The 122,896-nt window shown below is 35.1% G+C and overlaps 5 protein-coding genes and 1 non-coding gene across 14 annotated transcripts in view; 2 read left to right on the forward strand and 4 right to left on the reverse strand.

Annotated features, from left to right (window-relative positions):
* LOC112782824 (GTP-binding protein BRASSINAZOLE INSENSITIVE PALE GREEN 2, chloroplastic) overlaps window positions 1-3,571 on the reverse strand; it is a 5,714-nt gene extending 2,143 nt beyond the window's left edge. The window contains exons 1-3 of one of the 2 annotated variants that reach the window (XM_025825432.3): window positions 3,053-3,571; window positions 1,380-1,537; window positions 1-1,273 (exon numbers count right to left, since the gene is read on the reverse strand). The exon at window positions 1-1,273 is cut by the window's left edge and continues 67 nt beyond it. In XM_025825432.3, the coding sequence (XP_025681217.1) occupies window positions 1-1,273; window positions 1,380-1,485 (1,379 nt within the window). In that variant the 5' untranslated portion in view covers window positions 1,486-1,537; window positions 3,053-3,571. Of the gene's footprint in view, window positions 1,279-1,379; window positions 1,538-3,052 lie in introns of both variants that reach the window. The other variant, XM_025825434.2, reaches the window with a different exon arrangement.
* Window positions 3,572-34,251: 30,680 nt separating this feature from the next.
* Window positions 34,252-34,359, reverse strand: LOC112787299 (small nucleolar RNA R71). The gene has a single exon (XR_003194719.1). It is a non-coding gene; the product is annotated as a small nucleolar RNA R71 (small nucleolar RNA).
* Window positions 34,360-47,229: 12,870 nt separating this feature from the next.
* Window positions 47,230-53,959, reverse strand: LOC112785106 (protein EMBRYONIC FLOWER 1). 2 transcript variants are annotated; one of them, XM_025828535.3, is made up of 8 exons: window positions 53,584-53,959; window positions 53,067-53,236; window positions 52,349-52,572; window positions 51,606-51,991; window positions 51,441-51,512; window positions 49,971-51,319; window positions 47,798-49,446; window positions 47,230-47,694 (listed from the first exon to the last, which is right to left on the reverse strand). In XM_025828535.3, the coding sequence occupies exons 3-7, from the start codon at window positions 52,447-52,449 to the stop codon at window positions 47,821-47,823; spliced, it is 3,534 nt and encodes a 1,177-aa protein (XP_025684320.1). In that variant the 5' UTR covers window positions 52,450-52,572; window positions 53,067-53,236; window positions 53,584-53,959; the 3' UTR covers window positions 47,230-47,694; window positions 47,798-47,820. The 2 variants fall into 2 exon arrangements, with proteins under 2 accessions (XP_025684320.1, XP_025684319.1); XM_025828534.3 differs by having other exon boundaries at window positions 51,603-51,991; window positions 53,584-53,919.
* A 22,342-nt stretch (window positions 53,960-76,301) lies between these two features.
* Window positions 76,302-80,376, forward strand: LOC112785107 (uncharacterized). Of its 6 annotated transcripts, none has more exons than XM_072229334.1 (9): window positions 76,302-76,652; window positions 76,794-76,837; window positions 77,345-77,450; window positions 77,570-78,550; window positions 78,644-78,955; window positions 79,041-79,146; window positions 79,230-79,789; window positions 79,943-80,000; window positions 80,178-80,376. In XM_072229334.1, coding segments are annotated over exons 4-8 (1,644 nt in total). In that variant the 5' UTR covers window positions 76,302-76,652; window positions 76,794-76,837; window positions 77,345-77,450; window positions 77,570-77,885; the 3' UTR covers window positions 79,944-80,000; window positions 80,178-80,376. The 6 variants fall into 6 exon arrangements, with proteins under 6 accessions (XP_072085435.1, XP_025684322.1, XP_025684321.1 ...); XM_072229335.1 differs by having other exon boundaries at window positions 76,318-76,652; window positions 76,789-76,837; XM_025828537.2 differs by having other exon boundaries at window positions 77,546-78,550; window positions 79,230-80,000.
* On the forward strand, window positions 80,180-83,855 carry LOC140183205 (uncharacterized). Its single transcript, XM_072231229.1, has 6 exons — window positions 80,180-80,687; window positions 81,143-81,384; window positions 81,955-82,047; window positions 82,244-82,345; window positions 82,448-82,798; window positions 83,602-83,855. The coding sequence occupies exons 1-6, from the start codon at window positions 80,180-80,182 to the stop codon at window positions 83,680-83,682; spliced, it is 1,377 nt and encodes a 458-aa protein (XP_072087330.1). The 3' UTR covers window positions 83,683-83,855.
* Window positions 83,856-85,031: 1,176 nt separating this feature from the next.
* On the reverse strand, window positions 85,032-89,888 carry LOC112785108 (protein EMBRYONIC FLOWER 1). Of its 2 annotated transcripts, XR_011879229.1 has the most exons (6): window positions 89,545-89,888; window positions 89,028-89,197; window positions 88,310-88,533; window positions 87,581-87,952; window positions 85,990-87,056; window positions 85,032-85,703 (listed from the first exon to the last, which is right to left on the reverse strand). XR_011879229.1 is itself a non-coding variant. In XM_025828542.2 (5 exons), the coding sequence occupies exons 3-5, from the start codon at window positions 88,408-88,410 to the stop codon at window positions 87,011-87,013; spliced, it is 519 nt and encodes a 172-aa protein (XP_025684327.1). In that variant the 5' UTR covers window positions 88,411-88,533; window positions 89,028-89,197; window positions 89,545-89,888; the 3' UTR covers window positions 85,032-87,010. The 2 variants fall into 2 exon arrangements, 1 of the variants encoding a protein (XP_025684327.1); XM_025828542.2 differs by having other exon boundaries at window positions 85,032-87,056.
* Window positions 89,889-122,896: the final 33,008 nt, after the last annotated feature.

Raw genomic sequence — 122,896 nt, forward strand, 5'->3', positions numbered from 1 at the left:
AATCTCATCGACATTAAATAAGGATGCAGGATCCCTGGAGTGTCAAACATCTTAGTCTTAGCTGACAAAATTCCTCCAATTCTCAAGATCCCAAGTGTTGTCCCAGGAATCGAGGCTTCTGTGAGTTTTATAGTTTTAGCTCCTTGTTTCTTTGAAAATGCATTGATTAGGGTAGACTTCCCTGCATTCTGAGACCCAATCACCCACACACTCCCCCGAGGACCTGCCAATTCCTTTATGAAGGATAACAGATTCCTTATGCCTAAATCCTTTTGAGAACTTACAAGATAAACCGCACTTGGTTTAGGTGCTCCCGCAGCACTTGCTCGGTGTCTAACCCATCTATCCAACCTTGTAGGGGAAACCTCTGATGGAAGGAGATCAATCTTTGTAGCCACAAGAACGAGTTTTAGCAATTTCTTACCCTTCTTCGAGTGATCCTGGATTTTTTCCAATGCCTTAAACAACGATTTTGCTGCCATCCTAGGGAAAGAACTATCAAAATCAACACAATCAACAACCATAACAACAACAGTAGCACTGCCATTGCCAGAATGGTTCATCAACCGAGTGGAAATCAACCTATCGAAATCAAAATCGGGTATCAAATTCTCAGCAGTATGATTTTTCACCTGCCCATAATTCCTCAAAGAATGACACCTGGCGCACACAGTACCATCTTCCTTTACCTTCTGAGCCTCCCTAGTCAGCTTCTTTTTCTCAGCTTTTGATACTTTCTTCTTTCTCTTTCTCTCTAGGACCTCCTCAGTGATGTTACCATACCCAACCCCTGCAGGCACAAAGCCATTTAAATCAGTCTCATCATCCTCTACACCCAACAACTTAGTTTTCCACTCATTAGAATCCCAATTGAAATGATCTGGTAATACCTCAATATCTCCTCCAAGTTCATTTTTAATGCCATCCAGGAACCCAACATCATCATCATCATCATCATCACCATCACCATCAACATCTTCTTCTACACTAACATTATAAAAAACATCATCATCCTCATCTAATAATTCATCTTCCATTTTCACCTTCCTCTGTTGATAGTACCCAGGAAGGTTAGAGTCTTCATCTTGCATGAAGACCCCACAACCAGGGCAAATTGGTCCACGACTCTCATCCGCATCTCTTCCCTCACTCAAAAACGGGTTCTTACCCTCTTTCCTTGATGTGTTTCTTTTCTGTATCATTTGAACAGTGGAGCTGCCGTTTACCGCAAAAGCAATAAGACAAGAAACTTTTCTAGCCCCAACACAATTATCTACACTCCATTAAGTAAAACGTCGCTTCAGTTAAATGAGTATCAAAAATCGAAGAGCATAGTGCGATAAACTAAAACAACATGAAGTGAAGTTCTAGGTTCTTACTTGTGAAATGGCGCAAACTCTTAAGTGCTTGATTAGGTGCATTGTTAAAGAAGGAATGCTTGGACCCAGAAAAACTAAACGGAGCTACAGAGAAGAATATCGCCATGGCTTCCAATCATGAAGCGAAGCAGAGAAAAACATAGGTTCAAGTTCCAGTGCTGAGAGAACGAAAAATAAGAAAAGGATTATAACAACATGAAAAAGAAGAAGAAAGAAGAGTAAAAATATTGGACCCAATTTGGGCTTCGGCTTCTTACTAGGGATGTCAACGGGGCGGGGCGGGGTGGGGGCGAGGGATACCTTCCTGCTCCCCGTCCCGGCCCCGATTCCCAACGTGGGGGTATATTTACCCCATCCCCATTTCCCGCATTCCTCACGGGACCCCATTTGGCATCTACGAAGTTGATAATTTCTATAGAAATTCTAATAAAAAAAATTAAATTGATAAAAAATCACAAAACATTAGAACATACAAAACATCTTGTCTAAGAAATTAATTAAAATTCAAATATCATGTCCAAAAAGATAAAGTAACACACCATATATTTCTCAATAGTTTTAACACAAATTAAATTTCTAAAAATGTCTAACTTCAAATATTCTCCCATTGCCAAAGTACAACTTCCAACATACAACTCCAAGTTCTCTATTAAAATAACAAAATACGTAAATATGACGAGATACATCATAAAAAAAATACTATTTAAAGTATAAAGACTTAATTTCTCTTAATGGATTCCACGCCCCTATATTTGCTTGACTAAAACTCTTTGCTCAACCATAAAGACTTGTAATTTGTCAAGCTTAATATGTGTTCACACATTAGCATCATAAAAATGAATAATAAGCTCCATAAAAAACACAAAGAAAAAGATAAAACGAGAGATGGTGAAGTTGAACAATTACATTAACCTGCAGAATAGATGAAGAATTTATAATACTATCACAATTAAAATTTTTTTTTCCTTAGCACATTACTTTTGGAATTCAATAAGCACACACTCTATATACATTATATGCACCAACTACAAAAGGTTTTTCATTTCTTCACTGCAACAATCATTTTATGGCACCACAAACAACAGATACTAAAACAGATCATTTTTCAGATATAGCTAAAGACCAAACATTTATCATGTGAATACAAATTAAGGAGAAACAACCCTATTGGTTGTCCATCTGAACATACCTAACGAAAATTCTAGCCTTTCTAACCCTTAAAATGCACCAAACTAAATTCAAATCCAAATAAAAATTAATGCATTGTTTGTACACTCAAGACTCCAAAGCTTAAAACTTGAACACGTGCACACAAGCCAAGCCATTACCGACTAAAAAACCTTAGCCACCCAAATAATTTAAAAATAATTTTTACTAGGAGCACAGATTAAAATTTAGACTATTAAAATTTCTTTTGAAAGTTTTTGCTTATTAAATCATTTTTTTAATTAAAAGCTTTTAGTTCCTTAATGCTTATATAGTTATATTCAGGGGAAAACAGGTACACAAAAAAATGCACAAAACAACCACAAGCATGCTGCGGCTGCGGAAAATCAAGCAAGGTTCACAGCACAGGTATGCTGATAATCACCAAGATTCAGAACAAACAAGCACAAAAATTGCAGAATTAACCTTCAGCGCAATAAATTACAGAGAGGGCGAGAGTATCCAACCTGAAGTGGAGAAGGAGGAGGAGGAGGAGGAGAAGGGGCAACCAACGGCTGCGCGGCGATGCTGTCGACGGCAGACTGCGGTCTTATTTCGAGCGGACGATGAGCGGCGACGCAGAGCACGGAGCAGTTGGACGAGGTGGGGGACGGCGCAGCGTACGCGAGCGGAGAGAAGAGCACGGAGCAGCGGCGGAGAGGAGAATGGACGCAGAGGAGAAGAGAATGGACGCCTCGAACTGAGAGAATGACGCGTTGAGCGGTGACGGCACGATGAGCAGGGAGATGGCTGCAGAGAGGTAAGTGGTGAACTGGTAATGGCGCAGCGTGATAAACAAAGGAAGACACAAATGAGGATATACCATCCGAAATGACCAGAAAACCTAGAGTAAATACAAATTTTAAGGGTAATTAAGTAAATGTATAAATTTCAGGAATTAGACCGGCTTTGCTCAGATCCGCGCCTATCTAGGAAAAATTTTGTCCGCCATTACCGTTCTCGCGAAAAAAATTATCCCTCCATTTAGGGCAGCCCTCACAGGAATTTTCGTACCTTAAAAGAATTTTGTCTATAGTTATTAGAATTTAACTGATAATTAATCAGATGTAGATAATAGATTAATGGGATTGCTGGTTTCAATCGTTGAATGACCGATTGATCCGTTTGATTCGATAATAACTAAATAATAATATAAAATAATTTTTTTCTATTTATAATAAATAATTTTATTTATTTTACTTTTATATTTATTTAATGGTTACTTTTAGATTTAAATAATTTTTTAGTCAATTTATATTTATTATATTTTGTAATTTTTTATTATTAATAAATATCATATAACTGTAAATAAAAATTATTTTATAAATAATAAAAATATTTTTTGTTTTTTAATAATCATATATAATTAAAAATATAATTAATTTAAAAATTAATATAAAATAAAAATTAAAATTAAATAAATATGATGACAATTCTTGATTTGAGAGAATATATATAATGATTGGTATATAGAATATTAAAGACAATATTAGTCCGGTGAAAAAGTCATTCTTATATATTATGGAAATGACCTTTTTTTTTTCAGAAAAAATCCTAAACAGTTCATAACAATTATCTCGAAAGACAACGAGGTTCTCAACAAAAAAAAAAAATCTTTTTTAGTCTCTAATTTTTATTTTTATGAGACTGATTGACTCCTCTGTCAATATTTTTTATTGGTATTAACGGAATAAGTCTATATGGCATGTTAAACTGTTGATTTATCCATTAAGAACTTTGGGAGTTTTGTTATCTTTTAAAGATAATTATCAAAATTGTTTACATTAGTTAAATTTAGTGTGTAAAAGTAAGAAATATTAGTGATTTTTATATTGTTGTTAGTGATCAATGTGTCACAGAAGTATATTTTGAAGAACCGGGTTGGATATTCACTCTTTTCTTTTTTTGCCAAAGTTAAGAATGAGACTCGAACCCGCAATCTCTAGGTAAATATGGAAAAATTTTGCAATTTGAGCTATTGCTCATATTGCTAGTATCAACATGAGCAATCAAATGTGTAAAAACATTGTAATTATTCAACTTTCAAGTTTCTAGACTTTAACCATTATTTTCGGGGTGTGTGCTTATTCTTTTTTGTACGCTCACGGTGTCCCAAAAAAGTGTAAGTTTTTGGCAAAGAGCGATGTGTAAATTTACATTTTGTTTGGATGGAAGATGAAAAATGAGAGAAAAGAAAATAAAAGAAAAGAAAATGAAAGGAAAAGTTTGTTTTTATGTTATTTGGATGAAGAGAAAATAGATAAAAAGAAAGTAGGAAAAAATTTTTCTTTTGTTTAGATGGAAGGAAAAGTAAGAAGAGAGAAAATCATAACCAAGTGAAATTACATTAATACCCTTCTTTATATTATATATCAATGTATTTAAATTATTTTTTTAATAAAAAAAGTGATCCCAATTATATTTCAGAATTTTAATGTGTTATCATTATTAACAATAATATTTTTTTGAATTTATCCTTTTCTGTTGTTTTTAATGTCATAAATAAAAATATATATCATTCTTTTTAAATATATACAAATAAATAATTTTCTAAAAGAATAATAAAAACTACTTATACTTTACATCATTAATCTCCTTAATCATATTTAAGAAAAAGTTTCACTAAATTATATTTATAAAATAAAATACTATCAAAAGTGGCTAGCATTTCTTTCTTACTACGTGCGACAAAAAATTATATACAATTTTTATAAACATATAACAAAACGCCAAAAAAATAACGACAACCAGAATTCTAGGAGAGTACTATATATTTTATCACCACACAACACTTTTCAAAAGGATAATTCTTCATGATCAGAGTCATCAGCATACGCCTACTTCCAAAAAATCAATTCTACATAGCTTGAGCCATATGTACCCATCTACTTCAAAAAAATAAAGTTTTTCCGAGTTAAAAATATTAACACATAATCGATTTTTACTTGTATTAAGCAGTGTACTCATTGTTCCCAAACATTTTCAAGTATTATGATTCCTGCATGAACATATACAACAAAGACAAATTAACACAAAGATCAGAGTTGATCATGATAATCTATTTTATCGATATTTTTCTATTCAAAAAACCAATCAATCTCAAAGTATATATACATAAAGTAATTTCCAACCATGTGTTAACATAAATAAAATAGAAAATGATATCTTCTTCAAATACATGAAGATATACCCATACTATACGACAATAAGAAACACATAACCAATTATTAAAAGCAATAACCTCAAATTAACCAAAAATTAAGTGCGTATAAAAGTTATACCTGTAATGATAAATGTTTTTTGAAAGTACCATATCTTCTAAGCAAATACCAACAGTTGTCATGAAATAAAAAAGAGCATCTAATCGCATTTCAGGTGGGATCCCAAAAATTTGGCACTTTTTCTGCTCATTTTCACATAAAAACTGATAACATTGCATCCGATATGAACCTACCAGACCCAATTCAGTCAACATATCCCATACATCTGATTCGCTGTAAAGGCGAGGCCTACTTTGTTGCATAATAGCCAACCCTTTTTCAGTAATTGCAACTTGTCTTTCAATTAATGAGACTTGTTTTTTAGCAACCGAAACTTGCCTCTCAGCCACAAAAGCTTGTCTCTCAGCTGATTCAACATGCCTCTAAACCACGTCATGTAGCTTGCTAGACAGATAACTACCTTCTTTCACAGTATCAGCCATGGTAGTAATTTCCAAAGCAACTTTCTCATATTGTGCCTCCAAAAAATTATTCATAGGAGACTTACGCTTTGTTCCTCACAACGTTGAAGTCCCACCTAATTGATTTGGTTGACTATAAGGAGCACTTGGTGAATCTAAATTAGCATAAAGCATTGGGGTATCATGTCCCATATTAACATCTATGTCAAAAAATCTAATATTTTCAAACGAGTCATTCAAGCAAATGGGATCTCTATCAAGTTGTTGAATTCTTTCTCGTGAAGTAGCAGCCCGTTACCAGTAGCTCTATCAGCTCCGAACAACTCCTTCAAAGTATCATAATGCTTAATTTACATTTTTTTCCATTTTTCTGCATGTGGTTTGTCCTGCATAAAGAAATGTTAAAATTATTTTGTGACTAACTTGGTTATTCGTATAAGTAATAAAAAAGTATATAAGATACCTTAATAAAATCTTGCCACACTTCTTCTTCAGCTTCAAACTTTCTAGTAACAGGATTCCACGCAAATCCACTTAAGTGATAAAATAAGTCCTATGCCTCAGCAAAATAATCTTTCAATGTCTTTATTTTATTCTTGATGGGATTCTTTGTTATGTGCAGGACTATTGCTATGCTCAAAGTCTTCACAACAGTGGCATATGCTTCAGTTGTCCATGAGCTATCGTGTCTATTACCTTTCAATTCTTTTTCTGCTAATGCATTCAGCAGAACTTCATCCATCTCATCAGACCATCTTAAGTTGTCTTTAGAAGGTTGATTAGCTTCTGTTGTTTTATTTCCTCTATTTGACATTATTTAACTTGTAAAAAATTTTCTTAAAAAATCTAATTAAACAATTCTGCCTGTAAAATACATATATATACATATTCATATATATGAAACATATAATCACTCATAAAGTTTGATACACATTCCACATTTTAGTTGCAATATTATCTCGTAGCAATGCTGCATGTCTATATTCCTCATCACGTTATTGATTTGATTGTGATCTATCTATATTACGTTCTTGTAGCGATTCTCGGTCATCCGCATCAATTATAGATTGACCAACATCGACACCCATCAAAAAGTTATGCAGTATACAATATGCCAAAAAAATATCTCATAGTTTCAAATGAATAATAAGGTTCAGTGTCGCCAGCTATAATTGGAAATCTTTTCTTTAAAACTCCGAAATATCTTTCGATGACATTTCGTAATGAAGAATGGCGGTGGTTGAATAGTTCTTTCGAATTTTAGGGCTTATGTACTGAATACTCTTTTAGGTGATACCGAACACCTCTATATGGTGTAAGTATCCTAGGCTTTAGCATAAATCCAGCATCGCCTAGATAAAATTTTTCTACAACAGCTGCATACACAAATTAAAGTATAACATACTGTGTCTATGAATTTGAATTTATGTAGACAACTTTATAAATTACACTATCACATACATTTGAGAATTCGAAGTGGATATTCCTTACTTAGAGCATCTTTTAAAATTCTCGAGTTAGAGGCAGTTCCTTCCCAACCAAACAACACATAAGTGAATTTCATATCAAATCCATAGGCAGCTAACACATTTTGTGTGGGGTGATCTTTTCTTCACGAAAACGAGGGGCTTCCACCCTTGGTACCTTCACAAGACTATGAGTACCATCTATGGCTCTAATGCAGTCCTTTTTTAAAAAGGATATTGACATATTAACATAACAGTTTTATAATTATTTCGTTGACAGTTGCATAAAATTCACCAAGTAAATTAAAAGATTTAATACCTTAAAAAACGGATAGAATCAACTATTATGAAGCACTTCATAAGGAACATCCTCACCAGACGGTTGCTTGAAAAAGTCTCCCTCTAACAATAGAATAGCATGTAGGACGTTGTGAAAGTGACGACTAATTGTCTCCCCTGAGCGGTGAAAGAAGAAAGACATGGTTCTAGTTTTCACATTGTGCCCTATAATATGTAGGAATTTAGCTACTTGCTCTTCAACCGTAGATCAAGTTGAATCCTTTACTCTACCAGTCCTTCTTAACTTTTGACACAACAGTTGAAATGCTTTAGGGCTCATACGTACGACATCTCGGCATTTGTCAGACTTCAGTAACTGTATCATTAACTGAGTACGCCTGTTTTCTCTTTCCAAGTTTTCGTCATTAATTTGTCTAGGCCTATATTGTGATAATAATTCTAAAGTATACAATGTATGCGCCGTAACACATGAAAGAGATGTGACACAAATATGCTGTCTCTTTTCTAACTCTTCCCTGACACGAGTTAAGATTTCTATTGGTTTCGGTTGATATACATCAGTAGAAGTGACTTGATGTACTTGAATTTCTAAGTCATGTATGACGTTCGTTCTATCTTCTAAATTCGCATCTTCGATATTTTCGTTATCCATCTATGAAAATATAATGTCTAGAATGGACATATCGATAGTAAAAGTAAACAAAAAGTAACATATGTTGTTACATTCTAACAATTCATTTGTTGAAGAAAAAAAAACGAAACTAAATGCCGCAAATAAAAATATGGTTTCACCTTACGCAATATAAACATACCTTGTTATGAGACACTTATCTCCAACTCTTAAATGCCAAACTCAATTCCAAAGCTCACTATCATAAACAATAAACATACACTGTAAATCACATGGTATATTAATTATTGCATTGATTTATCACCAAAATTAAGTGGACTTAGCTACCAACAACACTTAATAATTTAGACGATAAAAAATTAAGTTAACCAAAGCAGGATTTAATATAGTTTGTAAAAAAAAAATGGGTTCAAGATACGTTGAACAAATGCTTTGTAAGTGCACCAGGAAATAACCCCTCTGCCTTACAGAAATGGAATATGAATCTGTACCACAGGAAAGCGTTCTTAGTGGTCGCACCACTAAATATCTGACTGCCTCAATGCAGCAGATGAACATATAGATATCTATAGGGTTGCCTTAATGCAACAAATGACCTTTCAACAGGTCCTTTGCTCTTTATCATATTACTCTTTTCTCTTTGTCTCTTTATTCTGCTCTGTTTATTCTTTTATCATGTGGTGCAAATGCAAGTTTGTCATTTATTATTGGGGAGACCTTGGTAGTTCGACCGTCGAGCATTTCATGATGGTCACACGAATCGGTTCTCCTTTAATTTTAATGGTCGTAAGATCACTCTTGCTCCTTTATCACCTAAGGAGGTTTACCATGACTATTTGAAGCTTCAACGGGATACCAAGGGAAAATGGGAAGTGAGATCACAGAAAAATCTGAAAGAAAAAAGGCTATGAGAGAAAAAAATATAGCAAAAGGCCCAAAGGTGAGTTAAAAGAAAGAAAAGAGTACATGTCTTGAAAATAGTGCGGCTACAAAGAAAAATGAGAGAGTTGAGAGCAAATTGTGTTTTTTTGCAAAAGAGAGAGATTTAAAGAGTGTTTTAATAGCAAGACAGCTTTGTTTATGGTTCGGTTTAGTGATACTTTATTTTCTGACACTGAACTTAACCTAAATTTGCCAAATAGCTTTGTCTTTTTGTTGTAGGAATTTGCATATGTCTTTCCTATTGACGTGCCACGTGGTTTGCCTCCATTACGAGGGATTGAGCATCAAATTGATTTTATTCCTGGTGCTAGTATTCCTAATAGACCAGCCTATAGGAGTAACCTTGAAGAGACAAAACAGCTTTAAAGGCAAGTGGAGGAGTTATTAGCCAAAGATCACATCAGGGAGTGTATGAGCCCATGTGTTGTATAATAAACCACTATTTTATATTTTATCTTGTGTTTAATTGAATGGTTTCATCAAGTCTTCACCCACTTATTCATACTAATTGCATGATTTTACATTTTCCTTCCTAGTATTGTTTATGGTTGAAAACTTGCTTCCTAGAGATCATTAATTAGTATATTTTAATTCTCCTTTATACCATTCGATGTCGTGATCCGTGTGTTAAGTGTTTCAGCCTTTATAGGGCAGGAATGGCTTAGAGAATAGAGAGGAAGCTTGCAAAAATGGAAGGAACACAAGAAACTAAGGAGATAACCAGCGAACACTAAAACTAAGGAGATAACCAGCGAACACTAACGCGCGCGCATAGCTCACGTGAGCGCGCGGAATGGAGAAAAACGCAGCGACGCGAGCGCGTGCTTGACGCGTACGCGTGGATTGGAGTCTGCACGAATGACGCGAACGCGTGGACGACGCGTACACGTGACAAGGAAAATCTCTGAATGACGCGAATGCGTGGACGACGCGTACGCGTGACCTACGTGATCTGCAGAAATAACAGAAAATGCTAGGGGCGATTTCGGGCCGCGTTTTGACCCAGTTTTCGGCCCAGAAACACAGAATAAAGCCAGGGAACACGCAGAGACTCAAAAACATATTAGATACACATCAATACACATTCACATATTCACATTAGGATAGTTTTTAGGTTTTTAGATCTGAATTTAGAGAGGATTACTTTCCCTCTAGATTCTCTTTACATTCATAGTTAATTAGCTTATGCTTTTGGATATTGAAGAAGTCATTACCTCCGTTGAAGACATTATTCTAGTTTGTTTACTTTGTCCCTTATTCTTCCATATCCTTATTTATTTTATTTAGAGTTCTAATTAGATTATTTTTATAGATTGTTGATAAAAAAGGATTACTTTTACTTTTAATTAATTTTAAGTCTCTATTTTATTTTAATTAATTTATTATGTCTTCTTATATTTTTCTGAGTATTATATCCATGTCAATGGAGTAGAATTCCCAACTTGACATGGGGTTGATTAAGAGGAGACACTTGAGTTGGAAGGCTTAAGTGTTGGTTAAATTGGAAGTTATTGGCTAGTTCTGTATTTACTAACACTAGACCTTCCCAAGGGAAAGGACTAGGATTTGCGAATAAGGATTATCTCAATCACTTGACTTTCCTTTATTTAGTAAGGGTTAACTAAGTGAAAACAACAATCTTTTTTATACTACACTTAAGAGATCCCAACAAGGATAGAACTTCCAATTAATCATTCCCCCAGTCAAGGCTTTTTATTAGAATATTAATAACCATTCTTAGTTTATTGCTTTAATTTATAATTATTTAATTACTCATTATCCAAACTCAAACTCTCTTGAAAATTCCTGATTAATAAGTTAGCACCCTTTCCTGAAACTCGTTGGGAGATGACCTGGGACTCATACTCCCAGTATTTTTATTTCTAAATTTCATGACAACTTTTTTAAATTGACAAGGCGGATCTTAGATGGTTAAGAACTATACTCTCAACGCATTCTCTATATTGATTTCTTAATTAGCCGACTTCTGCCCTCACGTCAGTTTTTGGCGCCGTTGCCGGGGAGTTGCAATTGTGTGCTAAATTATTAATTAGTGTACATATTTTATTTTATTTGCATATTTTATTTTTATTTTTACCATGAGCTATATATTTCTTTCATTGAATGACGTGTTCACTACTTGATTCGAGCTTAGCCGCGTTTGATCCTGAAATTGAAAAAACTCTTTCACGCATTAGGCGAGCTCGACGCAGGATAGCCTCTGAGGGTGGTGAAGTGATTGTTATCGATTCACCAGTCTCATCTGAGGGCGAATCTGAACCGCCATCTGAGAGCAAAACATGCTCCTTTACTTCTGATTCAGTTAATTCACGTGCAGATAGCATGGCAGCACCTAGGAGGATTACTCTCCAGGAGGCTGGAGTCCCAGATTTTACACTGCAGCCGTATCAAGTGTATCATCCAACTCTGGCTGCAGATTTTGAACTGAAAACTGTACTAATCAACTTGATGTCCAAGTTTCATGGCTTACCTGCTCAAGAGCCTATCAAGTACTTAAGGGAATTCTAGACAGCCTGTTCTACTGTTAGGCGTAATGGTGCAGATAAAATTTCTATTCTGTTAACCGCCTTCCCATTTTCTCTTGAGGGAAAGGCGAGGGAGTGGTACTACTCCCAACCTGAAGCGACTGTTACCAATTGGGATACGCTCAGGAGAGAATTTTTAGAAAAATACTTCCCAGCTGAAGTTATAGATAGACTGAGAAAAGAGATCTCCTGTATTGTTCAAGGAGAATCAGAGACTCTTTATGAGTACTGGGAGCACTTTAAAAACCTTCTAAACGCATGCCCCATCACATGATCGACAGACTGGTGTTAATCAGCTACTTCACACAAGGCATGAAGCCCTAGGATAAAACTACACTGGATGGTGCTAGTAATGGTTCTATGAAAAAGTACAAGACCGCAGATGAAGCATGGCAACTGATCAGTGACTTAGCTGAGTCCACTAGGAATCACAGGCACAGGCACAGCCACTCAAAAGCTGTTGCAGAGGTTTCCTCTAGCATTGAGACTACCGCTCTTACACAGAGTATATGTGAGATGACCAACCTACTGAAGCAAATGCACTGGAACCAACAACAACAAGCTCAGCCTTACCCACCACAACAGAGCCAACAGTTAGTCCCACAGAGAGTATGTGAAATCTGTGCTGATTATAGTCATTATACTGATAAATGTCCGCAGCTCCAACAATAAGACAACACTGTGGCAGCTACTCATAACTTCTATGACCGCCTGAATCAAGGATACAATCAACAAGGCGACAATTACAACTAAGGTGGAAACTATAACCAAGGATGGCAGGACAACTCCAACCAAGGTTGGAGGGATAATTCCAACCATGGCTGGAGAGACAACTATAACAGAGGAGGCAGATATAACAATGGAAACCAGAGGTGAAATAACAACAACAGATAGCAGAATCAGAACCAGCCTTACAGAGCACCTCACCTAAGACAATCTCAAGGATCCCAGCATAACCAACAACAAGTTCCTCAGATCACCTACCCTAATTCCTCATCAAATGACGAGATGCTTCGTTCTTTTGCACAAGGACAACAAGACATGCAGACACAGCTGAACTCTACTTTAAATGGTCTGAATGCCACTTTACAAGCTCTCGCCTCTAGGATAGATTCATTACCTAATTCCACTAACCAACCTTTAACCTCCAGTGGAATTCCTTCTTAACCCCTACCTAATCCCAAAGATGGCATCAATGCCATCACCTTGAGGTTCGAAACCACACTGCAAGAAAGAAACCATGAGGAGCCAAGCCCACAAGTACACGCCCCAGCTGAGGATGTGATAAAAGTAGAAGATGCTGAAGAAGAAGAGGACATACAAGACATAGTTGAAGAAGAAGCAGTTAAACCAAGGAATGGATAACCAAAGGAAGCTGAAGCTGTACAAGACGCCATTCCTATCCCATTTCCACACCTTGCAAAGAAATCCAGAAAACAGATGGAACTTGATCCCAAAATGGTAGAAATATTCAAAAAGGTTGAGGTAACTGTTCCCCTTTTTGATGTCATTCAGTAGGTACCTAAATACGCAAAGTTTCTAAAGTATTTATGCATTCATAAAGATAAAATTAATGAGTTAGAAACTATTTCTTTAGGTTGTTCTATATCTGCTTTAATGGGGGGTATACCTGAAAAATGTAGTGATCCAGGTCCATGCATGGTTAACTGTACCATTGGAGGTGTAATATTTTCTGATTGCATGTGTGACTTAGGAGTGTGTGTTAGTATAATGCCATTGTCTATATATGATACCTTGAGGCTCCCTCCCTTAAAAAGGTCGACAGCTCGTTTTGTGTTAGCAGATAAAAGCATTATTACAGTAGTTGGAATTGCTGAAGATGTATTAGTGAACATTAAGGGGCTCACATTTTCTATTGACTTCTATATCCTTGAAATGCCTCCTAATGACTCAGGCAGACCATCATCAATCCTGCTTGGAAGACCATTCCTGAAGACTTCAAAGTTCAAGCTGGATGCTGATGTGCGAAAAATGATCCGACACAAAACTCACCGGAAAGTGCACCGGGTCGCATCAAGTAATAATAACTCACGGGAGTGAGGTCGATCCCACAGGGATTGAAGGATTGAGCAATTTTAGTTGAGTGGTTGATTTAGTCAAGCGAATCAAGATTTGGTTGAGAGATTTGTGATTTGCAGAATTTAAATTGCATGGAAAATAAAGGGAATGGGTAATTTGCATGAAATTAAAGAGAACTGAAAATTAAAGTGCTAAATCTTAAAGGGCAAGAAATTAAATGGCAGAAACTTAGAACGCAAGAAATGTAAATTGCAGAATCTTAAAGTGCAAGAAATGTAAATGGCTTGAATTGTAAAGGGAATTGGGAATTAGATTTGCAGAAATTAAACAAGGAAGAGTAAAATTCAACACACAGAAGAGTAGAAGATGCCTTGGGTTGAATCGGATCTAAAACAGAAATATAAAAGAGCTTGAAAAGCAGTAAACAGAGAAATTGAGAATGGGAAATCCAGATCTCAGGACTCAAGAGACTAGATAACCAAGTCTAGATCTCAATGCCTTCCTAGATCCAACAAGAGCAATTGCAAAGGAAATGTAAATTGCAGAGAAAGTAGAAGAAGAAGCAATTAACAGAAACTGAAATTCAATTATGCAGTAAGTGAACAGAGAGATCTCAGGATGAGATTGAAACAGAATTCCTTCAATTCTCCAACCCAAGATCAAAGCAAATGTAATTGAAATTGAAAGCAAGAAAACTAAGAGGAAGGGAATTCAATTCTCCTTCCCCGAGACTTAGAAACTAAAAATCACTCAACACCAAAAGCTCTCCGAAAACTCCCTACGAAAACTAAAGGAAAGCTCCCTTAAAACTTAAATCCTAAGCTATTTATACACTTTCTTCAAATGGTCTTCAAGCTTTGAATTGGGCCTTTGCTCTTGATGGAATTGGGTTGATAGAGGCCTTGGTTGATTGCTCTTGGAGTTGGAGAGAGAACCGAAGTGAACCGGGTTGGGAATTATAAAAGCTTGAGTAAAAGTTTGAGTAAAAGTTTGAGGCAAACTTTTACTCAAACTTTTTACACCAGCTGCCCCATTCTTGCTGCTACCAACGTTTGAGCTAAAGTTTGGGGTCAAACTTTTGCTCAAACGTTGGCCCCCTTATGCACACTCATGGCGCCAACATTTGCCAAAAAGTTTGAGGCAAACGTTGGCGTAAACTTTTTGTCTCCAGGGTGTGTTGCTGATGGCGCCAACGTTTGCCAAAAAGTTTGAGGCAAACGTTGGCGCAAGCTTTTGTCCTCCAGGGTATTGATTTGTGATGCCAACGTTTGCCAAAAAGTTTGAGGCAAACGTTGGCGCAAGCTTTTTTTCCAAAAGTTTGAGCTAAAGTTTGAGGCAAACTTTTGCTCAAGCTTTTTGTTCCCTGGGGTGTTTTCACTTATTCCGAAAGTTTGAGCTAAAGTTTGAGGCAAACTTTTGCTCAAACTTTTTGTTCTCTCTTGCTCCTAGCCATTCCTTCTTGCTTCAACCTTTCTCCAAGCTTTCTTCACCTATCATTAATCAACCAAATACATCAAAGCTATGCTCAAAATCATGAGATTGTCATTCTTTCATAATATGTGGCAATTATAGCATAAATCCTCATGAAATTGCATTAATTTATCTATGGTTGATTAAATCAAAGGAAACATGAAAATCTACCCAATTGGCTTGCTTGTGGCTCAAGAAAGTGCATAATTCAATTGAAAACAAAAGAAAAAGGCTAGTGAAACTAGGCTAAGATGACTTGTCATCACAACACCAAACTTAAAGCTTGCTTGTCCCCAAGCAAGAAAGGAATTATTGAGAAGGTTCTTTCAATCAGAATGGATTTGAAAAATTACATGTACTATCCTGTGAGTGAAGTGATCAAGTGACAGTGGGGTGAACTCTAAATCATGTGCTCATGCAAGGACCTCAGTGCTTACTAGTCCCTACATCTTGGAAGTCTTAGGTCTTAGGATTTTCATCCAAATGGTATCATGGAGGTCTCTTTATATGTAATCACCTTTAAGCAGCTTATGGTTTCCTTGCTTTGGCCTTGACTCTAAGTGTCATGTCTCAAAGTGGCTCTTTAGATAAGCTTTCAATCAATACTCCTAAACCAGTTGGTTTTAAGGTATTAGGTGTTAAAGCACCCCTAAGGATTTACTTGCTCAAGCCTCTTTCTTTGACACAATTCGACCACAAGCATTTACTAGGATAACAACTCTTTGAGTTTTTGTTTCTTCTTTCTTTTCTGCCTAGTAATTGATGCTCAGAGCCTTGGGCCATGTTCTTTTTGTTTTTTGTATTTTCTTTATTTTCTTTTATTTTGTTTGCTGCTTCTTGGATCAATAAATTTTTGAGAATCTCCATAATACTTCTTTGAACTTCATGTCCTGCCTATGAGCTCCCATGCAAGTTTTCATAAGCATGCGACCTCAATACATTATCATACAACTGGAACCGCCACTTCTCCTAATCTTTTGCTTGCCTCAAAATTGTTTAATTCCTCAACCCTTCTTTTCAAAGAACTTTCATGTGATGCATTTTTTTTTGAATTATTGAGTGCAAACAAGTTTTGGAGATAGTGTTGTAAATGATCAAGCATCTTGCTTATTGAATTGCAGAGAAACTATACTAGACAGAAGGACAGATAGGGGTATAATATCACTTTTAATCATGGCAATATCTGATAATGAACAATACAACCTTTTGGAGTTTACTTGCTGTCCTCTTCCTCATCATCATTGCTGGTCTTCACATTCCTCTTTCACCTCTTTGATTGATGATGCTAAATCTTTCCAAAAGTTTGTATGGTACTCTGCAGTGATATTGAAAGTTGCTTGTTCTCCAAGCACTTAGAAACAATGGTTAGCATGCATGATTTATTTGTGGGCTTTTGAACTTACTTTGGTGTGGGAACACCAAACTTAGTACCTTGCCAATGGTTCTCATGCATCAGATTAACCATGTGTAAAACTCTTTTTTTTCTTTTTCAAAAGTGACAAAACTGAAAACTAAAGAATAGCAAAATAGTTGACTAGTTTATCTAACTGCTTGAAGCTAGCATTATGCAGAAGGGCATTATGCAAAAGGTGAGAATATGTTTTATGATGAAATTTTGGTGGAACACCAAACTTAGAATCCTTCATTCTCCCTTAGATTGTTTTGGTGTGCAACACCAAACTTAGCTTCTTGCAATATAGATAAAACTAAGTAACCTTTTTATTGAAATAGCTATGAAAAGAAAGTTACCTCAGGTTGGGTTGCCTCCCAACAAAGCGCTTCTTTATTGTCACTAGCTTGACATCCTTCATTCTTTGATCATGGAAGTTGAGGCTTCTGTTGCCTTTGGTTTCCTCCTAAGTGAAGTTTTGCTTTGTGATGCTCATCCTGGATGATTGATTCTTTTCCTTCAGCCCTCTCCTCACCCATTTCTGTGAGGTTCTTAGCCAGTTGCTGCATTTGCCTCTCAATTCTTCTGAGTGAGGTTTTCTGGTTCTGTGTTATCTCCTCTTGGTGCTCCATCATTCTCTCTATTAAGATCTCTAAATTGGTGATCCTATGAAAGTGTTGTGAAATTTGTTGGTTGTGAGGTATCTGGGGTTGGAGGGGTGGGTAGTGTGGTGGTATGTAGTGATTGTTGTTGGTATGGTGGTGTTTTTGCAGGTTTGGGAAGTTAGGGTTGTTATAGTTGAAGTCCCTTTGTTCCTGATGCTGAGATTCCCTCATTCTTAGATAAGAATGCGGCTTCCATGGTGGAAATTGTGCATTCACTGTGGCAGAATGTAGAAAATCAATTTGTCTAGCTATTGACTCCAATTGTTGCTGAGTTTGCTGGTATAGCTGTTTGTTTTGATTCATGATTGCCCTCACTCCTTCAAGATTCATTACTTCCTTTTCTGAAATTGCATTCCGTGGTGTCTCAAATGAGTGTTGGTTATTGGCTCTTTTGTCTTTGAACTCTGCAGTTCCTTGGATGGTTGCTGTTGCGTTGAGTAGGCCATCTGAGAAGTAATCCACCGCTCTTTTTGTTTCTGGGGTTAATCCTTCATAGAACGCTTGGAAACCCACTTTGTCACTTGCTTTCTTGTATCTTTCCCATGCTTTGAACAATGGTTCTTCCTCTCCTTGTATGAAAGGATGTATTCCCTCTTTCATCTTGATGTTTTGTTGGGATGAGGAGAATTTGGCTAGAAACTTGGCAACCAAATCATCCCAACTAGTGATACTTCCTTGGGGAAAGGTTTCAAGACATTGTGCCGCTTCATCCTTTAATGAGAAAGGAAATAACAAGAGCTTATAGGTATCATGATTTATACTATCGAGATTGACAGCACCACAAGTCCTCAGAAAAAGGGATAAGTGCTGTTTAGGATCCTCCAATGGATTTCCACCATAGGAACAATTGTTCTTGATTAGTGTAATGAGTTGCGGCTTCATGTTGTGGTGTTCTTCTTTCTCAGAAACTCCTTCTTCAATGATATCCTTCCCTCTGGCCTCTCTTCTTTCCTGTGACATATAAATCAACAAACGGAACACACAGTGATATTCTTGAAAATTGAGTGTAGTCAGTTGAGACAAAACTTCAAACAGTTAGTGTGTTAGTCAAAAATTAGAGAAACAGAAAATAAAAATGCTAGATCTAGATCACCACCTCACTTAATCATTGTCAATCTAATCAATCCCCGGCAACGGCGCCAAAAACTTGATGTGCGGAAAACGATCTGACACAAAACTCACCGGCAAGTGCACCGGGTCGCATCAAGTAATAATAACTCACGGGAGTGAGGTTGATCCCACAGGGATTGAAGGATTGAGAAATTTTAGTTGAGTGGTTGATTTAGTCAAGCGAATCAAGATTTGGTTGAGAGATTTGTGATTTGCAGAATTTAAATTGCATGGAAAATAAAGGTAATGGGTAATTTGCATGAAATTAAAGAGAACTGAAAATTAAAGTGCTAAATCTTAAAGGGCAATAAATTAAATGGCAGAAACTTAGAACGCAAGAAATGTAAATTGCAGAATCTTAAAGTGCAAGAAATGTAAATGGCTTGAATTGTAAAGGGAATTGGGAATTGGATTTGCAGAAATTAAACAAGGAAGAGTAAAATTCAACACACAGAAGAGTAGAAGATGCCTTGGGTTGAATCGGATCTAAAACAGAAATATAAAAGAGCTTGAAAAGCAGTAAACAGAGAAATTGAGAATGGGAAATCCAGATCTCATGACTCAAGAGACTAGATAACCAAGTCTAGATCTCAATGCCTTCCTAGATCCAACAAGAGCAATTGCAAAGGAAATGTAAATTGCAGAGAAAGTAGAAGAAGAAGCAATTAACAGAAACTGAAATTCAATTATGCAGTAAGTGAACAGAGAGATCTCAGGATGAGATTGAAACAGAATTCCTTCAATTCTCCAACCCAAGATCAAAGCAAATTTAATTGAAATTGAAAGCAAGAAAACTAAGAGGAAGGGAATTCAATTCTCCTTCCCCGAGACTTAAAAACTAAAAATCACTCAACACCAAAAGCTCTCCGAAAACTCCCTACGAAAACTAAAGGAAAGCCCCCTTAAAACTTAAATCCTAAGCTATTTATACACTTTCTTCAAATGGTCTTCAAGCTTTGAATTGGGCCTTTGCTCTTGATGGAATTGGGTTGATAGAGGCCTTGGTTGATTGCTCTTGGAGTTGGAGAGAGAACCGAAGTGAACCGGGTTGGGAATTATAAAAGCTTGAGTAAAAGTTTGAGTAAAAGTTTGAGGCAAACTTTTACTCAAACTTTTTACACCAGCTGCCCCATTCTTGCTGCTACCAACGTTTGAGCTAAAGTTTGGGGTCAAACTTTTGCTCAAACGTTGACCCCCTTATGCACACTCATGGCGCCAACGTTTGCAAAAAAGTTTGAGGCAAACGTTGGCGCAAACTTTTTGTCTCCAGGGTGTGTTGCTGATGGCGCCAACGTTTGCCAAAAAGTTTAAGGCAAACGTTGGCGCAAGCTTTTTTCCCAAAAGTTTGAGCTAAAGTTTGAGGCAAACTTTTGCTCAAGCTTTTTGTTCCCTGGGGTGTTTTCACTTATTCCGAAAGTTTGAGCTAAAGTTTGAGGCAAACTTTTGCTCAAACTTTTTGTTCTGTCTTGCTCCTAGCCATTCCTTCTTGCTTCAACCTTTCTCCAAGCTTTCTTCACCTATCATTAATCAACCAAACACATCAAAGCTATGCTCAAAATCATGAGATTGTCATTCTTTCATAATATGTGGCAATTATAGCATAAATCCTCATGAAATTGCATTAATATATCTATGGTTGATTAAATCAAAGGAAACATGAAAATCTACCCAATTGGCTTGCTTATGGCTCAAGAAAGTGCATAATTCAATTGAAAACAAAAGAAAAAGGCTAGTGAAACTAGGCTAAGATGACTTGTCATCAGATGCATTCTCAAGAACTTACTCCTTTGAGATAGATGGCAGAACAGTGAGTTTCAGTTTAAATGAAGCTATGAAGCACCCTCCGAAAGATCATTCTATCTTCCAGTGCAATATCATTAATGAAACTGTAGCTGAAGTTCACCAAGAAGAAATAGAAGAGAAACACATTGAGCAAGGTCCAAGTGTGGGGACACCCTCTGAACACAATACGGACACTTGGCCATTATCACTAGCCCCGGATGATCTAGAGCCTAGCCAAGAGCCTAAATCAGAATTAAAGCCCCTTCCTCCACACCTCAAGTATGCTTACCTTGAAGATAATCAGAAGTTTCTAGTTATCATTGCAAGGGAACTCACTTCTCAACAAGAAGAGCAACTGCTCAGTGTGTTGAGAAAACATAAGAAAGCAATTGGATAGAGCTTGGCGGATATAGTAGGCATCAGCCCTCAAGTTTATGAACATAGAATATTCTTAGAAGAGGGAGCAAAACGTGTCCGTCAACCCCAAAGAAGATTGAATCCCACCATCTTAGAAGTTGTCAAGAAAGAAGTAACCAGGCTACTTGAAGCATATATCATTTACCCCATCTCAGACAGTGAATGGGTCAGTCCAGTACAAGTGGTGCCCAAGAAGTCTGGAGTCACAACAGTAAAAAATGAGCATGGAGAGCTCCTGACAACTAGAGTGCAGAATTCATGGAGGTTTTGCATTGACTATAGGCGTCTCAACCAAGCCACTCGCAAGGATCATTATCTCTTGCCATTCATTGATCAGATGCTTGATCGCCTGTCAGGTAAATCTCATTATTGCTTTTTAGATGGTTATACAGGGTATTTTCAAATTCATATAGCTCCTGAAGATCAGGAGAAGACTACTTTTACATGTTCCTTTGGAATATATGCATACAAAAGGATGCCTTTTGGCTTATGTAATACACCGGCTACTTTCCAAAGATGCATGATGAGTATCTTTTCAGATCTTATTGAGAACTGTATGGAAGTTTTTATGGATGATTTTAGCGTATATGGTAATTCATTTAGCCTTTGCTTGGATAGTTTATCTAGAGTATTAGACAGGTGTGTTAGTACAAACCTTGTATTGAATTTTGAAAAATGTCATTTTATGGTAAAACAAGGAATTGTACTAGGACATGTTGTGTCTAATGCTGGTATTTCTGTAGATCCAGCAAAGATAGATGTCATTTCTAGTTTACCTTACCCCTCCTCCGTGAGGGAAGTCCGTTCGTTCCTTGGGCATGCAGGTTTTTACAGGAGATTCATTAAGGACTTCAGTAAGGTAGCATTGCCTTTATCCAGATTGCTGCAGAAAGATATTGAGTTCAAATTCAGTAAAGATTTCATGAAAGCGTTTGATAAGTTGAAAATCACCCTAACTCAAGCTCCAATTGTAAGAGGATCAGACTGGAGCCAGCCATTTGAAATTATGTGTGATGCCTCCAACCATGCAGTAGGAGCGGCGCTGGCTCAGCGCGAAGGTAAAGACCCTTTTGTAATTGCTTAGGCATCTAAGACTTTAGATGCTGCTCAGTCTAACTACACTACTACTGAAAAAGAGCTTCTTGCTATTGTTTTTGCTCTGGATAAATTCCGAGCCTATTTACTTGGTACTAAGGTAGTAGTATACTCAGACCATGCAGCTCTAAAATATTTATTAGCTAAAAAAGAGTCTAAACCAAGATTAATACGTTGGATACGGTTGCTGCAAGAATTCGATTTAGAAATTAAGGATAGGAGTGGTAACCAGAATTTAGTGGCAGACCACTTGAATCGCCTTGAGCACATTAAGTAAATCTATTCAAAGTACTTAAAATATAATTAAAATCACAAACATATAAATATAATAGTAAATTTTGTACTCTAAACAAGTAAACATATGCTTTATCATACATAAATTATTTTAAAAATTGAATAAATTGTTAAAATTAATAACACAAGTTTAAAATGATAAAATCTAACTTTTTTACCGTATTTTTTAAAATATTTTTATTCTTTTAGTTTTTAATTTATTAGTACTTTATTATTTAATTAATGATTAAACAAATTATTTTTATGAAAAATTATTTTTTGTATTATCTTAAAGAAAAGATCAATATAACAGTTTAAAAAATAACGTAAAAATAATATTTTAAATAAAAAATATTTAATATTAAAATTTTTAAATATAAAAATAAATTGTATAAATATTTAAGAGATAATATGAAATACATGTCTAAAATAAATAAAACATATAAATACAAGTACTCTTGAGAAATAGAAAAATATTTTTGTCTGTTTTATTTATTTTAGGCATGTATTTTATATTTATCTCTTAAATATTTATACAATTTATTTTTGTATTTAAAAATTTTAATATTAACTATTTTTTATTTAAAATATTATTTTTACATTATTTTTTAAAGTGTTATATTGGTCTCTTCTTTAAGATAATATAAAAAATAATTTCTTATGAAAATAATTTGTTTAATTATTAAGTAAATAATAAAGTACTAATAAATTAAAATTTAAAAGAATAAAAATACTATAAAAAATACTTGTAAAAAAGTTAGATTTTATCTTTTTAGACTTGTGTTATTAATTTTAACCATTTATTCATTTTTTAAGAGTAAAGTATCGTTTTTATCCCCAACGTTTGGGGTAAGTCCTATTTGTGTCCCTAACGTTTAAATCGTCCTATTTGTATCCTTAACATTTATAAAAGTGATTCAATGTTATCCTACTATCAATTATACTAACAAATAAGATTATATTTTTCAATTATTCTCACTTGGATGTATTCATTCTCAGTTAGGTCTCACTTGGATGTTTTCGATTTTAATATTATACCCACTATTTGTGTTTAGATTCAATTATGTCCATAGAAAAATGAATTATGTAAATGTTGTAGGAATTAGTTTCAACATTTGATGAGCTATTTTTCGGAGTTGATCATTGATTCTATCCCAGGTATTTGTATTCTAACTTCAAGAAGAGATTTTTAAAACTCAAACTAAAGCGCTCATGATGTGTAATTGACAGCAGGATAACATTGAATCACTTTTACAAACGTTAGGGATACAAATATGACGATTTAAACGTTAGGGACACAAATAGAATTTACCCCAAACGTTGGGGACAAAAACGATACTTTACTCTTTTTTTAAATAATTTATGTATGATAAAAGATATGTTTACTTATTTAAAATACAAATTTTATTATTATATTTGTATGTTTTTTATTTTAATTATAATTTTAAGTACTCTGAATAGATTTATTTTATTATATTATATTTTACATATGAATATACGTTCCATCATGTAATTAAATAAAGATACTTTTTTTAATAAAAAAAATTTAATAACTAAACTTACCATTAATTATATTGATAAGGAGTGATCCGCAGGCAGAAAGAGGGATCGAGTGAGAGGATAGGAGATAGCGATGACGTGAAGGACGGCAAAGTTTCAGACGACGAGAATTCAACGTCGTCACGACGACGAAGTTGGCGTCGCTTCTTGTCACGATGGCGCGACAGCGATGCTTGAAAGGAAGACGGAAGAGTGGAAAGGTGCTTCAATTTGGGGTTTTGATATTTTAAGAAATTATATCATTACCTATCTCAATGAATAAATTACAAAATAACCCAATTATAGTTAAGATAGTGACCAATTAAAATTTGACACATCATAAAGAGTAACTTCTATGTTATTTTAGAGGGAGTTAAGTAGAATTTACGTAAAAATTTTATATACACAAATATGATTTTTAGACTTTTGATTTAAACAAAAATTATAAACACAAATTTGACTTTAAAATTTCTTATATCCAAATTTAACTTTTTTATTTTTTTTAATTATCTTCTATAATTTCGTGATATACCTCTCGTTTTTATAATACAGCAAAAAATATACTTTTTTAATATTAAAAATAAAAGTGCAAATTTATTCAATTATTAAAAATGAGAAGGACATAAACTCTTTTTTTTAGATATTCATTCATTTTGTAGTTTTTATGTAGTTATCATAATTGAACCGATAATTAATCCAGTCAGAATATTGGGTCACTGGTTGAACTGTCGGTCTGGTTATAATTAAATAATTATATAAAATTTTAACTTTTTCATAATAAGTATTTTTTAAATTATTTTAAATTTTAATAATTTATCAATTAGTTTATACTTATTATATTTTTAGTACTATAATTATTTATTGAAAAAATAATATTACTATACATCATATAATAAAAAAATAAATTGTGAATAATAAAAGGATTATTTATTTATTTTTTAATTTATTAGTATTTAATAAAATTTATATTTATATTAATAATTATATACAATTAAAATTAAAATAAAATAAAAAAATTATGTAATATAACTGAATGTTTGCAATATATATGTTAATTAGCACTTATAGTAATAACAAGCAATGTAGTTCAATAGCAAAAGAGTGTTTCATTTAGATAAGATCCTAGATTCAAACCTTGGCCACCCCATTTTGAATTTATTTTTTACTGACCCACTGCTACATCAGCGTCTCTTCCACGCTTCTGCTGAAACGCCGGTGCACCTAGACCCGCGCGGGTCAGAACGGGTCCGGTTCATCCGAATTTGACCGATTTTGTTTGGTCATACCGGGTTTGACCGATTCAATAGCAGGAACGGTCTTTAGTTTGGATTGGATCGGTTAGGGTTCGGTTAGATAAGATCCTTGGTTTAAACTTTGGCCTTCCCATTTTGGATTTATTTTCTACTGGCCTACTACTACATCAGCGTCTCTTCCACGCTAAGGCCCCGGTGCACCTAGACCTGGGCGGGTCAGAACGGGTCTGATTTATCCGAGTTTGACCGGTTTTTGTTCTGACATATCGGGTTTGACCAATTCAATAGCAGAAACGGTCTTTAGTTTGGATCGGATCAGTTGGGATTTCTGTTAGATAAGATCCTTGGTTCAAACTTTGGCCACCCCATTTTGGATTTATTTTCTACTAGTCCACTACCACATCAACGTCTCTTCCACGCTTCTGCTGAGGCACCGGTGCACCTAGACCCGGGTGGGTTAGAATGGGTCCAGTTCATCCGAGTTTGACCGGTTTTCATTTGGTCATACCAAATTTGACCGATTCAATAGCAAGAATGGTCTTTAGTTTGGATCGGATCGGTTGGGATTCGGTTTACCGATTTTTCGATCAAACTGGTCAGTCTGGTCCGAGTTTGATAATTATGATTTTTTAAGAATAAAATACAAAATAAGTTTTTCTATAATTTTAAAAAATGAATATTTTTTAAGAAAAATACAAAATAAGTATTAAATAAAAATTTACATGTCGTTGTCTTTATATAAAGTTGATAGTTAAGAATCATTAAATAATTTGATTTCTTTGACTAAATTGTCATCTAATATTTTTTACTATCAATTTTAGACAAAAATATTGAGAGCCACTCAGAATAAAGATGCTTAAAATATCTTTATATTAATTAAAATTCAACATATATAATCGATTAAACTGTATTATTTTTGTCAAAATTAGACTAGATAAATCGGTTTGACCGAAAAATCAGTGAACCAAACTTTGAACCGATATAAAAATAATTTTTTAATAAAAAATGACTATAATACTCTTATTATAAAAAATGACTAAAATATCTCTATTATATATATTAATTTTAAAAATCCTAAATCCTTATATATATTAATTTTAAAAATCCTAAATCCTAATTCTATGACCGCAAAGAGAGAAGAGAATGATTAGGATTTAAAATTCTCAAAATTAAAATAGAAGTATTTTAATCATTTTCTATAATAGAGGTATTGTAGTTTTTTTTTTATAAAAAAATATTAATTTAGACCTGTTCAAAGTTTGGTTTGTCATTTTTTCAGTCAAACTAATTTGTCCGGTCTAATTTTAACAAAAATAATATAATTTTATCGATTACATATATTGAATTTTAATTGCTAAAAAATATCTTAAAAAAAGATATTTTAGATGACTTTATGCATGTGAGTGGCTCCCAAAAATATTTGGATGTAAATTTTTATCTTAGTATTAGATACGATTACTCGTTAAAACTTTTTATGTAAAAATAATAAATATTATATTAAACAATTTAATGAATATATTAAACTATTTAATCGTTACAAATGATCATTTTTATGTGAAGGTTTTTCCTACGGGTATTCACCCTAAATTATATATTTAGAGAAACGCTATTCATCCTTTAAAATATCATTCTTTAAACAGTTTTTAAATCTAATAATTTAATTACAATAATTTTTTAATCATTAATTTTTTTATTTTTTAAAAAATTGTATCTATTAAGATTTAGTTTGACTTTTATATCCCTTAATTCTCTCTCATTTTTAAACTTTCTAAGCTCTTGTTAGTTATTTTATCTTGGAACGTTAAAAACACATTTTTTTAGAAAAAAAAAATATCTCAAAACCAATTAAACATATACCACTATCTTCTTATATGCACTTGGTTTTATAGAATTTTTATTTATTTATTTATTTTTTTCTGTTAAATATTGTTAGATACACATTCAAAATAATAAATAATAAATAAAATATTTTTAAAACATATCTAAAAATATATATAATATAATTTTGATGATAAAATTAAATAAACACATCACATCTAAAATAGCAAATAACAAACCAAATATTTTATAAACACATCTAAAATTATCAAAAATAATAAAAAGATGGGTACTATCAAGCGTAAAGATAACAGTTACTATGTTTATTTAACTATGATAGCTTCAAAATCATTCTTACAAGAATAAAGCTTTCTCCCTCAAATACAAATAAAAAAATAGATTTAAAAAGATAAAATCTTTTACCATAAGAGGCCAAAAAAGTGTTATTTATAGTTTTTTAGTGGTGCCTTTTGTAAAAAGTTATTTGATTTATGATATAATTTTTAATTATATTCAAGACACATCTAAAATAATAAATAATAAATAAAATATTTTTAAAACACATTCGAAAATACATATATTATAAATTTCTTTGGTGAAATTAAATAAACACATCTAAAATAACAAATAACAAATCAAATATTTTGTAAACACAACTAAAATTATCAAAAATCTAAAAAGATGTACGTGAAAATAGCAGTTATTATATTTATTTAGCTATGATAGTTTCAAAGTCATTTTTACAAGAACAAAACTTTCTCTCTCAAATACAAACAAAAACATATATATTAGAAAGATAGAATCTTTTACTAGAGAAGGAAGAGCGCGTTATATATCCAAATTCCGAAAGAAAATTGGAGCACAATGAAGATGGAAGGAGCATATGACGAGGGAAGAGCACAGCTCGAGGAGGAGCGTGGCGAGGAAAGAGCGCAGGGCGGGGAAAGAGCGTAGGAACGGAGGAGGAGTGTGAGTAGGGGTGTTTATGAATCGGATCTGATCCGCATATCTGCGGTATTTATCCGAATCTGATCCAAAAATTGCAGATATGGATCTAATCCGCAAGGCTATCAGATCCGATCCGATCTGCATACTAATCGGATCAAATTGCGGATTTTGTACCAATATCCGTATATCTGCAAAAATAAAGAAATAAATAAGTAAATATTTTTTTATATTTTATTTCAAATTTTCAACTAATATCATATATGTTGTACTATTTTAATTTATTATTTAAGAAAAAGTATGTTTTTTTGGTGACTGAACATAACACAAAGAAAAAGGACCTAAGAAAAAGAGTAGCACTCCTCTCTAATAATAATGTCTAAATTATTAGGGGGCAGTAACCACTCTAGGTACACCTGCTTGTTTAAAGCAGCAGTTTTAGCCATTAAATCAGCCGCTCTGTTTGCTGTGCGCTGAATGAGCACTAAAGTAGCTGTCCAATTGTGCTGAAACACCTCTTTGATTTTGTCAAGCAGATCAGAGACATTCCTAATCATGCTGGTTGTGCCTCGCAAAACAAGAAGAAACACATCAAGATTATCAGTTTCATATATGACCTCTTTGCACTCACAATCCCAAGCCATAACAAACCCTCTCCAAATAGCATGAAACTCACAACAGAGAACACTAGAAAGAGGTATACTGGCAGGGCAACCTTTCATCCAAATTTTCATGCTATCTCTAATAATAAATACAAAGCTAGCTAATTGCTCATTTTCAACAACGCTTGCATCGCAGTTCACTTTACAGACATTCATTGGAGGTGGTTCCCAGTTATATTGCAAAGAGGAAGGAATAATATGTTCTTGGTTGGTAACAACCTTAGAGAAATCTCGAGCAGCATGTTTAACTAAGTGAACAATTTTCTCCTTACTCCATGGATCATCTTGATGGAAGATGTCATTGTTCCTGTCCCTCCAAATCCACCAAAAGGCCGCTGCAAAGAGAAACTCATTTTTCTTGAGGTTAGAACGAATCCAAGACACAAAATCTAAATTAGAGTCCTCAGCGGTCACTCCCAAATTTAAGCTAATCCAAATCTGACGAGCTTTTTGGCAAGTCCTAAAGCAGTGGTTAATATCCTCTAGAGCAAGATAACATCTCTGACAAAAATCAAAAGTAGCAAGACCTCTTTGAAACCGGTAACTAGTTGTGAAAACTCCGTTGTTGAGACAAAGTCAGAGCAGACACTTTATCTTCTCTGGTATTCTCAAGCGCCAAAACTAAAGCCAATTTTCATTATCATTCCAGCCAAATTTCTTGTTCAATAGCCATTCATACCCGCTTTTAGTCAAGTAGGTGAGAGTATTTAAGTTTGTCCAAAACCAACCTGTTTTATCTCCTGCCTGCTTGATAGGATCAGAGAGCATCAAATCAAGTTTAACTTCTTTCGGAATTATTGTGCAAAGAATATCCCACCACCAATGTCCATGGTGCCAGACATCTTCTAGCTTCAAGTGAGAATCAGATATGTGCACAAAAGAAACCAAAGGAGCTAGCGTTCCACATGGTCGCCAAGCATGATACCAAAAGGATTGATACATCCTGCCCAAAGCTTATATGTATTATGCAGTAATTGCCAAACAAGCTTTCCTAATAAAGCAAAATTTACACATTGGGTATCTCTAATTCCCAAGCCTCCATATTTTCTTGGAGTGACAAATTTACTCCACTTGAATTATCTAAGCACAGAATCAATCTTTTGACAAACCGAAGTAGGAAAAAGAGTCACTTGCATCTGAAGCTTTGCAGAACAACTTCAAGGTGTGCACAACATTCTAAACTTGATTTTTCTTCGTTTTACAAAAAAGGAGGAGGTCATCTGCAAACATCAAGTGAGAAACTCTAGGTCCCCCTCTAGAAACAGCCACATCATCCTAAATATCCTCATCAACTTGTTTGGAAATGAAGCACGCTAATATCTCCATGCACAAAACAAATAAATAAGGAGAAATTTGATCTCCTTGCCTGAGCCCTCTGCGAGGTTGGAAGCTGTCCAATCTATTCCCATTCCAAAGGATGAAAAGATTTAAGGCCTGAACACAATTCATTACAAGCCAAATAATTAGAGAAGGAAAGCCAAAACTTCAAGAGTGTGCTCAAGAAAATTCCAATCAACTCTATCATAAGCCTTTTCTAAATCAATCTTAAAAGCCAGAGCTCCTTTTCTAGACTTTGTCCGCTTAAGAAAGTGAAGAATTTCTTGGGCCACAATAATATTATCAGGCGCTCCTCTACCATGAATAAATCCTTTCTGGGTTGGGCTAATAATCTCATCCAAAAATGGTCGTAATCTATTAACCAGCACTTTAGTCACTAGCTTATAAATTACATTACAAAGGCTTATTGGCCAAAAATCCTTCAATCTAGTTAGACGGTCGCACTTAGGGATAAGAACAATCAAAGTTTCCAACAAAGAATGGCTTAACATCTCCCCTAAGAATGCTTTCTGAACAGTACGCCACACCTCATGACTCACCACATTCCAATATTCCTTGAAGAAAAAAACTTGAAAACCATCCGGCCTAGGAGCTTTGAACGAGCTCATATTATCCAGAGCTTCTTTAACCTCAAATATTGTTACTGGTTTAGACAAATTATCATATGCATCCTGGCTAAGATATGGCATAGGAATTTCTCCCATGCAATTAACCTCAACAGGCTCAGTAGAGCAAAAAATATTTTTGAAAAAATGAACAACCTCTCTTTGCAAAACTTCCGAATCATCAGACCAGGACCCATCACTGACCAGCAACCCATGAACCTTGTTAGTGGTTTGCAGATGGAAAAAGCTAGTATTTCTATCACCATACCGAACACATTGATCTCTTAACTTCTGGTACCAAAGCAATTCTTCCTGGGCCAAAACTAGATTATACTCAGCTCTCAGTTCTTCCTCTTTGTGCTTCAAAATCGGATCATCGTCAGCTTCCATCTTCCGTTGAATACAATTCAAATAAGCCTCCAATTTCCTCTTTTTAATAAAAATATTGCCGAAGACCGTAGAGTTGAATTCCAACGAAGCTTCTTGAACCCCCAACAACTTCCTATGGATGCCAAAGTTTGTACTATCCCAAGATTTCTGAACAATGGCCTTGTAATCAGGATGCGTTGCCCATGTCGCTTGGAATCTAAAAGGCCGGTTTCCTTTCTTGATAGGAACTCCTTGACATCGGATAAGCAGGGGACAATGATCAGAGTGGGAACGGCTGAGAACTTCAACAAAAGTTTTTTGAAAAAGAAGGCGCCATTCTATAGTACAGCAAGCTCTATCCAATCTCTTTGCAATTTCTTTGTTTTCTTAAATTTTACGGAACCAAGTAAACCATATTCCAGAGGTTGTCAGATCAAAAAGACCACAAGAATCTAGAGTACTTGCAAAGATACTACTGCGATTCGAATAGAAATTACCCCCTTCACCTCATGAACACTCAAAATATCATTAAAACCCCCAACCACCACCCATAGGTCCTGAATGCACAACCCAATATCAAGTAGATGACTCCATAATTCTACTTTATTAGTGGCTTGAGGGCTGCCATAAACTGCACTGCAGATCCATCTTCGCCCACCACTATTAATTTCCAAAGTTACACATTGATTCATAGCCCAAAGAATTTACAAGAAAATTTTAAATTAGCAGAGAGAAACTAAATTCCTCCCTTGTGTCCAACAACATCTACAATCCCTACAGGATAATATCCTAATCTCCCCCAAAATTCTTTCATAGTTTCAACCCAATATGAGTTTCCACCAAAATAAAAAAAGTTGGTTGAAATTTTCGTACCAACTCCTTACAGTGCACCCAAGACATCTTATTTGACGTCCTCTTACATTCCAACTAATAATATTTAAATGGTCACAATCCATAAAAATAAATTAAATAATTGGAATGTATAATCATTCTACCTCACGTCGATGGACCCCTGTCTCCAAGTGTCTTCTCGTGGACTTGCGCCGCAGAACCATCATTCTTCTGTTGAGGTTGGTTCTCCAAGTTTGTTGTTGCACTAGCTTTATCAAACTCCTTTTGTACTTGAGAATCCATTGACAATGCTTCAGTAGGTGAGTTTTGAAGCAAAATAGGACGTTACCTTTTGTGCCCTATGATAAACCACTATTTTATAGTTTATATTGTGTTTAATTGTGTGGTTTTGTCATGATCCTTACCCACTTATTCATCAATTTAGCATGCATTTAGATTTCCTTCCTAAATTTAGTACATGTTTGAAACTGCTTCCTAGAGACTTTAATTATTTAATTTTAATTCTCTTTTATTCCATTCGATGCCGTGATCTGTGTGTCAAGTGTTTCAGGCTTTATAGGGCATGAATGAGATGGAGATTGGAGAGAAAGCTAGCAAAAATGGAAGGAACACAAGAATTTGAGGAGATAACCAGCGAGAAGTGACGCGGTCGCATGGCTCACGCAACCGCGCGAAGGAGCGCAAATCGTAGTGACGCGGCCGCATGGCTTGTGCGGCCGCGCGGATTGGAAAGCGCAAGCGACGCGGTAGCGTGGACGACGCGAACGCGTGGAGAGGAAAAAGCGCAAGCGACGCATCTGCATGGAGGACGCGATCGCGTGACATGTGCGATCTGCATAATCTACAGATTTCGCTGGGGGCGATTTTGGACCTTATTTCGGCCCAGTTTTTGGCCCGGAACAGCAGACTAGAGTCAGAGAATATGCAGAAACAACAGACACATTCATTCAGTAGTTTTGAGATCTAGTTTTACTCTCTTAGATTTTTCTCTCTAGTTTTTAGAATTTTAATTTTCAATTGGTCTTAGCATTGGAACATTGAGAAGAGTTATTCCCTCATCAAGACTTCATCATTCTAGTTTGTTCTCTTAACTTGGATCTATTGTTCCATGTTCTTTGTTATGTTCAATTTTGTCATTCAGATACTTTTATGATTAATTAATGCAAGGATTATTTCTTTTTAATTCAATTTCAATTCCAATAATCATGTCTTCTTTTAATTCCCTTTCATGTGCTATGGATTCTTTATTTACAATGCGTGAGTAGTTTTCTTACTTGATGGGGAGTTGATTAAAAGGAACTCTTGAGTTGGAATGATTGAAGGAAAAATTTGTAGTTGGGTTACATGTTGGATTGCTATCCTGTCACCAACGCCAATCCCTTTGAACTAAGTGGGTTGCAACTTGTGAACAGATCTGGCATTCCAACTTGTTTGACTTTCCCTTACCTAGTAAAGGATAACCAAACAGAGTAACCGTTAATTATAAATCAATCTTAAAAATCATTCCATCAATGATAGAGATTCTAACAAATCAACTCCCAGTCAAAGCTTTTATTTATATTATTTAAAATTCCTCAATTTAAATTCCAATTTACTTAGCTCAACTTCTTGGAACATCTGATTAATAAAATAGCACACTTTTCTGCAACTCGTTGGGAGACGACCTAGGACTTAAAACTCCCAGTAATTTTAATTTAAACTCTCTGTGACATATTTCTAAATTGATAGGCAGATTTTCGGTGAGTTAAGAACTATACTTGCAACGTAACCATTTTAATAAATTTTTAATTCACCAGCTTCTGCTTCCCATCAATTTTTGGCACCGTTGCCGGGGAGTTGCAATAGAGTGCTAATTTTATTAATTGGAATTTATTTACTTGCATTTTATTTAATTTTGCTACTATGAGCTGCATGTTTCTTCCGTCAAATGACACGTTCACTTCCTGATCCGCGCTTGCTAATATTCGATTCTGAAATTGAAAGAACAATTTCACGAATAAGGCGAGAACAGCGTAGGTTAGCTCGCTCTGAGGGCGGATCTGAAAGTGAATCTGAGGAAGAAACCAGCCCCCGTTCTACTGATTCGGTTGTTTTACGTGCAGAAAACATGGCAGCTAGAAGAGTTACCATTCAGGAGGAAGGAGCTCCTAATTTTACAATGCAACCGTTTCAAGCGCATCATCCAGCGGTAGCTACGGATTTTGAAATAAAGACCGCACTGTTAAATTTGATGCCCAAGTTTCATGGCCTACCTGCTCAAGAGCCTATCAAGCACTTGAGAGATTTCCAGGCAGCCTGTTCTACTGTCAGGCGTGATGGCACTGATGAAACTTCAATTATGCTGAAAGCTTTTCCGTTCTCTCTTGAGAGAAAATCAAGAGAGTGGTACTACACTCAACCTATAGCAAATGTATCCAACTGGGATACACTCAGAAAGGAGTTTCTGGAGAAATTCTTTCCATCTGAAGTTACTGATAAACTGAGGAAGGATATCTCTACAATTGTTCAGGATGACAATGAAACTCTCTTTGAATACTGGGAGCGCTTCAATAATCTTCTGGAAGCATGCCCCCACCACATGATTGACACGATCGTGCTACTCAGCTATATCACACAAGGTACGAGGCCCCAAGATAAGACCACATTGGAGAGTGCCAACAATGGGTCTATGAAGAAGTACAAGACCACTGATGAAGCTTGGCAATTGATCAGTGATTTAGCTGAATCTACTTGGAACCACAGACAGAAGCAAGGCCGTTCAAAAGCCGTTGTAGAAGTATCTTCTGGCAGAGAGACTGCTGCTCTAACTCAAAGCATCTGTGAGATGACCAACCTGCTGAAGCAAATGCAGTTGAATCAACAAGCTCAGCAAACCCAACCGCAGCAAAACCAACAACTAGTCCCACAAAGAATTTGCGAAATTTGTGCTAATTACAGCCATTACACTGATGAATGCCCGCAGCTCCAACAAGAAGACAACATGGTGGCATCCACTCACAACTTTTATGACCGCCCCAACCAAGGGTACAATCAAAGTGGAAATAATAACCATGGATGGCAGGACAATTCAAACCAGAATTGGAGGGACAACAATAACAGGGGAGGCAGAGATAATCAGGAAAATCAGAGGTGGAATAATAACAACAACAGGCAGCAAAATCAACCTTACCGAGCACCTCACCTGAGGCAAAACCAAGGACCACCGAACAATCAGCAGCAAACCTCTCAATTTACTCATTCTTCGGTATCTTCTAATGAAGATTTATTACAAGCTTTTGAGAAAAGACAACTGGCCATGTAAAGTACCATCGTGAACACTATTAACGCCAGTCTAAATGGTCTCACCTCTACTCTGCAAGCTTTTATGACACAGCTTGGTTCAGCACAAAATTCCAGTAACCAACCTTCAAGCACCACTGGAATCCTCTCTCAACCGTTACCCAATCCAAAGGGAGGCATTAATGCCATCAACCTGAGGTCCGGAACTACACTGCAGGAGAGGAATCAGGAGGAAGCAAGCTCACCAGAATACGCCTCAGCTGAAGAGGTGGTAGAAGTCGAAGATGTTGAAGAGGAAGAGGATATACAGGACATAGCTGAAGAAGAGATAGCTCAACCACAAGAAGAAGCACCAAAAGGGGCAGGCACCACGGAACCCACTGTTCCCATTCCATTTCCACAACTTGCAAGGAAGCCCAGGAAGCAGCTGGAACCTGATCCTAAAATGGTAGAGATATTCAAAAAGGTCGAGGTAACTGTTCCCCTTTTTGATGTTATTCAGCAGGTACCTAAATATGCAAAGTTTCAAAAGACTTATGTATCCATAAATACAAAATTAATGAATTAGAAACTATTCCTTTAGGTAGTTCCATATCTGCTTTAATGGGAGGATTACCTGAAAAATGTAGTGATCCAGGTCCTTACATAGTTAGTTGTACTATTGGTGGTCTAGTAATTTATGATTGCATGTGTGATTTAGGAGCATGTGTCAGTATAATGCCTTTGTCTATATATGATGTTTTAAGGCTCCCTCCTTTAAAAAGGTCGGCAGCTCGTTTTGTGTTAGCAGATAAAAGCATTATTACAGTGGCTGGAGTTGCTGAAGATGTTTTGGTGAACATTAAAGGGCTCACATTCCCCACTGATTTTTATATCTTGGAGATGCCCCACAATGATTCAGATAAGCCATCATCAATCCTACTTGGAAGACCATTCCTGAAAACATCAAAATTCAAATTGGATGCTTTTTCAGAAACATACTCCTTTGAAATAGATGGCTGCATAGTGATCTTCAATCTGAATGGAGTCATTAACAACCCCCCAGAAGATCATTCTATCTTCCAGTGTGATGTCATAGACGAAAGTGTGGCTGAAGTTCAAAAAGAAGAGTTTGAAGAGAGGCACACTGGACAAGGTCCAAGTGTGGGGACCCTCTTAACTGACAATGAGGACACTTCGCCATTTTCACAAGCCCCAGATAATCCAGAGCCCGCCCATGATCAAAAGTTAGAATTGAAACCTCTCCCTCCACATCTCAAATATGCTTATCTTGAGGATGAGTAGAAGCTTCCGGTTATTATTGCAAGAGAACTGACTTCTCAACAAGAAGAGCAGTTACTTGATGTACTGAGGAAGCATAAGAAGACAATTGGGTGGAGTTTGGCAGACATAGTGGGAATTAACCCTCAAGTATGCGAGCACAGAATATTTTTGGAAGAGGGAGCAAGACCTGTTCGTCAACCCCAATGAAGATTGAATCCCACCATCTTGGAAGTTGTCAAAAAGGAAGTGACCAGACTATTGGAGGCCGGTATCATATATCCTATTTCAGACAGTGAATGGGTAAGCCCAGTACAAGTGGTGCCCAAGAAGTCTGGAGTCACTACAGTGAAGAATGAGCATGGAGAGCTCATAGCAACTAGAGTTCAGAATGCTTGGAGAGTCTGCATTGATTACAGGCGTCTCAACCAAGCTACCCGTAAGGATCACTACCCACTTCCATTCATTGATCAAATGCTGGATCGCCTGTCAGGTAAGTCACATTATTGCTTTTTAGATGGTTACACAGGTTATTTCCAGATTCATATAGCTCCTGAGGATCAGGAAAAGACTACTTTTACATGTCCTTTTGGGACTTATGCTTATAAGAGAATGCCCTTTGGCTTGTGCAATGCACCAGCCACCTTCCAAAGGTGCATGATGAGTCTTTTCTCTGATCTTATTGAGGACTGTATGGAAGTTTTTATGGACGATTTTAGCGTTTATGGTGATTCTTTTAACCTTTGCTTAGATGGATTATCTAGAGTATTAGATAGATGTGTTAACACAAACCTTGTATTGAATTTCGAAAAATGCCACTTTATGGTAAAGCAAGGGATTGTATTAGGACATGTGGTATCTAATAATGGCATTTCTGTAGACCCAGCAAAGGTGAATGTTATTTCTAGTTTACCTTATCCCTCTTCTGTGAGGAAAGTCCGTTCGTTCCTTGGCCATGCAGGTTTCTACAGGAGATTTATTAAGGACTTTAGTAAGGTAGCACTTCCCTTATCCAGATTACTGCAGAAGGACATTGAGTTCGAGTTCAGTGAAGATTGCAAACAAGCATTTGATAAGCTGAAGACTGCTCTAACTCAAGCCCCAATTGTGAGAGGACCCGACTGGAGCCAGCCGTTTGAAATCATGTGCGATGCTTCCAACCATGCAGTAGGAGCAGCGCTGGCTCAGCGTGAAGGTAAGGATCCTTTTGTTATTGCCTATGCGTCTAAGACTTTAGACACTGCCCAGTCTAATTATACTACTACTGAGAAAGAGCTACTTGCTATTGTTTTTGCTCTGGATAAATTTCGGGCTTATTTACTTGGTACTAGAGTAGTAGTATATTCGGACCATGTAGCTCTAAAGTATCTATTAGCTAAAAAGGAATCCAAACCAAGACTTATACGTTGGATACTGCTGTTACAAGAATTTGATTTAGAAATAAAGGATAGGAGTGGTAATCAAAATTTAGTAGCAGACCACTTGAGTCGCCTTGAACATATTAAGGATGATTCTACTCCTATAGATGATAATTTTCCTTTTGACAACCTGCAAGAAGTATCTGAGGTAGTCCCTTGGTATGCACCTGTTGCTAATTATTTAGTTAGCCGCACATTTCCTCCACATTTTTCTAAACATCAAAGAGACAAGATGAAAAGCGAGTCTAAATATTATATATGGGATGACCCATATTTATGGAGATATGGCGCTGACCAGATAATTAGACGTTGTGTACCTTAATCAGAATTCCAGTCCATTTTAGAGGCCTGTCACTCATCTGAAAGTGGAGGACACTTTGGCCCTCAAAGAACAGCTAGAAAGATCTTAGACTGCGGATTCTGGTGGCCTACTCTTTTTAGAGATGCTGCTGAGTTTTGTAAATCTTGTCACCCATGCCAGAAATTTGGTAACATATCCAAGAGGGATGAGATGCCTCAACAATATATGCTTTTCTGTGAAATTTTTGATGTTTGGGGCGTTGACTTCATGGGTCCATTTCCAAATTCTAGTGGATATTTTTATATATTGTTAGCTGTGGATTATGTTTCCAAATGGGTGGAAGCAATTCCTACCCGCACTGATGATGCTAACACTGTTGTTTCCTTTGTGAGAAACCATATTATATGCCGCTTTGGATCACCACGAGCGATCGTGAGCGATCAAGGCACCCATTTTTGTAACAGGAGACTAACAGGATTGATGAAGAAGCATGGGATAATCCATAAAGTTGCAACAGCTTACCATCCCCAAACTAATGGGCAAGCCGAGGTGTCAAACAGAGAAATTAAGCGTATCTTGCAAAAGATAGTAAAGCCTCATAGAAAAGACTGGAGCACCAGACTACAAGATGCACTGTGGGCATACAGAACAGCATACAAGACACCCATTGGGATGAGTCCCTTCCGCTTGGTTTATGGAAAAGCTTGTCATCTCCCAGTTGAAATAGAACACAGAGCCTTCTGGGCAGTTAAGGAGTGCAACATGGGAATTGAGAATGCTGGAGCTGAAAGAAAGTTGCAACTGCAGGAACTGGAAAACCTTCGCTTGGAAGCTTATGAGAACTCCAGAATATACAAGGAAAAGATGAAAGCTGTGCATGATCAAAACATCAAGAAGAGAGAGTTCCAACCTGGAGATTTTGTTCTCCTTTACAAATCTCGACTGAGGCTCATGCCCGGTAAGTTGAGATCGAAATGGGAAGGTCCATACAGAATAGAGAAGGCTGAACCGTACAGAGTTTATCACCTAAGCCATCCTTCAAGCTCTGAACTTATTAAGGTTAATGGACAACGCCTGAAGCTATACCATGGTGAGAAGGTGCAGAAAAATAAGGAGCTTGAGATCTTCCGCTTGGAAGATCCCCACATCGCAGCAGATTGAGCTATTGGAGCGTCCAACTTACGGACGTAAAAGCAAAGTGCTTGGTGGGAGACAACCCACCGCGGTATGATCGTTCTTTTCTTCGCTTTTAGTTTTTTTTCTTCTTTAATAACTCTTCTCTTTACTAGTGCTTTCGTGCTCTTTCAATTACATGTCTTTATCTTTCCTTAAAAAAAAAAATTTCGCCGCGCGACGCGATCGCATCAGCGACGCGTCCGCGTGGTAGGGGGAGTAAAGAAAAATAAAATTGAACAGAAAGTTACGCAGAAGTAGCGCTGGGGTCGTCCCAATGGCACAAATTACCCCACGCGACCGCGTCGCTAACGCGACCACGTCGCATGGAATCATAGCCTCCCACGCTACCGCGTACCTCACGCAGCCGCGTGCCCTGAGTTTTCGATGTAAAAGGGTGCACAGTCGCATTCTGTGCGAGAGTGATGCTGGATTGGTGCTGGAAGCACAATCCCTGTCACGCGACCGCATCGCTGACGCGGCCGCGTCACCCATTTTATAACGCACACTCATGCGATCGCGTGACCCACGCGATTGCGTCACCCAATTTTGGCAATTAAAATGAATCGAACAGAGAGTTGTGCTGGAGCGAGGCTGAACTCGAGCCAGCAGCGCAACATAGGTCACGTGACCGCGTGACCGACGCGATCGCATCACCTTACCTGGAGCGCACCCACGTGAACGCGTGCCCCACGCGGCCGCGTCGCACAGCTCAACCTAAATTGCCAAATTATCCTATCTTTCTTTCCTCCAAATCCTAATTTTTCTTTTCCCTCCTTCTTTCTTCTTTCTCCCTTCCCCTTTCTATCTCACCTTTCACTCTCTATCTCTCTCACCACCATTAACAAGGTTTTACCTTCTTCTTCCTTCTTCTCTCTTCCATCATTCTTCTTATATTATATATATTTTTATTTTCTTTTTCTTTTCCTTTTTACATGGTGTTAGAAATTTTTTGAGTCATTATCCCTCATTAGATGCTTGTGACTTGTTACAATTTATTTGATAATTATTATTATTTTTAAGGAATTGCTTACATGTTCAATTTCATACTTTTTATATCTTGTTTAACATGCATGCCATGTGTTTGTGAAAAAGCCCATATAGCACTATGCACTTTTCTACATTACTTTACTCTACTATTCAATGCTTGCTTTTCACAAATTCTCCTTCTTATTTTATTAATTGAATTTAATTGTCAATACAAACGTGATGGTTTGTTACAAAGTATTGCTTGGTCTATGCTACTCATGCCCTTTGCCAGCATGCCAATAAACACCTTGCATTCATTTGTCTTTATATGCACTAGCTATCTTCCATCGTTGGCTTTTCACACGTACTCGCGAGCATGTGTTAATGTCAGCATATCTTAATGTGCATCCATCACCCTCTTTTCCGTTTCCTTCCTTGCTGTATCTCTCTTTGAATTTAATTTACTTTCTCTTCCCTTCTTTCAGGATGGCCACCAAGAAAGGAAAAGAGAAAGCTACTTCCAAACCACCAGCAAGAAGAGGAACTAAAAGAGCATTAGTGGCAGAGCCTTCTTCAACCACAGTCAAGCCCTCAACAAAAAGAGTTAAGAGGATAATAAAGGTTGACGAAAAGGAGAAAGCCTTTCCAGCAAGGGACGCTATGCGATTTCCGAATCGCTACTGTGAGCAGATGTTCCCTATCCTAGCAGAAAGGAACTATAACAATGAATACCTTCTTATCCTCCCATCCAATATTGCCTCCTTTGTTGAGCTGCAAATTGAACGAAGACAATGGGATTTCTTACAGAGACAGCCGAGGCAGGTCAATCTCTCTTGGGTAGTTGAGTTCTACTCCAACTTCTACATACCGACCCTGCAGTCTGTTTATGTCCGGCAGAAGCAAGTGCCCATTACAGAAGAGGCCATCCAGCAAACTCTGAGTCTTCCCCCTTTTCCAGCAGAAATGGACGCTTTTCAAGAAGCCACCCTTCAGCGCCAGAGATACCAATTTGACTGGGACTCCGTTCTCGGAGTCATCGCATTACTTGGCAGCCGTTGGATCTACGGATACCACCGTACCCGCCCTAAGGGAATCTTGGCTTCTGCACTTACCTTGGAGGCTCGCGTATGGGCACAGATCATGTCCCATTACATCTTTCCGAGCACTCATAAGTCCTCCTTCACTGCAGACATGGCTGTTCTACTATGGTGTATCCTTACAGACCAACCTCTGAATCTCTCAAGACACATCCGGAATGCTATGGAGCATGTACAAATCGCGGGCAACCTACCTTTTCCCGCCCTGGTCTCAGATCTTGTCTCAGCAGCCGGAGTCTCCTACAGAGCGGGGGACACCAAAGCCATGCTTCCACGGGATGATCAATATGTCCCTAACGGGAAATACCTCAGACTTTCAGCAGCCACTACAAGCCAGCCTACTGAGCCGGTTGAAGATATTCCTTCTTCAACGCCACAAGCATCTACAACTGAGAAATTGCTCCAGCAGATACTTGAAAAGTTGGATCGGCATGAACAGAAAGCTAAGATGAGAGAGCGCCGTAACAAGCGCCGATTCACATACCTCAAGGAGCTGATCATGGGCAAATTCAGGGACTCAGACACTCCGGACTCCACTTCTTTTACCAGCATCGGGAGCCATGATAGTCCCGACTGTGGAGATACTGCTACCAGCCCACCCCTGTTCCTGACAGATGGCACCGAGGACGGTGCAAAGCCTTAAGTGTGGGGAGGTCGGTCAGTACCTGACTTCCGGAGGTAATTTCTCTTCTCCATACACCAATAATTAGGATATTTTAGTTAGATTTTCTTTCCTTTATAGAACAGAATAAATTGCATAGGTTAGAATAGTTGCATGCATGTTCTACTTGATCGAAAAGACAATAAGTTTCTTTTAAAAATCTATCTTTGGAATAAAATTTCACTAATTTTTCAAAATTTTTATGATAAATCTGCTTGAGTTGTATTTGGAACATGATGTTTGAGTTAAAGAACACACAACCTGTGAAAGATTTGAGCCTTTATGTATGGTTACATTATTTAACCATAATTATTTTATTCTTGTGTGTTTACTTCTCTATGATTGTAATCTATATTTTGTTTTATCTTATATGTCCAATATTTATTATATTTACATGCTTGCACATGATTGAGGCCATTATTTGTTTAAACTTACTTATCCAAATCAAGCCTACCCTTTTCAATTACCTTTGTTAACCACTTTGAGCCTTTAAAACCCCATTTGTTCTATATTTTACCACATTACTAACCTTAAGCTGAAAAATAATTGCATATCCCAAATTGAATCTTTGGTTAGCTTAAGATAGAATTGTGTGTGCTAGTTAAGTATGGGAAATTGTGGGAACAAAAGTTGTTAAGGGAATGTGTCATGAAAATTTAAAGGGAATTTGGATACCTATTCATGTGAAACTATAAGAATCAAAAATCTATGTGCGTTGATAAGCTTTATTTATTTCAATTCAAAAAAAAAAGATGATAAACAAATAAATAAGGGGACAAAATTACCCCAATGTTAAATTCAGAATTCAAAGATCAATGCACATATGATAGGATTAAAATACAAAGTTGAAACATGAGTATGGGTTGAAAAAGGGAATTATGGGTAACTAGGCATGAATTTAAAAGTATATAGAATATATGTATATTAGGTGAGAGCTTAGGTTAATTAAAGATTCAATTTATAAAGCTCACTTAGCCATATGTACACCCTTACCTGCACCTTGGCCCCATTACAACCCTGAAAAGACCTCATGATGTTTGCATTGGTATATTAACTGTTGTTGATTGGTTAGTAGAAAAACAAAAGTTAGAAAACATGACTATAGAAGAATAGAGTGATTACCCTATACACTAGAGATTAGAGCGTACATACATTACCAGTGAGGGTTCAATGCTTGAATTTTCATGTTTCCTGCTTTCATAAGCTATCTTCTTGCACGTTTATCGGTTTTATTGTATAATGATAGAATTAGTGGAATTTGATTTGTAATTATTTTGAAGGGCTTATTTACTTTTGATCAAGTGGACAATAATCATATAGTTGCATTTATTTATATATGTAGGATTGCATTGCATTTCATGAGTTTCTGCATGTTCATACTTATTTCCTTGTCTCCTTCAACTTAGCATGAGGACATGCTAATGTTTAAGTGTGGGGAGGTTGATAAACCACTATTTTATAGTTTATATTGTGTTTAATTGTGTGGTTTTGTCATGATCCTTACCCACTTATTCATCAATTTAGCATGCATTTAGATTTCCTTCCTAAATTTAGTACATGTTTGAAACTGCTTCCTAGAGACTTTAATTATTTGATTTTAATTCTCTTTTATTTCATTCGATGTCGTGATCTGTGTGTCAAGTGTTTCAGGCTTTATAGGGCATGAATGAGATGGAGATTGGAGAGAAAGCTAGCAAAAATGGAAGGAACACAAGAATTTGAGGAGATAACCAGCGAGAAGTGACGCGGTCGCATGGCTCACGCGACCGCGCGAAGGAGCGCAAATTGCAGTGACGCGGCCGCATGGCTTGCGCGGCCGCGCGGATTGGAAAGCGCAAGCGACGCGGTAGCGTGGACGACGCGAACGCGTGGAGAGGAAAAAGCGCAAGCGACGCGTCCGCATGGACGACACGATCGCGTGACATGTGCGATCTGCATAATCTGCAGATTTTGCTGGGGCGATTTTGGACCTTATTTCGGCCCAGTTTTCGGCCCGGAACAGCAGACTAGAGTCAGAGAATATGCAGAAACAACAGACACATTCATTCAGTAGTTTTGAGATCTAGTTTTACTCTCTTAGGTTTTTCTCTCTAGTTTTTAGAATTTTAATTTTCAATTGGTCTTAGCATTGGAACATTGAGAAGAGTTATTCCTTCATCAAAACTTCATCATTCTAGTTTGTTCTCTTAACTTGTTCTATTCTTCCATGTTCTTTGTTATGTTCAATTTCGTCATTCAGATACTTTTATGATTAATTAATGCAAGGATTATTTTTTTTAATTCAATTTCAATTCCAATAATCATGTCTTCTTTTAATTCCCTTTCATGTGCTATGGATTCTTTATTTACAATGCGTGAGTAGTTTCCTTACTTGATGGGGAGTTGATTAAAAGGAACTCTTGAGTTGGAAGGATTGAAGGAAAAATTTGTAGTTGGGTTAAATGTTGGATTGCTATCCTGTCACCAATGCCAATCCCTTTGAACTAAGTGGGTTGCAACTTGTGAACAGATCTGGCATTCCAACTTGTTTGACTTTCCCTTACCTAGTAAAGGATAACCAAACAGAGTAACCGTTAATTATAAATTAATCTTAAAAATCATTCCATCAATGATAGAGATTCTAACAAATCAACTCCCAGTCAAGGCTTTTATTTATATTATTTAAAATTTCTCAATTTAAATTCCAATTTACTTAGCTCAACTTCTTGGAACATCTGATTAATAAAATAGCACACTTTTCTGCAACTCGTTGGGAGACGACCTGGGACTTAAAACTCCCAGTAATTTTAATTTAAACTCTCTGTGACATATTTCTAAATTGATAGGTAGATTTTCGGTGAGTTAAGAACTATACTTGCAACGTAACCATTTTAATAAATTTTTAATTCACCAGCTTCTGCTTCCCATCACCCTACTTTAAAGAAATGAGTACTCTGATCCTTGAAAGCCACCTGAGTTGTTCCCAAAGAGCCAAGCGTGGATAGAGGATCCTTCTTTTCCTTATGCCTCACCTTTGCATTTGATAAAAGACTTCACATTTGCATTTGATGAGGATCCAGCATGCATGTTATTAGACCAAAAAAAAAATTTCTTACTCACCAAATTGGAGCATATTGCTACATTGACTTTTTTTTGGCACCACATTGGGACCTTTACCCACTTTTTTCTTGCCTTTTCTACTAACTGCAACCCATTCACCCTCTTTTGCACGAGTATCCCTATTCATGCGTGATTCTTACAAATTATCATGACAAGACCCGCTGCTCCATGCTTCTCCATAATTGGAATTGATTTGGCATTAATTCCAAATTCAAAAGTTGAATTTTGATTTTTTACTGGGATTTGACTACCTTCTACCGTTTTCTCATTGTTATCCACCGGAAACAGTGACGGCAAATTTTTCTCCTTCACCGTGCTTTCCTTCCCAATGTCGTTGTTGTTCTCTTTCACACATTCTCTTGTTACGTGCCCAAAGCAGCTACATTTTTCACAAATTAAATTCAAGTACTCATATTCTATGTCATACATATCACCATCAACTTGAATTTTTTTTATGACTGGAAGTCCCAAGTTAATTTGCACACATGCTCTTGCATACTTTTCCCTCTCCGCAGACTTGGTGGCTAAGTCGATGTGGATCGGTTTGCCAATAGCTGACGCAATCATTTTCATGGTCCTCTCTTGATAATAGTTAATGTCTAAACTTGTGATTCTTATCCAAACTATGGTAAACCCAAAAGTGTTTTCACAAAGTCTGAATGAAGAACTCCAAGGTTTAACCGCAACATAACTACCAGTAATCATCCACAGATCTCCAATGAGAACTTTTTCTCTATCCTCCAAGAGATCAAATTTGACTAAGAAATAGCCAAAACCGACATCTAGTACCTTATATCCTCCTTTAGTTCTCCAAACGCCTTTAAGCCTGTGCGTGATCGCCGTATAGCTAAAATTTTTTCCAAGAACTTTGATCACGATGGCATCTTTGTAGGACTTTGCCAATATCTCCTTTGCTTCTTCAGTGAACGTCACAGTTGGTATCTCTGAATCGCCTTACTTACCAACTACTGTAGCCATCTTATCCCCATCAAGAGAATCAGCAACCTCCAAAGCTCTCCTTGCTGAGGCACCAACAACTTTATCTCTGAATGATATCCGCTGACCTTGAATCTTGTTACTGTCTCCTTTAATCCCCTCCTTTTCACCTGATGTATGCCCCCCTTTGCTCTCCCCCTTATTGCTTCCGCCGGCATGGCCGGCTGCCTCGCTATGTGCCACCCTCGAAAGCTCTCCCCCACTCTCTTTGCTCTCCATTTCATGTACTCTCATATAAGAAAAAGTATGTTTAACATCATTTTAAGAGTAACCATATTTAAAAGAATATAAAAATAAATTTCATTGATATTTTTAAATAAAAATAAGCTTTTAAAAATATTTTTGTATTTTGCGGATATATCCGATAGAATCAGATCCAAACATAAAAACTGCGAATATTAAATTCGATAATTTTAGTGCGAATCGAATAAAAATTTTAGTGATATCTGATCTGCGTTCAGTTGTAGATGTGAAGCGCTGCAGATCTAGATTTTAGGGATACATACATACATACAGTTACATGGATGCAGAGACAGAGAGGGTAAGAGAGAATCAGAGATTGTTACACAACATAACACAAAAAAGAAAGCATGAAACCCACCAACCAAAGTTGAAGACGCAACTCTTCTCCTGCGCTTCTTCTGCCACTGTGCCCAAACCGTTCTCAGCCCCACCGGCAACACCCTCCACCCGCCACACCTCCGCATCACGCCACCACCACCTCACAACCTTCGCAACTCATGTGAGTCCTCCACCTCCTCTTCTTCCTCCACAACCTCCCAAAGGTTCACCAAATGGAGGTTCTCTCTCCCCACAACACCCTCCACCGCCACTGCCACCACCACTCCTCCGACACAACAACGACGACCACGACCACCACTTCTTTTACTTCCCAACAACCTCGAAGAATTGTTCCACCTCTCCGAGCTTCAACTAACAACAGGGTCCGATCCCACAGCGCCGCAGCCATCCCCTTCTAGAATGTTCTCTCGTCCCAAGCCCTCCTCAGGACCAACCACCATGCCCACTGGCTCTCCTCCGCCACATCATACGCCACCTCACTGCCACCACCAAGATCCTCTTCGCTTAAGAATATATTACGATTAATTAGATTATTCTAACAATTTAACTAGCCACCTTAAGCCTTTGAAATACATGGAAAAATAAGTTAAACGACCTATTTTGATCAACATGGAATAAATTTAGGAAATAGGAAACTTCATAGAGATGGTCAAATTGGATCCAAGAGAGGAGTTACAAGTTCATTAAAAGGAATTCATATCTAAACAACAAATTATATCATTTAACTTGGTTTTTAGCACTCGTGTAAATGTAACCAGAGTATTACAAGTCTCAAAGGGGCTACTTTCCCCTTAAACTTTATGGCAGCAAAATGACTTTAACTCCCATAAATTTTATGACAAGAAACATAATACACCAACACATCTTTAGCTCACATCAAAACTAATTACAACAGGTTAATTATATATAGATTCTTGATATTGCCTTGGATTGTTTAATCATATATCACTTAGCCTTTCAACTTTTTCTGGCCAAGTCCGCTCAAATCGATGAATTTCAGTATCCGAGTCGAATATCAGCTGCTTCTACATTGAAAATGGTATCCATTTATGTTGTTGCATGAAAGGGCTCCACCTATTTGAAACTAATCAAGGCAGATAAAAGGAAAAGAAAGCACTGGTATCAATAAAAGATGTGCAATAAATTTAGAATTTTATAAAAATATTAAGGAAACTCTAGAAAGCTACCATATTGAGGACTAATGGCAGGTTTAATGGTTTGAAAGCTCTTTCATTTTAGTACCCTTTGAATTCCTCTGCTGCTTGAATCCATGTGAAGTAGAGATGTGAGGTTTATTCTTAAGAATACTTTTCTCAAATTTTAGATCTTCTCCTCTGATCATGTAGACATTTCCAGTTGGCATGGTGAAATCAGCTGGGTTTTTGTTAACCATACACAAATTTCCAGGAATGATTTTCGGTGGCACTGGAGTTTCTTGAGCACTATGAACATCTATTTTACATTTCAGTGGAGTTTCTGTTTCAAAGTGAGGCCAGCTAAACGGTTTAGTAAACTGATTCTGCACCATTGGGTTGGGACTCTTGATCTTTTCTTTCCTTCCTGACTTTGTTGAATTTTGACCATTGAATCCAGCAGCTTTTAATATTTTAGTATCATGCTGGGTTGATGAAGATGCACCAAAGGTAGGAGAGCCAAGAAAACAACTATGTGGTTTCTCTGACAAATAATTTTTTCTCAAATAATCAGAGGATTGCCTTTTCTGAATACTATGGACCTTTGATGTACCTATCTCCAACGTAGTATTGCAATCACCAGGACAAGGGGATCTTTTAAGCATTTCACCATTTATACCACTGACATTGAATGGCGTACGTGACTGCATGCCTGCATCCATGAGGCTAAGTAAATGCATCGCAGGTATTGTTTCATTGGAATACAAATCAAGAGATCCCCTCAAATTTTGATGATGATCCATTCCCTTGTGTTTGCAAGGATATGAATATTCACCATTTATTCTGCTGAAAGTTCCAGCACTTCTATTCCTATTCAGCTTTTCTAGACTAGCAACATTCAGATTTATATAGTTAAGATCAACATCTCTCTTCATGTTCTGCTTATGAAGTGAATTAGATCTGAGTGAAGCCATGTCCATGTTACTACTGGTAGCCTGAGAAACAACTTTTTTGGGCACATCATATCCTAGGGAGATATGGTTGGGAGTCAAAGATGCCCAAATACGAGAAACCTCACCATCTTGCTGTAAGATTGTCTTGTGTAAGCTACATCCTCCCTGTCCTTCCAAATTAGAGGATCCACGCTCTTCAAGACTCAAATTAAACTTGCCACTTCGAGTACTGTCAAGCTGGTGAGAAGGACCCATAGGTGAAAACTGGAATCCACTTGGTGACTTCTTTTGGGATTGGGAAACTTCAAATTCAAAGGGCAGTTGAGGTGGACACAGATTATTCATACTCAAATTGTTTCCATCAAATGGAAAAGAGTAGTGAACAGGCTTTCTTTTGCAAGGCTTCAAATTCTCTCTTTCTACCATGTTATGTTTCTTAGGTATTCCATGAGATTTATCCTTCTGACTCTCTTTTAACAACCTCACCCCCATCTCATGCATGGCACTGCCAGAAGTCATCTGTGCTTTCCTTCTAGCAGTCGATTTTTCCAACTTGGAGCTTCTATTTTCAACATCAGGAAGACACCTCTCATATTGATTCTTTGCCATAAGTTCCACAATTTCCATCGGTATATCATCCAGTGTTCCAGGCTCGGATAACTCTGTTGTCTTTTCAACGTATCTTTTCATACTACCTAGATTCTCTACACCTTCAACAGGTTTCTCTTTGATTCTTGCACCTGCGATTTCCTGAAAAGAGATGATAATCTTCTCATAAACATGTTTGCTATGAATACTTGATTGTCTCAAGATTCCAACTATTAGACATCCATGCATGTTGCACACAATGTGACATCTAAAAAAACCAAAAGAATATACTTTATAATAGAAAAGAAAGAAAGAAAGATATTTAGGTATTAATAACAAATACAATAAGAAAGTCTTATCCCCCTAGGTGGAGTCACCTACATAAATCAAATGACACCATTATGCCCAATCATGAACCATATTTATACTCAATTCATTTATACTTAAATCTCTTTTGATGAGCTCATTCAGAGTTTTATTGGGTATTAACAATTCATTTCCAAAAATAAATAAATAGTTATAAAATAACTGCAGCAGAAATATTTAGTTATTTACAAGAAAACATCTCAGAGATTATTCACAGAATGATAATAAATTAGCATAACATATGATTCATTTTCAGTTATGCTCATTTGACAGAATATGAAATCAAAAAGCATTCTGTGGGGATTTAACTAGCTACTTACTTCAAGATGAGCTCCTTTTCCTGCAGAGATAGAATTTGTGTGTTTAGAAGGAATGCTAGGCCCTCCAAAAGCATTGATTTCACTGTCTTTCCTTTTAAGCTGATGTATATTTGAAGTGCCTTCTTGCATTGTCAATGAGAGAGGTAGACGATTTTCAATTTGATGGATACATTTTGTGCTGTAAACCTGTGTTGCCAAATAGTTATTTAAAGAAAGATGAACTCCCTCTTCCAGTCCTTGGGAAGTCTGTCTACCATGGTGTAAAGGAACTGGAATATCACCAGGAATATTTGGAATGATTTTTCCCCCTGAATAGGGATATGAATCTTCTAGAAGCATGTCAGTTTTCCGACAAAATAAGGGATCCAGCTCTGCTGCAGTTTGAAGTATCTTGCCTTTACCTTTGGAAAAATTGGAAAAATTAAACCCATTTTCAAATCTTACGCCATCATGGAAAGGAAAATTATCCATTCCTTTTCCTGTGAAAGCGCGAGGTGATAATCTTGAAGAAATAGTTTTAGATGCATATGCCTTGTATGCATCCACTGGATCATCATCTTCTCTATGGTGTCCCTGCTGTTGCTCAGGAATCAAGTGTTTATCAGTGACTTGAATTCTTCTATGCTTCTTCTTGCCCATTATATGACTTCTTTCAGTTTCATGTTTACTCCAGCAGGCCTTGGTGGCATCTTGCAAATCTATTCCTTGCAGTACATCTTTGGAATTGGCTCTACCATCCAGAACAGCATTATTTGTTTCTGCATCACGCTCTAAGTTTTGAACTTCAGTGTCAACCCTCTGTTCGCACATATCTGCAGGTCTCCGCCCCTCATCAGGGGGAAGCTTCCTTTTTTTCTGACCCAAATTATTTGTCAAACCTTGCATATCCACCTTCCCTGGGAAAATTAAGCGAGAATCAGATGCAGCAGAAGCTTTGGAAATACCATGGGAAGGGGATCCTTGTGTAGCAGTTTGCCCAATCTTCAGCTCACCATTTTCACTTAATAAGTCACTCATCAAGCGCACCTTCCGTGGTCTCCTACGGGACAATCCAGTGGACTTTTCTAAATGGTGATCATGATCCTGAAAATCATTTTCAACAATATTTTCCATACTAGCTGGCACAGTATGATCACTATCAGCCAACTCTATATGATCTCCAACTGTGTGATTGTCTGCCTCCATTGTTGATGTGCCTTCCCTCAAAATTGTACAAGCTCCTTGTAATTCTTTCTGGCATTGACTATCAACAGAAGATGGACCGCCATTGCAAATCTCAGCAGAACTATTCTCCATATATTTGAGATTGACAGTAGGATCAACATCAGAAACTTGTTCGCATTCAAAGCCTGTCACAGAGAAAGTTTTAATTTACATAAGTAGATATATATATGAAATAATACGGGATTACTACTACAATATACACAAAGCTATCAATAATACAAAAGTACTACTTGACAGTAGTAGTACCTCTTTTAGCTAGATGAAATTCTTGTACCAGGCCAAGCTGATTGGGATTATCATCCAAGCCAATCTCAAGGTCTAGATGACAAATTAATTAAAAAAAAAAAATTAGACCACATACAAAATACTGAACACAATATCGCATCATAGAGATGATACTGAATTTACCACCTATCATTCTGCTGAGTGAAAATCCAGGTTGCTTCTCTCTCTCGTTAGTAATGGGTAGGCAATCATTGACACAGTTGAGATTAGTATTAAGATCAATCTCCACTCTCTCAGAGATGTCAGGCATGGGATCTTGCTGAACACCAGACTTGACAGCTGCTTTACCACAGTTTGTATCAGATTTGCAACCGCTACTGCAACAATTGAAGTCTGTTTGGCCATCTTTATCCATGTCCTTAGTTACACTTTCTTGATGACAGCTCTCACAACCAAAACATCTGTATGTTGGTACATCAAGTGGTGGAAGCGATGGATTTTCCTCAGACTCATTTACTGGAAATGGCCAACATTTTTTCCAGTCTTTCTTTCTTATTTCAGATACATAACCACTGCAGCAACACCAAATCAGATATTATGGTGTTATGGGTTCTGAAAGGGAAGTAAAAAATTATTTCTGATTTCTAGAAAGGTTCATTAAATTTTGAGAGAAAATGATGAGAGTTATCAAAGTTAATTACTAAACAGTCTCAAACATAGTTATGTTAACCACAAATTTCTATACTTAGATATGAACCGCTTAATTCAACCTATCCTTGTTGCCATTTATTAACCAGCCATTAATTAATTTGCTTCCAACTTTAAAATGTTATGAATAAAATTAAATCACATTATGATATCATCTAATAGCCTCAAGTTCCGAAACCTTCTTCCTGAGAAAATAAGATGGTATAAGCATCAATGCTTACCGTATCGAGAAGTGTTGGCATTTTCCAGCTGATGCCTTATCCCCAATAGCATCGGCAAGATCTATGGAGATTGAGTTAACTTGGACGAAAGACCCCATCATTAACTCGATAACAGTAATACTACTAGGATATACTTTGAAATGTGCCCCGACAACCAGCCATTCACGCAAGCACACTAAAAAACCAAGAATTTCAAGAAGCAAGAGCAACAAATCCAATGTACCCTATTCACACAAAGCAAATCCAAATCAAATTTTGAAATAGTGAAAAGAATATAAGAACTAAATGAAGCCATTATTTATCACATAAGAGTCACGGACTTCCACACATTTAAGGAAAACACCAGAAATAACATATATATATTGTATATATATATACAATATACAGTAGAATATATATGATGTGATAACATCATACCCATGTTCTTTAATGAACTATTAATTAGGGTTCATGCAAATCTACCTACAAACTTAAGTGAAAGACAACTAAAACAATGCCAAAAACAAACATAAAGTAAGCCACTACCAACAAAAGCGCCATACACAGTGAATAGTCACATAAAATAACAACCTCCAATATCCGGAGAGACACAAACCCTAGCTTTCAACTCAACAAAACAACACAAACAGAAGCTCATAACCAAGAATTGAATGATAGAAGCACAACGCAAGAAACAAAACACACGAACACGAAGCTCATAAGACAAAAAGCAAATTACCTAGGGTTTTCACAAGAAGTTCAACCATCGCAAGATTCACCACCATAACCAGCTTGTTTGGGAAGTGGTTCAAGAAAATCACCCCGAAAACACGCCAAAGAGCCAACAAGAAAGAAAAATTGACCCCAAACAACCAGCGAATTGGGAACATTAGGGCTCAGAAGCGCAACCTGCAATCACGCATTAAACATAATTAGCTCAAATTAATCAGTAATCAGAAAATTAAAGTACACATAACAGTGGGAGAGAAGATAATTAGAAAAAGCGCGAAACGACAACAATAAAGTAAAACCAGAAAATGGAAAAATAAAAAATTAAAAAAAGAAACGGTCGGGAGCTGAAGTGGACACAGCATAAACAGTACAGTCAAGTTAATATCTCAAACCCGAATTCGAAAAACGCGGTTGTCAGTAACTGAAAAACCGGGTCAAGATCGACCCGGAATAATGAACCGAAAATGAAGCGATAAGAAAGGGGGTAATAGAACCACGACGAAGAATGGCGCATGCGAACTCACCTGAAGGCAACGGCACTCGATCTCGCTCTCTAGCGAAGCTGGTCATCGATTCTTCAACGGCTAAGCCATAAAACGACGCCGTTTGATAGAGCGCTACTCCGATAAGGCACCGAGCTAAGCTGGGCGATGCGATTCGCAGCTCAGAGAGAAGAATTTGAGTGCGAAAATCACGAAAACCCTAGAGAGAGAAAGTGAGGAGAGAGAAGGAGTGAGAAATAAAAGATGGGGCTTTCGATTGTTTCGGGATGTGAGAGAGAGAAAGAGTGCGTGTCTGAAAGTGTGAGAGTTGGAGAGAGAATTTCTCTTTTTTTTTACTGTCTTCTTAGTCTTTGGGACAAAGGATCCTTGTTGTCCCTATATTAAAAAATTAAGAGGAAAAATATTATAAAATAAATTGAGAATATTGTAATAGTAATAGGTAAAAGAATTTAATTTTAAAGTATTAATAGTATAAAATATTCGTATATTTAATTATATAATATCACATTAATAAAAATAATTATTTTTTATATTAACTATATGTATAATCATCTAAAAGAATGGATATAATTATTTGATTATATAAAATAATTTATACTGTTAAAATATTAAAATTAATCTATATAAAAAATAAAATATATCTTTTATATCAAAAGATATAATTTTTAAAAAAAATATATTTAATTTAATATATTTAAAATAAATTTTAATTCTATTTATATCATCAATTTTTTTTTTAAAAAATGTTAGAGAATTAATTAATTATTAATATTTAAAAAAATTAAAATATTTTATTAAAATATTAAACTAAAATAATTAAATTAATATATAAAAATAATAACTAAAAATAATAAATTTTAATCATTTTAAAATATTTTTTATTATTTTTTTAGTAGCTATTTAATTTTTTTAACTATTTCTTATATTTAAAATAAAAAAATTTAAATAAAATAATTTTTACGTAAAATTGATAATTTAAAATTATTAAATAATTTAATAGATTTAACTAAATTATTATCTAAATATTTTCATCGTTTAAAATAAATTTTATATTTCATTATCTTTTACCATCACTCTAATATTCTCCTTCTATTGTCATTGACATTATCCCCCCCCCACCCAATAGCTACTGTTATTACCTCAACCTCAAACCACCGCCACTGCCACTCCAACCACACAACCTACGTTCTATCGAAAAAAACTGACAGCCGCCACCACAATCCCAAACCCACAACTACCAAAACTAGAAAAAGGCCAGTATACCACTTAATACAACTAACAAGAAAAATGGTAGGGGTTAGTAACTTTTGTGATTTGTAGCCATCAAATAGCCATTAATGATGATTTTAATGGTGTGAGATTGGTGCGAGATTTTATCCTGACTCACTTTTTTTTACTGGTTACATATTGGACAAAATTTAATAAAGTTGCTGGACCACAACTTTTCCCAACTAACAAATAGAACCAATTTCAAAAGAAAAAAAAAAAACTCAAAACAGGATACAGCACGAAAAGCAAACCAAAATCAAAATCAGTAATGGCGAAGCAGGAAAATGATTCATACAAAAGAGAAAAAAATTAGAAGAAATAAAAGAATGAAGAACAAACTAAAATCCAGGAAATCAAGTAAAAGGAAGAGAGGAGTGAGCAAAGCAAAAAGAAAAAGCCAGAAAGATGGAGACATGGGAAGAACGAGAAGAACAAAGGAGGGGCAATAGGGCACAGAAATAGCGGTGCTTGGCAAATTAAACTTGCAGAAAGAAGACCATGGCAAGATAAGGATTGACACAAAAATGACAATGATAATGACGACAAGTTAGGAACAAATAGCTAGAATGCTCGACAAACGTGAGATGAAGACAATGGTGCTGGATGAAGGGGTGGTGATTATTGTTGTTGTTGGGGGTAGCCACGGCAGCGATAGATGGGGTTGACGGCGGTTGTTGTTGATGTTATATTGGTAGTGGTTGTGATTGTGAATGTGTTTTGAGAGGTGAGAGAAGAGAGGAGTAAGAACGATTGAGAATGATGGCAATCATGGTTTAGGGTTAGGAGGGTAAATTTGAAAAAAAGCTTTGACTAAATGTTGACTACAAAAAATTGATATAGATAAAATTAAAACTCGTTAAAGATAATATTAAATTGATAATGAGTTATAGTTTAAATGACATAGTCTTTTTATACTCATTTAAAAGGTTGTGGCTTCGAGATCTTTGATAGAAGAAAAGATAATATTAAATTAAATTAAATATTGTTAAGGATTTTTCTTTTAAATTATTCGATAATTTTAAGTATAAAAAGTATACTTTTTGATAGTCCACAATTATAGAAGAGAGTTGTTTTGTTTACTTCGAAAGTTTACATCCTTTAACTTTAGTCCATTTTCGGTGTTCTCCTTTACTAAATAGACTATTGTAAGTGTCTCTATAAGTCTTTGATATATCCTTAAAGTCACAGGTTGAGAACTATCCTTGAATATGTTGTTGTGAACTACCATAGAGTATATAGACCATCAGAACAAAATTTGATTGTAAATTTTTTCAAGAATTTTTATTGCATTCTGATCCTAAGGTCTGAAACTCAACCAAAATGAATGTAGTATACAAAGTATGGAAATTGAAAGTATATAAACCTTATTTTGGATGTTGTTTCATGGCTCTTTATTGCTTTCAAACTCTAAACTATACTCAGAATTCATATTAGACTGACGATATATATGTATACGGTAAGATCACAAGAATGCATAAGATATATAAAAATCTAGAAACAACACAAGTACACAAAAATTATGCAAATAGCTAGAAAAATAACGCATAATGTATATGAAAAAAGTAGTAAATAATGCCTACATATAAGATATGCAAAATTGAAAATTATAGCCAATACCAAATCTTTTTTATTATTGATGAATTTGAGCGACAAATTTTTTTCCATCAGTAATTACTAATTAGTGATAAACTTAGTCTAAATAGTGACGAAAATTTTGGAAAATTTTTTTTTCTAGAATTTAGCAACAGATAAACTGTTTTGTTGCAAAATTCGTTATTATATTCTTGCACCGTATGGTGGGAATTGTTTGCAGACGTTTTACTTAGCGGTTGTATTTAAATTAAATTAGTAAACTCAAACGACATGGGTATGTTCATGGTAGCAACGTTTTTGTTTTAAAAGTCCATTGCAAATTAGTTTTTGCCAAAAAACGCATTTCAATAAAAAATTAACGACGAAATTTTTCAATAGTGATGAATTTTATTAAACAATTTGTCACTGTTTCTTATTACAAATTAGTAACCGACTTTAAAATTTGACGCTAACTATTAGCAAAATCACTTTTAAGTTTTAACAATGGAGTTTATTTGTTATTATTTTTGTCACTAATAACTAATTCCCTGCTAAACTTTAAAAAAAATGGCCCTAAAATCTATGGCTAATTCGAAAAATTCTAGGACCGGCAGAATGTATATGCAAAATCATAAACAAAAGACGCAGGATTATATAAAAAGATAAAACAACTAACGTCCATAAATAAGATATTATAGAACCAAAAATCATAAACTACAAAATTCAGAAAAATTATACCCCTAGAAAACCACATGAAAATTGACCAATTTGGTACACATCCTAATTTATGTAACTAGACACAGTTATATACATCCACACAGCACACACATATATACAAACCAATTATACTGGGTCTAACAGATACAGCTATTATAAATTATACATTATGTATAGTATACACATAAAAGAAATAATAATAATCGCCCTAAAAAATTACGCATAGTCAAGGAGCCAATGAATATTTCCCATGTGTTCATAATAATTATATACCTAACGAAAAGCGGAAAAGGCAAATCCAATCTCTTTCTTAATTAAATACGCATTTTTTATTAATTAAAAAATAATTTAAATACACAATTAATTAATAATAATATTTTCTAATATATATGCACACTGCAATCTATCTAATTAGATATCTCTTTTTGTATTATTATTATTATTATTATTATTATTATTATTATTATTATTATTATTATTATTATTATGTCTCTTTAATTAATTGTTCTTTTCGTTTTGTACGTGGATATAAATTTGAAACTTATCAACGATAAAGAGAATGTATTTGTCATGTAGAAAAGAATATCTGTATTCTATCATTACTTATTATGCCTCTTTTTGGTGCATAGTATTTGTTATATACTATTGTCGTATTTCAATGCAGCATATATTAACTAAAAATAAAATATTCATATTAAAACTAATTATTATATAACGACATTTTAGTAAATATAATTTGTAATTAATATTTTTATTTCAAATTTCGTGAATAGTGTGCAAGTGACAAACACTGTGAATTACGAAGGGAGAGAAAACAAGGTGTAAACTAATAAAATAGATTGTTGTTTTGTCTAAAATTGAGACTTCTTAGATATTTATCTCAACTTTTCGTTTTAATCTAAAATGTGAAATTTTAAAATTGATAATCTAAGAGGGGAGTAGATCCTCACCAATAGAAAAAAAAAATATTGAATGGTATCTAATGTTAAATTTAATTTTTTATTATTTTTTTTATATTTATTTTTTGTTCTACTTATAGAATTAAAAATGAAAAATTACACTTCATTTTTTTAAATGTTAAAAAAATTGAAGAAGATCCATTTCCAATGCAAGAGTTATTATTGATGTTACTTTCAATATATACATGTGAATATAAAAAGATACATATGACATCCTTTAATTTTAGTCTTAAAAAGATTCATGTAACATTAAAATTAATCCATGAAGGGAAAAAAGGGATCAAATTGATCTCATCTTTTAAAATTAAATTGATGCGTTAGAAAGTTTCTGGAGAATTAAAGTAAGAGGAATATTAAGGACAACAAATTTTATATTTTATAACTATTAATTAGTCATTATTAATATTTTTAATGATATGAAATTTTATTTAATATTATAAAATTATTCATTTTTTTTTGTTAATTAAATATTGACCAAATTTTAATAAAAATACTATTCTTATACTTTCTCTTAAAGTAATATCACGAATAATAATTAAATTGTTATAACAAATTTTTCGAGACTAATTAATTCAATGATGTGACCAGTAATTTTCAGGGATTAATTATTTGCTAATTTGGTCTGTTTCCAACCTAATGAGACAGGGCCCTATGTTCATAATCATACAGGAAAGTGTCTGCATATGGCCCATGTTGTCATATGAAATAAATGAAATCAATTATTATATATATAATGAAAGGTGCTGCTATGATGAAAAAGAAAAACAATGAAAAAAATAAAAGTAAATTCTCTTTGATGGATGGATAAAAATAGTTATTACATAGAATATGTCATTTTATTTTTATTTATTTAAAATAAATTAAGTGTTATTTTTCATTTTATATATATACAAAATTTTCTTCCTCGTAAAAATGGCTATAATAAAATTAGTAAAAGGACGTACAAAAATTCACTTGTCCAAAACCATCCTTCCTCTCCACGTTCTACAATCATATCTTTATCCAAATAAAATGACGCATCTATATAACCCAAAAAAAGGTTTCATTTATTTATTCTATTTTAATATATAATATTAAATACTGAAATCTACTACTGCATATTAGTTTGTATATATGGGGAATAAATTTTGTCATGAAGGTAGACGAATATTAATCCGTTCACTGTTATTTGATGTAACAAACAAAGTAGCAGGTTATAAACTTTAATTTTGTGTTTTTTTTTTTTCGTGAAAACAAAGCTAACCTAATTAGATGTTATTTTTAAAATTTTAATTATTTATATAAAATATAATAAAATAAAGAATAAATTTATTTGATTAATAAATACAATATACTTAGTAAACAATTTTATTTAAGAATGAACTCGGATTAAGCCTCCTGCCTCCCAATGCAAAAAGTAAAAGAAAGATGTTAAAGAGTTATTAAAATTTATTATTTTTTATCAATAATTAATTATTAATATTTAAAAATATAGATTAAAATATATTGTTGGATTATTAAACTAAAAAAATTAATTTAATAGCTAAAAATAATGATCCAAAATAATAAATTTTAATAACTCTCTAATATTTCTCATCATAAAATTAAGATTAAAGATCTAATTTGATTTCTATCTATTTTTATAAAAGATAATGTAATTTTTTATAGGTGATACTTTTGGCCCCTAACATTATTATTTTGGAATAATATTAATTTTCTGTTGAAAAATTTATCATAACAAAAATTAATTTTGTAAAATTTTTTTACAGAAGATCAAAATTAAAAAATTTGTTACTATTTTATAGATTTTAAATAGATAATTCGTATTATCTTAAAAGAGTAAAATATTGTTTTTGTCCCCATCGTTTAAGATAAGTTCTATTTGTGTCCCTAACATTTATAAAATTCTATTTGTATTCCTAACGTTTGTAAAAGTGATTCAATGTTATCCTGTCATTAATTACAGATAATGGGATTTAGTTGGAGTTCTGAAAATCTCTTCTTGAAGTTAGAATACAAATGTCTAAGACAAAACCGATGATCCACCCAGAATAATAGCTCATCAAAAATTAAAACTAATTCTTACAACATTTACATAATTCACATTTTTAAGGACATAATTGAAACTGAACACAAATAGTGAGTACAATATTGAAATCAAACACATTCAAGCGAGACCTAATTGAGAATGAATACATCCAAGTAAGAATAATTGAAAAATACAATCTGATCTGTTAGTATAATTGACGGCATGATAACATTGAATCACTTGTATAAACGTTAGGGATACAAATAGGACGATTTAATGTTAGGGACACAAATAGAACTTACCCCAAACATTGGGGATAAAAATGATACTTTACTCTATCCTAAAATAATAATATTAAAAGCTAAAATATCTATTTTTTAAATAAAAATTAAATTATCTTTTAATGTGTACAAATAGACTGGACCAGATTCGATATTTATTATAAAATTAAAAGAAAAAATTTTAAACGATCCCTAACAATTATATCAAAAGACAACGAGACCCTCAACAAAAAAAAAATCATTTTCGGTTCTTGATTTTTACTTTTATAAGACTGATTAACCCTCTATTAATATTTTCTCTTTGTATTATTAATGGAATAAGCCTACATGACATATTAAACTATTGATTTATTCCTTAAGAACTAACTACAATTGACAAATTCTTTTTTTGTTGAGAGTCTCATTATCTTTTAAGAATAATTATTAAGGCCGTTTAATTTTTTTATATTTTTTCTTGATTTTAATCCACTTAAACAAGTGTCAAGATTTAAATTTTGTATTGTACATATAGTAATTTATTGATTAGAAATATTTATTATATTATTATTTTAGTAGTAAAAATAATAATACAAAATACATTTGTTATTATGATATATTTTATTTATTTATAATCTTTTATCATTAATCATAAAATATATAAAAATTTCAGATTAAATATTTTTATAAAAATTTAAAATATTTTATATTATGTAATATTAATAATAATAATCATATATTTATTATTAAAGTAATAAGTTATATTTATTTTTAATATTTTATCATTAATCATGAAATATGTTAAAAATTTTAAATTAAATATCTTGTAACAAGTTAAAATATTATAAATAAGTTAAATTTATTATATTAATAATAAATATATATTTCATATTATTATTATTACTAATATATAATTAAAATAATTATTTAAAAGTAGTTTAGTTAAATAGACTAAAGTGTATATTATTTAATTATTATAAAAATATATATATTTTAAAAATAGAAAAAAAAAGTGTTATTTAGACATTTTATAAGAATAAAAAATGTTATGTTCTCAAAAAATATATAGTATTTCATTGTATCAAGAACATTAAAACGATAATTACTTTAAAATAGGAGAAATTATTATTGTCAACTAATTAATTAACACTCATTAATTCAAGAACGGTACATCTAATGAAGTCATCACTTTATATAGTAATATACGGTTATAGTGTCTGAGTCTCTTTTTCAATTCAAATTATATGTAAATAATTGTGTTATATCTAAATTATTCCGGAACATTGTCCCAGTGAGATACAAAGCTGATGAGAATATATATATATATATATATATATATATATATATATACACGACGAATTCTATTCTATTTTTTTTAAAATAATATGTAATTTATCTTTATGATGTATTATTTTTTAATTAAATATTATTTTAACTTAATAACTAACAATATTTATAATTTGAATTATTTTAATTTAATAAAAATTAATATCTTAATTATAATTAAATTATTTTATAATTAAATTATTATTTAAAATAAATAATTATATAATATATTAAAATATTAATAACTAAATTTATTTTTATTTTTTCAAAATTTAAATCATTCTTTTTTGAAAGAACACTTCTAGTTTTTCTTATTTGAAAGTTCAAGTCATCAACACTCCTTATTTATTATAGGACTAAATTGTTATATTTTTTGCAAAAAAAATAGGCAAGGCCACCAATTTCACCACACATTTCACCTTTTTCATTAACACACCAAACAAAAGTTACAATTCAAATGACATCACTTTCTATCTTGCTCATCACTATCTTCTCTTCCAATTCCAAGATTTGACAGTAGCATCGGTCTCCTGTCACGTGCTCAAATGTAATTATTATTTCAATTATTATTAAAATAGAAGTTTAGATTTTTATCTATTTAAAATTAATGAAGCACTTATTATTCTAATTATCTATTTGCATTTCAATTAACTCAATTTTGGAGAGAGTAGTGAAAGTCATTATGAAAAGAGAGTTAGGATACCTAATTTAAAAAAAAAATTGTTTAATTTTTTACTTTTCTGTTGTGTTAAGAAAAAAATTAAATTTATTATTAAAAAATTTTAATAAATTATACAATTATCTATTTTAAATAATAATTTAATTATAAAATGATCCAACTATAGTTAAGATATTAACTCTTATTAAATTAAAATAAATCAAATTACAAGTATAGTTAGTTATTAAATTAGGATAATATCCAATTAGAAAGTGACACATCATAAAGGCTAAATTACATGTTACTTTAGAAAAAATTAGATAGAATTTATCTATATACATAATTATTAAATATATATAGATATCTTTCATCAAATAGTTTACTTCTATTTAATTTATTTTAATTTTAGTTAAAAACTCACTCATTCTTAAATTAATTATATTTTTATTTAATAATAATAATAATTATAAATTCACTTGTTTTTTCTTTTCATAATTATATAATATCTATTAATATTATTTTTCAATAAATACTTGTACTATATAATAATATAATAGATATAAATTATTAAAATAATAGTTATTTTAATATAAAAACAAAATAAAATATTTATGATAGAGTAAAATTAACAAAATACTTATTGTTCCTGTTCCATGTTGTTTTGGGATAACTAGATCTTTTTAAAATATTAGTAAAAATATGTATTTTTTATTTTTTATTTATATAGATCCGTGTCAACCAATGACCCACCGGTTGAACCAGTGATCCAGTGACCCATAGTAACTTGATCAGTTGGATCACCGCTCCGGTTTTGACAACTATACACACACACACATAGAGTAAATGCCCAAAATGGTCCCTGAAATACAAATCGGTATTCAATTTAGTTCTTGATTTTTCTAAATGACCAACTAAATCCCTTAAATTCAGAAACGTGCGTCTCCGTTAGTCCCTCGCAGAATTGCCGTCTAAACGTTGCTGATGTGGAACGTTAACTGCCATGTACATTCCATTAAACGACGTCGTTGGAGTAGTGGGTACCCTAAGTCTGTAAAATGACGTCGTTTGAAATAACATCTTCTCCCCCTTTGAATAAACAATTGTTGTTGGTCCCCCCTTCCACTTCAACGTTTCCCACCAAAATTTCAGAAAAGCTCTCTCTTCTCCTACGTCCGTTCATTCTCCCATACTTCCCACTCAACGTTTCCTCGCCGAGGATCATCCTTAGAATCTGTTCTCTGCGGTCAGTGAAGAAGTTATCGACCAAGCATCACCTTTGTACACTGCCGACGGTGAGAGGTAACAGTTCAACTTGATCATTCTTTTCCATTTTTTGTATTTCATTGAGGGTTCTTGATACTTATATGTGAATGCGTTATTGTATATGTAAGGGAGTGGTTTAGAATGTTGTGGTTGTTGATGGCGCAAATGTTAGGGTTTAGGGTTTCTAATATTAGACTTGTAACCACATAAATCATAGTCTGGTTTAAGTTATAGTCAATAGGAAGTAAATATATGTATTCTTATTACAAATATAGTTTGATTTCTAGTTCTTTGCAATATGGCTGTTTTGCGATAAAATGAATAATCCTGTCTGTTTTGTGTATTATGCTGTAAACTTCAGATGCCTGATCGATTGAAACTTGTTTTTCACCATGGTGGAGTGTTTGAAGCAGATCCTGGGGGAATTTTATCTACACTTCTGACTTGTATGATGAATGGGTTGGAGTTGATGAAGACTTTCTTGACGTGTTTACGGTAACAGGTTATTATAGAGAATTGGGATATGCTAAGGCTGAAGCATGTTGGTATCTGGAGCCTAAACATGTGTTGGAATTTGGTCTTAGGAGATTGAAAGTGGACCAGGATCTTGTTAGTATGATCAAGCACTGCCATGAGAATAACAACGTCATCCACATCTATTTTGAGCACGGAACTTCGATTCCTGAGATAATTGATGTAATGGATTTGTCTAAGGAGGATCATGCTATAGGCTAGAAGGTCGGAATGGAAGGCATGGAAGAAGATAGAGTAGAAGGTGTTGAATCTGTGAAGAAAACCAGCACAATATTAAGTCAACTTGAAGAACCAGTTACCTTTATTCCAGTTGAACTGAAATCCACTGCACCAAGTCCACTGTCCCCTACCCACTGCCCCATCTCCATTGCCCCCCAAGCCACTGGCCCCCACCCCACTGTGACACAGCCCGTTGCTCCCAAGCCCATTTCCCCCCAACCCACTGCCTCCCAGCCCAGTGTGACACAGCCCGTTGCTCCCAAGCCCATTTCCCCCCAACCCACTGCCTCCCAGCCCAGTGTGACACAGCCCGTTGCTCCCAAGCCCATTGCCCCCCAGCCCACTGCCTCCCAGCCCACTCCCTCGAAGCCCAGTCTACGAAAATCAACTGTCCTCAATTTTAATGGCCACAAATCATGTTCACAAGTGAAGTCCCCTAAATCTCTATCCCAACCAAATCCCATTACATCCAAACCCGTATCTCAGAAAGTTTGCTCTCAACCCACTCCTTCAACCAAGAATGCACAAATAAAAAAAAATAGCGCATCAAAGAAACAATCCAAGCCTATTAACTTTAAATTCAACACGTCTACTAAAATGCCTAGAAGGTATATCACAAGATCACAAGGCTGGAGAAAACAAGCAAGTAAGGAGCCAGTTCACTTGAATGTTGATAGCTCATCTGATTCTTATGAGTCTGCAGAGGACGGTTTATACAAGCCACACATGCCACTTGACTCTCTGAACTCAAGCAGTGACAACAATGATGATGTTGGTCCTACCAGCGATAGGAGAAAAAGGAAGACTGCCAGTGACAATGAAAAAGGCAAGAAGAAGGTTATTAATGATGAAGATATTTCTCGTCCCCCATCAATGGATGCATCTGATTATGAGAAGGAGGTAGATGATGATGAGAATGAAGAAAACTTGCAATGTATGTAACGTATATTATAATTAATGTGCATATGTATTGATTTTATTATGTTTCTGTTAGTGATGTAATGCATGAATCTGTATGGCAGTGTCTTTTTCTGATGATAGCTGGAAATCTGATAAACTGAAGACTCCACCAGACTCTGAAGATGAAGCAGACCCAGCTGCGAATCCCATCTTCAATGATACTGCCAAGTTTGGACATGTGAGATTAGAGCTAGGTATGGAGTCTACCACTAGGGATGCTTTTAAGAAAGGGGTTAGAAATTATACATTGCAAGAGGGTAGGGGTGTAAGGTACAAGAAAAATGATACTACTAGATGTAGGGTAGTATACAAGAATGAAGATTGTCCCTGAATGGTGTTTTGTTCTTATAGCAAGCCGAATGGATGTTGGCAGATTAAGACCTTTAATGATGATCATACATGTGAGAGAACTTTCAAGAATAGATGTGCAACTAGGTCTTGGGTAACTGATGTACTTGTTAAGAAGGTTAGGAAGCTCCCAACTTTTAGATACTGTGAGGTGTTTAATTACTTTAAAGCAAAAACTGGAATACAACTGTCTAGGACTACAATTACAAGAGCTTTGGGTGATGCAAGAAAAATAGTGAGGGGTGATGAAGCTGCAGAATATGCTAAACTCAGAGATTATGCAGAGGAGCTGTTGAGATCTAATTTGGGTTCAACTGTCAAGTTAAGTGTTAGTCCAATGCCTAACGGAGAAGGTGTCTTCAAAAGGTTTTATGTGTGTTTGCATGGATGCAAGAAAGGTTTTGTGGGTGGCTGTAGACCCTTGATAGGACTTGATGGGATTTTTTGAAGACCTATTATGGAGGATGGCTGCTGTGCGCCATGGGTCAGGACGCGAATAATCATGTGTACCCAATTGCATGGACAATTATGCATATTGAGAACAAAGACAACTGGAAGTGGTTCTTGGAGCTCTTGCATGAAGACATTGGAGATCAGACAGAGCATGGTTGGTGCTTCGTCTCTGACATGCAGAAGGTAACCTATGTGCTTCAATTAGAGGCACGATAAATGATTTTAAGGACCATTTTGGATTAATGAACAAAATTCGAAGGACTATTTTGGATTTTTTATGCAATCAACTTCATTTAGTATACTATTGTTATTTCAATTGCAGAATTTGAGAATCCTTAAGCGCATAAGTTTAAATTAGACCCTATTTTTCAATTTATTATTATATATATGGTAAAAATCAAGAATCTGTTATTTGCTCAGGTTTTTAGGTGACCACTTTATTATCTTGTAGGGTTTAATCCCAGCATTGCGTGAAGTTATGCCAGGTGCGCATCACCGCTTCTGTGCGTGGCACCTTTGGCAAAACTTTCAGAAACAATGGAAGGACTCACACTTGAAGAGTTTACTTTGGAAGTGTGTTAGAGCAATGACTGTCCAGAAATTCAACGGACATATGCAGTCTATAAAGAGGGTGAATGAGAAAGCGTGGGCATATTTAGACAAGTTTCCTAGGCAGGCGTGGACCAGGGCTCACTACAAGGACTTTCCAAAGGTTGACAATGTTTGCAACAACATGTGTGAGGTGTTCAACGCTGCCACCAAACCATACAGATGCAAGCCCGTCTTGACTTTACTGGAGGAGGTTAGGAGGTATGCCATAACTAGTATGGCAAGGAACAAACTGAAACTCTCTAGCCATGTGGGACACTTACCTCCGATTCAACAAAGTAGACTTGCAAAGGAAAGGCATTACAGCAGGTATTATATACCAATGTGGTCTGGAGATGCGGCTGAAGTGATGTTTGAAGTGCATGGTGAACCACATAATGTGGTGGTTGATTTGGGAAACCAAACATGTAGCTGCAGGTCTTGGCAGTTATCGGGTAAGTACTATTTTGTTTGATTGTTTTTATTTTTTGTGTAATTGCACCGTAGTATACCTATCAACACACTTAGTTACTCAAATTTATTATGTGCTAGGGTTACCTTGTCGTCATGCAATAGCTGTAATTTCAGTCATGAATAGTAGACCCGAGAATTATGTCCATGCATGGCTAACAATGGGCTCATACAACAAAACTTATGAATACCATATCAACCCGGTAAGAGGCCAACAGTTGTGGGAAACATCAGAATACCTCTATTGCTTACCACCTGTAAGGAGCAAACCCCGTGGCAGGCCATCACATTATGCAAGAAAAAAAGATGCACATGAGGCACCTGTTCGGGGGAGCTAAGAGCGCACAGCAACAAAATTGAAGAGAAAATATGGCAAATTCACATGCGGGACATGTGGAGATGTCGGTCACACAACAAGGAGTTGTAGAATAGCAAAGAAACAAAAGGCTGATGAGCTAGCAGCTGCTGCAAAGGCTGTCGAAGATGCTGCAAATAAGTGTGACACTGGTTCTAAAGGTAACGAAGGTGAGGTTGTTACTGAAGAATGTGAGGTTGGGGCTGAAGGAGGACAAATTGATACTCAAACAGAAGTTTCTGCTGAAAGGGGTCTAGGAGCTGAACAAGAACCTACAACTCAGGTAGTAATAGTATTAAAAATATTAATCAAAATTAGAGCTTGAGTTAATAAATATGGAAACAAACAAATCCATATAATGACACTTGTATTGTTGTTATTGATATCATAGGCTGCAAAGACTACAAAGAATGCCAAGAAAGGGCATCTGAGAACTAAATGTGAGAGACGCATAGACAAACTCCCTGTCAAGAGGACAACTTCATCCACTGCTGCGGCTGCTCTACATCCAACTGAGATTTCAAGAGAGACTATTCAGGGAGCTAGTGCAGCAACCTCTGAAAAACTGACCTCCTTCTTGAAATTTGTTCTAACTCCAGGATTCAACCCACCAAGAAAAAATGTCTAACTAGCACAAAGTATAGTGGCTTTTTGAGTTGATGTTGTTGTAGCTGAATGTTATGGTTAAACAATGTTGTCTTTTTGTAATTTAACCTTTGAAACTTGTATGCATGGCCTTTGAATGTTGTTATGGCCTATGATGTTTTGGGTTGTGATAGTATGTTATGCATAATGTGCTTTAGCACAAACAACACTTGTTCCATGTTTCGGAATTAGTTATGTTAAATTAATGAAGTTTTTGGTTTAGTTCATGTTGTGATTTATCTCTTTCTGGTTTGGTTGAACACAATTTTAGCAGAATAAGTGTAGCATCAAGAGTTGAACTCATGTCAAATTAGTGTTTCATTTCATTTCATTCCATCTTCATCAAGACATTACATACCACTTAAGAAATTTAAAATTTCATAACATAATCATCATTTGTTGAATATAAACCCCAACAAACTAAAATCTAAACACACACCAAAAGTAACTACAAAAGCCAGCAGCACCATTGTCATCATCTTCACGGTCTTAACATCACTCTCCAAGCTTGTCATCCTCCAACTTAACTCATGCAAAACTTCTAGTGGAATGAGTGTTGCAGAAACTTGTTCTTCACATCCATCAGCCCAGCGAAAAAATTACAGTGAATTCCATACTGCAAAGTAAAAAATGCAGGTGAATCCAAACTTAAACTCAAACCATCTTAACATTTTCTTCACAGCCATAACCTTACCTCATAGTTTCGACAACCATAAAATGGTCTACCAGGATTTTCTGCCGTTGTTGAGTGCTTCATCACCGTTTGAAGCCCGCAATTACATAAAATAGCGTTCTTACCTCCCCTATTTCGCATTCCTTTGTTGCCATAAGGTCTGCCTTCAGAGTTGTTCCTACTTGAGCTACTTTGGCTTCTCTCGCCACCACCCATCATCACTCACACAGACAAGAAATCAATTTGGGTAATATAGTTAGTCGAAGAACAGAAGAACGTAGCATATAGTTTGAAGAAGAGAAGACAATTAGGGTTTCATAATTGAAATGGACTAATTTGGGTAATATTAGGCAATTTCAGATACCAATTTGAAACAAATTCAACCTTGGCACACATCAGCATACAGCTGAAATGTCCACATGGCAATTAACATTCCACATCAGCAACGTTTAGACGGCAATTCTGCGAGGGACTAATGGAGATGCACGTTTCTGAATTTAAGGGATTTAGTTGGTCATTTAGAAAAATCAAGGACTAAATTGAATACCGATTTGTATTTCAGGGACCATTTTGGGCATTTACTCCGATATATATATATATATATATATATATATATATATATATATATATATATATATATATATATATATATATATATATTACCTTATGAGAGAAATTAGGGGTAAATAGTTAAATTTGTCTTTGAGATATCTTTTTTTTTTAAATTGGTCTTTGAAAGATGAAATTAGTCATATTAGTTTCTAAAAGATAAAATGTAAGTAAAATTGGTCCTTCCATTAGTTACATGCACTACAAGAAATTGAGTACTGTCGAATTTAGTGTCGCAGCGTAGCAACGAAATTTATCGTCGGATTCAGTAACGGTTTTGTTGTGAGATTCGACATACCAAATAATTATCGACGGATAACCTTTTCCGACGGTAAAGTTTCTCGTAAATATTTGGCGGAAACACTAGGCAAATAGGTGCCAATCGTAACGTCGAAGTTACTGTTGGATTATTCCGGCAGTAGGCACGATTAATGAAACACTGCGTTTTGGTTACCCACACAACGTTACTGTCGGATGAATCCGCCGGTAAATCCGACGGTAATCATACCCTAAATTTGAACCACAAACCCTATTCCCCTTCATTTTGAATTCGTTTTCTCTCTCTAATCTCTCACCTTCCCTTCTTTCTCTCTCTTTCTCACCTCTCAGTCTCTCTCTAGCCCCTGTTGCCGCTGCTCCAACTGCTGCTTCCCTGACCTGCCGTAATTGGAAAGATTGCCACCGTCGCTGCTCAAAACGTACCCTTCTCTCTACTCTGTTCCTGCCACTGCTGCCCTGACGCCGCTGAAAAGGCCACTGCCACCGCTTTTCGAGCCGCCCACTTCTGTCTTCTCTCTCTTCTAATTGCTTTGCATTCCAAGTTCATTGAATCTGTTTTTCAATTTGTTTAGTTTCTGGTTAGTTAATCTTAATTTTATTTAGTTTATTAGTTAATTTTTAGTAATTAGTTTAGTTAGATTATTTTCTGTTTTAGTTTATTTTAAGTGATTAGGGGTTTTTATTAAATTAGTTTGTCTTTAATTTATGTTTAGTTAATCTTAATTTCATTTAGTTAATTGATTTTTCGTAATTAGCTTAGTTAGATTAATTTTTATTTTAGTTGATTTTAGGTGGTTAGGAATTGGATGTTTGTTATTGTATATTCTTATATAATTGTGGTGGTACATTTTAAATTTTATGATTTCAATTGCCGATGAAAGAAAAAAAATAATAAAGAATATAGCTTCAATAATCTCATCATGGGTTGGGTATTCTGTTATTATATGTTCTTATGCATATAATATTCAAAAATTTATAACATTTTTTTGGGTGCTCCTTTTTCTATTTGTATGATTATTTTTTTTTTACTTATTTAGTTTGCTTGTTTCTTATATTTTGTTGCTTGGTTTTTGGATTTAAACAATTATTTTATTTGTATGCCTGATGTACAAGAAATCAGGAATAAAAATCTGGTTCAAAATAGATTTGATTAAAAGAGAAAAATATGTGTCCTATTATTAACACGTATCATATTATAATCTAGCTTTTAATACTTATTTATATTAATTTTTGCTCTGCATTCATTATCCAATTTTATGTTACTATCTTTTTCTTTCCTTTTCTGCTTACTTATTCTTGTTTTCTTTTTCTTCTTTGCACTGTAAGATTTTTATGTATTAATATATTCGTTGTACAAACCTGACGAAAGAAAGTAGAGGTAGGTCGAGTGGGGTCACGTGGTCGTGGTAGAGGGCGGGCTTCTACCGAATTCTCCAGGGCTGCCCAATCATCGCCCTCTACCCCGGCTACCCCCTGTGATGTAACAGACAGGTCCATTAAACCAGCAATTCATCATGGTCCCAAACCCAAACTGGGTACCTCTTACTACTACGTCCCTTGCAGATGCAGTGATGACAGAGCCCGCAGGGGGTGATTCCTCCAATGCTCCCGAGCAGGATGCCCCTCCACCACCGTCTGTTATTCAACTGAGGATTTGACCCAATGGCATGCAGTCGTGAGTTCAAATTTTTAATATTAAGTTTGTTTAGCTTAAGTTTTTTTATGTCAAGTTTGTTTATCTTAAATTTGTTTATCTTATGTGTTTGTTAATGTGAGGTTTTTTCTCTAACAGGTTTGCACCAAATCCCAATACGTACACACTGGAGATTACAGAGGTCATTAAGTCCATGTACGACCATCTGTGGCCGACCTACACGCAGATTCGGCTGATGTGAGAGAGTTGTGGTTTCAGAAGTGGGTGGTAAGAACCCAATTTCGTTTGAATTACTTAACTGTATAGGAATTGTACTTCATTCCGACTAACTAATCTTTGTGAATCACTTTGTGTAGTTGAAATTTATATGAGATACAGAACACAATGTCAAGATCAGGAAGACCTATAACCACCGCGCCGCCAAGTGGTTTCAGCAGATGATGAGCGACGTTCGTCAGGAAAAAGACCACCTGATGAGGTGGATCCGGCCAAACATCAAGTGTGACTTAGAGGCTTATTTTAGTGATAATGAGGGGTTTAAGCGTCGCCATCTGACGAACTTTTCTAATAAGGCTTCGCCCAAGTCGTCCAGGTATACGGGTGGATTGACGACCTTCATGAAGACAAAGACCAGACTGGTAAGAATTTTGGTATTGTTTAATGTTTTAGAAGTTACTTGAATTATGTTTTCGAAATTACAATTAAGATCTTGGTTCATGCTTATATTTATCTATCATTGTTTAATTTATTCGTTTATTTTGTTGGTTGGTTGATATATTAATTTGTAATCCAAGTCGTTAGATTATGAGGCGACACTAACGGAGACCTTCAAGTATACCCATACTTTGAAGGCAAACAATGAGAGATTTGCTAATGAGCGGTCTGCGCCCCATTATGAAAGATTTGGCATGAGACCGCCTCTGAACCCCCACAAGAATTGCTGCTTTGGGTTGGGGTCGTTCTTTGTCAGTGGCCTCCGCTACTCTGCGTTGGCGGCTTCTTCTGCGTCTGCCTCTACCACTAACTTTGCTGATTCCCAGAAAGTTGTCGACCTGAGGGAGGAGGTGCAGAAGCTAACACAAGAGCTTCCCTAGTAGGAGGAACAGTCTAAGCAGAGGTATCAAGAGATTCTTACATGCGATGCCATCAGCTACGACATGATGGAGAAGCTAGAGTATCTTGATCGGTTGTGACAGAAGATGGAGGAGTACAGCCAGCAGATGCGCGCTGGAGGCAACAGTGCTACTAGTTCCAGCAGTGCTGCAGCCGATTCCAACGGCAACGCTGCTGGTGGAGAATCGACGGTAGCACCTCCTCCACCGCCTCAGCAGGGGGACCACGACGCCGCCGCCACCAATGACGACAATGAAGACTACCCGGATCTGTAGGATTTAGGATTTTACGCATTTTTGTTTATCTTTACTTCATTGTATTCTATATTTGTGATATTTTATTTCATTCAGATTATTTATTTTTAAATAAAATTATTTCTTGATTTCTGACGACGTTAAATTTCTGCTAACAATTGTGTTAACAAGAAGCTTCTAATTGTGGTTTAATTGTGCCAAAAAAATTTAGGATTTATAAATTTAACATTACCATCGGATAAAATTCCATGGTAAAATGGCGCCTAAATACATGAAACGACGCCAAAAATACCGTCGAATTTATCCGATAGTAACCATCGATACAATTTCGCCAAATCTATTGAAAAGACCTACGGAATATCCGCCAGTAATTAGCGTCGGACAAAATAAATCCAACAGTAAGCAATTTTCGGCGACGTTTATACCGGCAACACAAGGACAACGGTAATCTATTTAGTGGCAGAATTATTTTATACATCCAACGGTAAATCCAACAGTACTCAGCGTTTTTCTTGTAGTGATGATAATGTGTCATGTTAAGTGCCACATGGCATGATGACATCGTAGGTTAATACCACATATCACAAGATGATTGGTTGACGTGTCAGATTTAGTGATACGTGGTATGCCACATATGCCACGTGTTATTATCTGACTTGTCATAAATTTATTTAGAGTCAAATAGTCCCTAAATTTACATACATAAGTCATTTTAATTCCTAAGATTTTAAAAATTGATCAAATTAGTCCCCATATATATATATATATATATTTCTCTTATTTTTTTATAATATAAAATTTTAATATTTCTTAATTTTACTAATTTTAGTCTCATTTTTCACCTTAAAAAACAAATTTTTTTTAGATAAAATAATAAAAATAATTAAATTATTATAAAGTTATTTTCTTATTTTAGATTGAGAAAGTCTAGGGACCAGCAGTTTTATTAAAAGTTGGCCAGCAGTTAACCATCAAAAGAAAAATGAGTAATCCTATACCATTGGATATCATCTCCCACCATTAAAAACACATATGATGGCTAATTGATGGCTACATATCACAAATTCTGCTGACCCCTAGCACTCCTCTTTTAGATTTTACATTTTTAAATTCTAGCTATTTTGTAATGAATTTTTTTATATAAATAATTTTGTCAAACTATTATTAATTATATACTAAAAATTTTGATCTAAAAAAATATAATAATTATTTTAAAGTTGTAATCTTTTATATCTTACCCAAAATTTAGTCCAATGTATCACTAGTTGTCTATTTTCATCTTTCTATATTTGTTTTAGTTCAAAATTCTTTTTAACAAGTTAACTTTTTTTTAAAAAGATAGGAAAAAACTAACAATTGAAAAGACATAGAAAAATGGCAGTAACTAATTAGTAATAATATTTAAAAAATTGCATTAAGATACTAAGATTCAACGAGTGATCTCACAAATTGATTTTTCAACGACACTAAAATCAGACATCAAAGTTAGCCACCAATATAAAATACATGTTGGAATACAAATACACATAGAAAATAAATAAAACTATGTATGTATTTATACACAAATATATTGGTGGCTGATTTTGGTGTCCAAATAGCATTTTTGTTTTTTAATTATTGAGTTCTACCACATAAATTAAACAATAACAAAAATTAAAAAATTTAAAATATAAAAGATTTAAATTTTAAAATAACTACTATATTTATTTAGTGAGATTCAAAAAATTAAAATTTTAAGTATATAATTAATAATAATTTGATAAAATTATTTAAATAAAAAATGTAAAAACTAAAATTTGAAAATACAAATGACAAAATAATTTTGTAATAATTTAATTATTTTTATTATTTTATGTAAAAAAAATTTTATTTTTTAAGGTCTAAAAACTAATATTAAAATTAATAATATTAAAAATTATTAAAAATTTAATATTATGAAAAAAATAAGTGAGATTTATATAAAAATTAATTTGATCAATTTTTAATATTTTAAAGATAAAAATAATTACGTATATACTTTTGGAGACTAATAATTCAATTTGACTCTAAATAAATTTACGACATGTTATATATAATGTGGCATACCATGTGTTACTAACCTGATACGTCAACCATAATCATTTTGTGACATGTGACATTAACCTACTATATCATCATACCATGTGACACTTAATATAATATGTCATCATCTAATTAATCGAAAGATCAATTTAATCTATATTTTATCTTTCAAAGACTAATATGACTAATTTAATCTTTTCATGACTAATTTAAAAAATAAAAAATATTTTAAAAACAAATTTAACTATTAATTCGAGAAATTAAGGATTATTTCATGAATAGTGGATGATCAACTTAATTTTAACAGTAGAACCGTAGAAGGAACTTTCTTCATCATCGATTTTGTTTTGGACTCTTTTATTTCTCTAGCCTCCACAATATAGAACATTAGAACAATTATATATTTTATTGTTTGTATCAAAATATGTGTGGATTTATTTTTAGATAACAAGCAAAAGTGATAGATGGCTATACAAAAATTATTTTATATATATATATATATATATATATATATATATATATATATATATATGGAGAGTTTTATAATAACATTAGTTTTGGTGATTAAAGTGTTGTAAATTTGACCTATAAAAAAAATATTAACACATGTCATGTTATGAAAATTAAATCTAAGACCAAAATGATTCTCTTTTTTATAATTTTTTATGATTATTTTTATTAAAATAATTTTTTAATTATATTTATAATTATTATTTTATTATTATTTTTATTTTTAAAAAATAATTTTTTATAATTATTTTTACTAAAATAATTTTTTTATAATTATTTTATTTTTTAATTATTTATTATTATTATTATTTTTAATAATTTCTAAAACTAATACCAAAATTATTTTTTTAATTACTTTTATTTTTAAAAAATAATTTTTTATAATTACTTTTATTATTATTTTACTAAAATAAATTTTTTTATAATTATTTTTTTTTTGTAATTTTGAGAAACTAACACCAAAATAATATTCTCTCTTGGTGTTAGTTTAAAAATAATCATACAAATTACAAGAGAGAGATAATATCATTTTGGTATTAGTTTTCTAAAATTACAAAAAGAAAAAATAATTATAAAAAATTATTTTGGTAAAAATAATAATAAAAATAATTTTGGTGTTATTTTTAAAAAATTATTAAAAATAATAATAATAAAAAATAATTAAAAAATAAAAATAATTATAAAAAATTTTATTTTAGTAAAAATAATTATAAAAAAAATAAAATTATTTTTTTAAAAAATAATAATAAAATAATAATTATAAATATAATTAAAAAATTATTTTGATCATAAAAATTATAAGAAAGAAAAAATTATTTTAATTTTAAATTTAATTTTTTTGTCATATATTAATATTTTATTTATAAGTCAAATATATTAATATTTTATTTATAAGTTAAATTTATATTAGTCACTAAAACTAATGTCACTACAAAAAAAAAGTTTAAAATGACATTTATAATATGGCGGTTTTAAAAACCTGCCATAATATTTGGATATTGTGGTGTTTTTTGTTGCTGCCGTTAAGTGATTTGTTCTTGGTGGCATTTTGGGTCATTACAGCGGTTCTAACCCGCCGTATCTCCCATATATATAAAAGTCCAATTCCAACCCTAATTTCAGAAACACTGGGTCATTGCTGAAGATGCCTGCATACACTACTGCTTCCATTGTGTGGCGATCTCCGATCCTATGCGTTCCTTGACGATCTCCTCCGGCGGGATCTCCTCCTCCTCCGATGATCTCCTCCGGTGAGGTCTCCTCTAGCTTTTTGCTGTCCTTCTCTGCCAAAATCCTTAGTGCCTCTCTTTCGTTCTCCCTTTCCTTCCATTGATGGTACTTCTTTCTCTCTCTCTCTCTCTCTCTCTCTATATATATATATATATATATATATATATCTCTTTCTTTTTGGATTCACTTCTCACTCAAAAATTTGTTGTAACTGTTAAAATGTGATGTGAATTTCGATAAGGACAGTGTCTGATGATGGAAACCTAGCGCAGGGGAATAGCTTCATAGATGTGAGTGCTATTTCTTCTTTTTCCAGCTTTGTTTTGTAAATTATAGCTTAAATTATAGCTTAAATCTTTATAGAACTAATTAACTTGAGTTGATAATAATAATTACTGGTCTCTATGTTGTTGAACCATTATAAATTTGGTTTACCCTTATGACAATGTAACATCAGCATTCTAGTGTTTACACTGGTGGTTAATCAGAGGTATGATTTGAAAACTGTTACATTATCCTGCATCTATAGCTTTATAATTATATTCCTGATTAATTTTATTTTACTATGTTAATCTTGCACATATTGGATGTTGTTTCCAACTTCCAATAGATACTTCTTCTTGTTGCAATTGCACCGAAAATGAATTATCAATATGCAAAAGGAGTGTATCTTTTTTTGCACATCATGAAAATTAGTAGAAGCAGCTACTTTTATTTTTAAATTAACTTTGTTATTCAAATTATTCTACTGTGCCATGCTTATTCTCAATCTTGTTTATTTTTTCTTATATTTGCAGCATAAAGATTTTTGTTGCAGTGACTGTGGTGGTACTCCTGAAAAGAATTGGTAGTAAGCGACATTGATAAACTCTCAATATCGAAAGTTCCTCCTAAATCCACAAGGTATGGTTATTATTTTAATTACAGATATAGTACATATTGCTGGTACTATGATTTAGTACTAATGCAGTTATTGGTTCTGTTCTCCCTTGTTCTAGCTGACTGGATTTGTTATTGATCAGGGCCTAGCTGCCTTAATTGGATTTGTGTTCTTGTGATTTAAAGGGGGCCTACTGGTGTTGTAGTCTTGCTATTTGGTATCCATATAAAAGAAATGAGAAAAATTAAAATAAATAGCATTGCCTATACAATAAGTTTAGGCTAAGTCGTGCAAAATTTAACGGAAAAGTTGAGTTGAGGGATTCTCCAGCAGCACTAACAGGGTCAGAAATATTGGAACAACTTGAAGGCATCAATGTTTCATTCGGGAAGGAACTACAGGCAAGTAAAGGTAAGAGGACTCGATGAAAAGTTGTTGAAGAAGAAGATGAATCGGGGATGTGGAGGAAGAAAAGCATATTTTTTGATCTTCCTTATTGGGAGTCTAACTTATTGCGCCACAATCTAGATGTTATGCATATTGAAAAGAATGTTTGCGACAATGTGTTATACACTTTGCTCAATGAGACTGGAAGGTCAAAGGATAATCTCAAAGCTCGTAAGGATCTTAAAGAAATGGGTATAAGAAAAGATTTATGGCCAGATGAAAATGGGAGATATCATCCATCTTTGTTCACAATGTCAAATTCCATGAAAGATATATTCTTGCGTACTATAAAGAATATTAGAGTACCAGATGGTCTCTTGAGTAATATTTCACGGTGTGTTGACCTGAAGCAAAGAAAGCTCTCTGGATTGAAGAGCCATGATTGCCACGTTCTTATGCAGCAACTATTACCCATTGCCATACGTAATGTGCTGCCAGATAAAGTTACTGCAGTGCTAATAGAGTTGTCTTCATTCTTTCAACAGTTGTGCTCTAAAAGCTTAAGTCTTACAGAACTTGAGAAGCTCCAACCTCGAATAATCCTTACCCTTTGTCATTTAGAAATGTTGTTCCCTCCTTCCTTCTTTACAATCATGGTTCATTTAACCTGTCATCTAGTTGATGAAGCAAAACTCGGAGGACCAGTACACTATAGGTGGATGTATCCTATTGAGAGGTAAATATCTCTTTTCAATCATTATTCATTTAACCTATCATTTAGTTATATCTTGCTTAGGTATTTAACCTGTCACTTAATTATACAAACTAGGTATTTAGGTCATTTGAAGTCCTATGTACGAAACAAAGCTAAATCAGAAGGTTCTATAGCTGAGGGATACGTGGCTGAAGAAGCTCTTACATTTTGCTCTCGATACTTAGAAGGGATTGAGACAAGATTTAATAGGCCACCACGTGTTGATGATCGTCCGGATGATAATTATAGTACACATGTGGATTCCCTTTTTCCACAAATAGGAAACTCAAAGGGAGCTTTCACAGTATTTGAGTTGTCACCTATGGAAAAAAAACAAGCACATCGATATGTGGTTTTAAATTGTCCATATGTCAAACCGTTCATTGAGTAAGTGCTTAAGGATTTTCATACATATTTTTTATTTACTTGAAAATAGTCATTTAGTTAAGAGTTAAACTTTCATATCTGACAGTGACTTCAAAGATTTTGTACGAAGACGATCTAAGGGTAGAAGGCCTTCAAATGTAGAGATAGAAAAAAGAGTCAATAAAGATTTTGTTACTTGGTTTCCTGCGCAGGTAAATAGAGAAGTGATATTTTTTGCTAATATTGAGCTAGTATTTGTGGATATAATAACTAATATATTGTTCTATCATAATAGTTTATGAACCCAGATATTATGAATACTGTGCATGAGGATTTGAGATACTTAGCAAGGGGTCCATCACGATATGCCAAGAGGTTTTCTACATTTAGTATTAATGGGTTCTCCTTTCGAACTACCAATCGAGACAATGGGTTAAAGACCCAGAATAGTGGAGTTTTTTTAATGTCTTCAACTCCTTGTGTTGCTAGCGCTAGTGATGCTGATGTTAGGAATGCTGATTTGTCATATTATGGCAAACTAGAAGATATTATAGAACTAAACTACAATGGCCAATTTCGGGTTACTTTATTCAAATGTAAATGGGCTGACACCACTAGAGAACGGGGCTGTAGAAAGGATAATTGGGGTTTTACTTCTGTTAATTTTTCACAAGTAATACACAGTGGTGACCAAGAGGAGGATGATCCGTATATTGAAGCCTCACAAGCTCGAATGGTGTATTTTGTCAATAATGAAGTGAATAAAGATTGGAGTGTTGTCATGCATTTGAAGCCAAGAGATTCATATGATATGGGGGGAAATGAAGATGATGAAGCATGCGAGAATGAGCCATGGTTAGAGCAAAACTTAGATTCTTTATTTGAAAATGGTGATAATCTATCATTGTTAAGAGATGAGGTAGATGATGAACTACTAGATAATGACATTGGAGAAGACGAACACATGTCAGAATAGTTATTATATTAAATTAATTCAGTTTCTTTCAGAATCACCGTGTATGAAACCAGGTCTTCAAATTGAGCTAAGCCAAAGATGGTAAAGTAGGTGAGTTTTATTAATAAGTGGTTTATTAATTATTTATTTTTCAAACCAGGTCTTCAAACCAGGTCTTCAAAGTGGTTTATTAATAATTTTTGTCTACATTTCTTCTTTTTCAATTTAACTTTTGTTTGTAAATTTTACATAAATATTTATTAATTATTTATTTAATCTATTATGCAGATATGGCAAAGCAAAAGAGGTACAAGAATCTGCTTAAAGCAGCAGCAGCTGCACATTCTTTACAAGACAAGTCAATAGCAGCTGCAAATTCTTCACAAGACAAGTCAATAGCAGCTGCAAATTCATCCCGAGATAAGTCGGCAGCTTCAAATGCATCACAAGTCAAGTCCGCAGCAGCTGCAAATTTCTCCCGAAACAAGTTGGCAACAGCTGCAAATTTCTCTCGAGACAAGTCGGCAGCAGCTGCAAATTCCTCCCGGGACAAGTCAGCAACTTCAAATTCCTCCCGGGACAAGTTGGCAGCTTCAAATTCCTCTCGAGACAAGTTGACAGCTACAAATTCCTCCCGAGATAAGTCGACAACAGTTGCAAGTTCCTCCCGAGACAAGTCGGCAGCTTCAAATTCTTCTGAGCCATCATCAGTTGCTCCAACTATATCTGAGCATCCATCCGAACCTAAACGTAAACGTGGGCGTGAATCTAAGCATTATTGGACTGTTGATGCCATAGGTATGTAATATTTTCTCTTTTTTAAATGAATTAGACAGCTCCTAATTGGGTTATATGGTCTTGTCTTATTTTCTCTTTTTTTAAAGGCCCAACCTAATATAATAAGAAGCCCCCAACACAACCGAAGAAAATATTGGATATTGGCCTATTGGGTTTCAATTTGTATATTGGTGGCTGAGGCTTATACGGATGGCAAATACATTTGATCCAACTTGTTTATATTATAGTATTTTCTTGTTTTAATAATGATATTTATCTTGCAGTGGATATTACTAATATTAGCCTATTTTCACCTTGATTTTGAATTCTGATGTATAATATATAGTATTATATATGTAGCTGTTACATTATACCCTCCACAAGAATCAATCTTTTATAATATATATCTATCATCATATGTTTTATTCTTTAGTCGCTCAATTACTCATTTATTTATATTTATTTATCTATTTTAGATGAATATGAAGATACTACACGCCTTCATTTATTAGTGAAAGATGTGCATAATTTGCCAGAAAATTTGCGCATAGTTGTCAATTTTGATAGACAGCATGCAGCAATAGGAGAAGCAGCCGGACTCCTTGCAGGAGTTTGTGGGCAATTGGCCACTGATTGTGTAGCATTTCCAATCAGTTTTGATAAGTGGTCAGACATTCCAGAGAGCTTTTTTGAAAATCAATGGAATATTTTTTTCCAAGTAAAAAGATTACTTAAACTCTAAAGATTATTTCTTTGTCATTATTTAGTTATATTTTTTAGTTAATATATATTCTTTGTTCCATATTAAAGGCTCAATTTTGCTTCAAAGTGTGTGATAGCTTGGCCAAACGATTTCTGCTCCAATCGCTTGGCAAAAAATGGAGGGAACATAGGATAAAGCTTTGGAATGAGTTTTATGATCCGAGGTTGAGTAAAACCGAGATCATAAATAATACACCAGAAGATATTGCTCTTGATCAATGGGCTTTATTCATAGAATATCGTTTGAAGCCTGAAACTTAGGTAAGTACTTACTTTCCTAGTTAAATGTTGTCCCACTAAAAAGCCTTATATAGTTTGCTGCTGTAAATAGGATATTAAATTCATATGGAATGTTGTGAAAGGCCTTTATATAGAGTTGGTAATAAAAAGCCTTTAGTTATAGTTTGCTGCCTGCTCGTCTTTTATTTTATATAGAGTTGGTAATGAACCAGTGATATGTTGAATGCATGTTATATGTTGAATGCATGTTTGACTCTATTTAATTGTGTCCAAATTTATTTTGCAGAATCTTTGTAAGAGGAATCAAGAAATTCGGCAAAAACAAATAATTCCTCATACTTCAGGTGCTAAATCAATTGCAAGAAGAAAGGCTGAATTGGTAATCATTTATATGGTTTTGTTTGAATTGGATGAGAACTGCTATCTTCAGCTTATGTTTAGTTTGCTGCCATTATTTCTTAATTTTATGTTTAGTTTGGCTGAGAATTGTTGCTGTTAGTTACTTAATTTTATGTATACTTTTTATTGAATGATATATTTCTTGATTGAGTCTTTCTACTTTTCTTGAATTTTAGACGGAAGAGACGGGAAAAGAAGTTAGTAGGGTTCAAATGTGGGACATCACTCACAAGAAAATAGATGGAAGTTATGTTAATGAAAAGGCTAAAGAAATAGCGGTAAGACTAAAGTGCAATAAGTAACTTTTTGTATTTCTTTTTCTTTCTTTTTTATAAGATAATATTATGTTTGATTCTTTCTCTTTCTTTTTATATATGTAGGAGAAGATTGAAGCATATAGCAGTCAACAAGCGGTGGAATCAACCGTTAATTCTCCTCTTGATGCTCTTGGAGTAGTTCTTGGGAAAGAGCACCCTGGTCGTGTTCGAGGTTTAGGCATGGGAGCTGTTCCAACAATTGCTTTCAAGAACAACACTACAAGAATTAGTCAGATGAATTTAGGTTCTTCAAATGATGCTGGCACATCATCTACTTGTGGTCCAAATGTGCAAGAAGAGTTGGATACCGTTAAAGCGCAATTGCAAGCGCTAGTATCTTATATTGCTTCTAAGGAAGGAGGTAAAATTCCAGTGGAATTGGCTGGAATGTTTCCTACTCAACAAATTTCACAGGTACAAATACAATTTATGTTCTTAATACCTTATTCCATGTGTAATATTTGGACTCTCAAGGGAATCTGGGTCAATTTTAAAATTTGACTTTGAAAGCTAGCTTTAACTTTGTTAATTAAAAGCCTACCAACAAAGTGGAAAGATGGGCAGTATTATTCTCTTAATAAATTTTGTTGAGGCTTAAATATTTCTGTTAGTTTTTTTAGATGCCATGAGCCTAGGAATAAAGAAGTCAACAAATCATTTTTTACTTTTGAGAAGAAAAATATAATGTTAACTCCTGTTATTCCTTGTTCTCTCATAAAAGTCTAAAATTGCTACCATTAGCTTCTTCTCTTTTTTCCATCTTCAACGTTGAATGATGGCATGAAAAGTCAGTATCTTGTGCAGTCTTTCTCCTTTGGACGACAACTAAATTTAGCAAGTAGGTCCTCTTTAATTTGGACCTCACCGGATTTAGCAATTTATATCTTGATCCCATGCACCTTATTGCTTGATATAATATAATGTCTTACATGTCAATATCAAATTAACTTTTTAATTAAACTGCTATATTGCTTCTTAATTAAAAGCCTACCAACAAAAGACTAATACTGCTATATTGCTTCTTAATACCTTATTCCATGTGTAATATTCTTTCAGTTAGCCCCATATTTGTTAAGATTATTGTTGGGTGGAAAGAAATAAAAAACTGTGTTAGTGTATGTGAGTTTTCTTTTTTGATTGAATAATTTCATATTAATAGTTTTAGATTTAGTTTTATATCTTTTTTTATTGTGCTCATAATTATATTTTTGTTGTAGGGATTGGATCAAAAGAGTGAGATTCCATCACCAAGAGAGTTAGGAAGTAGGTCTTCTGGAGCGAGCAACAAAGAAGCATGATCTTGTATGATAAAGATTTTATGTATTAAGTATTATAGATATATGTTAAGACATTATTGAAAAATGTTATCTTTAATACTTTGTTTTTGGATTATGATTTTTTATTTTCGGAGACTATGTATGAATTAAAAATCTTGTTATGATGTTTGATTTAAGGTTATGCTTTTTGGTTATTATGAGATTCTAAAAATGTCACTTTAAATACGTAGTTTCAATCTCATTTTAAATGCTATTTTAAACAAAAAGGATGCCATTAAACCATGGTAAAAACGACATTTAGAAATGCCAATTTAAACGAAAAGGATGCCATCAAATACAAGTAAAAATGGCGGTTTAAAAATGTCATTTTTAACGAGAAGGATGCCATTAAACCCAGGTAAAAACGGCGGTTAGAAATGTCATTTTAAACGAGAATGATGCCATTAAACCCAGGTAAAAACGGCGGTTAGAAACGCCATTTTAAACGAGAAGGATGCCATTAAATCCAGGTAAAAACGGCGGTTAGAAACGCCATTTTAAACGAGAAGGATGCTATTAAATCTTGGTAAAAATGGCGGTTCGTAACCGCCGTTTTAAACAAAAACAAAACCGCCATTTTATCTGGTTAAAATGGCGGTTAAAACCGCCCTTATTACCGTCAAAAAACCGCCGTATTATCCACTGGTTATTACGGCGGTTTTCTGAAAACCGCCGTAATAACCAGAATGGCGCCCAGAATACCAGCGTTTCTTGGAAGCGCCGTTTTCGGTCATAATGGCGGTTATAACCGCCGTAATTCCCATAAAAAACCGCCATTTTAACCTTTTTTTTTTGTAGTGTGTCGCCATAAAATTTTTCATATATATGTATCAACGCTCGCGCATTTACTTATGATTCAGAAAACTCATTTATTTTATTTTATTCCCCACTCTGAATAAATTAATATAAGAAAGAAACAACCACATAACTAATAAATTAATAATAACCTCTCAAAAGAAAAGTCTGCTGATAACGACCGTAGACGCGATGTACTATAAAGGAAATGCGATACTAAAAAATTTTTGAGAAAATGACAAATAGGTCCCTTACTTTTTGTTCCGTAGACATTTTCGTTTCTGACCATTAAAAAATACTTTTAAGTCCCTGACCTTCACAAAACTTGGACGGATCAGTCCCTCCGTCTAAATGCCTCCGTCAGGGACTGATCCGTCCAAATACCTTCGTTAGGGACTGATCCGTCCATGTTTTGTGAAGGTTAGAGACTTAAAAGTATTTTTCAATGGTTAGGAACGAAAATGTCCGCGAGACAAAAGGCCAGGGATCTATTTGTCCTTTTCTCAAAATTTTTTAAGTGTAACAGTATAACGGTGTTTAAGTCATTTTTAACCGTACATCTTAATTATAAAAATATATAATATATAATTAAATTCAACAATTAAAAATCACTAAAACTACAAAGGTAGGAGAGCTAAGAAAACAATTATGTGGTTTTTCTGACAAATAATTTTTCCTCAATAACCAGAGGGTTGCCTTTTCTGAGTACTATGGGCCTAGCTCTGACATCTCCGCTGCACACTCCTGACTCTTCACCCGCTTCCTCCCCTTCATGCCTGCCACCTTCGTCATCACCATCGCCGTCAGCGAGAGTACCTCACCACCACAGTAGACAACAATGACGACCACCTTGACGCCAACAGACTTGACCGCAAGATTAAGGTCACACACAGCATGCCGGTTCTTGCTTCTTCCTTCTCTCCTTCCTTCGTCACTTTCGCCATGAACCTCGTTCCCATAATGACTGACATTGTTACCTTCCTGCGAGATCCGCCATTGATGCTCTAGCGTTTGGAAACATAAGCTTGGAAATAACGGTTATAAATAATGGTTACAGAGTCAATATTTGCCTTCCAAGGGTGGCAACACTGCTACTCCTCAGAATGCAGAATGCGAAGATCTACAACACGGGGTTGATAGAACGTGCACAGAGTAACAAAGGAACACCGATGAAGCCTAAGGACCGAATCAAGATCTTCGTGTTCACACTGTTCGACGAGAAAGCAAGAGCGTGAGAGTGCGATAGCAAGAGAATCCGTTGGGGAGGGAGAGGGGGAGTGCATTGGGGAGGGGAAGGATTAGGGTTGGGGGGTTTGCCAAATCATTAAAATATGGTGGCCACGTCAGCATCGTGCTCGCCAGAGATGTACTTTGGCAAGCTCGGAGGCACGCTTGTCAAATTTTAAAATCTTTCAACGACCATTTCGTCAATAACAAAAGGCAAGTACTATTTTGTCAGCACCAAAATTTTTCAGGGACCAATTTAGTTTTTACCTTTATTGCAATCAACAGGACAAGGAGATCTTTTAAGCATTTCACCATTTATACCACTGACATTAATGGTGTACGTGACTCCTACATCCATGAGGCTAAGTAAATGCATCGCAGGTATTGTTTCATTGGAATAGAAATCCAGAGAACCCCTCAAATTTTGATGATGATCCATTCCCTTGTGTTTGCAAGGATATGAATATTCACAATTTATTCTGCGGAAAGTTCCAGGACTTCCTATTCAACTTATCTAGACCAGCAACCTTGAGATTTATATAGTTAAGATCAACATGTCTCTTCATGTTCTGCTTATGAAGTAAATTAGACCTGAGTGAAGTCATGTCCATCTTACTAGTGGCAGCGTGAGAAACAACCCTTTTGGGTGATCATATCCTAGGAAGATATATATGGGTTGGAGTCAAAGATGTCCAAAAAGTACGAGAAGCCTCACCATCTTGCTGTAAGATTATCTTATGTAAACTACATCCTCCTATACTTCGAAATTAGAGGATCCACACTCTTCAAGACTCAAATTAAACTTGCCACCTCGAGTACTATCAAGCTGGTGAGAAGGACCCATAGGTGAAAACTGGAATCCACTTAGTGACTTATTTTGGGATCGGGAAACTTCAAATTCAAAGGGCAGTTGGGGTGGACACAGTTTATTCATACTCAAATTGTTTCCATCAATTGAAAAATAGTGAACCGACTTTCTTTTGCAAGGCTTCAAATTCTCTCTTTCTACCATGTTGTGTTTCTTAGGTATTCCATGAGATTTATCCTTGTGACTCTCTTTTAACAACCTCACCCCCATCTCATGCATGGCACTGCAAGAAAGTCATTTGTTTTCTTTCTAACAGTTGATTTTTCCAACTTCGAACTTCTATTTTCAACATCAGGAATACACCTCTCGTATTGATTCTTTGCCATAAGTTCCACAATTTCCATCGGTATATCATCGATGTTCCAGCCTCGGATAACTCTGTTGTCTTTTCACCGTATCTTTTCATACTACCTAGATTCTCTACACCTTCAACAGGTTTCTCTTTGATTCTTGCACCTGCGATTTCCTGAAAAGAATTGATAATCTTCTCATAAACATGTTTGCTATTAATACTTGATTGTCTCAAGATTCCAACTATTAGACATTCATGCATGTTGCACACAATGTGACGTCTAAAACAACCAAAGGAATATATACTATAATAGAAAAGAAAGAAAGAAAGAAATTTAGGTATTAATAACAAATACAATAAGAAAGTCTTATCCCCCTAGATGGAGTCGCCTACATGAATCAAATGACACCATTATGCCCAATCATGAATCATATTTATACTCAGTTCATTTATACTTAAATCTCTTTTGATGAGCTCATTCAAAGTTTTATTGGCTATTAACAATTCATTTCCAAAAATAAATAAATAGTTATAAAATAACTGCAGCAGAAATATTTAGTTATTTACAAGAAAACATCTCAGAGATTATTCACAGAATGATAATAAATTAGCATAACATAAAATTCATTTTCAGTTATGCTCATTTGACAGAATATGAAATCAAAAAGCATCCTGTGGGGATTTAACTAGCTACTTACTTCAAGATGAGCTCCTTTTCCTGCAGAGATAGAATTTGTGTGTTTAGAAGGAATGCTAGGCCCTCCAAAAGCATTGATTTCACTATCTTTCCTTTTAAGATGATGTATATTTGACAGCTGCTTATCAGTGACTTGACAGCTGCTTTACCACAGTTTGTATCAGATTTGCAACCGCTACTGCAACAATTAAAGTCTGTTTGGCCATCTTTATCCATGTCCTTAGTTACACTTTCTTGATGACAGCTCTCACAACCAAAACATCTGTATGTTGGTACATCAAGTGGTGGAAGCGATGGATTTTCCTCAGACTCATTTACTGGAAATGGCCAACATTTTTTCCAGTCTTTCTTTCTTATTTCAGATACATAACCACTGCAGCATCACCAAATCAGATATTATGGTGTTATGGGTTCTGAAAGGGAAGTAAAAAATTATTTCTGATTTCTAGAAAGGTTCATTAAATTTTGAGAGAAAATGATGAGAGTTATCAAAGTTAATTACTAAACAGTCTCAAACATAGTTATGTTAACCACAAATTTCTATACTTAGATATGAACCGCTTAATTCAACCTATCCTTGTTGCCATTTATTAACCAGCCATTAATTAATTTGCTTCCAACTTTAAAATGTTATGAATAAAATTAAATCACATTATGATATCATCTAATAGCCTCAAGTTCCGAAACCTTCTTCCTGAGAAAATAAGATGGTATAAGCATCAATGCTTACCGTATCGAGAAGTGTTGGCATTTTCCAGCTGATGCCTTATCCCCAATAGCATCGGCAAGATCTATGGAGATTGAGTTAACTTGGACGAAAGACCCCATCATTAACTCGATAACAGCAATACTACTAGGATATACTTTGAAATGTGCCCCGACAACCAGCCATTCACGCAAGCACACTAAAAAACCAAGAATTTCAAGAAGCAAGAGCAACAAATCCAATGTACCCTATTCACACAAAGCAAATCCAAATCAAATTTTGAAATAGTGAAAAGAATATAAGAACTAAATGAAGCCATTATTTATCACATAAGAGTCACGGACTTCCACACATTTAAGGAAAACACCAGAAATAACATATATATATTGTATATATATATACAATATACAGTAGAATATATATGATGTGATAACATCATACCCATGTTCTTTAATGAACTATTAATTAGGGTTCATGCAAATCTACCTACAAACTTAAGTGAAAGACAACTAAAACAATGCCAAAAACAAACATAAAGTAAGCCACTACCAACAAAAGCGCCATACACAGTGAATAATCACATAAAATAACAACCTCCAATATCCGGAGAGACACAAACCCTAGCTTTCAACTCAACAAAACAACACAAACAGAAGCTCATAACCAAGAATTGAATGATAGAAGCACAACGCAAGAAACAAAACACACGAACACGAAGTTCATAAGACAAAAAGCAAATTACCTAGGGTTTTCACAAGAAGTTCAACCATCGCAAGATTCACCACCATAACCAGCTTGTTTGGGAAGTGGTTCAAGAAAATCACCCCGAAAACACGCCAAAGAGCCAACAAGAAAGAAAAATTGACCCCAAACAACCAGCGAATTGGGAACATTAGGGCTCAGAAGCGCAACCTGCAATCACGCATTAAACATAATTAGCTCAAATTAATCAGTAATCAGGAAATTAAAGTACACATAACAGTGGGAGAGAAGATAATTAGAAAAAGCGCGAAACGACAACAATAAAGTAAAACCAGAAAATGGAAAAATAAAAAATTAAAAAAAGAAACGGTCGGGAGCCGAAGTGGACACAGCATAAACAGTACAGTCAAGTTAATATCTCAAACCCGAATTCGAAAAACGCGGTTGTCAGTAACTGAAAAACCGGGTCAAGATCGACCCGGAATAATGAACCGAAAATGAAGCGATAAGAAAGGGGGTAATAGAACCACGACGAAGAATGGCGCATGCGAACTCACCTGAAGGCAACGGCACTCGATCTCGCTCTCTAGCGAAGCTGGTCATCGATTCTTCAACGGCTAAGCCATAAAACGACGCCGTTTGATAGAGCTATACTCCGATAAGGCACCGAGCTGAGCTGGGCGATGCGATTCGCAGCTCAGAGAGAAGAATTTGAGTGCGAAAATCACGAAAACCCTATAGAGAGAAAGTGAGGAGAGAGCAGGAGTGAGAAATAAAAGATGGGGCTTTCGATTGTTTCGGGATGTGAGAGAGAGAAAGAGTGCGTGTCTGAAAGTGTGAGAGTTGGAGAGAGAATTTTTCTCTTTTTTACTGTCTTTTTAGTCTTTGGGACAAAGGATCCTTGTTGTCCCTATATTAAAAAATTAAGAGGAAAAATATAAAAAAATAAAATGAGAATATTGTATTATGAAAAAAGTAAATATATCTTTTTTTTCTTTAAACTAAAGATATGAGACTCGAATCCGCAACCTCTTAATTGAGTATGGGGAAATTATGACATTTGAGCTATTATTCATTGGCAAGTAAGTATATCTTTTATATCCAAAGTTATAATTTTTTTCAGAAAAACTATATTTAATTTAATTTAATACATTTAAAATAAATTTTAATTTTATTCATGTCGTCAATTATTTTTTGAAAAATGTTTGAGGATTAATTAACCATTAATATTTAAAATGACTAAAAATATATTATTAGATTATTAGACTAAAATAATTAAATTAATATCTAAAAATAATGACTAAAATAATAAATTTTTATAGTTTTAGAGTATTTTCTCTATTTTTTTCTTAGTAGCTATTTAATTTTTTTCAAGTATTTCTTATATTTAAAATGAAAAGGCTCAAATAAAATTGTTTTTACGTTAGTTGATCGTTAAAAATTAGGGATAAGTATTGTTTTGATCTCTAAGATTTAAGGTCAAAATTAAATTCGTCTTTAATCTTATTTTGGATTTAAAATCGTCCCCAACGTTTCATTTGGTATTAAAATCGTCCTTTTCATTTTTTATGAACAAAAATACCTTTACATTTGTAAACTCCAATCTCACCCTCCACCACCACCACCACCTTTACCACTATCACCATCTCCCTTACTCCCTTATTCCATGATAGGGGTGCACAGACCCGGCCCGGCCCGAAGGCCCGGTCCGGTCCCGAATACTTTAGGGACTAATTTGGTGTGATTTCATCGGGTCTAGGGTCGGGTATGGGTCTCAAAAATAGACCCGGTCATTATTTCGGGTCGGGTCCGGGCCATAGCTCGGGTCACCCGAAGTCGGCCCGGTCATCATACACAATTAATATTTTGTATTATTAGTGATAGATCATGACTATTCTTATGTGGAATTTAAGTATTGTAAACCTTAATATTTTGTGTTATTAGTCATTATAAGACTATAAATTAATGTTTTATGTTTAGAATACATAAGACTTTAGACTAATACATAAGATTGTGTTATTTGTATTGATTTAAATATTTGGTATTATTAGACAATATTAGTATTGATTGTGGTTATGCTTTAATTTTGAAGAAGGGTTGGTTCTTGTTATATTTTTCTAAGTGAATTTTACCATGTTAACTAATAGTTGGAGTCTTGGAAATTTGAATTTTTTTACATGCTAGCTTACAAAAAGGTATCAACGTAATGTAATGTTAACGGCCCGGTTTTTACCCGGTTTTCACCCGGTATAATTGTGGCCCGAAAGTATATTGGTTTCATCGGGTCTAGGGCCGGGTTCGGGTCTAATAAATAGACCCGGTGTATATTTCGGGCCAGATCTGGGTCACATCAAACCCGGCTTCACCCGACCCATGTGCACCCCTATTCCATGACATGGCGTTTGGCGTCACCTCTTGTTGCGCTTCTTCATCTTTTTGCTCTCCTGAGCTCTGCTAAACTCGCTCGAATGCTACCTATAATAAATCAATTTGCGAAATAACTCAAAGTAGCTTTCATGGTAGATTAAAACACCTAAATCTCATAATAATATAGCAAATTCACATGTAAATTGCTAAGAAAAATACAAAAAAGATGCTCACGTATCAAGAAGCACGCTAAAAGCTAAAGAGAAGTGGGGAAGAACGTAAGTAAATTCCCAAACTCTTGCTCTAATTTCAATTTCACTTATCTTTCAATCCGGAGCTCCAATTGATGAGTCATCAGTGGCCACACGTTTGTCTCAGAATTCTCTACAAAATTCACAGAATAATTTGGTAAGAATCTAGCAATTTCTCACTCAGCCACTCTCCCCCTAATTTAAAAAATTTGAGATTTTGATTTTGAGAGATTATGTGATTTTGGTGTTTAGGATCAAATTAGCCTTGTGGATTTGTCGATAAGGTAAGGAACCCCTAACTCTTGTGAACCATTAATGTTTATAAACCCTAGTTTGATTTTGTGGTATTTATGTGGAATTAGAGTGAGATATATATTTTGGAGACAAATTTTGTGATATCGGTGACTAGAAAACAAACTGTGGAGGTTGAATTTTCGTTCAGTGAGGATTCGGAGCTTTGGACACTTGAGGAACAGAGATATTTGAGGTGCTTTGGCATCAAGGAGGAATCGGCCAAGGTATAGTTTTGGTTTCTTATGGATAATATGTAATGTCTTGTGAAAATATAGGCTAGATGACCATAGGATATGTTGGGTTATGTTAGCATGTTAATGGTTAGTAAATGATGAAAATGTTGAACTTGTTATGAATTTGTGTTGATTAATGTGGGTAATCTTTGGTGAAATGATGATTTTGATGATTAATAATGATACATTGATGATTGAGTATAAAATTGTATTGATTATGAATTGTTGGAGCTTAATCTTAAGAAATTATATAGGTGGTGTATTATGGAGTGAAAGAGGAGTGTTGAGATATGGTTTGGTTTGTTTTGATAATGCTTTGAAGCTTCGGTTATTGGTAATTGAGTTAAGAAGTTGTCAAAATAGAGGTAAAGAAACTTGATTCTTGATCGAACTTCGGCAGGCCATAATTCGACTTTCAGAATCCCTCATTTTCTGAACTTGTTTTGAATGAAAATTAGGTCCATGAAGTTTACGTCGTTTGAAGAACGGACTAAAAATGATTTTTAACGAAAAAGTTATGCACATCGAAAGTTTAGAGTATAAAAGTACTTTCTGCATAACTTAACAGCTTTTTACCATTTTTAGGGGCATGCGTACGCGAGCACACACGCGACGCAAACGTTTAGTTCTGTCCAGACGTTCTCGCGCATGCGGGTATGGGCATGCGTACGTGAGAGATGAATTTTGCAAGCTACGTATGAGAGTGAGTGGCACGCGACGCGTGACTTCTCCTCTATCCAGGGGGGCTCGCGTATGCGAACAATAGTCGCGTACGCAAGTGGGGTAAATGACATCCCCGCGTACATGCAACATGGCATGCGTACGTGGGACCCTGTTTTCAAAAATATTGTATTTTTGTGATTTAAACATAATTCCAAACCTCTAAACCTCTATTTTTACTTAGTTTTAATCTTGGTGAAAGGGGAGAACCTTGAGGGAGTGTTAACTTGACAGTGAAGAAAGGTTTTGAGTAATGATTTGTGGTTGATGAAGTGTGCAAATGAATGAGACATAATTAGTGGAAATGATGATATTTATTAGTTAGATGTGGAGAATGTGATAGGGCGCTAATCCCTCGATCTTTTTTCTTGCATTCTCTGTGGTTATGATGTGTTGGACATGTGGAAGGTGGTAGGGCGCTAATCCCTCGATTCATTCCCTCGCATTCCTTGTGGTTGTGTTGTGTGGGATGTAAGAAAGGTGGTAGGGCACTAATCCCTCGACGTTTTTCCTCACATTCTCTCTCTCTCTATCTGCAAGGTGGTAGGGCACTAATCTCCCGACTAATATGGCATGGCCTCACTAGGAGAAGGTGGTAAGGTACTAATCTCACTACAAGAAAAAGCAATATTTGTAACAAAAAAATTGTTACAAAAAATTGAAATTTTGAAACAAAAGGATTTTGTAACAAAAAAAGGGGTCATTGCAGTATGTCCCGTTACAAAAAGTTTTTGTAACAAAAAACGGAACTGTTACAATTCAAAGTGATATTTTGTAACAAATTTTTCTGATACAAAAAACCAAAAGTCGTTACAAAAGTAGTAACAAATTTTGATCTTCAAGGTATTTTTGGTGACAATCTATTTTTTCCTATCATAAAATTTTGTTACAAAATATAACTTGATTTTGTAACATTTTTTTTTCTTTAGTTACAAAACACTATTTATTTTGTAATAATTTTTTTTAATACAAATTACACACATAATTTATCAAATTATATTTTTTAATTAATTAATATATTAACTAATTTACTTAACAATTCAACATTTATATAATATATAATAACATAGATAGTTCAAATATCTTTCATTAACTAAGATTGTTTTATAAATCTTCAACATATAAACTTTAAAGTACAAACTAACAAGACACATTGAAGAACCCTAATAAACTAAATAGATACATAGGACAAGAAAAATAAGGAATTATCAATCTCCAAAATATAAACTACAAATTACAAACTCTATCATGTTCATACAGCTCCTTTCTCATTTCTCATGGAGAAGTTCTAATAAGTGCCACACACCTGAAAAGACCGCCAAACAAAAAACACTAGCTTAAAAAAATAAGATTTATTTTTCCTTTAAAAATCACAGAAAAAAACAAAAAACTATACTCGTATTATTCAACAATGAATACAAACTCTAAAATTTTTATCATGAATAACCTTTGGAGAGAAGTACAATAAAATAGGACATGTTGATACAATAATCATGACTCAGATCTAAACATGCATTTTAGTTTAAGAAATTTATTAAATATCATAAAAGTATAAAACAATAGAACAATAATTAAGACGTTTAGGAACATCTTTGTTTTTTGCCTTTATTTATTACCTTATAGAAGTTAGTGAAGCCAGGACTACCAGTAAAGCAATACATAGGAGTAGTATTCTAGCAGACAATCAAGTAGTTTAAGGAATAGCTGCAGGAGAAAAAAAAGAGGGTAACAATGAAATACCTTCTATTATAAGATAATTGAATGTGATAATAAAAAGATAGTTAGTATAAAATTGTTGTTAATCTGATATTTACACAACATTGAATGATGTTTAAATGAGTGATGATCATGTAATATAATGAAAGGCAAAGTGACAAATATAATGTGAAACATTTGGAGTAGTTCTGGAAATATATAAGAATACATATAAGGCCAAGTCTTTAAATATTTTTTATTTTTATTTTTTTTAGGTTTTCTCTACCACTTGCCACGAGAGGACTTCTTAAGTGATTGCATTGATGCAATTTGTTGCATAGGTAATATATGGAATAACTAAACAATAAGATACTATTTGTTATTGTCATAACTTTTTGTTGTACCAACTTTACATCACTTTAATTATTTCGTTTGTACGACCTTCTAAAGGAGGGACCGATAAGCACCATCTGACATGATTAATGAATAAAATTTATCTTAAACAACTGACAATAACCTCCATAGAATGTATACTAATATAGAACTCTCTAAAGGGAAAGACTTAACTTACCTAAAGAAAATAGGGAATAAAAATGTGTAATAGCTTAATTCAGTGAATAACTTGAAAGTGGTTTTTCATGAAAGTCAAAATTCTTATACATAATCCAGCTAAAGTTTTACTTTATTTGGATGAATATGAAAGTTCATGTTAATATACATTCATGAGCTTCAAACAATTTTATGATTCATAAACCTCTCAAAGTGAATTCCAAAAATAAACGCAATGATCATGAAGCAAGCTGGATGACGGAAATTACATACCTTTTTAGACTCTGCATAAAGTCCCATGCCGGCAACAAAGAGGCAAATATCTTTGGTGGTTTCAGTAACAGTTTTTATTTTGTGCTGTTTGTTAGAATTCATCAACAGTTCGTGGTGGTATGAACTCAATCATGAATAACAACTCAAGAGTAACAACTCAATCGATGGTATGAACATGTAAATAATTATTATTATGAATGAATTTTGTTGGGCATCAATCTAGCATCAACTAAATTAAGAACAAATTAAAAAAAAAAACAAGTAACAATTTGAAGTTCCAATAATACTAAATTACTAATCAGAACAAGTAAAAAAAAAGTAACAAACCAAAAAAAAACTACACAGAACACTAATCAACAGCCCTAATATTCACAAGTTCTGATAATCAAAAACAATATCCCTAATCAGAAGTTCTAATAAATTAAATCCTAGACTTCCATGGCATTATAGTTAATTTCAAAATAAAATCCCCTACCTCAATTAGCCGAAACTTGGTAATTAAACGCAACAAACCCTTCGTTTGTTTTTAATTCCTAGTAGCAACAACTTTCCTCTTGGAGCAGCAGCAACAATGATCTCAGCACCAATCATAATTGTTATGTTCAAAGAGTAAATCTGAATGTTGCTGAAATATTGAAGACATTTCTCAATGGATTGGAAACTTATATCCATAGAGAAATTATCTTTGATGATCCTAAAACTATTCGTGATGCTTTTTATTTGGCAAAGTATTATGAAGAACGCTGGAGCAATCTATTTTCAGAAATTTCAAAGCCAAAATTATCATCTCAGCACCAGATCCAGAAAAGTTCATCAACAAAAATTTTCTATTAATCACTGTATCAAAGTCCAGAATCAGCATTTCAAGCAAAAATTCAAATCCAGAATTCCATTGTAGACACCACAGAAAACACGAAATCAGAAATTCAGAAGCAGAATCATCAATTGAAACTCAAGATCAAGCGAAATTACAGACTACGGATAATGATATTACATCCTCAAGAATTCAACTATCTAATTCAATACCTCAACAACAGTTTTCAGCATCAGCAACAGCAGTTCCAGTTCCAGAATAGAGAATGGATCCGGGCAGAACAGGACAGAAATCGAAGCATGACTTCAGCAGTGGAAAGACGGCTCCACTCAACTTCTGCGCGTTATCCTTGAGCTCCTCGATAAAACCCTTAATCAATAGCAATGAGGCTTCGATGACGGTGGCTAGGCAGGACATGACAGAAGCAAGCTCGCTTCAACGGCTCCTCCTTCTACGTCTCTTTCTCTCTTGTTCGCTTCAACGATGGCAACGAAGATCTTTCCAGCGGCGGCGCGCGGTTCTGACAGCAACAGAGGTGTGGATGGCGGCGGCGGACTTCATTACTGACAGCGGCGGTAACTGACGCGAGGATGGCGGTGCTGTGACGGTCACGGCTGTCCCAGGCTCATGACTCTCGCCCTCCACGTCGCTCTCTCTCGCTCGTGAACTCTCCGCGACTTAGCTCCACGACGGCCACAATAACGGGGTGGCGGTGGCGGCACGGCAGGACGCGGTCCCCTCCCTTCCGATCCCTCTCTTCTCCGTCGCTCTCTTCCTCTCTGATCCCAAGCACTCTCTCTTCTCCCTTTCCTTTGTTTCTCCTTCCCCTTTCATTTTTGTTTCTTTCTTCCGTAGGTTAATTAGGGTAAAATAGAATGGATGGTGGCTAGGGTTAGATGAGTGGGGTTAGGGTTTAATTTGGGACAAAAGTGAAATTAGGAATTTTGGGTAAATTGGGGTTTTTGGATTAATCTGAAAACTAATTAAAAATCTCTAAAATTATTCTAAAATATTATTTCTTGTATCAAAATATTAATTGATTTGAAATCAAATACTCTAATTGAAATTATAAGATAATATAATTAATTTTCTTTATTTATAAAAATATTAGTATTAAATTTTGAAATCTCAATTATTTAAATCGAATCGTATAAAATTCTTATTATTTTACATTTGCTAAATTTTATAATTTAAATATAAAAAATAATTTGATAATTATAAAATCAGGTAAAACCTTAAATTATTTTAAACTTAATTAATCAAAATTTATTTTAATTATCTGTAATAAAATAATTTCAAGGATTAAAATACTTAATGATAAATAAATCTAAATTAGCTCTTAATAAGATCTTCTAAAATTTCTAGGCCTTACACAAAGTCTTACATTTAGTATGTTAAAACAAAATTTTTTATTAGTTACAAAAAATCTTTGAATTTTGTGACAAATTATTTTTTTGTTACAAAATATTTAGAGCTTTTGAAACAAATAGATATTTTGTAACAAAATAATAATTCGATACGAAAGCCAACATAATTTGTAACAAAAGAAATCAAGTTGTTATAAAATATTGAAATATTTTGTAACAAATTTTTTTATTGTTACAAAATATTCTTATTTTGTAACAATAACTAATTATTGTTACAAAAAAACTATAATTTGTAATAATTTTAAATTTGATACAATTTTTTTGTTACAAATATTTCATTTTCTTGTAATGTCTCCCGATTCATTCCCCCTGGTGTCTGCCTTCAGGAGAAGGTGGTAGGACACTAATCTCCCGATGTTATGCCTCCTGAAGATGTGCAGACAAGAGACGGCATCCGTGTTAGCTACCAAAATGTGTCGAGTTCTGGCAGTATAACAAACACGTGAACTCACGGCCAGTAGGACAGACATACATCATGTGCATTTGTATGATTTGTTTGAGTATGCTTTTATATTGGTTTGCCTAATTGCTTAACTATAATTAACTTCTATCTGATTTATTTGTATCTTATTTGTGCTTTCCTTGCTTGAATTGTATGTCTGTGCAACTGAGAGACCCCTCGTATGACAGAGGTGTGACGAGGGTAGTTCCACTGGAGTTTGGACGATTGGAGGAAGAAGAGATTGAGGTGTTAAGTTAAAATTGGACTAGAATTTAAGTACCATAGATAGTTCACTTGGTTTTTGGTTTAAAGTATAACTCTACGTTTTTAATCTGAGTGATGGAGTTCTAGGATTGCCTCTAGCTTTCTCAGGACCTTATATATTATTTTTGTGGGCACCATTACCATGTTGAGAACCCCCGATTCTCATTTCATACATATGTTGTCTTTTTCAGATGCAGGTCGAGAGGCACCTCGCTAGGCGTCTGGAGTTTCATTTGCAGGCGACATCGGTTGATGTATTTTAATTTTGGGCTATGTATGTGTATATATCTATTTATGTTTAGACTTCCTTTGTGTATGTTTCATTTTTGTACCTCATAGAGGCTTGATGGAGAACTAGGGTTTATTTTAAGTATTTTGGGAGACTTGGGATTGTACATATATATATATGTAAATATTCTCCGGCCAACCTTGACTTCGCAGGACGAGTTAGGAGCTTGATATCCTGTATCTTTTGACACTCCATTGCTATATATATATATATATATATATATATAGGTATCTTTACTTTTCTTCGTACGCAAGTTTTCGTTTACGTTAGCGTTACGTTTCCCAGTTTGCGACTTTTGTTTAAACTTTCCTTCAAGGCTTCTCATTATAAATTTCTTTCAACTATTATTATGTATATATTTTATTTTAGAGGTCATAATACCTCACCACCTCAGCTTTACGACTTAAGTGTAAAGTTCTGTGTGGTAGGGTGTTCCATTATAGTATCAGAGCAGTTTGTTCCTGTAGAGCCTGAGGGATGGACTGACTCTACTTCTGGGACATACTCTGTATTCTGTGTATATGCTACTTAGGATATCTGACTAATATGTATAGCATACTTGTTCGTGAGCATGCATTTGGGACTCTAAAGCACTAAACTTGAGATATTGAGACTGATCACTTTGATATCAATTGTTTGGTGTGAACAGGGACCAAATGTAGGGGTGTCAAAATCCCCAGGAGGCAGGGATCCCCATGGGAACCACCCCGAATGGGGCCCCGATGGTGGGGAATTTTCCCCGTGGGGATGGGGATGGGGAGAAAAATTCCACCAAGACAGGCGCGGGGACCCGAGCGGGGATCCCCGTCCCATCCCCGATAATTTCCCGAATTGTTAAACTTACTTAAATACCCTTACTTTATTTCTAACATAGGGGGTATTTAAGTAATTTCACCCATTAAAAAACCCTAACCCTATCTTCCCTTCTCACCTTTGTTGCTGCGCCGTCTCTAACTCTCTATTCCTACCCAAGCCCCAACTCTCCAGACTCCAGTCACTCACTCGCTCTCCATTTTGTTCAAACTTCAAAACCCTCACAGCTCGCCACCGGCCATTCTTGCGCCGTCACCATGGCAGCTTCACCGCATCATTCTCTCTCTTCAGGCGTGGCATCCTTCCCCTCTCCATTTCTGTGTCTGCGTGTTTGCTTCCATTCTCGTTACTGTATGTTAACATATTTATGTCTCTGTTGTTTTAACAAAGAACATGGAGATGTTTGTTGGAAGTTGTATGCTAACAATGAAATAATATTTGATGTTAAAGACTTTATTTTATTGATTTCTTTATAATGAAAGTTATATTTTAAAATTTTATTTTATGGACTATGATTTTCTATATTATATTTCTGGACTTATAATCTTAGATAAGATATGTTTGTGTGTTTGTAATAATATTTTTTAGTTTGTTTTTTGCTTTTTTGATATTTTTTACTATAGTTTCCATATGAAAGTTAAACATAGGGAGATGGGGGAATGGGGCCTGCGAGGAACGCAGGGAACGAGGATGGGGACAATTATCCCCCATGACAGGGAATGGGGTGGGGACGGGATTAATTCTGGGGGCGGGGACGGGGAGCAGGGAGGCATCCCCTGCCCCCACCCTGCCCCATTGACATCCCTAACCAAATGGTATCTCACGGATCTGGGCGAGATACTCGGAGAGAAAGTCTTATAATTGAACCGGCGCGAGGACATCAAGACGGGTACTCTGGTCCTGGTACAAGTAACGTAGGACAAGATTATAGGTCTATGGTCCTTCCTGACTTCTTTAAGAGTGGTCCACCTCAGTTTAACGGAAATGTCAATGCTTTGGAGGCTAATTAGTGGTTCCGAGACATGGAGAAATTTTTGCATACTCAGCGTGCACCCGAAGCACATGTTTTAAACATGATTTTAAACCTTTAAACCTCTATTTTTACTCTTTTAGACCCTAAATATTAGTTTTAAGTATAGTGAAGAGATTAAACTATAAAAAGCAGTGGTAACTTGGAAGTGCAGAAAGTTAAGATATGATGAATTATGATGGAGAAATGTGGAAATGTTATGTAATTGATGAATAGGGGCATAATGATATTGAATGGATGAATATGATAATTGAGGCCTGATTTGAGATTGTTGATGATTGAGTATGTTTAAGTTTTCTCTCTGTTTGTAAAGTGTGTTGGGCACTATATCCCATGAGTGTGTTAGGCACTATATCCCAAGAGTGTGGGAGCACTTTACCCTGGGAAGTGTGTCGGGCACTATATCCCATGAGCGTGACAGGCACTATATCCCGAGAGTGTAGCGGACGCTATATCCCAAGAGTGTGGGAATACTTTAACCCAGGAAATGCGACGGGCAATATATCCCATGAGTGTGGCAGGCACTATATCCCGAGAGTGTGATTAGCACTATCCCAAGAGTGTGGAGGCATGTCAGAGAGACGATATTCGGGCTAGCTACTGGGTGGGTTGGGTTCTAGCAAAGTAATTGACACGTGAGCTCACGGCCAGTAGGAAAGGCATACATCATATGCATATTTGTGTTTTATTTGATTGTGCATTACTTAGGCTTGCCTATGTGATTATATATTATGCTTACCTGCTATATTTGCTTCCTGCTGTATCTATAATCTACTTGTGTTTGTCTTTGTTTATTTTGCTTGTCTGTGTGGTTCTACCGGAGTTTTGGAGGATTCTGGAGAAAGGTGAAGAGTCCATGGTTTTAGTTAGAGTCTAGTTAAGATTTAGAACCTTAGATAACTTACCCTATTTATGGTTTTCAATTTATAAACTTTAAGTTAAATTTGAATGTCGGAGTTTTAGGGTTGCCTCTGGCTTTTTCGGGACCATATATCTTATGTATGCAGCACTATTATCATGCTGAGAACCTCCGGTTCTCATTCCATACGGATATTTATATTTTTCAGATGCAAATTGAGAGACACCTCACTAGGCGTCTGGAGTTCTCTGCAGCGAAGTGGGACTTTTGAGATATTATATTTTGTTCTGTTTAGATATATTCATATGTATAAAACTCTCCTTATAAACTTATTTTACTTTTGTACCTCATAGAGATTTCATGGAGAACTAGGATTTCTTTTTGTGTATTTCGGGACTCGAATTTTATATGTATGTATGTAAATATTCTCCGGTCACCCTTAATTTCGCAGGCTGAACTCGGGGTTTGATTATTTTGTATCCTTGACCCTCTACTCTCATTGTGTGTGTATGTGTGTGTGTATATATATATATGCATATGTACCTATACTTTCTTCGTACGCAAGTAAACAATATTTTTGAGTGTTGCACTTTTAATTTCACGATTTTGCTTCAACTATCCTTCAAGGCTCCTCGAATATTATATTCTTTCCATTATTATATATATATATATATATATATTAGTTCTAAAGATAAAAATTCTCGTAAAAGAAGGAAAAAATTGTGGTAAAGAAACAAATATTCTTCGTATTAAAGAGGATAAAGACATAGTTGGAATACCTATAGTTGTCCAAAATCATGACATAATTAAAACATTGAAATATGTTCAGGTACCTGAAAATTGCCAAAATAATATGATCTAAATAAATTATGTCTTTACATGAGAAAAATATAACTGAATAAAAATGATTATCGACAATATATTTGCATATAATGTATAACGCTAAATATTATGCATGAAAATGATGATCTTGAACAAAAAATAGTTGACGAATACATAATTGTCAAAAATGAAAAGAAACCATAAAAAATAAGCTAGACTCACTTGCAAAACGTGAAATCTTTGTACTTGTAGTCTAAACATCTGAAGGTGTGAAATCTACTGGATACAAATGGGTATTTATGAGAAAACAAAATGAGAATAATGAAATTGTACGCTATAAAACTCGATTTGTAGCACAAAATTTTTCTCAAAGATCTGGCATAAACTATAAGAAGACTTACTCTCTCATAGTTGATGCAATTACCTTGAGATATTTGATTAGCTTATCTGCATATCATAAGCTAAATATGCATCTAATGAATGTAATCACATCCTATCTATATGGGTCATTGTGATATCTATATGAGAGTCTCTGAAGGAGTAAAGATATCATAATTATCTAAAGAGAGTTCTTGAGGATTATACTCGATCTATTAGTTGCAAAAATTTTTATATGATTTAAAGTAATCTAGACGGATATGGTACAACCATCTTATAGAGTATTTAATGAAAAAGAAGTTCAAAAATGATGATATTTATCCATGTGTTTATATATAAAAAAAATCTGCATCAGAATTCATTATAATTACTGTGTATGTTGATTATTTAAATATCATTAGATTTTTTGAAAATATCCCAACAATCATAAATACTTTGAAAGAAGAATTTGAGATGAAATATTTTGGAAAAACTAAATTTTGTCTCAGTTTTCAGATCGAGTATGTAACAAAAGGGATATTTATTCATCAAAAGAATTATACAAAAAAAAAGTCTTAAAATTTTTTTATATAAACGAATTACATCTAGTAAGAATCCATAATTATTGTCAGATCACTAGATATGAAGAAGGATCCATTCCGACCAAAAGAAGAAAATGAAAAAATACTTAATCTTAAAGTATCATATTTTAGTGCCATAGTAATACTAATGTATCTTGCGAATAATGCATGTTTCAATATAGCATTTGATGTAAACTTATTAGCGAGATACACTTCTTCTCTAACCAGAAGTTATTGGAATAGAATAAAAAATGTGTTTTGATATCTTCGTGGAACGACCGATATCGGGTTATTTTATCTTTATAGATCTAAGTCACAATTAGTTAGTAATGTAGATGTATGTTATCTATCTGATCTCTATAAAGATAGATCCTAAACAGGATACTTATTTACATTTAATAACACAGCTATATCATGGATATTTATGAAACAAACTATACTTGAAAGGTTGATAAACCATAATTTTATAATTTATTTTTTATTGAATTTGGTGGATTTTGTCAACTTTTCTCCCATTTATTCACTAAAATAGCATGATTTCATGAATTTCTCCTAATTGTGCTTAATGGTTAAAAATATGCTTTTTAGGCCTTTAATTAGTCAAATTTAATTCACCTTTAATTCCATTCGATGCCTTGATGTGTTTGTTAAGTGATTTCAGATTTAGAAGGCAAAGATTGGGTTGAAGGAATGAAGAAAAAGCATGCAAAAATAGAGAATTCATGAAGAAATAAAGTTTTGAAAATCTGCCATGCGAGGCGTACACGTGACCCACACATACGCATGACCTGGAAAATCGCCATATGCCACGTGTATGCGTGACAAGCGGCACGTAACCAACTTAATGAAGCATGCTGGGGGCGATTTCTGGACTTGCTAGAGCCCAATCTAACTCATTTCTGAAGCTATTTGATGCAGAATTCAAGAGGGAACAAATGGAAAGCAATTAGGAGTAGTTTTAGAAACATGCTTTAGGTTATATTCTAGAGAGAGAAGCTCTCTCTTCTCTCTAGAATTAGGGTAGATTTAGGGTAGATCTCTCTTAGGTTTAGCTTTTAATTGTTGTTTTGATTTAGTTTTCTTACAATTTCTTGTTATTACATCTTTGTTCTCTTAGTTTTATTTGTTATTTCCATTATTTTGTTGCCTTTATGTTTATGTACTCTTGTTGGATTTTTATTTTCTTTAATACAATTTATGTTTTTATGTTCTTCTTGTTTAGTTGAGTTGTTATTGTCATTTTCTTGCATTGGGTAGTTGTAAAATTTATATTTCTTGCTATTTTAACATACTTTTTTTTATGCCTACCAAGTGTTTGATCAAATGTTTGGTTGAATTTTAGAGTAGATTTTTGTATTTTTGACTTGGGTTGGTAACTTGGGTAACTTTGAGTTACTAATGTCTAAGTGATTGATAATTTGTTTTCATTGACTCTAGTTTCTCACTAAATTAATTAGTGAGTTAACTAGGACTTATGGACTAAGATCAATTAAACTCACTTGACTTTCCTCTAATTTTGGAGATGACAAAGTGGGAATGATCCTTGTAATTATCATGTTGTGGTTAGTGACAAGGATAGTGAACTTTAACCATCAACCCTTGCCAAGACCTTTTCACCATTTGAGTTTCCTTTACTTTCTTGCTATTTACATTTCTTGTCCCTTATTTCAAAACCCCAAAAATATTTTCTCATAACCAATAACATGAACACTTTCCTGCAATTTTTTGAGAGACGATTCGAGATTTAAATACTCTCAATTTTTATTGGGTTTGCCGCACTTGTGACAAACAAATTAAACTTTGATTGAGAGTTATTTATTCGGTTTGGAACTATACTTATAGCGAAATTATTTTTGAAAAAATTTCTAACCGACGATTTCCCTACATCAAACGTCTTTCAATTATTATTATGGATGTCATAATGGATCATTATCATACATATTGGAGTATGAAACATTATCAATTAATGGAACATAGCTCTTCATAATATATTTTCACTAGTTAGTAAGTAGATTAGGTAAATAATACCTTATTATTATTTAATTCAAAACCTTTATCTATAAAAAAAAGATTGAGATACACCAAATTTATAAGTTTACATTATCCTAACTATTATATTGAATTGTTGTGTATTATTTTGTGCAATAAAAAATTTATTCCCATATATTACCAAGTATTATATTGAAATATCATTAAAATATAATTCTTCTATATTCTCATACATAAATCTCTACTCTTATTTATTTATGAGGAGTGCTAGGAATTAGTAAATTTTGTGATTTGTAGCCATCAATTAGTTATCATTAATATTTTTAATAGTGTGAAATTACTTACTTTTCTTTTGATGGTTAAGTGCTAGCTAGATTTTAATAAAAGTGCTAGCCCCTAAACTTTCTCATTATTTATTTTCATCATACTTTTACAGCAGTTGTTAATGTTTTGTAATTAATTTTTAGATTCTCTTTACTTAATTAAATAATTTTTTTAAGTCCACCAACAATATAATGACTTTTCTTTAATTAAGTCAAGATTTTTAACCAAAAAAAAAAAAACTATTGAGATAAAGCCACATAGAACATATCTATATTATATTTAGCCACAAATCGCTTATTACTACTTATATGTATTTAATTTATCTTTTTTTAATTAATGATAAAAAATAAAAAAATAAAAGCAGTTCAATAAACATTTTAATGTGTTGAATTTTTTAAATATAAAATAAAATACAAAAATATTAAAATTTTTCATATTTTACCAAAATATGGAAGAATAATTTATAAAATAAAAATCCATGAATGATTTATAGTTTTTATTTTTTAATTTTAAAATACCCAAATCGCAAGAAAAATTTTGCTTTGGCTTATAGTTTGAAAATGCTTCCAGCAATTTTGTGACTATCACATTTTGGTTAAACACGAAAATGAATTTGTTTTTCGGTGAATAACCTGGATATAAGTCGGTTTTTGAGAGCCGGAGCCGAGTTATTGTCCCCAACACCGAGCTATAAGTCTTGGAAGTTCGAGCTTTTTGTCCAGAGAGATATCACGTCACGGAGGTATGAACAAAGGGGGAGTGTACCTACAAAAGGCACTCCAATACTTAAGTTAGTGTTGTGAGAATTCAAGTGTACCCATAAATAAAAATGTCATACCTTTATAGGTGATGTATAGTAGATCGGTTACGTTAGAGTATATCGGTTACGTTCTTCGGTAGCCATTTGCATTGAATAGTAGATCGAATGTTATCGTATTTGACCGCACGTTAGGATTTTGAGCTATATCATTTGAGATGTGCTATAGCCCGTTAAGCCGATTTGTACCGTATGATGCCGAGTTATGACCCATGATTTGTAACAGCCATATCATAGCCGCCAAGTTTGGCCTGTGGGTAATTTTAATGAAGCAGGTTGAGCTTATGATGAGTTATAACTCGGCAAACAAGATAGTTATGGAGTCCCTAGATCAAGATGCTTTATTAAAGGATAATTAATAATTTAGTTTTAAAGAAATAATGGTAATAATTAAGTTAAGAGAGAGAAAGAGAGAGAGAGAGAGAGAGAGAGAGAGAGAGATGGATTAAATGAGGATGTGAAAATGTGCGTGTTCCCGAGGCCTTCTGCATCGTGGATGTAACTGATGGGATGGTTTGGTGAAATCCAAGCAGTTTTGTCATGGTTAATTAAGTACTTTGGAATTCAAATGGGATACATTTTCTTGCTTATTATAAAAAAGCGTCTGTGGGAAAGAGATGAGTAAGAGAGGTACGTTTCCTATTCTATTTAGCTTTTTCAGTTTATTTTTCTTCTCCTGTTATTTTCCTGGGTCATTGGTGATGGGTTTTGAGAAAGAGAAAAAGGGAAAAATTGACTGGACGGATGAGTGGGTGAATGAGGATGTTCAAAAACGGGTTTCTTTGTTTGTTGATGAAGATGCAGTAAAAGAGATTGATGTGAATAGGATAGTTAGGAAAGGCTCTGGTGTGCATGTAGAGTTACTGCTATGTTCTGCTCATGATCGAGTTTTTCATAAGGGGGAGGGTTTCAAGTTTTTCTACATGTTCAGTTGTGTGTTGGAAGAGTTGAGGGTGAAGCTTCCGTTCACAGATTTCCAATGTTAGGTGTTGAGGCAGTTGGACTGCGCACCCTCTCAACTTCATCGCAATGGTTGGGCTTTTCTACGAAGTTATGAGGTGTTGATGGAGTTTCTGGAGGAAGATCTGACTCTGGAGTTGTTCTTCTCAATGTTTCAAGATAAGGGTGTTTGGAAGAGTGGCTGGGTGAACTTGAATAGTTCGCCAGGATTTGCAATTTTTAAGTTGTATAAGTCCTCTTTCAAGGAGTTTAAAGAAATGTTTGTGAAGGTTAGGTATGCTGAAAATGAGTTTTCCTTTTATTTGGATGAGGAGCTTGGGAAAAGGTTTCCTTTGTGGTGGTGCTCAGAATCTCAAAATATATTAGGTTCTGAGACCATTAGTCCGAGGAATGAATGCATTATTGAGTTTTTGGTAGAGTTTGTTAACCAAAAAGAGTTAATATCGGTTTTTGATATACTTCAGTGGAATGACAATAGACAAGCCGTTGCAGATTATCTAGGTGAGGTGCTCAGATATAGCTATGTAGTTATTGATTTGAGCTATTAATAATTGTTGATCTGTATGTATTCCAGGTGGAAAATATCCCGGGGTGTCTGCAGCTACGTTGAGAGTTTGGGTGAAAAGCAAAAATCCTGAAAAGGAAGGGTGGACTTCAAAACCAGATAAGGGAGCTGGTGTGGGTAAGGTTAATCAACCTCGCCCAAAAAGGAAGAAGGTGATACTTAAGAAAAGGAAATCAGATATTGTTGACTTATCCGAGGATTCTGATGAAAATGGAGGGGAGGTTCCGATTGAGGAAATCCATTCATTTATGGATAATCAGAAAAAAACTGCATGATGTTGCCAACCATAGTGGCGGATCCTCTATTTGGGGTAGGGATTTTTCCTATATGGTCGTTGCCGACGAGGTTTGTCAGTCGCCGGCAGATGTGACATTAGCCAATGAGGTCGGGGATGTTTCCATTGGCCAGTATATGTAGGTATGATTGTGTGGTTTACTTTCATTTGATAATGTTGTGTTATGTGACTGTGTTTTTGTTTAGGTTGTTGGGTTGCGGTTGGCTAGCTTAGGTCGAAGCCAGGAGGTGAAGCATAAGAAGCTTGCTGGTCAAAAGGAAGATTTGAATTTGATAAAGGAAGAATTAGCTTTAAAAAAGAATATTATTGCTGATCTAGAGGGTAAGTTAGCTAATAAGGAAAAAGAGTTGGAGTTAATGAAGGAGAATTATGCGAAGGAGGTTGAGGATTTGAAGAAGAAGGAAAACAACCTTTCTAGTATGAGGAGTCAAGTGATCGAAGTTACTGCTAGATTGAAAGAGATGGAGAAGAGTAAAGAGACTGAAATACTAGATTCATTTGTGGAGGGTTTTGAGCGTGCCTCGCTTCAGGCGAAGTTTCTAGTTCCTGATTTTGACTTTTCCCAGATGGAATCAGGGAAGATTATTCTTGATGGGGTATTGGTTGATAATGATGGAGAAGTCGAGGATGAGGATGAAAACACTTAAGAGGCTGTATAATAAACTTTATTTTGTTCATATTTGTTTTATGCTGGGTTTGATTTTGTTTGCTCGTATAAGGAGCTTATATTTGACTATGGATACTTGTTGGTTATTTTGTACTCCCTATGGAGTGTTTGGATTTGTCTGTTTGTTTTGTTATGTGAACCGAATGTGGTTGTTTGCTGAGTTAATTTTGTTGCATGATATGCGTTAGGAATTTGTATTATCTAGTTGACAGGAATACAATTAAGGTATTTGTGTTGTATGACGTTTAGTCATTAGTTTGATTGATCGTTATATCTGACGGTGTTTAAAATTTGGTTTGGCGAGCATTGATCGGAATTGAGATATAGTTCGGAGGTTCGACTTGACAGGTTTGTGAATTTAGGCAATGGTAGAATGATAGGTATGTAAAAAGACAGAACAAAACTACAATATTGAATTATATATTGATATGACCTTTGATTATAAAGGCACAAGTACGCGTGCCTCGTTAAAACCTCTCCAAGCAACGCCCTTTTGAAAAAAATCTTGGTAGTAGGAAAAAGAGTACAAGCCTGTCCCTGACTTTAACTAAAGTATTATTTTAAAAAAGAGACATTCCATGTATTAGGTATGGTTGTACCATTCAAAGATTGGAGTCGATATGCTCCATTTCCCAGGATTTCATCAATTCTGAATGGACCTTCCCAATTTGCGGCGAGCTTTCCATGTGATGGTGGTCGGCGGGCCTGCTCTATTTTCCAAAGAACCAAGTCATTTAGATTGAATGATCGGGGATGGATGTTGGTGTTGTGGCACCAAGCTATGATATGTTGTGCTGCTCGGAGCCGAAGAGTTGCAACATCCTTGAGTTCTTCAAGTATTTCGAGGTCTAGCTGCCGAGCTTGATGTTGGTCGTCCATTTGAGCTCTGTTGATTACTGAGATACCTCTAAGGGTATCATAGCTTCAGATCCGTACACCAAACGAAAGGGTGTTTCTTTTTTTATGGAGTGGATTTTAGTGTTGTATCCCCAGATTACTTCTGGTATTAATTCGGCCCATAGGCCTTTTGCATCACCAAGTTTTTTGTGTAAATCATGTAAGATGACTGGTGCGGAATTTATAACCACACTACTAACCGACTAGTGCACCGGGTCGTACCAAGTAATACCTCAGGTGAGTGAGGGTCGATCCCACGAGGATTGAAGGACTAAGCAACAATGGTTACTTGATTTACTTAGTTAGGCAAACAGAAAGTAATGTTTGAGAGTTCAAAGACATTAAACGATGTAAAGAATATTAAACGAGCAAGTAAATAGGTTCGGAATAAAATATGGAGAAGGCAGTTAAGGCTTCAGAGTTATCTATTTCCGGATTGATTTTTCTTATTAATTTATTTTAATCATGTAAGATTCAATTCATGGCAAACTATATGTGACTAGACCCTAATTCCTTAGACCTTCCTAGTCTCCTCTAAAATTCATCAACAGCCAATTCCTTGGTCAATTAATTCCAATTGGATGAAGCTTAATTCTAGTTTATATGCCACAGAAATCCTAATTACCCAAATATAAAAGGATTATATGTCACGTATCCCGTTAAATCCAAATAATTTAAAATTTAGGAGAATTTGTTTTCAAGCTGTTGTTTAAGTAAAGAGCCTTTCCAAGTTATACAAGAACTCAATTAGAACATGGGTCATACTTCCGTTCCACCCAAGTTCATAAATAAAGAACGAAAACAATTTCTTGAAATATAAATCAAAACATGAATTAAAATAAAGAAAACAATAGAATCAATCCATACAAATAGACAGAGCTCCTAACCTTAACAGTGGAGGTTTAGTTGCTCATGATTCAAAGAGAAAATTTAGGATTCTGATGAAATGTAAATTGAAATGGAATAATGTTGTGCTGGAATTCCCCTGTTGGAATCCCCTTTTATATCTAATCCTAATTAATTTAAAATCTATCTTCTAAAACTAAAATAATATCTTTTCCTATTTTTAAATAAAATAAAGTTTAAATCTGAATTAATTAAAGCAATCAACATGTCTTCAATTGATGGATGGGGACCACTTGCTTCGTAGGGTCCACGCCTAACTTGGAGTAGGCATAACCATTCTTGTGTGAATTTCCCTTGCGTCTCTGCTATCCCCTGGCTCTAGTATGTGTTTCTGGACCGAAAACTGGGTCGAAACTTGGCCTGAAATTGCCCCCAGCATTTTTTGCGAATTCTGCATGTCGCGCATGTCACGCGTATGCGTCAGTCATGCGTACGCGTCGATGGTCTTCTTCGAGTGTCACGCGTACGTGTCAGGTATGCGCACGCGTCACTATGCAACTTCGCTTTTCACGCGTACACGTCAGGTACGCGCACGCGTTGCCATGGACAGCTCCAAATCACGCGCACACGTCAGGCACGCGCACGCGTCGCTCCTCGTTGGTCAGCTCCGTGGTTTCTTCTCTTTCTCTACAGAAACTCCATCAAATCCATCTGAATGCTACCTAAAATAAACATAATTTCACAAGACTCAAAGTAGCATCCATAGTGGCTAAAAGATAATTAATTCTTGATAAAACTTAACAAATTAAATGCAAATTTACTAGAAAAAGGTAAGAAAGATGCTCACGCATCACAATACCAAACTTGAATTATTACTTGTCCTTAAGCAACTAAACTAATATAACCTTAGGATGTGAATTTGCATGAGAGTGCGTGTTCAATTAAGCTCATATCTCTTCTTATAGTGGGGTTTACAACTGCAATCCTGAATAGTTTTGGCATCTCACTCTCCTTTGAATCAGAAGAATGTCAGTGTCATTCGGAATTAGAATCCGGATAATATTATGAATTCTCTGATCTTTTGTAACTCAATTTAACCCTTGAACACAGCAATTTTTCTTTTCTTTGGTGCTTTGCACCTTGAGCCTAGCCGTGACTTTAAATATTTTGTCTCAAGCTTCACTTGACACAGAAACACCACAAACACTTAACTGGGAAACTCTCTTTAAGTTCTGATTTTTCTTTCAGCTACTCCCAGACAGTGGTGCTCAAAGCCTTTGGCATACTCTTCTAATTGCAATTAATCCCGACTCTAAATGTTTTGTCTCAAGGATTACTTGACACAAGAACACCACAAGAATATAACTAGGGAAACAACTCTTTGAGTTTTTAATCATGTCTGACTTCCCTAGTCATTGATGCTCAGAACCTTGGACCTTGCTTTTATATCTCTTCTTTTTTTTCAATGCTGTTTCTTTTGCTTCAAGGATTAAACTTTTGTTTATTTCAGAGAAGTCATAATAATTCTCTAAATCCCTGTTCTTTATACATCAACATTCTTTGATTCAAATTTAATTATGCACTGTTCATGTCATGCATTCAGAGTCACAGAAAATACCACCATATTTGAATGAATGAGACTATTCTTCAATATAAACTCAATTTCTCATGTAATACATCACTTTATTTTTCTTTTTAGATTCAAGTTCAGTGAGCGGTACATGAGACAATTAACAGAATGAAACTAATTCTAAGAATTGAAAGTACTAAAGATCATGTAGGCAATCAAAGCAACAGAAAATAGAAAACAAAAAAAAATAAGAACGGAAGAGAAATAGAATGAAAGGAACTCAACCACCTCAGCTATGCTAGTGGTCATCTCATTCCTCCATGAAGAACATTCATCTCCCTTTGGTGCTATTAAAGTAAGCAGAAAAGCCATAAGCGTAGCGACAACACCAAACTTAAAGGTTTGCTTGTCCTCAAGCAAAGAAGAACTGAAAACAAAAACAAATAGTAAGATGAAAGATGAATAAAATGATAAAAGAACAAGAGAGGATTAGGATTGGGGGTGGATGATTTGAAATCAGGCGCTGAGGGGTTTAATTTGGGCGTCGCATGTGACGCGTACGCGTCGCCCTAATTTCAGATGACGCGTGCGCGTCAGGCACGCGCACGCGTAGATCGCCATTTGGGGAAAGGACGCGCACGCGTCAGGGATGCGTACGCGTGATCAACTTTGTGCCTCTAGCATACTTCTAGCCCCAAGCCATCACAACTCTTTGCCCAAACATTCATTGACGCCGATTTTTAGGGTCACGCGTACGCGTCAGGGACGCGCACGCATGGGTGGCCATTTGCACAAACGACGCGCACGCGTCGGGGACGCGTACGCGTGATGCGGCTTATGCGCCCAACACAGTTCCAGCCCCACTCCTACTCAACTCTGTGAAATTTTATTTTTCACGCACACACATATGACGCGTACACGTCAGCGACGCTTGCGCGTCGTGTGCTTGTAGTTTTTTTTTTGTGTCGCCTGAAGTGTTCGGTTTCTGTTATAAAATAGCTGCATGATTAGAAAAACAGTAAAAACTCAATAAAAATCAAATAAGTAATGAAACTACTACTACAAAAAATAACTAAGGATACGAAATTATCGGGTTGCCTCCCGACAAGCGCTTCTTTACCGTCACTAGCTTGACGGTCAGCTCCTCTAAAGAGGAGGATCATAGGGGCTCAGCTCTTCACCCCTTACTTTGAACTTCTTTTCTGTGTCTCCATAAATTAGCTCAATATGCTCTAGAGAGAGGATTCTGTTTACTATATAAATCCACACTGGATTCCTAGTCAACACCACTTTCATTCCTGGGGAGAAACCTTCAGTGGGGATCTTTTTGTTTCTCCATCCCCTGGGTACTTTCTTTTTAGGACCCTCTCCCTTGGTGGATAATATATTCTCAACACCAAACTTAGGTTTGATGTCAGGAGAAATTTTATTGATTGTCACTAAAGGAGGGTCCAACTGCAGATTTTGCTGTGCATCATCAGGGGTTTTTGAAGGGTTGGATCAATAAGCTCAGTCTGCATGCACCTCTCTTCTTCACCTGTTGAATGTATATCTTTGAAGACATGAAAGACCAGTTGCTCATTATGCACTCTAAGCATTAATTCACCCACTTCTACATCAATTAAAGCTCTCCCAGTGGCTAGGAATGGTCTTCCTAGGATTATAGAGGCATTCTCATCCTCCTTTGTGTCAAGAATCACAAAATCTGCTGGGAGGAAGAACTTACCCACTTTGACCAAGATATTCTCCACTAATCCGTATGCAGGCTTCATAGATTTGTCTGCCATCTGTAATGCTATCTTTGTGGGTTGTGCCTCTTGGATTTTTAGCTTCTTCATCACAAATAAGGGCATTAGATTTATGCTTTCCCCCAGATCACATAGGGCTTTCTCAAAAGTTGTGCTCCTAATGGTGCATAGAATTTGAAAGCTCCCTGGGTCTGGCATCTTCTTTGGTAAGTTATTCTGAATGATAGCACTGTATTTTTTAGTCAGGACCACTGTCTCATCTCCCCTTAAAGGCTTCTTCTTTGACAATAGCTCCTTCATGAACTTGACATAGATAGGAATTTGCTCCAAAACCTCAGCAAAAAGAATATTGATTTGCAACTTTCTGAAAATTTCCAAGAATTTTGAAAATTGCTTGTCCTTGGTCTCCTTTTGAAGTCTCTGAGGATATGACATTTTAAGCTTGTACTCAGGAGCCTTTGGCAATGTAGGATAAGTGTCAAGAGAGTCAGGGAACAGGTTGTCTGCACGCTTTGGAGGGACGTGCTCTACTTCTTCCTTCTTCTCTTCTGGAGCTTCTTTTTCAACTAACTCTTCATTGACCTTGGTCTCAGAGCCAGCTACTTTACCACTTCTCAATTGAATACCCTTGCAATCTTCTTTTTCAACTGGCTCCTTATTAACTTGTGCTTTAATACTTGCCACTTGTCTACTTATCAAAGTGATAGACTTGCATTCCTCTCTTGGATTTGGAATTGTATTACCAGGAAGGCTATTAGTGGTCCTCTGATCAATTTCATTAACTCTTGTGGCTATTTGACCCATCTGAATCTCCAAATTCTTGATTGATGCTCTAATTTCCTTCATATAACTCCTCATCATCTCCCAATTGGAATCTTCTTGGGATTTAGAGTTTGCCTGCTGAGGTGGTTGTTGCTGCTGAGACTGAAATTGACAGTTATTGTAATTGTTCTGTTGGAAGCCACCCTGAGAGTTATTGTTGAAATTTTGAGGTCTCTGAGGTTGGTCCCTCTACCCAAAATTTGGGTGATTTCTCCACCCCTGATTGTAGGTCTGAGAATAGGGATCATTATTAGAATTTCTAGGAGCACTCCCCATGTAATTGACATGTTCAGAAGAGGAGTGAGGATAATCATAATTATCATTTTGCACAAAATTACCTGTCATATCATAAGAGATCTCTTGAGATGGGTTTTGGGTGTTGATAGCTGAGACTTGCATTCCATCCATCTGTTGAGTAAGCAGACTTATTTGCTGAGACATAAGCTTATTCTGAGCAAGAAGAGCATTAAGAGCTTCTACTTCTATAACACCATTCTTCTGAGGAATCTCAGAGTTCACAGGATTCCTGTTAGATGAGTATAAATATTGGTTGCTAGCAACCAATTCAATAAGCTCAATAGTCTGCTCTGGTGTCTTCTTCTTGTGTAATGAACCACCTGCAGAATTATTTAAGCACATCTTGGACATTTCACCCAAGCCTTCATAGAAGATGTCTAGTTGGGTCCATTTAGAGAACATGTCCGGAGGGCATTGCCTAATCAGTAGCTTGTACCTCTCCCAAGCTTCATAAAGAGTTTCACCATCCCTCTGCCTGAAGGTCTGAACCTCAACCCTAAGCTTAGTTAGCTTCTTTAGTGGGAAAAATTTAGTAAGAAACTCAGTAACAACCTTGTCCCAAGTATCTAAACTCTCCTTGGGTCAGGAATCTAGCCATAACTTTGCTCCATCCCTCAAAGCAAACGGGAAGAGCATGAGTTTGTACACCTCTGGGTTCACTCCATTTGTCTTCACAGTATCACAAATCTGCAGAAAATTAGAAATAAATTGATTTGGGTCTTCGTGGGGAAGACCATGATACTGGCAGTTTTGTTGCACCAGGGTGACCAATTGTGGCTTCAAATCAAAGTTGTTCGCAGCTATAGGAGGCACCACAATGCTTTTTCCATAAAGATCTGTAGTAGGAGTAGAGTAAGAGCCAAGTACTCTCCTTTGTTCTTCATTCCCATTCGGATTTGCCACATTGGCATTAACAGCATTATTATGATCCATACTGGATTCTGCACCCTTGCAAAGTCTTGTTTGTTGTAAACGCCGCCTGAAAGTTCTTTCAGGTTCTGGATCAAGGTCTAAAAGAGGTTCCTTGTCTCTGTTCCTGCGCATAAACAAATAGAAGACAAGAAAAGATGGGATTCTCTACGTCAGAGTGCAAAGAAGTCCCAGTGAGGTATCTTGTATAAAATAATAAAATAAAAATACTAAATAAAATATATAAATAAATTTCAAAAATGATAACTGAAATTAAACAGAAATTTTCAAAAATTAAAAGGAAAAATAAACAAGAAAATTAAAATAAAATTAACTATGTGACACCAAACTTAATTTCAGAAATTAAGGAAAAATATTAGTGCTATTTATTAAAAAAAATTTTCGAAAATAATAAGCAAAATTTAAATAAAATTAAAACTAAGACGCCTAATCTAAGCAATCAAACAACTAATAGTTGTTAATCACTATCAATTCCAGGCAACGGCGCCAAAAATTTGGTGCGGAATTTATAACCACACTACTAACCGGCAAGTGCACCGGGTCGTACCAAGTAATACCTCAGGTGAGTGAGGGTCGATCCCACGAGGATTGAAGGACTAAGCAACAATGGTTACTTGATTTACTTAGTTAGGCAAACAGAAAGTAATGTTTGAGAGTTTAAAGATATTAAACAATATAAAGAATATTAAAAGAGCAAGTAAATAGGTTAGGAATAAAATATGGAAAAGGCAGTTAAGGCTTCAGAGTTATCTATTTTTCGGATTGATTTTTCTTATTAATTTATTTTAATCATGCAAGATTCAATTCATGGCAAACTATATGTGACTAGACCCTAATTTCTTAGACCTTCCTAGTCTCCTCTAAAATTCATCAACAGCCAATTCCTTGGTCAATTAATTCCAATTGGAGGGTGAAGCTTAATTCTAGTTTATATGCCACAGAAATCCTAATTACCCAAATATAAAAGGATTATATGTCACGTATCCCGTTAAATTCAAATAATTTAAAATTTAGGAGAATTTGTTTTTAAGCTATTGTTCAAGTAAAGAGCTTTTTCAAGTTATACAAGAACTCAATTAGAACATGGATCATACTTCCGTTCCACCCAAGTTCATAAAATAAAGAACGAAAATAATTTCTTGAAATATAAATCAAAACATGAATTAAAATAAAGAAAACAATAGAATCAATCCATACAAATAGACAGAGCTCCTAACCTTAACAGTGGAGGTTTAGTTGCTCATGATTCAAAGAGAAAATTTAGGATTCTGATGAAATGTAAATTGGAATGGAATAATGTTGTGCTGGAATCCCCTGTTGGAAACCCCTTTTATATCTAATCCTAATTAATTTAAAATCTATCTTGTAAAACTAAAATAATATCTTTTCCTATTTTTAAATAAAATAAAGTTTAAATCTGAATTAATTAAAGCAATCAACATGTCTTCAATTGATGGATGGGGACCACTTGCTTCGTAGGGTCTACGCCTAACTTGGAGTAGGCATAACCATTCTTGTGTGAATTTCTCTTGCATCTCTGCTATCCCCTGGCTCTAGTCTGTGTTTCTGGGCCGAAAATTGGGTCGAAACTCGGCCTGAAATCGCCCCCAGCATTTTTTGCGAATTCTGCATGTCGCGCATGTCACGCGTACGCGTCAGTCATGCGTATGCGTTGATTGTCTTCTTCGCGTGTCACGCGTACGCATCAGGTACGCGCACACGTCGCTGTGCAACTTCGCTTTTCACGCGTACGCGTCAGGTACGCGCACGCGTCGCCATGGACAGCTCCAAATCACGCGCACGCGTCAAGCACGCGCACGTGTCGCTCCTCGCTGGTCAGCTCCGTGGTTTCTTTTCTTTCTCTACAGAAACTCCATCAAATCCATCTGAATGCTACCTGAAATAAACATAATTGCACAAGACTCAAAGTAGTATCCATAGTGGCTAAAAGATAATTAATTCTTGATAAAACTTCACAAATTAAATGCAAATTCACTAGGAAAAGGTAAGAAAGATGCTCACGCATCAATGACCTTGTTTGCGGCTTCTGGTAAGTCGTTTGTTTGAAGGTGTTCTACTGATGAGAAGTGATGATTGACTTTGAGATTCTGCAAAAAAGAGGTAAACTTGTGATCGGCGAACTGGCAACCATTATAAATGATAATGTGCCGAGGTATGCCAATTCTGCAGATAATATTCTTCCATACAAAGTAGATCATTTATTCTGATGTTATTTTGGCTAGGCGTTGGGCCTCTATCCATTTTGAAAAGTAATCGATTGCGACGACCAAAAATTTTACCTACCTCTTTTCTAGGGGGAAAGGGCCGAGGATATCGAGCCTCCAGTGATTGAAAGGCCAACTTATCTCGGAGCTGGGGAGTTCCTCGGATGGAATGTGGGTGATTGGGCTGTGTTTTTGGAAATTGTCACAATGTTTGACTTTGTTATTACAATCTTATTGCAAAGTTATCCAAAAGAAGCCAGCGCGTAGTATTTTAGATGAAAAGCTTCGAGCTCCAACATGAGTGCCATATATACCCTCATGTACTTCTGCAAGCGCAAGTTCGGCCTCCGACTTGGAAAGACACTTAAGAATTGGGCAAGAAAATCCTCGCCTATATAGAGAATTGTTATATATAGTAAAGAAAGATGCCTGCCGGCAAAATCACTGACCATTAGTGATTTGGTCTGGCATTACTCCAGTCTTCAGATATTCTATGTAAGGTGTACGCTAATCTTCTTCCTGTGTAGTACTTAGCATTTGGTTAGTTTTATACTCGGTTCGTGTAGCACAGACTGATATAAAGTAGAAGCTGGTGTTTGTGTGCTGGCGAGCTTAGATAAGATATCAGCTCGGTTGTTGTGCTCACGGGATATGTAAAGGACCTCAATTTTTGAGAAGTTAGAAATAATGTTTTTGACAATATCCAAATATTTTGCTAATAGAGGGTTCTTCACTTGAAAGAAATCGTTTACCTGTTGGACGACTAGCAAAGAGTCACAGTATACCTTTAAGTGTGAAATTTTGAGTTCAGCTGCCAGCCTTAGACCTGCAATTAGAGCTTCATATTCTGTTTGATTGTTGCTCGCCTTGAAAGAGAGATGTAGGGAATGCTCAAGGACTATACCATTTCCATCTTCAAGTAACACCCCGGCCCCACAACATTGGGGGTTTGATGCTCCATCCACATATAAAGTCCACTGTGTTGGATTGTTCTCCGAGCTTGGTACGGTGAGTTCGGTTATAAAATCAGCAATATACTGAGACTTTATTGGACCTCGGCTTTGGTATCTGATGTCAAACTCGGAGAGTTCTACAGACTATTTTACAAGTCGGCCAGCTAGCTCTGATTTTTATAACAATTGCCTTAATGGCTAATCAATTTGGATGTGGACTACGTGGCTTTGAAAATAAGGTCGGAGACGCCGAGCTGAGAAGACTAAAGCCAAAGCTAATTTCTCGATCTTTGAATAGCGAAGCTCGGCATTCTATAAGAATTTACTGATGAAGTAAATCGGCTGTTGCTGTTTGTTCCTTTCTGTGATAAGAACAGAACTTATTGCCCAGTCAGTGACAGATAAATATAAATAAAGTTTTTCTCCATGAAGGGATTTTTGTAAAATTGGTGGTTTGAGAGAATGTTTTTTATGCTGGTAAAAGCCTCTTCACATTCATTAGTTTAGTTAAAGTTGTTTTTCTTTTGTAGGATTTGGAAAAAATAGAAAGATTTTTTTGCTAAACAAGGCAGGAATCTAGATAATGCAGCGAGTCTCCCTGTTAGTCGTTGGACTTCTGTGATTGTTTGTGAGCTTGCCATGTCTAATATAGCTTGACATTTCTCTGGATTGGCTTCGATTCCTCGGTTAGTGAGCCTGAAGCCGAGGAATTTACCTCCCAATACTCCAAAGGCGCATTTCTATGGGTTAAGTCTCATATTGTAATGCCGTATTTGGTTGAAGATTTCTAAGAGGTAGTTGAGGTGGCTGTGACTGAGCTTTATTTTGGCCACCATTTCTCCTACATTCTTAAGTCCAAACGGCATAACTTTATAACAGTAATTTTCATATTCAGTAATAAATGCTATTTTATTTTGATCATATGGATGCATTAGAATCTGGTTATAACCAGAATATGCATCCATGAAGCTTAATGTTTGATAACCTGAAGCATTATCTACTAAACAGTCAATAGAGGGTAATGGATATGAATCTTTTGGGAATGTTTTGTTGAGATCGGTGAAATCAACACACATGTGCCATTTACCATTATGCTTTTTTACCATGACGACGTTTGCCAGCCATGTTGTTAAACAGATTTCTTGGATGAAGCCAGCATTGATAAGTTTTTTTATTTTTTCTAAGGATGCCTGCTTCTTTTTGAGACCGAGGTTCCTTTCTTTCTGGGCTATTGGTCAGAATGATGGATCTAGTGCCAATTTGTGCGAAATTACTGATGGACTAATGCCGAGCATGTCAGCAGGCGTCCAGGCAAAGAGGTCGACATGTTGTTGTAGAAAATTTTGAAATGAAGCTTTTTCTGCTGAGCTTAGCGTGGTTCCTACATAAGTGAATTTGTTAGAATCATTGTTAAGATAAACTTTCTCTAAGTCCTCAGTTGGGGTTGGTCTTTCGAGAGCCTCGGCCCTTGGGTCTAGATCGGCAAGGGCTGGGAGTTCGGCCGTGCTGCAAATGTTATTTACATGCGGACCCATAGGTCGGTTATGTTTTTTCAAACTGATGTTATAACTCTGGCGAGCTTCATGATTGTCACTGTGAATGGTCGCAATGAGGTCGTCCTGCACAGGGAACTTAACACAAAGATGAATTGTAGATACTATAGCGCCGAACCAATTTAAAAAAGGTCGGCCAAGGATTAAATTATATGGACTAAAACAGTCGACAATTAAATATTGGACATCTAAAGTTTTTGATAATGGATGCTCACCTAGTGTGGTTTGTAACCACACAGATCCCATCACCGGTACTCGTTTCTCTGAAAATCCAACAATTGATAGCAGGAAACGGGGAATGCCTTTGCATGTGACCATTGATATATTTGTCCAAGTGACCCTGCCGAACTAGTCTCTCTAGGAGGTCTTTGGCGATAACAAATTCGTCAGTGGTGTATCTGTGCTTCTGATGGAAAGTGCAATATTTGGATTTGTTGACATTTTTTGCCTCCTTATAGGTACCGGCTTTTCGCGGAGGCTTGATTAGCTTGGAGTTGAGGATTTCTTTGATGATGTCGTCCCTCTTTGTATTGAATTGGGTGTATGACTCATAACAAGGGGTTAGCTTGAAATTTTTCTTGCTGTCCCGAGGTTTATCCTCATCTTTGTACTAAGGTTTGTCCGCCCTTCGAGCCTGTCGAAGTTCCTCAATATCCATTTGCCCTTTTGCTTTCTCTCGGAACTCGGCCAGGGTCTTTGGCTTGACTACTGCGATTGTTTCTTGGAATTTTCTTGGTCGGAGCCCACTCTTGATGGTGTGCAAATGTACCTCAGGGTGGAGATCAGGTATGCTCATGGCGATTTTTCTAAAATGAGTCATGTAGTCCTTCAAAATTTCATTCTGGCCTTATTTGATGGTGTTCAGGTAGTCGGAGTCATGTAAGTAGATTGCGGATCCAGCAAAGTGATCCTCAAAGAGCTTCGCTAGCTGTCAAAAATGAGAGATAGAATCTGCAGGCAAAGAACAAAACTAATCAAGTGCAAGACCGTCTAAATAAGATGAAAAACAACGACATAAGACGGAATCGGAAGCACCGTTTACGATCATTATGGATTTGAATTTTTTGAGGTATTTCTTCGGGTTTCCTAACCCATTGTAAGGGGTTAAGGTCAGTGGGAGAGTGAACTTTCTTGGTAGCTCGAAATTCATAACTTCGGCTGTGAATGGCCCCACAGAGTTATCAGGCCCGGTATCCTCGTTTTCTGGTTGGCCATCCTCGTTTTGCGGGGGCCGAGCTTCTTCATTCCGTGGAGGCCGAGTATCTTCAACTCGAATTGTTTCAGAAACGTGCGTCAGATCAGATTGGTGCTCTTCATCCTCTGGTTGTTCACGACAATCATTGTTGTTTTCAATCCGAGTATTCGCTAATTCGGCAATCTGGTTCGCCATTCTTTGATTTTTCTCTGTCATGCGTTAGTTCACCTCCGCCATACGTTGGTTGATTTGTTGTAGCTCAGTTACCATCTGAAGAAGTTCGGATGGCGTAGGTGGAGGCGCATCAGCCATGGATGCGTGTGACAGTACTAAGGCCGATAAATAGGAAAGACTTTATGTTATCGGCCCCACGGTGGGCGCCAATTGTTCTTAGGTGAATAACCTGGATATAAGTCGATTTCTGAGAGCCAGTGCCGAGTTGTTGTCCCCAACGCCGAGCTATAAGTCTTGGAAGTCCGAGCTTTTCGTCTAGAGAGATATCATGTCACGGAGGGTATGAACAAAGGGGGAGTATACCTGCAAAAGGCACTCCGATGCTTAAGTTAGTGTTGTGAGAATTCAAGTGTACCCATAAATAAAAATGCCATACCTTTATAGGTGATGTATAGTAGATCAGTTACGTTAGAGTAGATCGGTTACGTTCTTCCGTAGCCGTTCGCATTGAATAGCAAATCGAAGGTTATCGTATTTGACCGCACGTTAGGATTCCAAGCTATATCATTTGAGATGTGCTATAGCCCGTTAAGTCGATTTGTACCGTATAATACCGAGTTATGACCCATGATTTGTAACATCCATATCAGGATTATTCTCCAGTTAATTACAAGATCTGCAATCATATTAAAATTAATTTATGTTTGAATGTGCGATTTTTATTTTTGATATTTGATTAATAATGGTGTTTTTTCAAATTGTGAGCTTCTGTAGTGTTTTTTAAAATGTGGAATGATTTATTAATTTAAGAAGTAAAAATTGGACTAATTTTTTAAAAGTACAAAAACCGAACCATTCGATTTTAAAAAATTGAACCCTTTGATTTATATACTAAAACCCTCTGATTTGTATATCTTCTATATTTTAAAAAATTATAATATTAAAATATTTTACTCATCTTAATTCCATATCTAAATTTGTTTGCCTCTGAATATATTTAAA

Source organism: Arachis hypogaea, chromosome 20 (assembly GCF_003086295.3).
Source record: "Arachis hypogaea cultivar Tifrunner chromosome 20, arahy.Tifrunner.gnm2.J5K5, whole genome shotgun sequence".
Classification (NCBI taxonomy): Eukaryota; Viridiplantae; Streptophyta; class Magnoliopsida; order Fabales; family Fabaceae; genus Arachis; species Arachis hypogaea.

Excerpts from the sequence above, each read along its gene's own strand:
- LOC112785106 (XM_025828534.3), bottom strand. The coding sequence starts at position 52,449 with ATGATGGGGTCTTTCGTCCAAGTTAACTCAATCTCCATAGATCTTGCC. Across the intron at positions 51,513-51,602 it reads ACTCAGCAGAATGATAGGTG|ACCTTGAGATTGGCTTGGAT; the intron begins GTAAATTCAGTA and ends TTTGTCATCTAG. Across the intron at positions 51,320-51,440 it reads ATTTCATCTAGCTAAAAGAG|GCTTTGAATGCGAACAAGTT; the intron begins GTACTACTACTG and ends TCTCTGTGACAG.
- LOC140183205 (XM_072231229.1), top strand. The coding sequence starts at position 80,180 with ATGGCAAAGCAAAAGAGGTACAAGAATCTGCTTAAAGCAGCAGCAGCT. Across the intron at positions 82,048-82,243 it reads CAAGAAGAAAGGCTGAATTG|ACGGAAGAGACGGGAAAAGA; the intron begins GTAATCATTTAT and ends CTTGAATTTTAG. Across the intron at positions 82,346-82,447 it reads AAAAGGCTAAAGAAATAGCG|GAGAAGATTGAAGCATATAG; the intron begins GTAAGACTAAAG and ends TTATATATGTAG.
- LOC112785107 (XM_025828537.2), top strand. The coding sequence starts at position 77,886 with ATGTGGAGGAAGAAAAGCATATTTTTTGATCTTCCTTATTGGGAGTCT. Across the intron at positions 78,551-78,643 it reads TGGATGTATCCTATTGAGAG|GTATTTAGGTCATTTGAAGT; the intron begins GTAAATATCTCT and ends TATACAAACTAG. Across the intron at positions 78,956-79,040 it reads TATGTCAAACCGTTCATTGA|TGACTTCAAAGATTTTGTAC; the intron begins GTAAGTGCTTAA and ends CATATCTGACAG.
- LOC112785108 (XM_025828542.2), bottom strand. The coding sequence starts at position 88,410 with ATGATGGGGTCTTTCGTCCAAGTTAACTCAATCTCCATAGATCTTGCC. Across the intron at positions 87,953-88,309 it reads TGCCAACACTTCTCGATACG|TGGTTATGTATCTGAAATAA; the intron begins GTAAGCATTGAT and ends GTGATGCTGCAG. Across the intron at positions 87,057-87,580 it reads GAAAAGGAGCTCATCTTGAA|GAAATCGCAGGTGCAAGAAT; the intron begins GTAAGTAGCTAG and ends AATTCTTTTCAG.